We start from the raw sequence: 141,239 nt of genomic DNA on the forward strand, positions 1-141,239 counted from the left end.
GTTCTAGGGTCAAGGATCAGCGACTAATAAGCTGAACAAAACAAAATATGCCTGAATTCTGTTGGTGGAAGTGTAGTAGGATGACTAGGATCACAAATCATAAAAAGATCCTAGTGGTCAATAAGAATTACGAATCGTAAATTCACTCACAAATCATTAGTCAACATCCTGACAGCCATCTCACAACAAGCAACACCTGATCCCAATCCCTTTCAAAGTTTCGAAAGATGAGAGATAAATGGAGGGGCAAAACACTTGCACACAAACTTTCTTTCTCACTTTACTTCCATTCTTTCTGTAGAAGAGGTGTCAACTACACTAGATCCACTCAACCAGATGGGAACAAAGGCAGAACAACATAATCATCATATAGTAGTATTTTGCAGCGACCTGCCTCTGCTGATTAGCGGACATACATACTAGGAGACACATACATACCGAGACAGCGACTGAAGGTGTTAAAGGCATACAAGATCTCACAAGCACACACACGAACACACATCTCTATCCATAGGAATGGCTTGGGATCTTGCACTAGTAGCAGTTAAAATAGCTTACAGACAACTGCCATGGCCATGTGCTCCTCTCCAGAATCCAGTCACTGGGCGGCCCTAGTATCTCGCAGCAGGCTCTAGCTGTACTGGTTACATGTGACCTGTGGCTGTGGCTGGTACCAGCATTGTGGATTAACCTCACATTTAGTAAACCTAGTGGAAGAGGTGGCTGTAGTTGTAGAGTACATCAAGGACCTTGTCACAGTAACATCTTTGTGCTGATATGATGTTACCTGCTAATGGTAATTACTAAGTACAGATACTATTTATATATATCTAAAAACTAGGGGTAACACTAGAGGGATTATTTGTATATATAATATATATATTTATATCTGGCAATACTGCATATGCGCCGTTTTCTTAATCAAGGCTAATGGCATCTTCTTCTCTTGTGATTTAGTAGAACTATCCACTAAAAAGGTTGGGACTAAAAGAACAAAAGAAAGGGAGCTAACACTATGCTGACACTTGACTTCTTTTTTTCCTATATATTCCACCATCGCTTTTCTTGGCTTCTAGTATTCCTGTCACAACCACAAGCAGCAAAAGGGGAGAGGAAAAAAATAAGAGAGAAAGGGCAGAATAATTAGTAAAGCTAAAAGGTTGTTATTTGAGAAGCGAGTCGGAATAAAGAGGGCCGTTAGTGCTTACTATGATTAGGCTGGGGGGTATCACTTGCTTCCAATGGTGAACTTTACATCCCCATGGCTCCGTGATCGGAGGACAGCCTGCTCATTGCATTGAGAGAATCATCATTTCATTCGTGGATGACAGAATGTTCATGGAAATAATCGGCGCCACGGAAAGTAGAGGCAAACCGCACCTGTGCATGGGGAAGAAGTAGGAGCTGGGCGAAGGAATTTCCAATGCAGGGGGGCGGAGATGGTTACTACCACCGTCGATCTTGTTCCCAACACCGGCATCGACACCAATGTGGGATGAGGTGTTCTCAGTCTCCGTGGCGGAGAAACTGTCATGCACAAGCGCAGCAGACTTGGTTGGGGATGCAAATGGGCTGTCCGGCAAATTGTGCTCTCCACTGTGTCAGGGAATAAGTAGCGATCAAGCTTTGACACACTCAAATGTTTTTGAACTTTTTCGAGTTGAATATCAATATATCTATCCGATCATGATTCATGAAAGCTAAGTGTGGGAATGATGACGATGGGTTGTTTAGTGTAGTTTAATCCACCTTTGGTCGCTATCAGCGGCGTCGCAAGCAGATTCCTCCTTATCACCGGCGTTGACCTTCCCCTCCAGAGCAAATCCACTGCTCAGCTTGAGCTGCTCCCCTGTCAACGGCCAAGGAATCACAATGATCAGTAACATTTGAATACAAATTTGGTTTACTGAAGCGACCAACGTGCTGCTTCAAGAAGCATACCGGACTCTGGTGGCGACTCGACTACGATGGTGCTCACAAGTTGGCTGGACGCGAAGGCATTGGCAATTGGTGTGGGCAGTGGCGATGCTGCTGCTGCTGTTGCTGCTGCACGAGCCTTAAGGTCGAGCAGCTGAAGACCCATGAGGCGGCGGCTCTGGAGCTCAATGGCCTGCTGCAGTTCGGCAACCTGCTGCTGTTCCTCCAGCTTTCGGCGCAACAGCAGCTCGTTGGCGCTGTTTGAGTGCTGCAGCATCCTCGCGCCTGACAATCACCACAACAAAATCAAAATCACACTAGGTATCAACGACTGGTCCAAGTTCGACAACACAACCAACCAAAGATAACATCGTTAGGGGATCTTTTTACCGAGCTGGTGCAGATCAAAGGGGTCCCGGGCGTCCAGCCCGCCGGGGGGCGTCGTGCAGCCGGAGAAGTCCCCTTGCTGCTGCTTCCTGCGAAGCGAGAACAGCAAATCAGTCAACCCGAGCAACTGCATGCCGCCATTGCCGTTGCTGGAAGCGAAGGATGAATTGGCAATGCACGCCTGTACTTGTCGGGGACCTTGCCCTTCTCCTTATAGGGCTTGACGAGCACGCGTGCGTCGCAGATGAAGTGCGGGTTGCCCTTGGCGAGGATGAGCTTCACCGTCTCTGGGTACACGAAGGTGACGAACCCGAACATGCGCTTCTGCTGGTAGGGAATGCGCACGTCGTGAACTGGCCCGTAGATACTGCACCGCATTGCCAAGAAGCGCAAAGGGTCGGTCAACCATGGTGTTCTACCGAAGCAAGGCAAAGATTGCAGCATCACATTAGCATGTGTGCGTGCATGCATACCTGAAATAGTTGGAGACGTCCTCCTCGCGGAATGTGCTGTCGGCCGGGAAGGTCAGATAAATCTGGCGCGAGCCGGGGTTCATCATGTTGGCGAAGTCGGCGCGGTCCAGGCGCGGCCGGCCCATGAACTTGTGCGCCTCGTCGCCGCCGCCCAGCATCAGAGACGCGGCCGCCGCGGCTCTGCACGCGCACAGACGAAAAAAAGGCTGGAGCTTTGGTGCGAATGATTCGAGTTTTGGGGGTCAGACCATGTGAAAGGCGTCTGCTCAGCTCTACCTGTCGTGCTGCTGCTGCTGTTGCTGCAGCAGGAAGCTGAGGCACTTGCTAGCGGCGGAGGGCGAGCCTGGGAGGGAGCCAGTGGGGGAGTAGGGGAAGGCGGCGGGGCCGAGGCGCTGGCTCTTGGAGCGGATGAGGAAGTCCTGGCACTGCTGCTGCTGCTGATCGGCGGCTGCATCCATCTTGGCGCCAGCGAGCGCGGCAGCGTCGTCAGGGAGACCGCCGTGGACGAACCTGCAGCTGCCGCCGTTCTTGCAGAACCCGCGCGCGTAGTAGAGGCAGGGCTTCCACCCGAAACCATCGCCGCCGCCTCCGCTGCCAAGGCAGAGCTCGTTGACTGACGCGCTCCGGCGGTGCGCTGGGCCGCCGTTGGGCCACCCGAGGCCGAACGCGAACATCCCACCGGCATCACCCGGGCCGGGGCTCCGGCACTCCCCGCCGTCGAACCCGGGGAGCTGGTGGGACGGGTTCGCGCCGCCCTCGTTGAGGAACGCAAGCTGCTCCTGCAGCTGCAAGTCGTCCAGGAGCGCGTCCGCGGACTGATGAGGATAGAACGGCGCCGCGCCGCCATTCACGGGACTGGGCAGCTCCTCCCCAGCCCCCGTGGACTCCTCCGCGGTGCCATTACTCGTGCTGTTGCTCCTGGAGAACACCGGCGCGTGGCCCCATGACGACGGCGAGGACACCGAGAGCGGCGACGGCGCGCCGGCGCGCCCGGAGTTCTGGCGTGGGAGCTGCAGGAACGGCGCGTGGCCAGCGGCCGCGACGGAGGTGGGCGACGCCGGGAGGAGCAGGCCGAGGTCCTTGCGCGCCTTGGCCATGACAGCGTGGAGCAGAGACTCGGGGCCGAAGGCGAGGCGGATCATCTCCTTCTCGCCGTGGTCCTGGATGAGGAGGAGGCCCATGATCTTGGCGGCGTGGTCCGGGTCTAGCGCTTGGATCCGGGAGAACACCACCTTGGTGGCCTCGTAGGCGTCCATGGCCGCGCCAAGAGAAGAGGGCCGGCCAGACGAGACGAAACCCTGGCTGGCTCCCTCGCACCGCAGCAGCCAGCAGCTCACGGGCTTCTCGCTTCTTCCTCACACCCCACCTTTACCCAGTGCAGTGCAGCTCGGTCTTACCGCCTTCACGGCCTTTTGTACACACGCTGCTGAGCGCGATCAGATCGATGGATATGTCAGTGTAGGGTAGCGCTGGGTAATGGCTAGTAGTGCTCTGGCTGCTCGCAAGCTTCCGCTTCCCCAAGCTCCCGCTGCGCCACTGCACCACTGAGCAGCTCCATTTCCCCAAGGTTTGGTGCTTAGCCGCGGCCAATCAAAGAGCAAACCCACTCTCACCCCCTCTCCGGCTCTCCCTCTCGCTCTCTCGCGCGCGTTGGGGGTTGGTTTCTTGGGCTTTGGGACTGCGCGAGCGTGGAGTTGGGGGGCTTGAAGACTTGCACACGAAGCAGTGTGCAGACTTTTGAGGGATCAATGGCCGTGTGCACATACCAGTTTTGGTTTCTTATTTTTCGCTGTTGTCCGGGAGGACCCAGAAAAAAAAAACAACAATAGGTGTTCAATGCAAAGCTGCGTGACCTGTGCATGGATCTTGATCTCCCCAATTCGCCATTTTCAAAACCTGATTATGGGCATGGATTCCATCCTGAATGGAGCTTTGTCCGGATCTTCCGTTCTCCCTCCGGCGCCGTGCCGTTACAGTGCAGAAACCCCGCCTATTTGCATTAGTTTTGGCAGAAAACGGATGCTGCTTTTCTCCACATCCTATTGAGACGTCTCGTTTAGATCTAAAAAGTAGTATTTTCATTTGTATTTGACAATTATTGTCTAACTAGAACTAATTTAGACTCAAAAGATTTCTCTCATGATTTCAAACCTAACTATGTAATTAGTTATTTTTTAAACCTATATTTAGTACTTTATACCGCAAGATTCGATGTGATGAGAAATCTTGAAAAGTTTTTGAATTGTGGAGGGAACTAAACAAGGCCTAGGCGATATTTGTTGCATCTACAGAAATGTTGTTCCTCTTTTGGCAGCAAAATGGCCAAGGAATTTCGAAAAACCGGCAAATTGGCAGAAAGGCATGGCGAAGCTTGCCCAGCTGTCGATCAGGGAAGTGATGGATCCAGTCGCATTTCTGAAGAGAAGATGTATCGACGGCGATTGGATAAACTAAAGTGGTAATCTCAATGCAGCACGGTACCACTTTCCTTATCATATTCAAATCATGGATGTTGCCTGGTAACCAATTGTAAGCCGACGGGGCATGTTGCGGTGCGGGCAGCATGAACAGCAGCGAGATTTTTATGCCCGGATACAGAAATGCTTCGCCTGAAGTTGTTTTTCTGAACCTGAAAGACCATGACTTCTGGCCTGGGTATTGATTGTACGTACTTGGGAAATTTGCATGCACACCGCTCTTTCCAAACGATTTGCCAGCACACATCAGAATTCACTCCTAATGTCGCTTTGCCATTAGTTAGTTGCCCCCGTACTCGGAAATAAATTGGTATTCTGCTTTCTGCTGTTATCAACCAACGCGGCTGGCAAGATTTTATTCATCGCAACATTTAGGTTTTTACATTATAGCCAAAACGGATAAGAAGATTGAAGATGGACATGAAAATCATGGGGAAGATAACCGCTAGTTTCTTGGGCCTTGTTTAGTTCCCCAAAAATTTTGCAAAATTTTTCAGATTCTCTGTCACATCGAATCTTTAGACGTATGCATGGAGTATTAAATATAGATGAAAATAAAAATTAATTGCACAGTTTGGTCGGAATTGACGAGACGAATCTTTTGAGCCTAGTTAGTTCATAATTTGACAATATTTGTCAAATACAAACGAAAGTGCTACTATTTCTATTTTGCAAAAAATTTTGGAACTAAGGCCTTGTTCAGTTTGGAAATTTTTTTGGATTTTGACACTGTAGCACTTTCGTTTTTATTTGACAAACATTGTCCAATCATGGAGTAACTAGGCTTAAAAGATTCATCTCACGATTTACAGATGAACTGTGTAATTAGTTTTTGTTTTCATGTATATTTAATGCATCATACATGTGCCGCAATATTCGATGTGATGGAAAATCTTGAAAATTTTTGGAAACTAAACAAGGCATAAACAAGACCTTGGTGGGTCTATAAACAGAGGTGGGTTCGGCTAGCACCCTTGGGCGATATCTGTGCACACTTAGAGGTCAAGAACACACTACACTCACTTTGCTTAGGCCTTGTTTAGTTACCCAAAAAATTTTCAAAAATTTTTAGATTTCCCGTCACATCGAATCTTTAGACATATGCATGAAGTACTAAATATAGATAAAAATAAAAACTAATTGCACAGTTTGGTCGGAATTGACGAGATGAATCTTTTGAGCCTAGTTAGTCCATAATTGGACAATATTTGTCAAATACAAACGAAAGTGCTACTATTCATATTTTGCAAAATTTTTTAGAAGTAAACAAGGCCTTACTTAAGGTTGCATTAGAGTGGGATTGGAGAGAGATTTAGTACATTTGCTTTTAGAGTTAGCATCTAGTGGCACGCGTTCATCATTGTTGCTGTAACTCTTTAGTTACTCTAGGTGGTTGCTGCCACTTAGATGGCTTAGAGCAGCGGGACATTGCCATCACTTAGATGGCTTAGAGCAGCAAGACACGTTGGGCACCATGTGGTGATTGTGCAGAGGCTCCGGTGGTTATACGTGGACAACGGCCCGGCCCGGCCCGACACGACACGTTGCCTAACGGGCCGAGGGGGCACGTCATGCCCTGTGGGTCGTGCCTTACCGGCCTGCGTGCCTAACCTCCAGCCCAGGCACGGACCCGAGGGCCTTTTTGCGTACCGGGCTGGCCCGTCAGGCACGACAAAAATGGAGGGCTGGGCCAGCCCAAGCCCATAGCCCGTTGAACATATAACATATCAATAAACACAGATTTAAAAACAGATTTCAAACACATTCATAGTTCATCACTTCATCAGTATAAAAAACACATTCAAATACAGATGACAAATGTAGAGAATAGATTTAGATATCAAAATGAGCTGTTTTGTGCAATGTTGTTTTGGTGCAGGTGTTGGGTATTTTAAACGCAAACAGAAAAATCCGCAAGCGCACGGATACCGATGTAGCTTTCACCCGGAAGTATTCCAGAGTATCGATTTTCCACAGGGAACGTGAGTGTACTAATTAAGAATCAAGATCGCCCAAGGATAACTATATAATTATTTTTGGTGGGAAGAGAGGAAGTTTCCTGAGAGTTCTCTAGTTGATCTAATGTGGCAGAACCTCTTGAATTAAATGGCCCACATGCACACATCATTGTCCCAAAGACTTCTGATCGACGTGCATGAGTTCCAAATGACTCAAGAAGTCTGTCGGGTGTCCTTGGGAAACCCGAATCATCCACGTAACAATCTTTTCAGGAATTCCCTCATCAAGCATCACAGTATTACAACATTTCATAGATAAGAGAAATCAGAGTAAAAGCGGAAAGGTTACATAACATATATTGAAACTTAAGTTCATAGTTTACAAACCATAAGTATTTGATACATAAAAGCTTCGGAACTTTATATTACATAAACCATAGATCACACAACAAGTTTTTACTTGCCCAAGGTCACACATCAGGTTCATCATCATCACTCTCCTCCACAAGAGTAAAATAACCATGACCATCAAAAGGATAATCAAGAGGTTCACCTGCAACATGGGTTAATAAAACCCTGAGTACAAAAGTACTCAACAAGACTTAACCGACTATAAAAGAGGTGGAGACTCAGGTATGCAGGCTATAGGGATTCAAGGTAAGGCTTAATCAAGATCAAGTATTTCTTTTGCATAAAAGCTTACTAAGAGTAAAGCCTACTTTCAAGTTTTAACTCAAGATTTTCACTTATAACTAACCAAGATCATTATCCTACTTTCATAAACAAATCATCTCTTTCTTATACCAAAGATTCACTTATTACTACGATGATGGGGTGAGGATTGAGGCTCCATATCCGAGGAAACACGGCGATTCGAATCGATTAAACCCAGCTGGGGATTCAGTACCACACGACATATGTAGAACTTAATCTTGCATATGTCAACCTTTTCTATAGATCCTCCCATACAAGAACGGGTCCAGCGTCACCCGAGAGTACAGTACACCACCATCCTACAGCCAATCTAGATGTTTCCCGGTCATCTCAGATCCGTAAGGTGGGTACACGCTACTCTCGCCATCTTTCCACTCCCAGTACGCGGTTAGCCGTTCTCAAGTATCGGAATAGCTATAGGTAAGGCTTACCGCCGCATGCGGGCTGTACTCAAAGTTCTCAATCACAACAGGCCAACAACGGTACGGTCCTTAATCGACACAGTTGGAGACACTACTTTAAGACTCCATTCTTAAAGCAAGTCCACCGACCGGTCTCAAGTTGAACATCATTAACCATAAAAGTATTCCACAACAACCCTTCAAACTTTCTCATTTGAAAACCTATCCAATAAGCAGGGCTAAGCATACTAAGTATTTTCATAAAACAGGTATCAAGGTAAATATTGAAATCATCAAGGTAGATAATGCAGCAATTAGGATTCACTCAACTCCTATTCACCTAATGCATCATATTAACTCAAGTGATATAAATAACTTTATGAAAATACAAGGATAGGGTTTAATGTCCGGGGCTTGCCTTGGTCGGAGGGGACGTTCGGCAATTCAACAACACCCGAAGGATCCACAAACTCGGAAGAAACCCACTGGGGATCAGATTCTTCCGGAGCGTATTCTATACGTAAAAGTGCATATGCATGATTATGATATACTCATGGCATGATAAAGACAGGTTACGTGTTCTTGGATGACAACAATAAACATGACTATCTCGAGTACAATTTACCTTCATGGTAAAGAAACAAACAAAGCTAGTTATCAAAGCATAAATCGCTACTAAACAAACTTTATTATTTTTATTAAGCAATATTGTGAATCTATCATACCATAAAGATTATTTATATGAAAATAAACCATAACCAGGGAGCATATCATGCTAAGTAACCGCTGGTTGCCAATCAATCCAGAATATCACACAAAGCCTAAAGGAATAATTATTTCTATTTCTTTTATAAGCATTTAAATAGCTTTATTATTAAACAGATCATACTTTATCAAAAAGAGCTGAAAATATTCCTAAAGCTGGAATACAGTAACACAAGTTCACATATTAAATTTCATGATTTTTGGATATACCCATAATTTACTAAAAATCATGGAAGGTTTATTCATTAATAAACAGAGGTAATTTTTACATACATGCAAACTACCAGAAAATATAATTAACTATTTTTCATGTGTCCTACTCATTTTAAGGAAGCCATACAAAAATTCTCATAATTTTTGGATCAGCATAAAATTTACTACACAAATTCAAATATAAATAAAAAACTGCATAAAAAGAAAAAGAAAAAGATTACTGCGCAGTGGGCTGCTTGGAAACTGGGCCGCAGACCGGACCACTGCTTCCGGCCCGCATCCGCGCTGCGCACACCCGCGCCCTCTCCCTCACGCGGGACGCTGACAGGCAAACCCCACCTGTCAGCTCCGTCCCGTTCACGCGCGGCGGCTCGGCCGCGACTCCGGCGACCGATAGCGAGGCCTTTGGCCCCTGCGCGCGCGCGCATCAGCTCCGACTCAACTCCGCGACTCCATTGGTACCACTCGCGGACGCTCTACCTCACTGCTACCACCTCGGCCACGATAGGAGCGGGCGGTCGCCATGGCCGTCTGTCGGCCGGCCACTAGGGCCCGGTAGAGAGCAAACGAAGGGTGTAGGGAGGTTCAAGGTGGTTTAGGGAACACGATGCTCACTTCACCACGGCGGGAGAAGCAGCTGAAGTTGCTGGCGACGGAGACAGTGCGATCGGGCGGGCGCTCCGGCTCCGGCGACGTTATTCCGGTGAACCTGCTCGTGTCCAAGGAAAAGTAGCAAGCGCATGAGCACCAGATTGACAAGGAGAGATAGGAACACCAGCTAGATTGACGTGAAACCTTCGAGAACGGCTTGGCCACGGAGATAGAGCTCACGGCGGCGGTTCTGGCCGGAGATGGAGAAGATGGCGACGTCCCGGCGATTGAGAGGGTTATGGGGCGAGCTTGGTGGTGTTCTGGATTCGCAAGGAGGTGACGGACATAGAGGACAGCTCAATTTGATACGAGGAGGATCGAGCACGGCCAATTTGGATGGGGACGAGGTGCTGCTCCTCGGTGCTCCGGTGGCGGAAAGGAGGTCGGTGCTCGCGGGAGAGAAGGGCACGTCGCGCTCCTGGTTGCCAGCAGGTGCTCCACATCGTCACGGACGTGAACACGCGCTTGGACGAGATGAAACGGCGGCTCACGCGCTGGCATTCACCGATCCAGACTCGGGTGTCCACCGCCATGAACAGGAGCCAAAGCTTATCCCCCCCTTTTTGTCTGGTTTTGCAAAAATCGACCAAAGAGTGAACTGCAGTCAACTTTTCACCAAAAAGAAACTTGTGCAAAATTTTGTAAGCTACAAAACATCTTTAATGACCAAAGACAGATTTGAAGTGGAAAGGGATGAATTTGAGCCAAACAGTTTGAAAGCAAATCTCAATTTGGGAAAAATTCCAATTTTGAATTAAGGCAGATTAGAAATTCCAAAATTACTTTTGATTTTCCAAAACAACTTGAAAAACTTCCAACATGAAAGTTGTTCAACTTTTCAAGCCCTACAACTCTCATGTTGACCATTTTTCAAAATTCCAAACAGATTTTGAATTGGAGATTTAAGTTTAAAAAGGGGACACTTTCCGGAAATCTGTATTTTTTTAAAATTACTTTGGATTTTGTACTGAAACTTCAAAAACTCAAAACACCAAAGTTGTACATCTTGACAAGATCTACAACTTTGCTTTTAAACTCAACTTCAAATTTTGCTTGGTTTTTGAATTGCACAAAAGGGGGCAAATCTAGGGTTTTGAAAACTAGGGTTCCCCCCTAAGTCTTTCGGAAAAAAACTTTCACCCAAAGTTTTTAAACTCCAAAACGAGCATCCATACATAAAATAAACACACTTTAAATTTCTAAACACATTCATCCAAAATAAACTTATTTTAAGTTGATGCATCAGGGTTTACTTAACAATAAACTATGCAATGCTCATGATGACATGTCATGTTTTAGTTCGCTTAACACGAGAGTGTTACATCTAAGAATCAAGAATTACTTCAAGATTATCTATTTCGGGACATCAGAACACTAACCACAGAAAGAGATGAGAAGGAGGCTAGGAAGCTCTGACTACGGTCCTACAAACACCGATCCGAACGAGGTGGAATACGTCGACCGTTAGGGCTATCACTACCCTAGGGCTACCACAACAATCCGCAGGATTGGGTGCAATTCCAGGTAATTGCAAGACTAAACACCACGTCTAATCTATTAATTACTACTCTAGTGTTTCAAAGACTAGAGCACTTGATGCAAGCGGGAATCTAATAAATAACTTGAATGTAAATAAAAGTAATTAAAGAACTCAGGAATTATGAATTGAAGAACCTGGAGAACGATGAAGAACGAACCAGTTGCTCCAAAAGTACAATGTTGAGGAAGATCCGACAGGTCCGGCTCCTCTTCCTCCGCTGTCCTCTTCTCTCTCCCTATTTTCTAGATTACAACTAGAACTAACTAGAACAAAAACTAGAGGAACTAGAACTAGATGAACTAGAACTAGAACTAGATGAACTAGAGGGATCCTCTCTACTTGGATGAAGAATTGAAACCCTAGCTTTGATTCTGTAGAAGAGGTATGATCTCCAGGGGCCAGGGGGCCTTGCTTATATAGTCTTTTCAGATGAATCTGGGCCATCGGATAAAACCGACATTGATTGAACGGTTATCCTTGATCCTTTAGGTCGGTGGAGCATGATCTCCGAGTTGTACCCTGATTGGGCAGAATAGGAGGGCGGGCGCCCTGTCCCTGAGCCCTCTCGGCTTCCGCTTTGTTCCAGTGGCTTCTGGAGTCTTCTAGATGATAGAAAATTACGCGGCACGTTAATATCTCTATGTAAACCCGACGTGTGGGCCTTTCTTCCGTATTTCCTGATAACCCCCTGCAGAAATAGACAAACACCAAAACTCGTAGAATTTTGTCAGATAAAACCCTAAGTCTAGGTATTGGTTGCATTTGGATCCTTTTCTACGATTAGTTGATGGTTAAATGTGAGCATTAAGAACCGTCAACAGCAGGTCAGTACCTGGCCTGTCGTTATTTGGCGGGCCAGGCCGCGCCGACCTGCGGGCCTGAAGTGCGACCCAAGCATGGCGTGCACCCCCATGTCGTGCCAGCCTGGGCCCAATGACCTTCGGGCCGGGCCGGGCCGGGCTTGGACTGGGCCAAAATAACGGGCTTTGGGCCGTGGTCACGGGCTCGGGCTGCATGCCCAAGTATACCGGTGGTAGATTTGTAAGAGACCTGGTGCCCATCCTCAAAGGAACCGTGAAGAGCAACTCTAATGGAATCATGAGGATTGCGGAGTGTCTTTGGATTGATTAGCTCATAGGCTAACGGCCCATGTCGAGGCCAAGCTCAAGGGCTTGAAGCAACCAAACCTTGGGGGCAAAATAATTTTCTCTCTTACCCTCCTTTGTTTGACTACTACACACACTTTTAATGTACTTGGTTTGATCTTGTGCTTATGTAGTTGCTAGAGTAGCTTGACTAGTTAAGTAGCCTAGTTCGAGTAGTTTCTCACCTTATGTAGTTCTACTAGTTGAGTAGCTTAATTCCATTTGCTTTAGTGTTATAGTGCTTAGCCGGTTTCTTACTTTGCTACTAGATTTGTGTAGGAAGGCTTGCCTAAGTGGCTAGGCTAAGCATGTAGAATTATTAGTTATCACCTTTGTTACTAATAATGTGGCTAGTTTTATTTGGACATTTGAAGGAAGGCTCACTGCACTCTAGCCATCCAATCGGTCCTTACAATGTCGCATTATGTATTTTTTTTCAATGAATAGCAATTGCGAAAGGATCAATAATGCCTCGAGAGGGATAGACTTTAAAATATTATTTCATAAATTTAAAACAGCAAATCAATAAATTTTGGAAGATTCAAAGATTTAATTTTAAAAAATCAGAAAAAACCTACACGATCAATAGAATTTTAGCTCCAATTTTAGATTGCCGAATTAGCAAGCTTTCTTAGAGTTTGAAGGTCTTAGCCCTTCCTTTGGAGATAAACTTCACAGATCCGTAGCAAACCCTAGGAAAGGACTTGAGAAAGAGTAGAACAAGTAATCACAACAATAAGAACCACACGAGACACAAAAATTTAACCTGATATTTGGCCAAACCACAAAAGAACTATTTTACTTTATTTGATAATAATCAACTATTGAGCGGAAAACTCTATTAGAATGGGGTGTACCCGGTTGCCAAGTCCAGAATTTTTCACTTCTCTAAGAAAATATCAATAAAACATACGCCCTACAGCTACACAGCACATCGCACATGCTCGAAGGTTGTGACTTGTGAGATTGTGCATGTGAGATGGTTGGAGTAAAGGAAGCAAAGCAGTTCCCTCCAATGGGCTGGCTGTTCGCGAGCCTTGAGCATAATGCACAAATCAATTGCTCCAGAATCGACAGGCCGGCACTAAAGGAAAAGGCTCTGGCGCTGCAATGCACTTTGCACTCACAACCATTTGCCGTCGAAATAACTTGACGGACGGCTTTAGGCCTTAGGATTGTCTACCCTGCTTTTCGATGATACTAGTATTGCTAGTACGTACATGTACGTCGCAGGAGGTTCGAAGTTATAATATATTCTTCGCTGAGGTACGTTGCACACTTGCATCTACTTTCAACTGAAGCTTGCTCTGTCCATGGGAGATTGTTTCAATAATGAACATGCAAGTTCAGTGGAAAACAACCCGTCTTGACCATTCTTTTGGAAGAGTACAAGGACAGAACATAACATACGTATACGGAGTATACAAACTCATAAACGCTGTACCATTACTTGATCGTATGTCTGCATGTAGAGAGCCGCGCGCAGCGCAAACTGCAGCTGCAAAGGTAGAAGCAATGATTCTTGTTCGGCTTTATATTTATATGTGTTGTCATGTGCAATATACAACAAGCCAACAATCCTATATACGTAGTACACGACAATCTATCGTTGACTCCATGCTAGAAAAATCAGTCTGTCTGACGGCCACCGTGAGGCGTGGCGGAGTGGTTGGTGCAGGGAGCGGTGAAGGAAGAGAGGCAGAAGCAGCTGGATTCACGCTAGGACGTACTGAGGAGTGAGGACTGAGCAAGCAGTGGGGGATGGGCGACGCCGATGGCATAGGCACGAAGTGGACGAAAATGTCGGGGGAGATGTAGAAGAGAAGACACGTGACGTTATTACGTCCAGGTGTGTAAGCATTATCGCCCTTTTACTGGCATGTATCGCTTTACAGCATGATCCGTTTATTACCGTGGAGGCAAGACTAATAAAATATAACGGTATTATTAGTTGCTCCTGCAAAACGCTACCCAGTGTAACCTCTTCATTCCATCATGGCCATTTCACTTGTCAATGGCTAACATTCCATTTTTCGTGGTTCTGGTAAACGCATGGTCGTAGTATAACCATTTTGCTAGGATTTGCTGATTACTACTCTCTCTCCAATCCAAATTGTAAGCCATTTTGATTTGTTTAGGTGTTATGAGACCTTATTTAGTTCCAACCCAAAAACTTTTCGCCCATCATATCGAATATCTGGACACATGTATAGAGCATCAAATATAAATTTAAAAATAACTAATTATATAGTTTTCATGTATTTGGCGAGACAAATCTTTTAAGTCTAATTAGTCCTAATTACTATAGTTACAAATGAGTGACAGTACCCAAAACCTTTTCTTTTCCCAAACTAAACAAGTCTTTAGATAAGCACTATGTCTAACGGCTCTCCTCCTAGCACTTGTTCATATATGAATAATATGCTCACGTACCTAGGCTACATGCATGATTCGATTCATATCGATATGTTGCTAATAAAACAAAGAGATCCAGAGATGATAAACGCTTAATAAAATAATATTGATATTGGATAACATATCAAATCTCTTGAGGAAAAAAGGTATATTAAGACGCAAGAAATGTGTCTATCAATACCTAACCAACACCAAAAGTGGCAAAAGTTCCTGTCATCCGTCGAAAACTAGCTTCACTCCACTATTCAGACACGAGGAGTTTATCAATGCAAACAGATCCCCCCTGATAGTCTGATAGGCGAGCTAGTCTCTGTCTGGAGCTGGAGAACTTGGCCGACAGCAATAGTTAACAGACGGTCGACTCCATAGCAAGTGCGAAAATAAGGCCTGGTTTAGGTTGCCAAAAATTTTTAAGATTTTTCGTCACATCGAATTTTGCGGTACATGCATGGTGTATTAAATATACATGAAAATAAAAAGTAATTGCACAGTTTATCTGTAAATCACGAGACGAATTTTTTAAGTTTAATTACTCCAAGATTGGACAATATTTGTCAAATAAAAACGAAAATTCTACAGTGTCAAAATTTTAAAAAATTTGTCTGAACAAGGCCTAAACCAAAGTGTCGCTGTTCCAGTGCGAGAGTGACTGATGATGAGTTGACGACTACCTACGTACTACGGCGTACGCTTCAATCATAGGCGTCGCTTTGCTCTCAACAAATCATATAAGCTTCGCTATTGATCCCCTATTGGCCATCATCGGGGCTCCGATTAAACAAGACATGCCTCACGTGTACTGTGTACAAGGCTGTTCCTAAGATGCCCAACGCGTACGGTGGGCTTGAGATTAACCTGCAATATGCGTTGTTTCAGGGCAAGTAAGACAAGAACCTGAGTGATATGATGCCTCGCCCGGCCCTCAAGACGTACACGGATGGCGAAAGGCTAGGCACACGAGAACGTTCTATGCTACTAACCTCTTCGTCATTGATTATTGAGGTTGAGGGCCGGGGAATTGACTATTCTCCCGTATAGTACCGTGGTGTGTTTCGGCTGGGCTGGGGTCTCCATCGCTAAGACCAAAAAACTGCACTTCTAATATGAAGTTCATTTGCCAAGTTCCTACATATGCTCTTATGAGTTCAAAATTGTGTAAGACTATGATCAAGCCCAACCCATGCAAATGCCAAACAGAACCAAGTTCATTTGCCAAGTTGCATGCGGGATTCCGTCACCTCGCCGCGCTTTCGGCGTCAGGGGCTGCTGGGCCTAGCTTTTCGTCGCACCACGCTCTCGTTTTGTAATCCCACGTGGATCTTCGGTTTTCTCTTCTTCTTTTGTTGGGCGGGGTAAACCCTACTCGGCCATAGTGTGCCGCTACCTTTGTCCTCTGTATCTAAACTCCTTTTCCTTCTTAATGATATATGTGTAATGCATGGTCGTGAAAAAAAAGAAACAGAACCTTAAGATTAGAGTCTATTTATTCGACATCCGTTCTTTGCGCCCATGCATGTAATAAGCATGTGAGTGCTCATCTTCAACCTACGTCTTCTCGTCATCAGCCCCGCCACTATCCGCGGCTCACCAACTACCTCGGCGTTGCTAGTGACCTCACCGTCCATCTCCTACCCTAGCCGTTCCATCCCCACTCTTTTCTGTTTTCCACTCTTCCCTAATCCCAATCGAGTGTATCTCCAGCGGCTCCTCATCCCGACCGTTGGTTCCGCCCAACCGATTGTCCTCCACCGTACCGTCACCTTGTTAGGCACCCAAATTTTCTATCCATTGAAGGATGAAAATCCAATCGCATGCACTAAGCCTACGGCATTTGTTTCTTTCATGAGCATCGCCACCCTGCCACCACCCCATGTGCCGCCTCCACCGTCGCGTTGCAACTCACAAGCTTTAGTTTCTCCTGTTCTTACCCTATCAATTGGTTGTAGGCCCTTTTTGAATATGCATTCTGCTATCGTGCAGTGTAGTCAGGGAGCCACAATATATGAAATTGGACTCCCTATTCAACCTCATGATGGATGAGTCCTGAGCGGTCACGACAATCGTAAAAATCCAAGATGTTGGCGCGATTATTTGTGAATCTTTCAACTGGAGATCCATAATATCATTATAAGCATTCCAAACAAGGGCTATGCCACCATTGTCTCCAACACCTAGCGCTGGATAGGTTTCCCTTGAATTGTTCATTTTGTGTGTATAAATATTTACTGTACTTGATTGAAAGCGTGCTCAAGTTTCCAAAACGTGGATACCTTTTGTTCACGTGCACATTGCCGTACATGTTGCACTTAATGGGCATGCACGCATGCATCCTTGTTGATGTGCAGACAATGATGCCGATTACGCTTAGAATTAGGGAAAGAGCAGCACGCGCGCCTACCTCTCCCACTGAATTACTGAAAGCCTGCCTTTGCCACGTACGGCACATTGTCATCGGGACATTCGTTATGCTCTCATTAGCCGCGCTCGTTTTTCTCAAATTAATCTATATCCTTCAAACCGGCCTATATATCCTACGTACAGTTTTCTACTACTAGTGATAGTAGGGACGATGATCACAGCTATCCATTTGGCTAAAGAAAAGCCTTGTTGCTTTCAAGAATCAAGAGATGACAAGTGCACAAAGCTGTTGCCGTTTCATGTGCCTCGCTCTGTATAAAAGGGGTCGTTTGTGAGGTACGGTCCTCATGAAACAACAGGATCAGATTTGGCAGTTGGCGTAGACAGCCAGGACCGTGTAGCCCTGCTAGAACATGTGTCGGTACTCGGTAGGGACTACTATACTACGGCGATCTTGGGACCCCCAAACTTAAGGCTCTGCAGTTTTGATCTATACCTCTATGATTGACCTGCTGAGCATACCACTCTTTATCGATCGGCTTTGTGCTAGCTGCCCTAAATTGACAGGCAATGTCAATCAGGAAATGACCTATTTCAAATCGAACTTCCAAAAAAGATGGCCGAGATCTAAAGACAGAGAACCCAATCCTTAAACTACCCGAATATATAGCGGTGCACGATGCATATCCGGATATCTCTTTTGCATGCAAAGCGGTGACTGGCTCACCCGCTCGGGGTCCGTCCGGCCGCCCCGCCGAGCTGCTCGATCGCTCGCCGACGGCTGGAGAGTGGAGCGGTCCGGCAGCAAACACCTCGCCGCTGTTTCCGCCTTTATATCACGTCAACAAGACTACTGCAAAGGCAACCACGCGAGCGAGCTAGAGTGCGGACGGTGCATGTGGGGTACGTGCCGGTGCCGCGCCTTTTAAAGGAGCAGCTGGGTACGGTGAGAAACTCATCCGAGGCCGAGACGAGAGATGAGAGGGCCCCCGGCCGGCCGGCGAGCGGCGACCCGGGGCCCTGCTCAGCTCCGACGGAGCTGCTCCCGTCTGCCGAATGCCATCGTCTCGCGGCAGAACGGCACAGCACTCTGGCCTCTCTGGGGTCGGCCCTCGGCACGGCAGTCGTCAGTGATTCAGCTCCATGTGGCCGTGCCCAGTCGCTGCCTGTCCTCGCGGATGGCAATGGCAATCATGAAAGTGAGATGAGATGATACCGGAGGATATACTACTGCTGGCGCCATGAGGCTCACGGTCACGGGCATGGGAACCACGGTAGTGTCGTGGTCCTTTTACTTGCTCTCGTCCACTCCACTTTTGCGCGCTTTGAGGCAGGGAAAGGCACGTCATGTGCGTGCAGGAAAGGGAGCTCAGGAAATCAGGATCCGATGAAGGTGGTGGAACTGGGAGATGAACAAAGGGGAGGCATTCGCGCTGAGCCCAGCTCACCTGCTCTAGAGTTGATCAATTCCAAACAGCATGAGCTAGAGAGGGTTAAAACTCTTCTTTCGAAGAAATAAGTGTCATTAGATACATTTCATAGTACAATGATTTAGTATCACAAATATTAATATTTTAATTTATGTATATTTATTTGATCAAACTTTAGACACGTTAATAAAAAAAGGCAAAAGCTATTTTGTGGGCATGCTCGTGCCTGCATCCTTATCCTTCTCGTCGACTCTCTCCTCCTCCTCCCTACCCACTTCTTCCCCTGCTCTGACATGCTTAGAAGAGAAGGGGCTTAGGGGGAGGCGGGTCGTCTAGACGGTGAGGACAGTGGAAGGGTGGCTTAGGGTTTTAGTGGCAGTGGAGGTGATCGGAGTAGGACGCCATGGCCATGGCGGCGATAAGAGAGGGAGAAGAAGAAGGCTATCGCTGATGCATTAGGGTTTCACCGGAGTTCTACGGCTGCAGAGCTCAGGCGAAACCCTAACATATCGCAAGGAGGCGGTGGCAGCGGTGGGGGTGAGGTTTGCAGAGGAGGGGTGCAGGAAAGGGAGAAGACGACAGAAGAGGAAGCATGCGTTGTGCTTTAGCTGCTCCCATAAAAATACATCTAGAATTGCATATTTATTGAAAAGAGGTAGTATGTTTCCATAATGTAATAAAAAATACTAATAGTATTTTTATAAACTTAATTAAACTCTAAACATTTCAATTAAAGTACGTTCATCCGAACAGTACCATTTATGCCGATTCCTACCTCCAATTGCCCCCAACAGCAATACGGGGAAAACTTCCTCACCGTCACCGATTAGTCGTCTCGAGGCTGAACTGAGAGCAAAACGTTTATATACTTTTTTTTTAAAAAAAATGTAAAGTTTAGCAGTCCCACCTTTTTTTTTTTTTGGAAGTTTAGCAGTCCCACCTGTCTGAGCAGCGACTCACCGAGCACCACTCTACTGGGGTCCTCTGTATTTGGTAGTCAAAGCTGCATTTCGGGCAGCGGCAGGCTGTCGTGGATGCATCCAACACAACAGGGTAGAGCGAAAGGAGAAACAGGAGACGAGGACGGCTGCCCCATCCCCATCCGAGATAAGCTGTGGCCTGTGCTGTGAAGATATCCTACCTGAAGCCTCCTGATTACCTTCATGAGCGGGTGTGGCCAATTGGTCATAAGTCATAACCCATAAGCTTCCAAACGGGCAATCCTTCCATTTGCGGAGCAAACGGCAGCCTAACCCACCCCCCCACCCCCCACGGTCACATGTGGCCTCCAGCCCAGTTGGACTCTTCTTCATCACACGCGAAAATTTCGGGCAAATATCCGTGATTTTCTGCAGCACGGTGAACTTACATGTTGCAGAAGATTTGTTCCCTTGGCTGCTAAGTGATGGCTAAAGGTAGTATCCACTTATTTGTTGCGAGAAAAAAACACTATTGAATAATCAGCAGCAATAAAATGTAGTAGAAGGAATCATCTGTTAACAGTATCTAATTTTCCATGGCAAACAGCAGACGAGCAATAGTTTAGGCCTTGTTTAGATTAAAAACTTTTTTAATTTGAGTACTATAGCATTTTTGTTTGTATTTAGTAATTATTGTCCAATTATAGACTAGGCTCAAAAGATTCGTCTCGCGATTTACGTTAAACTATATAATTAGTTATTTTTTAATTTATATTTAATGCTTTATATATGTGCTCTAAGATTTAATGTAACAGAAAATTTTGAAAAGTTTTTAGATTTTATGGTGAACTAAACAAAGCCTTATTTTGCTGATAGATGGTAAGAACCTTGTCAGCAACTTGGTATTTTGTCACCAGCAACAAGCAAGAATGAAACACTTTTCACAGTTTGTGAGAAGGCTGAGATGCGTCTTTTCTGTTTTCACCTTTAACAAAAAAAAGCTCTTCTCTGAGGTAGACAAGTCCCTGCAACAGTACAACACGGCCTTGAAGACTTCTGTCTCCCACTAGTTTAATAGTCTTATTACTGTGTAGAGTAGGTTTCTTTAACCTCTCCATTCAAGGCCTTGTTTAGTTCACCCCAAAATCCAAAAACTTTTCAAAATTTCCCGTCACATCGAATCTTACACCACATGCATGGAGTATTAGATATAGACGAAAACAAAAACTAATTACACAGTTTACCTGTAAATCACGAGATGAATCTTTTAAGCCTAATTACTCTATAATTGGATAATATTTGTCAAATAAAAACGAAAGTGCTACAGTTCCGAAAACTTTTTAGTTTTCGGAACTAAACAAGGTCTTGGATTCAAATATCCTGACGGTTTTGTCTGCTGCCTATAAAATCGGTAACTGCATCCGTATGCTATTTTTTTACAAACATCTCCAACAATTTAATTTTACATTCTTAATTTTTTCTAAAATTTACAAAAACACGTCTCCAACAGTTTTTCATTTTTTTGAAACTTGACAAATTCCACAGAAGGCTTGACATTTATGCAAGTCCGTCTGGGACTTGGCAAACACCAATCTGCCGCGTCCCTCTACATCGCCATGGCGCACGCGGGCCTCGCCACCGCGCTGCTCGTGCTCTACGGCCTCTACGTGTTGCTCGCCGACTTCCTCCGCCCGCTGCAGTGAGTGCTGCTCTGCTCCGTCTCGCTCCGCGAGACGCAGCGCGCGGTCGTCGCCTTTTGGGAGCTCCAGCACCGCACTCCTTGCGTTGCCGCTCGTGGACGCGCGCGCCGCGCTCCTGCGCTGCCCGCTCCCAGACTCGCCGGTATTCCTACGCCACCTCCACTGGCTCGTCTCCTTCTTCTTCTTCTTCGTCCTCTTCGAGCACTTGAACGCGAGCGGCGGCCGACTTTCTGAACGCGCGAAGAAAGCCCGGACCGAGACCGCGCGTGAAAACTTTCGGCAGTTGGATCCATATTTTAGTAAATGGTAAGTCAGATTTGAAAAACTCTTGGAGATGTCTTATTTTTCTCCTTCTCATTTGCTTTTCAGAGTTGACAAACTCCAACAAATGGCAAAGAAAAAAATGTCAAACTGTTGGAGATGCTCAGTGTATCTGATATGAGGCATCAGATCACAAGGATTGGATTGATGCCTCCCAAGCTAGCTTAAAGATCGGGACGGTACTCCAAACGGGTACCCACGGTACTTCTATAGTTGTAATTAAATGAACTAAATAAAAAAAGATAAAAAAGGAAATTACATATCCGCGGATATATGCTCACGCCCAGGCAGTCATCCTGGCCCGAGGCACTCGAAATCGGATGCGCAGCCGCGCTCGCGCCAAGCAAGATTCCCAGGGAATCATTCAAACAGGCCCGAAGCTGCTGATTTGGCTGATCCTGGACTTAAGTGCTGAACCCGCTGGTTTTGCTGATGCTGCTATTGAACTTGTAATATGTATGTAAAACAGTAAAAGAGATGATACAGTGGTTTAATACGGCGACATGGCCCTCATGGGCAATCTTTTTTTTTAATGGTCAGCAGGAGCTTTACCGAACTTGTATGTATAGAAGGGAGCAAGCACTGTACAAACCAATAAAAAACAATGTGGCCTGTGGGACCACTTTGGCCCAAAATCCAATTAATCCAAGCTAATATTGATACCATAATAACTATATACTATGTATTATAAGCTTTGTCTCAAATATTTGTGAGGCACAAAAGTCCAAGATGAGTCTAACACATTATTACCAATCGTTGGGATAAATGGTTTTCATGCCCTTCCAGCATACTTCTCGACTCTCAGCAAATCAAGGAGATATGTATTTACGTTTCAAGAATAAGGAGACATGTAATTACGTTTCAAAAAAGCTCTTCTCTGAGGTATTTATGCAATATATCCTTCGTCTTCTTTGGGTGCATACTATTCTACTTATGCAATATACGATAGTTTATATTGTTATTAATTTATTTGGACACTTCAGAAAGATCACATTTATAGTTTCGCTCAAGGCCCTCTAAATTTCCCAGTGGCGCCTATGGGATGCTATTATCAAGTGCACATGCAAAATAAAAGGCAACACTTCTTTCTAGTATTTGGACATCCGTATTAGAGGTTCCTAACCTATCCTATGATCCAGTTCCATACACCCAGTATTAGGACATCTATATTGAGGGTTCCAAACTAGCCCTATAACTTTTGAATCTAGTTCCATACACAGCAGCACTGTTCCCGAGGGCAATCTGATCATTATATTTATTTTTTCCCCTTTATGCTCAATGCATATATTTACATTTTCCCGAAGGCAATCTGATCATTATGCCCTTCGTTTTGGTATAGCTGAATCCGGCTTGGAATCTAGCGAGCAACATGCCTCGTTGCATATTACTTTCTTGAAGTTGACTGGTTCATTGCAAATTGATTCATTTGACGAAGCTTGATTCATTCGCCGAAGGTTGATTTCATTCGACGAAGCTTGATTCATTCACCCAATTACCCAAACAAAGACAAATTCGTTAGGCCGTTTGAGAATGCATTCTATCAAGTCGAGTTCCCAATGGCGTGCAAGCTCACCCTAGGTGCAAGACGCAAACGAGGTCACTCCTAGATGGCGGATCTTGTCGCCAATGAGGCTTGTGGAAGGTGGCGGCTGAGGTCATGAGGGAGGCGCAAGGTTGTTGTGGCTAAGGCCAGTCTCAATGCATAGTTTTATGGCACAGTTATCAAGACTATAAACTAGGTAACCGAGCCATATGAGTTTCATGGGGATGAAACTCCTCTCTCATATGATGAAACTCCTTCATTTAATGACCTTGCCAAGTCAGCAATTATGCTTATGTGACACCCTATTTAATGTGCATGACACTCTCATGAAACATGCATTGAGACTGACCTAAGGCAAACAAGCTGAAGGCCACAAGCTTGGCCAATGCGGTGGGACAATAGGGGTGAAAGCAATAGAGAAGGAATATAATACATGTGGTTGGGGATGAGTTTTTTATCGTGTGGGTCCTATGTATAGACTAAAAGGTGGATGCATGGGTAGTTTTGTCTATAATGTTCTTCATATTTCTTAGGGAAGTACTTTTATTTGTTACTAAGGGCGATAAAGGTAGATGAGAGGAAAATACTTTCATTTGTTATTAAGGGAGACAGAGGCGGTGTAAGAAAAGTTCTATTAGGTTTTGTGTGAATCCACTAGAACTAATAGTTGGCCGCTAAATAGCTAGGGTTGTTAACTATTAGTTCCACTAGCAGGTTTGGATCTACTGTTAATAGGTGGATCTAAATGAACGTGTTAATAATTAGCTACCTAATAGTTAGTACTCTTCCTTCTAAATTATAAGTTGTTCTATCTTTTCAATACATAACTTTTATTATATATCTAGATATAACGGATATCTAGGTGCACAACAAAGTTATGTATCTAGGAAAACCAAAACAAATCATAACTAGGTATTATCTTGTAAATAGCTAACCTTAGTGCTCTGTTTGAATCTAGCTCAGCTAATTCTTAGCTACTAGCTAATGGTGAATCCAAACGTGGCCTCACACTAGGGATGCAGTGAAAACAGAGCGGACAGTAGAGACTATTGCACGACGTGCTGTCCTGTTCGTTATGTAGTAATAATAATGGCGTAGTGACTTTGATTGATTGTTTGCTACAGTTCCAGGACAAATCCGGATATAGGTCTACACTGACTCAAAGAAACATCATGCAGAAAAGGGAAAAGCTAGTATCAACCCATTAGACCATGATTATTATGATTACGATAATGGAAGGTACATCAAACAAAAATCAACACCAAAAAGATACTACCTGGTGCACAGCTTTATGAATTATGATACTACATTATTACCCCGTCTGAATCTGATAGGACAATTCCCTCCTTTCCGCGGGAGCAACATGATCGTTTTAATATAAGACCACTCCACAATAGCTGAGAATATGGGTGCAAGAAACAGGAACTATAAAAAAAATTGAGCAGAAAGAGAAACATCTATAAAATTATATTCTTGTAGCAAACATAAGTGGGTTTTGCTCTTCGATTATATTCATCATCGGTCAGGAAAGCTGCAATATTTTCCCAAGTGTCAACTGCCAACTATTCCATTAAGAACAATTGCCAATCGACAGGAACCGTAGCCTTCAGTAAATCTAAGACAAGTATCAATTACTAGCAAAGTTCAGTTTTTTACCAAGGATTAGAATGTGTTCTGCCTTCTGTGCGGAATGATAAACCTCCATCCCACTTGAAGAGCCTTTTGGAGGTAAGTTCAATAACCCGAAATAGGGTTGGTTATTTGGGTCCGATGCAGTAATAGCAAAATAGTTCATTACCTGCACATTGCGCATTTGACATGATGCACTGGATAAGATAGGCTGCAACTTATTATAACTTATCCTGCAACCTTACATAAGAACAGAGGAGTCACAATCGGAAAACCCTTAACAAGTGATCTAACCCCTTTTTTCCAATTTAGAAATGGAAGAATCATTAGACTCTTAAAATAACTTTTCCCCCTCTAGCGTGCGGAGAACTACACGTCTTTGTATTAAAGATGAACAAACAATTCGATTGCCTGTCGATTTCCAGGGTTAGCTTTTTTTTGTTACAACCGATAACATATTAGGCTAAGCAAATGGCAAAATATGTGCAACTAATCTAGAGGTACATGCATAGCACTGAAAGAAAGAGATTGAGTTCATGTGACCTGACATCCTCAGCCATAACCACGAGCAAACAGCGAGTCTTGGGGGAAATTATGATAAACAATTCGCTCAACTTAAATAGGCACACAAGGGAAACAAATCAAATTGGGGAATCAAAATTTGATTAGTGAATGAAGGCAACTATTTGTTTTGTGACATTTGTGGAGTTAGGTAAATAATCTCTTAATCACACAGATGTTTATTTATTTTTTTGGCAAGTATACATAAATGCGGGTATTAAGTCGTCCAGAGATAACAATACAATATGGACTAGACATTGTATGCCGAATGTTCCTCGAAAGGCCAGGATGAACCATTCATCATACTATAGGAATCCTCAGCCTGCGAGATTTATATGGTAAGCAATGTTAGTAGACGAAGTCAAATAAGATAAGTTTAGAACAATATAACATTTTGTTCATATTCGAAAGGATTTTTTTTATTGGCTGTTGGGATTTGGTAGAAATGGAGAACAGGATAGGAACAGAGTTAAGCAGCTCACCGCCTCTTGGAGGCTCAATATTTAGGTCTATATTATGATTAGTTTATTCAATCTGCAAGCCAGGTATTATATATTCGGCACCTTATACAACCCTTTTTTTAGATAATAATGGACCGGTGTGGGCTTGAAGCCTCCTTCAAAAGAGCTATTAGACCACATTATTATGAACACAGTTCAAGGTCGAAACAAAACTACTTGAAAACATTCAATATTATTGACCAATAGGAAACCTAAAAGGCCATCTAGAAGATGCAAAGAACTGCTCTAAACTCTTAGCTTTAGAAGGTTGCGTGCCTAAAATCTACTAACTCATCTGCTAATAAAAACGTCCTAAACAATTCAATCTCTTAACAGTTCTACAACAGACTAATCCTACTAACAAACTCCTGCTAACTCATATCTGAACCATCCTGGACGCCTAGCCTGCCACCTTGTTTCCTTTCTTCTGCGCTGGTAGTTTCTCCCCCCACAAAAGTGTCCACAACAGCTTAAAATATCAAAAGCAAGGCATACCACACGCGATAAATAGGAAAAAACAAATGCACAAAACAACAGTCAAAAAAATAATTTCAGGTACTACATTGGTAACACAACACTAGGCAAACATGTAGCAGAATCCATTTCAGAGCAGGAGTAGAACCCTAACTGCTAGAAAAAGGTTAAGGAGCCTATTAGGTTCAGGAAATCAAAGCGACTTAGTCTAAAATGGCTGTTAGGTAGAATTCAGCAAACTTTAAACAAGTTTGTTAAAGCAGCATAACCGTGCTAGCATACAACATAATCTAATCGCTATACTACAAAAAAAAAATGTAAATCAGCATTTGAAAGTAGTGCTACATACTTAGCTACCCCTAGGCCAGAAAAAAAAACTGGATGCTAATAATTCATAATATATGGTGAGTGTTAGTGTCAAATAAAGAACAAGATTCCCAACATTCCCAGCACATAGTAAGCCGCACACACAGATACACATTTTCAAAATAAGAATGACCTCAACAAACAACATACCAACAAATAACGTTGGCTAGATGTTAGTTATCTTAAAATAAATTGTAGATCTATTTGTGTATCATCATCTTATGATCCATTACTGTTAGCTAGCACGTGTTTCCTTACCGGTTGAGTAATTAGAGAGACATCATCCATGGGCATGTTTCTGTATCTCAAATTATGCCAATTATGCTCAAAGGATGCATGTTCATCACCAGGGACCAGCTCAAACGATTCTGTCTCTCCAGGATAAAAGGGGGAAATGAACAAGCTTCCAATGCCTCCATATTCACCAGATACTAGAGAATACTGTAAGAAAAAAAATGAATGAAGTACCCATCAGAAATGTGTACCAGAAGGGAACAGTTATTAGCTCCAGCTAATAGTGATTTGTAATATTTTTCAGTCAAAGACTAGAAAACTTGTAAGGTCCCTTCGAGCTTTTGGAGATGCATTATCACACCATGATCGAAGTCATAACCCAAGCAAGCCTTGAGCAAAGCTATGACCAGGCGAAGCATGGGATAACCCTAAACCTGGTTTGCTCGGCTGGCTGGAAAAACGGCTGATGCTGATTTATTGTGAGAGAAAAATATTGTTATTTCGATGAAATGGTATGGCTAATGCCACTCTTAAGTTCAGATTTTCACAATAGTAGACATGTATGTAACTTTCGTTCAGGATAAATCCAAATTGACTAGCGAAATTAGGGGCAAGTTTAGATCCATTCCTTGGTTTGGAGAGAGGATGCTTCGTTTGGTATGCGCAAGGACCGCAAGGATTTCCTAAGTTTGAGTGAGAGCCAATCAGAACTAGAAAATCTTTTCTTGATTAAGGCATGGCAAGATTCGGCAAAGAAACCAAATGTGCCCTAGATTCCCACCTACATTGCAGGCTTTACATGAGAACGTTTATCAAGAAAAGATAATGAAGATTACTCTAAATGCTTGCAAAGACTATATTAACATTTGCAGATGTTAGAGTATATGAGTATTAGGCCCATGAGGCTAGGCCCATGAGGCCCATGTATCCCTAACTATATGGCCACCCTGATTAGGGTTAGCCCATTATGGAAATCAGACATTCTAACATGGTATAGCTTAGGGTTTCTCCCTTCCTCCTCCCTCACCAGCCGCCGCCGCCAGCCACTGCCTGGCCGGCGTGCGCCGCCGCCGGACCACCATGGCCGGCCGGCCTCCTCCTCCCCCTCCTCCACCCGTAGCCTTGCCCGGGTCGGCCGGCTGGGACCAGGCGGCCTTGGCGCACTCCTTCAGCACCATGGCCCTGACACCTCCAGTTGGGCCGGAGTGGGTCGCCGACTCTGGGGCTACTTACCACACCACTCCTAACCCCGGTATACTTTCTTCTGTTCACCCTCCATCTTCCTCTCTCCCTTCATCCATTATGGTCGCAAATGGGTCTTGTCTTCCTGTCACCTCTGTGGGTGCCGCCGGCCCCTATGGTTCCTTTCATCTTCCTAATGTTCTTGTTGCTCCTTCTATGGTTCACAATCTTCTTTCTATTTGTCGTTTTACAGCTGACAATTCTTGTTCTGTGGAGTTTGACTCTTCTGGTCTTACTGTGAAGGATTTGGCTTCCCGGCGTCCACTGCTCCGATGTGACAGCATGGGGCCCCTTTACACTCTTCGCTTTCCGGCACCTGCCTCGCCTCCTTAGCCAGTTTTGTCAGCTACCTTTGCCACCACTACCTCCACTACTTGGCACCGGCGTCTCGGCCATCCTGGACGTGATGCTTTGATGCAGCTTAGTCGTAGTTCCGATATTCGATGTACTCGGGCTCACGATGAGCATTTGTGTCATGCGTGCCAACTGGGCCGTCATGTTCGTCTTCCACCGAGCTCGTCGTCTACACCGACGCCGACTGGGCCGGGTGTCCGGACACCCGCCGCTCCACCTCCGGCTACGCCGTCTTCTTAGGCGGCAACCTGGTGTCTTGGTCGTCCAAGCGCCAGCCGGTCGTCTCCCGCTCCAGTGCCGAGGCAGAGTACCGTGTTGTCGCCAACGGCGTGGCTGAGGCTTCCTGGCTCCGGTAGCTCCTCGCCGAGCTCCACAGCCCTCTCTCCCGGAGCGCGTTTGTCTACTGCGACAACATCAGTGCGGTGTACCTCTCCACCAACCCTGTGCAGCACCAGAGGACCAAGCATGTGGAGATCGATCTACACTTCGTCCGGGACCGGGTCGCTGTCGGCGATGTTCGGGTCCTCCACGTCCCGACCACCTCCCAGTTCGCCGACATCTTCACCAAGGGTCTCCCGTCCTCGACCTTCACCGAGTTCCGCTCCAGCCTCAACATCACCAGTGGCTAGTTGTGTCTGTGGGGGGGCTCGTGTGTTGTACCTCTTTTCTTTCGTGTCCAGTCTGCGAACTCCGCTGCGACAGTAGTTCAGACTGCGGGGCGATGTTAGAGTATATGAGTATTAGGCCCATGAGGCCCATGTATCCCTAACTATATGGCCACCCTGATTAGGGTTAGCCCATTATGGAAATCAGACATTCTAACAGCAGACACGCATGCAGCACGGTGGCTGGGTCAGTTGGGACGCCTCAAACCTTTTTTGAGCCCAGTGGTGTTGTACTTACTGTGCAAACTGCTTCAGGACCCAGTAATAGTTTAGTCTCTTCTTAAGGTGATGTCATGAGGGTGGTCATCCCCAGGGTCTAGTTTTTTTAGAAAATATTAGAGGTAACACAAATATTACTATATATTGGAACCCTTACCGAGGACAAAAATACTCATACTAAAGAAAAAATTAAGCAACCAGATAAAACATATGTATGCAGATTATGTACTTACTTTATCGTTTTCAAGAGCATTCCCTTGTGTATAGGCATCATAAAATCCCCAATTCTCAGAATATGATGGCTTAAAAGGTTCAAGTGGTAGATCAGATGTCCTTGTATAGGACTGAATGTTGTGCGCATGTGCTGGAGTTTCCAAAATGTGGATATCACTTTGGTCGCCATATGTTGAAAAATGCTATACCAGAACCAAAGGTATCTTAGAACATAATTGAAGCAATATCAAGGAACATGTTAAGTACATTACTTCCAAAAAAAATCTTAAAGAAACTCACTATACTTCAGTGAATTTTTTCAGCTGTCCAGATATCCCTTTAAACTTTGTTTTTGTCTCACTTTACTCTAGGGTTACTTGTACAACTGAAAATTTCATAAGAGTAAAATGGGCTTTATAGTCCCGAAAAAAATCTATAGGAGACAAATTCCTAATGCACATTTAACCCATTACTACCATATACCATGCTTCCTAATAACTAAGTTGTAAATCAAATGCTTTAACGAACCTCATAGTACTTCAACCTCTCAGAAGAAACTGGTTCCGGGGGTTTGACCTGGACATCTAGTGATTGTATATAGCAGTGATGGTGATAACAATGAATAGGTTGATCAGATATCTTGCACTCATTATTGTAGGACAACGCCACCTACATTGAAAAAAACATGAGATAAGAGACTAGCCAAAACCAAAACTAAAGATACATATGAAAGGGGATGTGAACACCATGGTCTCTCGTAAGCATAAAAAAAAAAAAAAAAGTTCCTATTAGACTAAAAAAAGTCACAGAACACTTGATTTTATTCAATTTTACATACTGTCTCTATCTACTTATGATTTTGTTTTCTTGAATCCTGAGTTCTTGTTACAGTAAATAAAAACCTGTAGGAAGTTCACATTCTCCACTCAGAAAATTACCTCATGCTGAAATTCCTCTGCTAGATGAGACTCTGAGTAGCTGAAATTGAGAAACCAATCTGGCTTGCCCAAAACACCATGAAGACCATAAGATCGCGCAAAAGAAGATGTATAGTATGAATTGGACATTGACTGGCTGCAAGTATCGGTCTCATCTCTGTTGTTACTATGCCACGATAAGTCCTGTTTCCAAGCAATCAGCAGTTATAATCACAGTAGAACTTTCTTTTTTTTGAAAAAATAATCACAGTAGAACATTTGCAGGTACCACAGGTAAACATGAGCAATGTGCGCACATCACCCATTCAGTTCAATCAAATTATTTCCCTCATCAAGTTTATGCGATATTTTGACAAATAAGTGGTAGCATCATGATCAGCTGTTGCACTTGCACATTCTGAGAGAAGAGCCAAGCATTTTAAGGGTTGGGCTTTATTGAACTATCACAGCGCATTTAAGGAGACAAGAACGTAGCCTAATATAAATTGTAAATTTGTAATATCCTCGTGACCTCGTCAAACAAGCAAGAAATGGGTGCGAATTCAGTCAAGTGGTTAAAGCATCAGCAAAATATATTACGTTAGGAACATAATTAAAACTCAACCTAATTTCCTCATAAATTATGGAGGAAAAAGTTTGCAACCTTCAGATACACGACAACACGATATGATGAACAAATTCCTCTAAGAAATCATTACAATGCACTCGAAACGCATGATACCAGACGTTGAGACTTTGATACAGCATCCTGGAGATAAAATGCAGATGTCAGTAAGTATGCATTCAGAAAGCAGTTACCCACATTGGTCTGAACCAGCTCCCCAGTGGCATCGTCCGCCTCCACCATTCCCACCGACTGTGGCGCCACTTCAACCTCGACGGAAATGGCATCCTCCCCGCTTTCTTTCCTGATCACACAAACAGGAACCACGTAACTGTCCACCACAATCCGCTGTTCCTTGTACGGGTCCTTGTAGCAGAACAAGTAATCCAGCACCCGCACGCACTTCCTCCAGAAGCCGCGGCCGCGCCGCCTGTCCCTCCGCGCCTTCTCTTCCTTCGCCGCCCCGTCCGGAAACGCATCCGGGATTTCGTGCGCCGGATCCCGCTGCGCTTTCTCATCGCCATGAGGTTCCTCTGGCTTCGGTGTGGACGAAGGCGGCGGCGAGGGGATAGCGGGGACGGCGGCGGTGGCGGCAGAGGAGGAGGAGACGGGGTAGCATATGTTGGAGGACGGCGGGAGAGGAGTTCCGAAGGTGGCGGCGAGGTCGTAGCCGCCTTGGTAGGGGTGGGGGTTGTAGTCCCCAAAGAAATCGTCGTCGTCCGCGTCTAGGAGGAAGTCTCCGGCGTCGGCGGGGGCCATGGTTGATCGGTTGGTGTTCCGGGTTCGGGGCGCGAGGCGATGACGCGGGAGTGGAGCGGAGCGGAAGAAGCTAAAGGAGCGAGAGGAGATGAGGAGGATGGCATGTTGCTTTCCGGTGACGGCGATGCGGTTGGGAGCTTGTGGATGGCGATGGCGTCGGGTGGGGAGGACGAGGGAGGGGCTCGCCGTTCCGGAACGGGACGGATTTTGTTTTTTACCGAGCTCCAGTCCAGATGGTTCGTTTTCAAACTCGTGGGCTCAAGTACAGGTTGGTCCGGTCCAGAACAGGCCTAGACCCGAAGCCCATTCAATATGTGAATTTACAAGGGTATTCTCTATTTTTCCTTTTTTTTTTCAGTTGAGATGGCGGTAAGGTCGTTACCGCCGTGTCAGATCACGGTAAGGGTGTCACCATCAGTACTCGCGAAATCGCTAGCGATCAGCTAAGAGCATCCCGACCATTTTGCAAATAAGCTTTGCATTCATGTATTTGCAAAAAAGTCTTAAAAACACTTATCCAACGGTTTGGCATTTAGACTTTGCAATTTTGTTAACTTGGCAAAAAGAGAGGAAATATTGGCATATATGCCAAACCTGTTCACACTTGGCATTGGAAAATTAGCGCGAAGTGATTAATGCCAAACCATTGGAGATTGCCTCTTTTCACCTTTGCCATATTTTTTTAGACTTGGCAAACTCCCTCATTTGCCAAACCAATTATACAAAACGGTTGGGATGCTCTAAAGAATAAAAACCAAAAAGCTAGGAGATCCATATGTATGCGTGAAAGAATCAGAGAGAACACAGAGATTCTGGGGAGGAGTACGAGCCTAGTGACTATTCACTCGCTAGCGACTATTTTTTGGGCACCCTCTCTCTTCCACGTAGGACCAATTTAGGACCAAAATTTGAACAGAGGTAGTTTTATATGTAATATATCCATAGTTCACCTTGGTTGTGGTCACTTCGTCGCATGACAATTTTTAATCCTGTCACTTAAGCCAACATGGTCTTTGTTGAAATCACTGCCTTAATCAAATATACATCGTACAGCAGAATTGAACCATGGAACTACATAAAACCAAACACAGTTGTTGTTTATTACAAAACCAAGCACATAGGCTCAACAAGAGTTCAAAATGCAATGAAAGAAAGGAGAAGAAGGTTACTACGCTTCAATTCTATTCCTAAATTTCCTACTGAACTTCGCGAAAACCTTCATGATTACTGTCTAACAATCTGCATCCATTTTTGAGGTTTGATCTCACCTCTTCTTTATGTAGTAGGGACCGTTGAATTCGTTCTTTATTAGTAGGGACCATTGTCAAATCCAATATGTTGCCCTAAAGATACCCTGCAGAAACGTTTCTACTCACATAGCCCAACATAAAGCAACAACTCCTACAAATATTCAATTTCTAAGTTTCGACCGAATGGCATTCAACCAAAAATCAAACATGTTCACAAAGGTAGAAGGGGGCTGAATTCCAAGGTGATATAAACGGTATTCCAAATAAACCTTGCAAAGTGGCAATCAAAGAAAAGATGTTATATTGTCTCCATAGAGCTACAAAAACAACAATTGAGGACAGCTATATGTATAATGCCCTTTCTCATGGCATTTCAAGCAGATGACATCAGATAGCTCCAATTCTCCAAGTGGCTTCTTCTCGGGGCAACCATTCATATAATGGCCTTTGTTATGGCATTTGAAGCAGATGACATCAGATAGTTTCAATTCTCCACATCTCCCCTTCTTGGGACAATTCTTGGGACAGGTATTTGATTTGTGGCCTTTCTTATGGCATGTGAAGCAGGTGATATCACATAGCTCCAATTCTCTGGCTGGTTTTTTCTTTGGACAGGCGACATCATGTAGCCCTAATTCTCCAGAAGATTTCTTTCTAGGACACCCATGTGCATAGTGCCCTTCTTCATGGCAGTTGAAACAGGTGATTTTTGATGCTAGCATTGCTGCCTTGTTCTTCATTGTGGCTTGGTTGGTCTTATCGGAGTCTGTTACCTCACTTCTCATGGGTTTCTTCTTCGCAGAATGGCCCTGCCCATTACTACTGCTGAAGTTTGAGACCTTGGGTACTGCTTCATGATGTGGCAATTTTCTAGATGGCTTCACTGGTGTCAATGTTCCGCTACTTGTTTCTGTCATTAACTTATTCAGCGTGGCACGTAAACTTTCTCGATGATACTGAGTTGCTATAGTGAGGATTGGACTTAAGCGGCACTGAGCAGGCACATGATGTTTCCCCTCACAAAGGAAACATGTAATTTTTCCCATAGGACAATCTCCGAGTAGATGGTTTGTATCACAGCTGGAGCAACTGATTTCCCTATTATGACTGCACTTTTCTCCAAAATGACTGAGCTTCTTATTGGCATAGTGCCCCTTTTCGCCACAACGATGGCAAGCATGATTCTCTGACACATTCTGTCGACAACACCACAAATGACAGTGGCCAACCTTGTTACAAAGAGTGCATATGACTTTTTCCTCTTGATCCTTCATGGGGCAATCACAAGTGTAATGCCCTTCTTTGCCACACACCATGCAGGTAATCTTCCCTGTTAGTCTGTCCTTGACATACTGGCAGGCAGAAGGTAGCTCAGTTGTATGAATATTTTCTATTTCATGATGGCAAATGGGGCTTATTTGAACGGCTTGTGTGGTTGCCTTCCGCTTTCTTCCTTTGTGAAGTGAGTCTTCATCTTTTATGGGCTCTTGTAAACTTGAGAAAGTGGGTGACCCAACACTCATTAGTTTAACAATATGGGACTCTGGATGCGCAGCTTTGGGAGCACTATTTTCATCATTACTGTTTGGAGTTTGATGCATTGCATTTATCAGTTTTGTTTCTGTTGCTCAAATCTGATGCAACATTGCTGGCAAAGCTGTAGAGGCAATAGCTTACTGATTGCAGTGCAGTGAGTGTTCTCCACCTGACAGATTGACCAAAATAGTTAGTATATGACAAACGAAAGCATCACAGCAAGAGAGTAATAGGCCTACAGCCCAACTTAAGCAGAGGCCGCAATAACAAATCTTGCAACTGCTGCATACAATGCACTAATCAATGACAACAATCCTTATTGTGACTGCTGAATGCACAAAACAGCATGTCTATTGGTTGAAGGATGGTCACCCATGCTGCATCCTGTCCAGACTCCAGAGCAAAACAGGCCTAACCATAGTCACACCTCAAGGTCAATGAACCCCTACCTTGCCCAGATTAGTACTAACCTTTGTATGAACTTATAGGATCCATGAGATCACACATGGTTTGGTGCAAAAATGATGTTTCATTTTCTTGTTAGCATGGGAGGCCATCAAGATGGTCTTCATGTTATCTTTTTTTTTGGCATGCTCATGCACCAAACCATATTTTGTTTTGCATGCTCATCGACAATTGATGTTTCTGTGGCTATAATTTATGTTAAGCTCTGGTTTGATTCTGCTGTTTTTTTATTGATATAAAATTGCAATTAAGTATCCGGAATAGGACTTTCATGGTGGCTTTCCAACAGAGCTGATGTTCTATTATTACAATCAAGTTAGACAGGCTATGAATTTTCAACTAAGAGGAACTCCACTAGATTGAGACAAGAGATCCATTTCCCTATATTCTTCCAGTACCCTTTCCTGGAAACTTCACCTTCCATAGTATGCCTCTCGACATGCTCTGCTTCTTACTTCCAGCTTCCCGGTACGGTAGTCATGATTTTGTTGTATTCTTCTAGGTTCCTATCTACAGTTTAAATATCTTTGTATTAAAGAAACGCACAGGAAAAATTGACGAGGAAATGTTCTGGACATGTACAAATTATTTAGGATTTCAATGAAATTTTGGGTGAGTTCTCTACGTCGTTCAGTTAATAGTTGATTTTACTAAACTTTGACATGTCCATGTTGATGGAAGCTTCAGAGTAGGCACCGGCAAACATGTGCTAACTGTCAACAACCCAGCATCCAAGAAGAAGCTCCTTTATATATCAAAGGTGAAGAAAACTAGCGAGTCAGAGGCCATCACTAGCCGCCTGGGTCTACAATTAAATGATCTACTATAGTTCATCTCAACATGATCAAAGACAGAAGAAACCTTCTTGTTTACTTCATTAATTTATTGGGTTTTGCTGGTTTTTGGTTCAAAGTCTATATTTTGTTTGGTTAAACTAAAGTTGTATTGTTTTGGTGATACTAGACGGGAGAAGTATGATGACATTGTGATGGATAGTTGTTGAGGGGGGAAGGGGAGACGAAATTGTGGGAAGCAAAAACTGTTGAATGTCTCCTCTCTAGATGTCTATACATTGCATCTTTGTAGGAGTACTTGTCAGATCATTATCCAATCCATGTTACTCTGCATGCTCCTCTTTCTCTTCGTGTCCTTTCCCCTGTTAGTTGAATGTTGTCTGCAGTCCATGGATATCACAGAAATGATTTTGATCATGTTGTCTAATAGCTGCACTAGGGTGAAACTATATAACTGTCACACCTTGCTTAGTGCTTACTGACAGCAGCACTTTACGTCTCATTAGGGAAAGGATTAGAAATCTAACAAGTTTCAGTCTCATTACTGACAAGGCTGCAGGCCAATCAGGAAAGGATTAGAAAGCTAACAAGTTTCAGTCTTATTACTGACAAGGTTGCAGGCCAATCAGAAAAGGGTACAGCGCTTGACCGCTTGTCGCCGCTCCTGCCAAGTTTTACAAGGTTATAAGTTGTAATCGTGTTTTGAGCTCCTTACAAGGTTGTCATCGCCTCATTGGGTTCCTCAAACGATAGTGTACACAAAAGGGGAAAAAAAACAAAGCAACTAAAAGCAAAGTCGGAACAAAGCTGTAACAAATGAATTTTGTTTATACTTTTTTTTGCCCCAGCAACGACGGGCTTTTAGCTAGTATATGCTACAAAAGTGACAAATCCAGATTTCTTGACAGTTACAAATGATGTCAAGCAAAGAAACATTGGTGGTGCTTCAGTGACAACAAGAATAATAAATGGCTGGCATAATATTTTCAGCATGTCAGCTTTAGGGTCAACAGGCATATATATAGCCAACATGCAAGATCATCTCTAACTCTATCTGTTTCATCGTTCTCTTCTAGTTCTTCCTATATGTCCTACTCCTACCCCAAGCTAGCATTAGGAATGACGGAAATCAGCAAGCAGGAGACAGGGATTTCAAACCGGATGATGTTGAGCTAGGGAATAACGTACCTCGACGAAGACGCGGAAGACTCGTCAACGACGTCTTAGATTGGAGGCCGAGGCGGTGACCAATGCTCTGGTAGACGATGCAGCGCCAGTCAGAGCACGAGACTTTGAGGCGCTTCGCACCGTCCGCAGATGACGATGGGCCCAATGGCGATTTACCGATGGCACATCGTGCCTGGCGACAGATGCGGCGGTGGCGCCCAAAGCCGAGAACACCCGCAGATATGGATTGGAACCGTATCCGCCCAAGACTAGATGGGTGGGCCTGCTAATCCAACGATTCTTCTCACTCGCGTCTTATTTCTCCCTAATTCTCACCGCGAAAGACTGCGGGCGAGCTCTGTGCGATGAGCGGCGGTGTGGACGAGCGCGGGGAGCAGCTGGCGACGAACCAGCGAGTATGCGGGCGGCGCGGCCTACGAGCGAAGATGCAAGCGGCGGCGCAGGAGAATTTCTGGGGGTGTTCGCTTCAGACCACCTCTTTGACTAGGGGGAGTAGGGACGCGGACGCCTCCACCCGCTTATCCACCAGCGAAAATAGTACAGATTTGGGTTTGGATATTTCCAAAATTTGACAAACCGAAGAATTAACATGCCATGATTTTAACTATTGGTTGGTTTGCTACCAAAACTTACCAATGTTTTGTATTTGCCTTGGCAAATCTATGGCAAAATTTTTAGCTAACTTTGGTTTGCCAAATTTTTAGCATGGTAAACTTTGACAGTAAGGCCTTTTTTTAGATTCATTTTTTTTGAATTTTAACATTGTAGCACTTTCATTTGTATTTGACAAACATTATCCAATCATATATTAACTGGGTTTAAAATATTCGTCTCATGATTTACAGTTAAACTATGCAATTAATAATTTTTTATCTATATTTAATGTTCTATACATGTGCCGCAAGATTCGATGTGATGGAAAATTTTGTAAACTTTTAGGTTTTTGAGTACATCTAAACAAGACCTAAACCAATTAGGTCCTCCGATACGAAAATGTAGGCCAAACAGAATGGGTTCGGTTTTGCTTCTCTCTTCATCCTTCTTATTTGTGGTGGTGGTTTGATTTCTTCACTTCCTAATCATTCACAATGGTTGGGAATCAGGATGCAAGTGGGGCGGCTGTGGCTAACCCGCCCCACATTCGCAAAGGCTTCACGAGCTGGATGTGGTGAGCCCAGAACAGGCGCATGATATATGCGGCAAGATGTGGGTTCTGCCAACCCACATATTAGCACATCCATACACACATGTAGACACAAGCGCCGACGACGACCAACCCACATATTACTTCACACATGCAGCACAGTTCCATCAGGATAACATGACGACCTCGACGCACCCGTCGTGCTACTTGCAGACGTACTCCAACATTTGCATGACGTCGACTTTGACGCTGATGAAGCCCACGCATCGGCGGAGGCAGCGATAGCAGCACCAATAGCAGAGGCGGTGGCGCCGACGCCGGAAGAGCCAAGAGGTTGTTGCTCGTGTTTAGGCGTTCACCGTGGCAACGCTCACTTCCCACTCGATGCAGGTTGCCGCTGGGATTTGTGGGTTGGACAATTGAGCCCACTCTATCCAAGTGGACTAGCCTGCGCAGCCTAGTGGGTTAGCGGCATGGGCAGTCCAACAGGTTGGTGCGACAACCTACCCCAACTTGTATCCTTAGTTGGGAACCGATTTTTATTTTAGGTTCAGTTCTTCCCCTGAGTTTAGTTATGCATCGATTCTTCAGCTAATATGTCAGTTATTGGATTAACTACTGGAGAAGGCATCAAGTGGCATTTGGATTATGGGATAACATGAGTGAAAAAAGAATTATCCAAATATCCCATGTGTTAGTTGATTGGACTAGGATAACATGTTAGATTTAGGTTTGGAATAGAAAGACATTATATCTTACCAAACAAAATTATTAGGAAGTGTGGCTCACTGTTTTGGACAATGGCCACATACAAAACACCTAGACTATGGTGGTCAAAGGACGAACTTGAGTTTGGTAGTGGAGGAGACACAACAACGGAGAGCCCAAATGTTAGGTAAAGATACTTGAAATGTAGGCCACAAACTAAACCAGAGGCGGAAAGGATATTGTATAGAAGTAATCACTTCCACATGGAGATTTTGCGCATTATGCCTCTCAAGATGTACAAAATCCTTAATGGATTCAACGGGCATGTATAGAGCTTCACTGCCACGAGAACGGGCAACCTTAGTTGCTCATCTTTGTTGGAGTTGTTTGGTAAGGACACCAAAGCAACTTCTATAGCAATTGGAAGTACTTTTTTTACCAAATGGTGAAAAACAATTTGTTTCTCAACTAGAGCTTATTTTTTGCACTCTAACAAGGCACTGATGTGTAATGGAGCTGAAAAAAACATTCTCCCCTACTCCGTTTGCCACGGCGTGGGCTTGGACCCTTTTGCCCTGAGCATAGGTGAAGTATGGGCTTGTAGCTAGAGGCGGCAACGCGGAGGAGACCAACACGGAGGAGGGGACCAGCACGAAGGAGAGAGCCGATGTGGAGGGGAGGGGTGGTAGGGAAAGAGGAGGAGGAAGCATCGTGCTATGACCAAGGACGTCTTGGCAGCGGTGGAAGGCGGAGCACGAGCAAGGCAGTCACAAGCAAGATGGCCTGTGGGCGCTCGACGACAAATGTAAGAGCTTTTTATTTGTGTGCCACTATAAAAGTTCAAAATGACTCATATACCATCGAAGTTTTTAAAAGTTCCTTAATACCGTTGTATGAAATTTTCTTTGCCTAGATGCCACTTTGGTCAATTTTGCTTGTGACAGCAGGTAATGACCAACGGAAAAGACGATTTTGCCCTCAGTTATAAAATGCATCAAAATTTTCATTCTTTCTTTAGGTGCTACTATATTCCTATGATTAAAAAATCACCCTTTTCTCTGTACCATTATGACAAAATTCATGGTAACAACTATGTGTGCATGTGAAAAAAAATTATAATTGTAATAATAAATTTAAAATCGATCCAAAATCATGGATAATTGCGACAACCACAACAAGTATTTAAACTAAATACATTAAGATATAAACAAGGTCCAAATGTATCATGACGTGAAATCAGCTTTTCACAACCACAACAAGCTGATTGTGCACGTCATGATAAATTTGGACCTCGTCTATGCCTAAATGTATTTAGTTTAAATACTTGTTGTGGTTGTCGTAATTATCCATTATTTTGGATCGATTTTAAATTTATTATTACAATTGTTAAAGTTTTTTACATGCACATAGCTGTTGCCATGAATTTGTCATAATGGTACCGAGAAAAGGGTGATTTTTTTAATCATAGGAATATAGTGGCACCTAAGGGAAGAATTAAAATTTTGATACATTTTATAACCGAGGGCAAAATTGTCTTTTTCGCTGGTGGTTACCTACTGTTACAAGTAAAATTGACCATAGTGGCACCCGGGGAAAAAAATTCATATAAGGGTATTGAGGAGCTTTTTAAAACTTCAATGGCACACAAGTCATTTTAAATTTTTATAACGGCACACATGTAAAAAGCTCCAAATGTAATGAAGGGTTTTTTTACAAGGATAATGGAGGTTGGGGAGAGAAGAAGAGTTGTCATGCAATGCAGCAGTGGGTGACCGAATAAGGCTAGGAAAAAACAAAAAAAGGTTATGAATAATTACTTATTTTGAAAGTCTGGAGAAACTATTCTGCTAAATATTTTTCTAACTTGAGAAAAGAGCTGTTATTAAAACAGACAAATAAAGCTGCTTCACCATAGAAATCATTGTTGGAGCTATTTTAGCTTTGGCTGGGGCTAGAGTTCTCCCAAACGAGCATTACCCTCGTAATCGTGTGTATTGTCGAGCACCCAAAGTCCTAAACGGCCTTGGTCGTGTGGGTCACAAGCTAGTGCTCTACTGGAGCCCAGCCATTATCGAGCACGTCGGACAGAGAGGGATGGAGAAGATAGAAACAACAGATGTCGTTCCATGGCCGGAGCCTGAGCTTGCGTGTGTAAGGGGCATTTTAGTCCACTTGCTAAATAGCTAACTAAAATTATTTTAGTTATTCTTAAGACCAGTCTCAGTGGGGTTTCATCAGGATGTCATGCACATTTATTAGAGCGTCATGTTAGTAAAACTGCACTTTTTGCATGAAACGAAGAGGAGAGAGAAAGAAGTAGTTTCACCATGGTGAAACTCCACGGACGTTGTTTTTCACGTGGTGAAACGGGATGAAATCCCCACTGAGGGCTAAATCGTTTCATCATCTTGCATGTGATCCAATTATTTTGCAGTAATTAAATGCTTTGCTTAGCCTTGGAAACAATAAAGTGAAATGCTCCATTGCTGGGGTTATTTCATAGATGGTTTCATTTCAATCTCGATAACGTGTTAGTATGTGAAACCGTGCAGCGACACTGTCCATTGAAACTGGCCTAAGTGACTAGTGAGACTAAACTATTTTAATTTCTTTTAATTATTGTATTTTAAAGTTTAGCTACTAAAATGATTAAAATTTAGTTGGCTAAAGTTTAGCAAGAACCAAACGACTCTAAGACACAGAGAGCAAAGGAGATATCACGAGGAGAAAAGGCTAACAAAGACATACCACGTCATAAAAATCGATAAAAATGTTACAATATTTTATCTCCATGATAATTTTATAATCATAATTTTAAAATTAGGTGTTATTTATAAGAGCGATAAATAAACATACTTATGTATTTTTTAGAAAGAGTGGCAAATAGTTAAGATACGACGAAGCTAGACGGCGTGATGCCAACTCGTCTCGCTGGCGCATACTGCTCCTGCCCTCCACACCGCTCCGGCGCGACCACGGCGAAAGCCGCGCAGCCACCTCCCCGAATCGAGCCAAATTGGCTCCCGCGCCACCATCTCCACCCCGATCGCAATGCCACCACGTGGTCAACCCCAAAGGTCGCCGTGACCCGTGCCGGAGAGATCTCGCGCTCCGGCCCCGTGTCACCGCGCAGCTGTGCTGTCGCAGGCCCACCCGTTCGCCCACCCCGCCACGCTCTCGATAAGGCCGCCGCCCGCGGCCGCCCGCACCGACACGCTGGAGCCGCCGCAGCAGGAGGCGGTGAAACCGTCGCCGACCAACGGTCGCATCCGCTACCGCACGCCCTCGGCGGCCGATCTGCTCCCCGCCGACGATCTCGCCGCCGCCCCCTCCGCCGCGGACGCCGCGGCGGCCACGGCGGCGGCCGCGAGGATGCGGCGCTACTCGGGCGCCGGAGCACGGCAGCAGCAGCAGACGGAGGCGGTGGCCGACCGCGTGCACCGGTACCGTCGGGTGCTGATGGTGTTGCTCTCGCCGGTACTCCTCATCTCGTTCGTGCTCCTTCTCATGCCGCGCGCGCCGGCCTCCGCCTCAGGGGGTGGGCTCCTCGCCGTTGGTGGTCGGAGGTGGGGGCCCCGGGCCGTTGAGGACGGATTGAACAAGTATGCCGTTATATTTGACGCCGGCAGCTCCGGGAGCCGCGTGCACGTGTATTGCTTCGACGAAAACCTGGATCTAGTGCCTATAGGGAAGGAGATTGAGCTGTTCAAACAGGTGAATGGTTTAGGCTTTCTCTTGTCCATTTAGTTTGAGTTGCCATAAATGAGATTATTGATGCAGTTTGTTTGGTCTTCTACTATCTCAAGCTAAACTAACAGCACCGAAATCTCAAGCCAAACTAACAGCACTGAAAATCAGTAACACTAGTGAAATCTAATTGGCCACTCTAGGAACGAAAATCCAGTAATATCATGCATGGCCAATCTAAATAAAGGTTATTTTCTAGTTTTTCTTGAAATGTTGGAGTTCGTTTTTGGCTATTCCAAAACTTTGGGTTTGGCTCTTGAGAGTTCACAACCAAATAGTCCTGATCATATTTTGTGCAGAATTTGCAAAAGAAATCAGAAATTTGTATTGCAGATATAACCACTTAGGGCCTGTTTAACAATGTTGAACTGCACAACCTAATGTTGATCTTTTTATTTGTTTCCCATAATTTGTTGGAGCAAAAACCTACTATATCTAGATTTTCACAGCCAGAACAATATTGGCTGATGAAGTTATGCCACTATGTGGTTTTGTCTTTTGTATCAGGATATGATAAATTGCACACGTTAGCAACCACCACTTGCTTATTACTGGCGATGAGCTCTTGCCATACAAAGGCATTAAGCCAGGACCTTGTCATGATAAATTAGTGTTGTTAATTCAAATGTGAAATCAGTTGATTTTTACCTAGAGATGACAACTTCAGGGATGTGACGGCTTTTGTAATATCAGTTGATTTTTACCTTGTCATGATTATTGTTGTGTTATGTAGAGATGACAACTTTAGGGATATGACAGCTTTTGTAATATCAATTGATTTTTACCTTGTCATGATTATTGTTGTGTTCCTGCAATCAGGAATATTTTTTAACTAAATCAGGAATATTTTATAACTATGTAGTTTTTGAATATATGCTAGAATGTGACAGAATACAACTAATTCTTGGGGAATACCAGAAGTAGAAGCTTAAGAAGAACAATTTTCTGCCTGGACCTGGATTTTGACCAAATGCTGTTTCAAAATTTCTTTGTAAATCTGCTTGAATTTTGGAAAATTGTTGCTGAACGTCATGTTGAAAACTAGCTTGAGACTTCTTGAATGGGATTCCATCATAGCTGTTTGGAGATAAAAAAAAAAATATTGTCCCTCACAAATCTACCATGTTATGGGTGATAGAGCAATAAAAATTGGGCACTAAAACAACAGAAACCATATCAAAGTAAATGCAATGCAAAAATGCAAAGTTGAAGGTAGGTGTTCCAAGACTGTATCTCTATGAAGCAACCTAAAGGCTCAAACAATGTACCATCCTGGTTGAGCCTGTCTCTTACCAAAATAATATACCTTACAGATGTATAGTTCCTGAAGGACTTGAGAACCCGCTGTGTAAAAATGTTCTTTCTACTCATTGACCTGATCATCTGTAATTACCCTATACTAATATATTGTCGTCCTATTATATATTTGAATTGAACAGACCAATTGACCATCCAGAAAATAGAGGGAATCTAACTTCTCTGATTGTTTATCTCTCTCTCATTTTGGCTTTAGAAAAAACCAGGCCTGAGTGCTGCAAAGGGTCCACAGGAGGCTGCTGAATCACTCATTTCTCTTTTAGAGGAAGCTGAGAAAGTAGTTCCAGCAGAGCTGCGTGGACAAACACCTGTCAGGGTTGGGGTGAGTGATGGTTCCTGTATTGCATCTTATGGTAGTGGAAACTGAAACAGTATCAGTTTTTGCAACAGTGTTTCTAGCGAAAACATGATTTTGGACACTTATGCAGGCCACTGCAGGTCTCAGAGCATTAGGGACTGAAAGGTCTGAAGAAATTTTGCAAGCGGTAAATATCTCCATGTCTTGTCTTATCCATCAAGATATGAGCATTCCATCTTTTCTTTTGTAGCCTTGTTTTTTGACATTTGTATTTGATGTGCTTCATATTCTCTTTTATTTTTGAATTTCCTGATTTCCCTTTGTTGTTGCTGTTATGAGTTCTTCAGGTTAGGGAACTTCTCCGTGACAAGAGTTCTTTCAAATCCCAGCCAAATTGGGTCAGTGTTCTAGATGGATCACAGGAAGGCGCGTTCCAGTGGGTACAGTGCTGTTCTAATTTGCTCCAGAGCTTTGTTTTCTTCCTTTTCTATTGTCTACGATTGTTAACATTATAGGCTGGCTACTTTAGCTTTGTCCAAGTCAAACCTATCTAAGTTTGACTATGTTTATAAAAAACGCACCATCGTCTATAATATCAAATTCGTTTCTTTAATTCCTCCATGAAATATGTCTTGATAGTGCATTTTATTTGAACTTCTGGATGTCAGTAAATTTTATAAATCATGACTTGCGACAAAACTAAAGTGACCTATATTTGGAGTGGCGTGAGTAGTTGGTTTTTGTTCCTGTCTTAACTTTTTTCTCTCTTGAATACGTAGGAGAGCTGTGTATCTTTGTATGTTCCTGTCTTAACTTTGACTTTGGCATTTTAACTTTGAAAGTAAAACGGTTTCTCCTCTTGCTGTTCTTCTGCAACCTTCACATTAAAAGAAGCAATGTGGATGTCTTTTCTATTCTTTATAGGTTACCATCAATTATCTTTTGGGAAAATTGGGAAAGCCATACTCAAATACAGTTGGAGTTGTTGATTTAGGAGGTGGTTCAGTCCAAATGGCTTATGCTATCTCAGAGAAGGATGCAGCAAAGGCACCTGAAGTGGCAGATGGTGAAGATTCATATGTGAAGGAGCTGCTACTTAAGGGAACAACATACTATCTTTATGTTCACAGGTCTGAATCAAATGTGTCATGACAATCTGAGATTTATCGTTGACTTTGTTCTACTGCTATTTTCTGCCATTCTAATATACCAATGATGTCTAAAACTGTAAAACATGTCACTAGTGTGGCTTACTCCGTTATTCTATATTGCTTGAACCATTCCATGTTCAGACATTGTTGACTACTAATAGTAGGATTGACCGAGAACTATATGTCCTCTGTCCATGAATGATAGGTGTATTAGACTAGAGGGAAAGTCAAATTTTACAAAATTCGACCAACAGTTAGTCAAATTATGTACAAGTGTAGAGCATAAAACTTACATCGATAGATCTGTGTTCAAAGCGGCTCTAAGATGATATTGACTCTTCAGCCATTGATATACTATACGAGAAACTACAGGATAAAATCTATTTTGTATAATTTTTCCTATGGTCAGATACGCCTATATTTTGTGGAGGAGGGAGTATCTTATTTGAAGTTTGAGTACCTATGTCATACAACACTGTAGAAAGGTGAAACATGCAATTATTTGGAAGTTGCTACAGGTTGTTAGCAACTTGTCATCAAATGAGGAATAAGTATATTTGGCATCCCATCAAATGAGGAATATGTATTTTGGTCAACTATATCACTTCTTCCCCTTTTTTATACATTATAAATTTATAATAAATATGACATGGAACAATATCGTTTACCACAATGCGATGGACTACTGCTGGGACAGGCATCATAAGATTGCCTCCTTCTGAATAAGATGTGTAGAGAACATAAGTATAATGTATAACTGCAAATGTTGTTATGCACAGTTATTTGCATTATGGTTTGCTGGCGGCTAGAGCGGAGATCTTAAAAGCTGGCGAAGGCAGTGATTACAGCGACTGTATGTTGGAGGGGCATCTTGGTATGGTTGCTTGCTTTAATCTGCTAGGCCCAATATCTAAATCTGACATATCATTACCTGTCTTTTTGGAATTTGGAATTTGAAATGAACTTCCTATATTCTTACTGAAATTATATCAGCATTAATAGGACAAATGGTTATTTTGTGACAAGACCAAATGCATGGAAAGACTATTGTCCTGAGCTTTGTTCTATTCTATGCAGGGTTCATGCCCTGTTGTGAAAATACATAAAGCAATAAGTTGACTTGTCTTATGAATTTTGTGTGCTATCACTATCAAATATTAGTCAAAACATTACACCATTCCGTTAGGCTGTTGATAAAAGCATGCTACTTTATCAGCAGATTGATCCTGCAATGAATACAATACATATTTCAGTTTCCAACAAAGATGAGATTTATCCATTCAAACTGCTACCATCAAATTGTCAGTATCTGTTTTATGTTTATTGCTCATAAAATTATCATATCTTAAATGTGCTATTAAATTCAGGGAAATACAATTATGGTGGTAATACATTTGAAGCATCAGGCTCACCTTCTGGTGCTAGTTATTCCAAGTGCAGGGCTCTTGCAGTTAGAGCTCTTAAAGTTGATGAGCCAGCATGCACACATATGAAATGCACATTTGGCGGTGTGTGGAATGGTGGTGGTGGAGATGGACAAAAGAATCTTTTTGTAGCATCTTTTTTCTTTGATAGGGCTGCTGAGGCAAGTCTACAATTGTGCTTTCTGATCTGTCTGAAGTGAATTGCTATTGGTTTAGTAATGATTAGCACCTAAGTGTGTTCCTTCTCTGTTCAGGCTGGTTTCGTGAACCCAAAAGCAGCAGTTGCTAAGGTTAAACCTTCAGACTTTGAAGAAACTGCACGACGGGTTTGTAAATTGAACTTGAAGGATGCACAGGCAACCTACCCTGATGTCTCAGAGGAGAACATTCCCTACCTTTGCATAGATCTAGTCTACCAATACACATTACTTGTCGATGGATTTGGTATGGCTTATTTCAAACTAAAAATATCATGATAACTGTAGAACTTATAAGTTGTTACCCCCCACACCTATGTTCTTACACCTGCTTTTTTTGTCTTCTCAGGTGTTGATCCTTATCAAGACATTACCTTGGTAAAGAAAGTACCTTATGGTGATTCGTATGTTGAAGCAGCATGGCCCCTTGGTAGTGCCATTGAGGTTGCATCTTCATCATAGAAACAGCACGGCAGTAACTTATTTTTCATTTTTTTATATATAATATATATATATATAAATCTTCCATCGTTATAGTTTTTGGCTTAGTTTACTGATCTGTAGTAGTGAGTTTAGATCCTGGGTTTGACGCTAGGGTTTTGCCTTGATTCACCATTTGTTATCCATTTCCATTCTATTTGTTTAGGTTCCTACACATTAACAACGTATACATGGAGGAGTATAGATTGTAGTTCTGTGCCAGCATTTTCCCCTCTACGTCCCCAGTTATTTAGAAGCCTTTGTCATTCATCGTTAGTATGCTTTGTGGGTTGTTCAATGTGATACCATTCTTTTTGTTCCCTTTCGCCAATTGGGATTGCTCAATGTAATAAACGCATGGTTTGCCTTTGTTCCCTGGATGGTTCATTGGTTCATTTGTAGTCTTGTAGATTTAAAGCCTCTTGTCACAAATATTTAGGCCCTGTTTGGCCCATATTCTCCAGGTACTTTTTAAATAGCTTTGCATGTGAATCTTCTTAAAACATGCTCTCATCTCTCAACTTCAACTCACTTAGGTGGGCCCTTACATGGAAGTTATGATTCAACTGGCTTAGGCGGGCCCTTACATGGAATTTATGAGAGTACTCAATTAAGATGTTTGACTTTTTTAGCATCAAGTTTGATCACTTGTCTTATTCAAAAATTTATACAAAATATCACTTCTTTTGTTGTGGCTTGGTTTATTAATGAAAGTTCTTCAAAAACAACTTAAATTTGACTATGTTTACACAAATTTTTTTGAATTGTCAAATTTGAGGTTAAAAAAATTAAACATCTTATAATTTGGGATGGAGAGAGAGTATGTTCTAAGAGGCTTTGTATACAAAGCTGTTTGCCAAAAAAAAAATAAAAACAATTTTAGCTCCATGGGAAGAACTGCTCATGGAGATGATAAAAAAAAGCCGCTCCTATAGTGAAGCAAATGGGCCTTAATTGCATGTCATGTTCATGGTTCAGCTTCAGCACCGCCTAGCGGCTATTTGCCGTGCCCATGAGTGACGATGAGAGCAAGAGCACAATTACGGCGCTCGAACTTATCAGTCTCATTACAAATCAGAAATGATATGCCGAACAGGGCTAGCCTTGTAGGCTATTGATACTTCTGAAGTTCTTTTGTCAACGCTCTGACCGCGCATGTTTTCAAATGAGGACAAGCAACCTGAGCTCACGCGTGGAAACTAAACAAGGCCGGAACTTCACCACCAAGTTCCTTGGGACTTGGGAGCAAGGCATGACCAGGCCTGGCTAATAGAGTGTCCACTGTCCAGTAGTGACGCGCCTCCAAATAATCTATCTAATCCAACCATGTCTAATTAAGCGGTTAAGCCGACGGCGACAAAGGCCATGCCATAGCAAATCCATCTTCCACTCTATTTCACCATCATTTCTCAGCTCGATCGCCCGAGTGAGAGGGGATGCTTCGGGCAGGAGCCTCCTCGCTCGCAGCCGCGGCGCCATGTGTGCCATGGAGCTTCCTGGTCTACGGTGGCCCTGACGCTCCTGTGGCATGCCGGCCGTCTGCTGCACCGGCTGTGGTGGCGTTCCCGGCGGCTGGAGCGCGCGGCGTGGCACGCCGCACCGCCTCCTGGCGAGCGACCTCAGGGAGGATGAACAGGGAGGCGTGGTCGACGCCCCTGCCGCTGCGGTGCCACGACATCGCGCCCCGCGCCTCTGCAGGAACGTGCGGGAGCACGGGAAGCAGGCGTGCCTTCTCTGGTTCGGCCCGGTGCCCCGGGTGGTCGTCGCCGACCCGCAGGTGGCCAGGGACGTGCTGTCCAACAAGTCCGGGCACCTGGAGAAGCCCAATTTCCCGGCACTGACCAAGCTGCTCTCGCCGACGGCGTCGCGGGCCTCGAGGGAGAGAAGTGGGTCAAGCACAGGAGGATCCCCAACCCCACATTCCATGTCGAGCTCAAAGTATGTATACAATACATGTCTTCTCATAACTTTCAAAAAAATAAAATAAAAAATACAGGTCTTCTCCTATATCCTTCCATTATTCCCTGATGATCGGCATGTTGCAATGGTCTTGTGATGTATGTACACTGACTTTTAATTTCAGGGTATGCTGCCGGCGTTCTCCACGTGCTGCGACGAGCTGGTTAGCAGATGGGTGGAGTCTGTGAAGAGCTCCGACGGTTGGTGCGAGCTGGATGTTTGGCCGGAGCTCTAGAACCTCACCGGGGACGTCATTTCTCGCACCGCATTCGGCAGCAGCTACCTCGAGGGGAGGCGGATTTTCCAGCTGCAGGCTGAGCACCTTGTAGCCACCATTCAGAAGATCAGACCAGACCGATGCTAACGCTATGGAACGAACCCACCAGGTATTTGCCGACCAAAAACAACAGGAGCATGCACGAAATCAACAACGAAGTCAGCTCGCTCTTACGAGGATTGATCGAGAAACGAATGCAGGCCATGAAAGAAGGCGCGCGAGAGCCACGGCAAAGACGACGACTTGCTGGGTCTGCTTCTCGAGTCGAACATGAGAGAGACGGACGAGCATGGCCGGTCCACCCTGGGGATGACAATCGAAGACGTCATCGAGGAGTGCAAGCTCTTCTACTTCGCAGGCATGGAGACCACGTCTGTGCTGCTAACCTGGGCAATGGTCCTGCTATGCATGCACCCGGAGTGGCAGGACCGTGCGAGAGAGGAGGTCTTTGGCCTGTTCGGGAAAAACAAGCCGGAATACGATGGCTCAGCCGGCTCAAAACTGTGAGTTCATTCCCCTGATAGACTCCTTTCTTTTTTTTACTGTATGAAACTTGTTCCAGACCAGAGGTGGTAGGCCTGACTGAACATATATTGTTGCTCCATCCATGCAGCTGACAATGATTCTTCACGAAGTTCTCCGGCTGTACCCTCCGGCCATCACGATCAGCCGGAAAACGTACAAGGAGATGGAGACCGGCGGCGTCAGATACCCTGCCGGGGTTGTGGTCGAACTGCCCGTGCTGCTTATCCACCATGACCCGGATCTCTGGGGCAGCGACGCGCACGAGTTCAGGCCGGACAGGTTCGCCGAGGGGGTCTCCAAGGCGCCCGCCGCGTTCTTCCCGTTCGGCTGGGGGCCACGCACCTGCATCGGTCAGAACTTCGCGCTGCTCGAGGCCAAGATGGCTCTGAGCATGATCCTTCAGTGGTTCGAGTTCGAGCTCGCGCCATCCTACACTCATGAGCCACGCACCGTGATCACACTGCACCCGATGCATGGGGCACAGATTAAGCTCAAGGCACTCTGATATATCGTTGAACAACATCCACCAGTTCTGTAATTTGTCCTCGCTTGCTCGTTCCTAGTTGATGTATCAAGGTGTTCAATAGGTATCTTAAAAAGGCATTTTTATTTGCAGATGTTGTAAATATACGGTAGCATATAGTGTCGAATGTATCAAGGTGTTAAACAGCGTTGAATTTTGGACACAGTTTTTGGATGAGGTGAGTCATCACTCGTTTGGAGCTGCTTGTGAGGAGGATGGCCGAAAAATGCCTTAGCTCTCCATTAGCAGACAAGTCAATGGACAAAGAGAACAGCAGGAGAACTCCTAAGTGATATGCAGTTTCTTGAACATGACAGAAGCACAAACACTATTGTGACAACTTTGCAAATAAGTTATCAACATTTGCCATACCATCTCAAACAGTGTTTTGCCTTTTGTCCAATGTTTCCTGTTGGTTATGAATTTGTCCAGTGTTTTGCAGATGGTCTTGTTAACAGCAATGGGAGGAGGCCAGTTGAGATGGTAGCAGGCAGGTGCTTTGATGAGCTCCTAGGGAGGTCGTTCTTTGAAACTTCCAAGTTCCAACAGCTTCCCTACTCCAAAGTTCAGAGTGCCAGCTTTGATGCATGAGCAAGCATGGCTTGTTTCTAAACATGAAGCTCTGATATTCGATCCTGGTAAAAATAGGTCAGCTCAGTTGCCCCCTGCTTGCTTCTATAGTATATGTTGTTTTTGAAAGAAAGTCTTCAGATGCCATAGCTGCAATGCTGCAACCCCCACGCACATGGCCAATGACAATAGGGTGAACGAGTGTAACCTTGTGGCGGTGTCTTCGTTGAGCCTCTGCATCTCAAGTTCGCTGGTAGAAATAGGTAAAAGATCAGTGAGCAACACAAAACAGAAGCCCGGAATCAGATTGGTAAAGGAGTGTTTGGTTGCTCATGCACTAGGAGATGCGTATAATATCACAGAGTATATCATTAGCTGTATGGACAGATGCAAAAATACGTCCTCATCCTATATGACTGAATATGCCCAAATAGAGCTTCTCTATGTATGCATACCCTATGGAAAAGAAGACCACCTCTGGCGAAAAGATAACATTTCTTGGTGTATGAGTCGAGCAGAATCCTCCAGTTTCTTCAACTCTCCTATGATGGTCTGCAAAAAGCATTTTGAAGTTACAGGCATTAAAAAAACAACTTTTGAAGGAAAAAAAACAGACATTAAAAGACTGCTCTCAGTACTTTGATAATGGAGTCTCGACTTCACTAAAACCACTGCTTCCTCCTTTAGGCTTTAGCATGTAAATATGTAATGCATGACATTGTTGAAGCATGCACTTCGACAATAAAACACCTCCAAGCACTCATTTTCTCTTCTTTTCTTTTCTTTTCTTGAATTAGACAACAATTTCAAAGCACTGAATAACATTGGCCTCCCATTTGAAGGAGTATATGTTTGTTGCCTGATTGCCTCCATTATGGCACCAAGATTGTTTCACCTTGAGAATTGAGATTCACCATGGTGCTATTTCTACTGTAGGAATACCACACATAACATGGGAAGCTAAGTTTCCCTATATTCTTTTATTTGTGGAAAAGCTAAACAAACATCTCTGTCCTCATGAACTGTATTTGGAAACTTTGAAGCCAACGATCCAATTAATAACTGGAGTGGCTGAGTCTGCATAATCAAAATATTACTTGTAGAAGGCCAAACGATAAAGCAACAATATTGACAATTGTTACAATTTTTCTAGTAAAGCATGTGAACATAAACAACAAGTTTTCTTATTAGAACCTAGAAAGCGTAAATTTGCATTTAGGCATTTGTCATTGGGCATTCATGTTAATGTTCTTGTAATGCGTGTCACCAACATGCAGTGAATTTGCAATGTGATTAAACTAAAGATTCCTCTAAAACGAATTTAGAAACAGAAAAAAAGAATACTGCTCAGTTCTCTTATGTTCATTGTATGAAACAGGCAAAACAGTTAGTTCAAAACTTAAACGGAGCAAGGGATGATGGAGGAGCATACAGCAATGCGGCCTTCGCTGGCAACCGCGACGGCGGGCGGGGACCCGGACCCTCCGGCGTGGGCGCCGCCGCCAACACTGGTGGTGGCCCACTGCACGTCGACGGAGACAACGGTGCCGCGCTCGTAGCGGGGTGACCAGAAGCAGGCGGTGTGCTCACCGTCCTCCGCCGCCTCGAACCTGAACTCCCCGCGTTCCCCGCCCTCCGCCACGTAGAGCTCCTCACCGCGCGGACCCGTCACGCGCACCAAGATCCTCCGGTCGGCCGCTGAAGTGGACTCCGCCACCACGCGGTACGACGCGTGGCTGACCGCGCGGCGGTGGAGCTCCTCGGTCAGGCACTTGGAGCTGCCCGACGGCACGTCGAAGACCAGCGCCTTGACGGCGGTGGCGGAGACGACGTGGAGGATGACGGCGAGGATGGACAGCGGCGGGGCCATTTCGTGCGAGATCTAGAGGCATCTCGCTGCTGCTCAATGCTCATGGGACGGGGATAGGCGCCGCCGCGCCGCCGCGCCGGTGTTCGGTGGCTCTATTGGCATGTCCTTGTCGGATACTGGGATCCTGGATGGGAGCTAGTAGCTACACACACCTACTCCTGCAGTTCTTTGAATGAAAGAACAAAAAAGAGTAGCAATGAGGCCTTGTTCAGTTCACCTAAAAATCCAAAATTTTTTAAGATTTCCCGTCACATCGAATCTTGCGGTACATACATTGAGCATTAAATATAGATGAAAATAAAAATTAATTACACAGTTTATCTATAAACCGCGAGATGAATCTTTTGAGTCTAGTTACTCCATGATTGTACAATGTTTATCAAATAAAAACAAAAATGCTACAGTATCTCGAACCAAAAGTTTTTGCGAACTAAGGCCTATTTAAAATGTCCTTTTATTTATGATGAAAACACAAGACCCTACAAAATACTAGTAGAGTAGTACAAGTACTCGCATATAGGACAGGTCCAGTCACCATATAGTCAATCTTTCTGTTGACGGACAAGATCACTAGATCAGTGCAAATCTGTACCACCAAAGATTTAGAATTTTAGATGATCAATGTGTGACAATTTTGTTAACCGCTGAAAGTGTGGATGATTCATCAGTATTTTTTTTAAAAAAAAGTGCAGGAAAGCATCCTGTCTTGCGTTTGAAGTTTGAACCAAGGGGCTAAGTCATAACATCCCGTTTTCTAAAAATTACATGTATATAAGTGATCTCTATTATTGGTGATGAGCATGTTTTGTCCCCTCCTTCCTTGTACTACTATAGTTGATGTTATAAGACTTTCTGATTCACATTTTCTCTTATAATACATTTTTTCTTTTTTTTTTCAATACATCTCTATTTCTACTTCTCTCTAACTCCCTCTCCTTATTTTTTGTGCACCATAATCTTCACTCTTCTAAATTTTTGTACCCAAACCTAAAATGTCAAATATTTTGAAACGGAGAGAGTATCACTTTTATCCATAAGTTTTTCTTTTTCTCCCTATATTTTCTCTCTTTCCTCTACTGAGAACCACCACTTGTGCTGTCATCCTTATGTTTGCCTCCACCTAGGGATGAAAACGGATCGAATACGAACGGATATCACTGATATCATATTTGTTTTCATATTTTTGGTCGGATTCGGATTCGAATACGGATAATGTCAACAATGTCGGATAAGATACGATTGGATGTCCACATCATAAATATACGATTTAAGTATTCGGATACGGATACGGTATCGGATATTAAACATTCGGACTCAGATACGGACAGATGTTAACCCCTCTAAACGAATTCGGTCTCGAATACGGTCGGAAAATATCCGTACCATTTTCATCCCTACCTCCACCATACTCCCACGGTCCCACCATTCCGCCCTACATCTACATGCCCGCCACACTCTCCTACGTCCACACTCATGTCTACGCCCACATTTTGTATATTGACTATGTGTCTTCCTTCTACGGTGGTTTGGTGATGTACAAGACTCCAAATCGAGTGGTGTCGACGAGCCTAAGGATGTTTGCCTCGGAGATGTACACCTCTTCAGGACCAATATGCAAAAGATGATAGTTCTATATTTTGTATACTAGGATATCCATTGATATGTTACATTGTTATGTATGACAATTATCAGCAGCCAATTATCAACATATACATGTCATGTAGGGTAGTTGGCATAGTCGTAGATTTGCTACCAATTTGATCATGACAATACATGTCAAATGTGTAAATTGGAAGCAGATAGAGGTAGTAGATCTATTATGCTAACCACTTTGGGATGTTGATGTTAAAGTAACGGTCGTCAAAGGTGTTAGAACTAACTCGAATGTCATGGTCGGCATATAGTTTCAATGGCGAGTTGACATAAAACTCATCATGCTAATAATATACATTGGCCTTATGGGCAGCGATGGCTTCAAAGTCAAGTCGCCATAGAGCTTGTCACGTTAATAGTGTGTTGTTAAGTATGCTGCCATTGTGTGAATATTGAACAGGACTATATAGTCCAGATAATAACAATTAAAATAAAATCTTAAAAGTTTGATCAAACCTGTTTAGAAAACGAACTACGATTAAAACTTCTCCTCTCCTCATCTTTCGTCGCAGTCAGAGTCTTTTACGACAGGTTTAAGTAGATAGACGGTGAAAATGATTTTTACAGAAAAGGATCCATGCGGCCACACCACGCCACGAACGTTGCAGTTACGCACCCTAACACCGACCGGAATCCCAACCAACCCTCACGCCACCATACGGTAACGACCGCTCCTCCTGCGCTGCGCTCGTCCACCTCCTCCACGACTAGTTTCTAGCGACAAGCCCGGCAAGAAACCAAAGCGTCGTGCCAGCAGGCAGGCAGCCAAGCCAAGCCAGGACCCCCGCGGCCCCATGGCCAAGCACAAGGCCTCGCCTCCGGCCGCGGTCCGCCGTCGCATCGGCGGCGCCGGGGCGTCCGCCATCCGGTGGGCGCTGCGCGTCGCGACCAGCATCGTGGCCTGGACGCTGCTCCTCCACCTCTTCACCTTCCTCGGCATCCCCCGCCCGCCGTTGCCCATCGCGCGGCCGTCCTGCCTGGGCGGCGGCCGCAGCAGCAACTCCACCGCCGCCGACTCCGTGGTTGAGGCCGGGCACCTGGCGCCCCCGGCTCTGCCTCTGCCTCCCAGACGTGAGTGCCTCTTGTCTTCTTCAACCGGGGGACTCTTGGGTCTTGGGGTTGGGTTTTCGTGGAATCTGGGCCGTCTTCCTGCTCTGTTCTTGGTGGGGTGAGGCGCTTTGTGCTGCCCCGATGGCGGGAATCAGAATGTGGTAGTTCTAGAGCATTTGTCCGTTGGATCAAATTGTTCTCCAGAGTAAATAAAAAACGCTTAAATCGACTCGTTTTGACTAATATCGCGCACATTTTGGATGTTGGGCGATTCAGTAATTGCCAGATTTTCTGAGTTGACGATCAATTGCTTCCTCTTGGTTCTTGGTCATTGGGATTCTTATTTGTTTCGTAGATTGTGATGTGGACATAAGAGGGGTTGGTGTAATCGGATCGCTATTTTCCGTGAAATCGTGCATTGGTGTCTGAATTGGTTCATATCAAGCGAATGATTGCCATCTCTTCGTTTTCTTTTTCTTTTCTTTTCTTTTCTTTTCTTTTCTTTTCTTTTGGGGGTGGGGGAGCTTATTGGAATGAGAAATGCCAAGTCTCATGATCTGTAAGGCCCAGAGACGATTTGATCTTTTGCAAGGAAAATTTTCAGGTTTCTTAAAACAACATGAAGACTGCCTACTTAGTAAGATTCTAATCATTATGTAGGTGCTAGGTGGCGAAATTAATCAAACTTCTGCTTTGTTTATACCATTATTCGGTCAAGGTGTAGTTGCAGTAGAGTGCTCAAGAAAACAGTTTGCTCATGTTTATCAGAGTATACTGCATAGCATGTTGTTGACAGTAGTCTATCATCTTATTCCATCAATATGATAGTTCACTCCAAATATAACATTTATTTCTCCATGTAGGGCTTTACAAGAGTAATGGCTACCTTCTAGTTTCATGCAATGGTGGTCTGAACCAAATGCGAGCAGCGGTTAGTACTTATGCTCTATTAGTGTATCTTACACTTCCTCTATTTACTCATTGGCAGCTTCAAGTACAGCAAAAAGGCTCGAACTGTGTTTTTCTTATGCTTCGCGAAATCTTGTTTTGTGCAGATATGCGACATGGTGACTGTAGCACGCTACTTGAATCTCACCATGGTGATACCTGAACTTGATAAGCAATCCTTCTGGGCTGATCCTAGGTGTGCATTTTTGCGCTATGGTTTCTTGGTCGATTACAGAATTAGGCAAGAGTACTGATGCAAACTTGTTATACTTTTCAGTGATTTTGGGGATATTTTTGATGTAAATCATTTCATTGATTCATTGAGAAATGAAGTGAAGATTGTCAAAGAACTCCCACAGAAGTTCAGTGAAAAAGTTCCTCTGTCAATGCAACCAATCAGCTGGTCTAGTGAGAAATACTATTTGAGGCAGGTTAGATAGTAATTTTTCTCTTACAATTACAACTACTTTATTTCTCTCTCTTCTGTCAGTTGTTGGTTCTCACATTCAGTGGTCTTGTTTTCAGATCTTGCCTCTAGTACGAAAACACAAGGTTGTACGTTTTAGCAAGACAGATTCTCGTCTTGCAAACAATGGCCTGCCTCTGAAGCTCCAAAAACTTCGCTGCCATGTTAACTACAACGCATTGAGGTTTACACCATCCATTGAGGCTCTAGGAAACAAGATGATCTCAACTCTCAGGAGAACTGGATCTTTTATTGTGCTTCATCTGAGATATGAGATGGATATGCTTGCTTTCTCTGGCTGTACACATGGATGTTCTGATGAAGAAACAGAAGAGTTGACAAGAATGAGGTTCTTTTGATATTACTGCTCCATAATCAACTTGATTTTACTTCCCAACCTTTATCTCCAATACTCATTTTTGTCTGTTCTTGGCACCTCAGATATGCATATCCCTGGTGGAAAGAAAAGGAAATAGACTCTGAGAAGAAAAGACTTGAGGGATTGTGCCCCCTTACTCCTGGAGAAACAACTTTTGTACTCAAAGCTCTTGGTTTCCCCAGAGACACTCGAATATATATTGCATCAGGTGAAATATATGGTGGTGAAAAAAGATTAGCTGTATTGAAGAAAGAATTTCCTAACATTGTAAGTTTGTCTTAACTCCACATCCATAATTTTTTTGCTTGCAGTGCTAGAAGTATATGCTTATTTGCTATTGTAAAAATGTAGGTGCGGAAGGAGACACTTTTATCTGATGATGAGTTGCGACCCTTTCAGAAGCACTCAACTCAAATGGCAGCACTGGACTATCTTGTTTCTGTCGCAAGTGATGTTTTTATCCCCAGTAATGATGGAAACATGGCTAAAGTTGTAGAAGGACACCGCAGGTCTGCATACTTTGTTTGACTTCCCTAGCATAGTTGCATTTTACTGTTTATTCCTCCATGACTTCCATCAAGTGCATCTATTATTGCAACTTGGTTTAGTAGGAAGTGTGTAATATTTAGTTTTTGTGCAGACACGTATGTACTATTTGTGCTCACAGGAGTGTTGTAGTTATATGTGCTTTTCTCCCTTAAGAAATATGTGCTTTTCTCCCTTAAGAAAGCACTGAAGAATCATGGCAACAAAAACAGCAAAAGAAAATGCCACTTGATTAGCTGACAAGTGCTTATGCTGGGAATGCAGGTTTACAGGCTTCCACAGAACCATACAGTTGGATAGGAAGAAGCTAGTTGAGCTTATAGATCTTTTCGAAGATCAGGAGCTGACCTGGGAAGAATTCTCTGTTGCTGTCAAGGAGCTCCACGGGGGCCGAATGAGCCAGCCCACCAGAAGGAGAATTATCCCTGGACAACCAAAGGAAGAGGACTACTTTTATGCTAATCCTCATGAATGCCTTGGTCCTGCAAAAAAGCGAAGGGATAGATTAAAACATATGGAGATTTGAAAGCCGCGTGCTTAATGCCTAGTAGGCTACTACAGATAGAAGGCCAAAGTGAAATTGGTAATGAGATAGCATTTACATGCCATTTTAAATAACCAGATTGGCTGCACCAATGGTGAAACAACCTTCAGCGTCCTCATTGACTGATCTCTGCTCATGATTTTTTGCTGAGCCACACCCTCATGGAGTGCAGTTGGGTGAACAAACTGGTAACCCTACTCTGCCTGGCAAAGCTGATCTTTGCCACGAATTGAAGATGATTCTTCATGTTGATGATCAGCAGGAGCATCAAGAGAAGCTTTTGCCATTCAGAAACTTGATGGACATTATTGGTTCCTGGATTCGGATTTTGCTGATTCTGTTTTCTTTTTGCCTCTGCTACCGAGGTACATTGATGGCATAGTCTGACTGAGCTGAGAGATGACATGGCACATATTAATCTGTAGATGTCATGCTCTGTTGTGGTCAGTAGCATGTACGAGGGATATGTTGTACACTTTGTATTAGGTAGTTAAACCTGTTGTCGATGTAAAAAGACCTCGTGCAACTTTGGAAAGGAAAGCAGCGTAAATGCACTGAAGAACCGTATCATTCGACCAAGAGTGGCTGGCACCTTGCTGCCTTGGAATTTGCAATGGTTTAGCCTAGCTGATGACCTATCTCTGATTCTCGCTGATGACCCATTCGATTTTCAGCGAGGTCCATTACGACTTATCCAGTATTTGGATGAGTAAAACTTCTTAGCTCGATGATAAACTAGCTCATACCTAGCTCAGCGTTAGTTTGTAGTAGGTGGGTCCAGCTCAATTCATGGGTATTCAGTTGAATACATATTATTTTGGGGAAAATTGTGTATACATAGTGTATACTTTGTATATAAGTGCAAAAACGAAAATGGACAAAATTTAAATCGATCCAGGCTGATAGCCCACAAGCTTTCCTTTCCTTTCCCGGTCAGTCTGCAACACTACACTTTCAGTTTTCAGTTTGTCCCCTTCCATGCCAATCCCGATTCCGCCATCCCCAAACTTGAGAAACCCTACACGAGCAGTTGCAGTGGCAGCCGGCGGGGACCGCAGCTTGGACGTGTCCGGCTCCGGCTGTGAGCTGTCCCTCCCTCCTCCACAGCTTCGCTTCTCCCGTTCTTCTCCATTTCGCCCATGCCTCGCAGCTTCACTTCCTCAGTAGCCAGCACTACTCACGAACTACGTCACAAGCGATAACTGTAATCTGAATTCCCTTACTCTCCTTTAAGTAAATTCGACACTTATTTGAATTCAATTGGTAAGAACAGTAGAATTGCTGAGTTGGTCAGAGCCCTTTGGGCTGGAGCAGTAGAGCGATTTATTGAACTTATATGGTATATACTTGTAATTAGTATATTATAAATGATTTGCTAAGTTGGTCAGAGCCTCATAGGCTTAAGCAAATTGCTCAAATGTTCTGTGGCTTATGATGATTGTTTCTAGTATTCATTGAACTTCCACCAGTACAGTGAGCCTCAATTATAAAAGCCATGTGCCATTGTGTCTACACTATTTTTGAATTTTTAGGTTGTTTTCGAAATTGCTGACAGAATCATGTCCAGCTTGTATTAATAAAGGAATTGAAATAAGTACAGAAGAAAGAAAGATAGTCTAGCCAAGGAGAAAGCAACTAGTTGCGCATTCCATCTCCCGAAGGAACAATGCATATATGTATACCTTTTTGGTACCACGGTTATTAGAAGTGATGTCCCATGTTGACTCCAACGTTCCGGGAAGGCTGAACATCTCCATGAGTATCAGTTTCTTGACTTTCTTCTAGCCTATATAGAAGACGAGACAGTAGGGGCGCAATGTATGGCGTACTGGACATCTTCACGAGTATCCACATCCAACCTTCAAATTTAAGATTTATGTAGCAAAATCAATCCTCCAAAAGTCTCCTTGAATCTTATAATTAGTAGCGTCCTAAATCGCCTTGTGCAGTTTTTGCCTTGCGAGGCTTCAGTGTTTTTTAAGGCTCGGTTCGCTTGTGTTATATTTTTCAGTGTGACTTACGCCTTGTTTCCTTCCACCCAAAAATCTAAAATTTTTCAAGATTTTGTCACATCGAATCTTTAGACGCATGCATGGAGTATTAAATATAAACAAAAATAAAAACAAATTACACAGTTTTGCCGAAATTTATGAGACGAATCTTTTGAGCCTAGTTAATCTATAATTGGACAATAATTATCACAAACAAACGAAAGTGCTTAGTGTTACGAAATTTTTTCGTTAAACACAGCCTTAAAACTATGGATCTGTACTTGCCCGGAGGTGAATGTTAATGTTCAGAGCTACTCCCACTATGCCTAAATAACTGTTGTACGTGTCAATTTGATTTATAGAAAATATATACAACATATATATCTCTAAATACATTTATTAAAAAACTAGATTCAAAAATCTTTCTAATAATGCTAATTATATATCATAAATATTAATATTTTTTAATATTTATTTAGTCTTGTTTCTCCAGAAACAAAACATAGGGAGTACGAAGACAACTCATAACTTATGAACTTGCATTACGAGGTCACCCTAGAGTGCACTAGTCATTTTTATTTAATTTTACTTTTATTGCGTCTATTTTGTGACACCAATTTCTCGTTGTTGCAATTAAACATGGGAGTACGAAGACAACTCATAACTTATGAACTTGCATTACGAGGTCACCCTAAAGTGCACTAGTCATTTTTATTTCATTTTACTTTTATTGCGTCTATTTTGTGACACCAATTTCTCGGTGTTGCAATTAAACATATTGCTTACATGACAATATAGGGGGTTTAAGATGACGGAAGTGCTGTGTGAATGTAGAGTTAGAATGTAGGTCTAGGATGCCTTCCCACCTCCCAAGAGAATGTAGGAGATTAAATTTAAGTGGACTCCTAGAAATGTTCAGCAATATGATCAATTTAGAGCAAGTATTATAGCAGGTTGTAAGTCAGCTAAATGCTAAGGTTGAGGAGAGAAAAGATGAGAGAGAGTAAAAGCGGACTGTAAACTTACAGCCGGCTCAGACATAAAAACTAATAAAATCTATGAGACAAACGTATGCGACATGTATTAATAGTGATGAGCTAACCATTATATGAGTGGACTGCGAGAAAGCTATAAAGAAATCTTACAGCCGCTGGCTGACTGTATTATAATACTTGCTCTTAAGACCTTGCTCTTAAGACCTATTTGGTAGGGCTCCTCCGGCACTTTTAGAAGAGCCCTACCAGGAGGAGCCGTTTTTCAGTGCCAAAAAAGGAGGCCGGAGCCATTTTAGACTTCAAAACAGCTTTTGCTCTTCCGGAGGATCTCTTGAGAATAAACCCTGCCAAACACAGTTATGGGAAAGACTTTAATGACACAAGACTTCAAATCGTGCATAAATAAATTGCGAGGAAACATGCACTTCTCAGCAGCTTACTTCCTACAGGAAAAAAACACAGTTCACCCAGAATAGGCACTATGTATCACTACAGAACATCACAATACAACTGTTGTAAAATGTCCTCTCGTTGTGATACAGCAGCAAACTGCAAAAAACATGGCACTCAGCACATAACTGGTGCATAACCGATAACACTAGGTATTATACAAACTTTACACTCCAAAATCAGGAATCGGTGCTGCAAAACGGTACAGAACTTCTAAGACTAGTTAACTTCCGGTTCCTAGAACTATACAACCAAAGCTAATGGAAATATGGACATTTGGTGGTAACCCGCAACTGAAAGAATGAACAACCATTCACATGCTACCTAATTTCTGGCTCTATCATAGCTCGGAGAGTATAGCAGGGATATAGTGAGATAGCTCAGCAGTGAGTGACTGGAACCCATTGACAAGTTGGGTGTGGAATTCCTGGTCTTCTTCCCCTATCAATCTGAAATGCACACGGATTGCACGCTTGCAGACAGCCATGAATTCAAGCAATGCAGCGATGAGTTGCTGCAGTTCTTGGGATCTGAGCCTTGTCGCTGGCTCACCAGATAAGAATGCAGTGCACACACTTAATACCCCACTGTTGACCTGCATGGCAATATCAAAAGAATTAGCTAAAAAGGCAAGAAAATGAGCAATCGGTAGTGACAAACTCATAAATCTTTCCAAGTCTGCAAAGGTGATTCACAGCCTCACCTGCACAGCCACACTTCCTTGGAGTATCCTTTGCAAGCTTTGAAGCCTTGGGAGTTGATCACCTTCAGAACTCCGTGGTTCTTCTAGTTCATTTCTTAATGCAGCTGTTCTTGTTTCAATCATTCCAATCGCATTCTCAACAGGAGAGAACTCCAGAGATTCAGATTTGGTAACTAGCAGGCGATTCACCAACGCGGGAAAGGAACCCTCTGTCTGGAGCACCGTACGCCTCTTCCACTGGTCTTCTAGACCACCTTGTGTTTTTCCATTTTTTGTGAATGGTGTATCAAAAAGAAAACGGTCAAAAACACGTGCACGAACAGTACCAGTAGACAAAGAAAATATCCTTTCCCTCCTGCTACCCAAGTCCTCATCCTCCATCACAGGATCAACGGCAGTGATCTGTAAATAGCAGACGCCAGGTTGCAACTCATCAGCATTGACTTGTCTAGAGTCTGGGATTATGTGTAAAGTGTGACTCCCATCCATTTTAGCCTCATATATATGACTAAGCTTCTCCATAATATCACCAAGACGTACATCCCGTGGTTCTCTAAATACATACTCCTTTCTATTGAGCTTGCCAAAACGCTCACCATAGAAACCAACTCGGTAGTATGTGGCATCAATGAATGGTATAGGACTAGCCTCCTGTTCAAGAATTGACTCATAGATGTTTGTGAGTGATGTATGGCATTTGGCCAGCTGTCCATAAGCCCTTCTGCTTTTATACACAGGAATTATGAGTTCCTGAATGCTTGCACAAAAATGGTAGAGTTCAGCTTGTGTGAAGAGTTTATTGGCCAGTTGAAGATATTTAACCGCCGAGTCCACTGTTAGTTTGGATGCACCATATCCCTCAACTTCAGCTGCGGATGCTTCTGCACTCACATCAGTGTTGACGATAGGGCAAATCTTGCACAGCGAAGCAACATGCTCCTTGCTCCACACAGCATCATTCCTTCCAACAAGTGCCTGTAAGAAAGTATCAGAGGTTACAAAACTCCATACAGAATGTCAAAATTGCTGGAATAAAAGATAGTACAGGAGCAAAGATCACGACCTGCATGATCACACCAGCTACAGCAACTGCACATTGTGCTGCTTCAGCCCATGATTGCATCTCCTGGTGTGCATCACACAGATGCAGCAACCACATAATGTGAAGATCTGGAACAGGCGCATACGCCATAGCTAGTTTATAGAAACCCTCGGCAGCTGCATACCTGTCTACAGTCACTGCAGAACCCTACAAGAATTATTTGGATTTACATGTCGTCAGTTGTCGAGGACTCGAATAAAGTGGCAGAGCCAAGCATATTACCATTACTTGTGTGTTAATGTCTTAAATCTAATTTCCTTTTGCAGATTACAGATTGCCATTTTGCCACGACAAATAATGGGTAGCACACTAGAATTCATTTGTGAACTTTGCTTACCAAGAGGGCATGTTCCAGACCAGCATCAAGGGCCTGGACTAGACATTTAGACAGATGTTTCACCTCTACCCAAGACCACCTAATATCAGAGGAACCTTCAGGGACCGCCTCCAATGCAGTAACAGGGAGGCCACAATCTTTTAACAGATCCTTGCTTCTCACATCAGCCATTTCCTCCAGTGATTTCCTAAGGCGACGAGCTTCACCGCTTTCTTCAAGAGAACCATCGGATTTCATTTGAGTTACTTGCACATCGGACATCAACTCTGACAAAGTAATTGTCAACATGACCCTCAACCTTGTAGTGTTCTTGAAATAGTTGAATGAGTTCTAGAACCACAAGAACATCTATATCAGTATCATTCAATTGAAGACCATATAAAGCTACAATTCAGCTAAGCAGCTTACCCTAACAAGAATCTGCAACCCAACAACAGCTCTTTTTCTAATCGAATCATTTCGGAAAACAGCAAGCCGCAGAAGATGAAAAGCAATTTGCTTCAAGAAGCGGTCATTCTCCCTTGCCATTAGTGTTGCACCATGAAGATTAAATATATTGTAGACCACAGGAAGGAAAGCCTTCCAAAAAGCCAAGGGCTGGCTCCTAGATAAAAGACCCATTAAGATAGATGTTACACAATCTAGCTTCGCATAATCAGTAGTGATGCTTCGAGTGCCTGCAGCAACTGAAAACTTCTCGGTTATTCCCAACACTTCGAGGCTCACAGCAGTACTAAGATTTTCTTCCCAAAGTTCCTGTAGGAATTGTCTCAGGTTAAAGAGAGAAACATGTAACCTGCAACACCGCATATGATAATTAGACATAGATATACCAATTTTTGTCTCAGTACTGGATGTAGAGACTCTCTCAATGCCCTGGCGGTTGACCCGATTCTTGAAGATTGCGCTTGAGCAAGTGCTTCCCTCAATGAATAGGGTTGATTAGGGGAACTTAATTGAGGGCTAACCCTGTTCCACATGTATCCATTTTCTGGTGTTCCCTGAGGCTACATTAAATAACAGTGATCATTATGAAAAGAAATAACTAATATCAAACTGGCTGTAAATTAAGGAGGTACTTTATTCACATCAGTTTAGGAAGTATATGCACATGCCAGTGTTTTCAAATCGCTCCATTAATCGACAAATCAGTCCCTGGACATCAATTAGGTGAAGCGATTCGATTAGTTTCCCTAGCAACTTGATCAGACGACTAATCGTCGACTAGTCACAACCAGTTGGTGCTTTCTAGTCGAATGATCAGCCTGTAGAAAGCAACTTGGTCTTCAGCAGGGCAGCCCAGTAGCATTCAAGGCCCATACCACCACCCATATAGTAGTTACATGCTGGATCCTCTAGCTGACATAACCGCCAGCGTGGACCAATGAAGCTTTAGGTGCATCTCAGAATCTCAGAGGTTGTAATTTTCCTAGAGCTGCTCGAGGTGATGGTCCCAGTAGGAAAACAGCAGCTTGTGGTGATTATAGTCGACCTAAAAGTGCACAATTGAAGATATAAATGCAGATGATGAAAACAGCGAGGAGGGTGTGCTTCTTGATGGCAGACATGATCCCACTTTTCTAACTCGAGAAGATGAAGATGAAGATATGGAGGATGAATCTGGAACCAGAATTGAAGAGGGAGGGGCTTTCCAATTGGATAGTGCTTTGGATGGCTGAATGCTGAGGCAACATATGCTGCAAACTGGGTTTTTGATTATGACAATTGACAAGCTTTCTTTCATAGTTTCTTTTAGTAATTAGTATTAGTTACCATCATGAACTTTCAGATTTATGAAATTGTTAAGTTATTAAGCACTTCAATGTGCAGCAGTAAGCACTCTTGTTTAGCACTTCCATTTATGGTTGGCTGCCTGAATGCCAAATGCTAGATGCCAATATGATATGTTAAGTGCCTTCTTTAAGCTGTCCTGGGTGACTTGTCGACTAGCCCCAAACTAATCACGACTAGCGATGGCTAGGCACAATTAATCACCTAGTGTGCGACCAGGTGACGAGTCCACTTCATGATTTGCAAACATTGCTCGACACACGGTCAATTCTACCATTGCAGGCAGTGGCATGGAACATCAGATGTTTGGTTTCAGGAACCACCCCCATAATGAGGTGGTGCATCATGATTCATGACTCCATCCCATGAATTGGTGCAATGATTCCATCCCCCATGCCTATACTAATTACTAGCTTGCGAGGGATAAGGCTGTGGTGAATCAACCCATTCCATTCCAGAAACCAAACGGAAAGGTGAGAATGTGATGGATGTCCAATTCCTCAAACCAAACCTCCCCATTGTCACTATATTTATATGTTCAAATCTCAATAGACATAGTATTAGTAATTGTTATTCCAGATTTTGGCAGCCAAAAACACATTCAAGCCCCTTGGAAACATTATATAAAAAATCTAACCAAGCAGCATAACCAACCCAGGGCACTTCCTCCGAAAATGATACAGAATCAGATTCTGCCATCACTTCTTAAGTCATAGATCCTATGCTCATGGTTTCAGGAAATTCTGTGAAATGTGCAATTCCTGAATTCATCTTCTAAGCCCTGTTGCTACTGCCCTACACCCATTCAGTACCATAATCTCTGTCCAGACTACGGAAGCTACAGTACAGTAGCCATGACATAAAGTTGTACACTCCGCCGCGAATATGAGCTCAGATGCCAGCAATGTCCCTGGTGAGCTCTGTCTGCTGACATGAGATCCAAATGCTGGATCTGGTAGCGAACCAAATGTTCTTGTTACAGCAGTACTAAGGCTGAGGGAGCGGTCTGGTTGTGAGAGTAGCAGTTTCTGAATACTCAATGGAATAAAATAAATAAACCAAATAAGTAGTAGAAAACTAAGAAATGTGTTAAATAGATCAAAGAAAAAAGTCCTGTGGGGATCAAATTGAACCATTTCTAGGCTGGTTTGAGTTGACGATGCTTATTATCCACATTTTCTGCAACAGCATATTAGTTTGCTAGTTGACAGAAAAAAATACTAAGCAAATCCTTAAAGAGACACTCAGCCTACCCTAGACTAGGCCAACAAGAAAGGTAAGAGTGCCACTAATGCTCAATGCCTCATAAAGGACTGTACCTGATGCGCAGCAGTGTTGAGACTACACCTTGGCAAAGGGAAAAAAACCAACAACAATAAAAAAACTAGGGCTGGAGAACAATTACCCTTATTTCATGCCTTGAAGCCTCCGACAAATATGCGTTGACCGATGGAGACAATCGCTCAGAGTACTTTGGGGATGCAGGACGCTCGACATCTGGGCTCCGAGAACTAGCACCAAGTAGCATGCTGTCTCCTGTTTTGTTGTGCTGCAGAGAAAAATTCAAGACATTTAACTTCAAAAGTTTGAATAAATTATTAAGAATTAACACGGCTCAAGCTCAATGGAACAAAGGAAATGCATGAGTACATGACAAAGAGTAAACAAAATACACAGATCCTATTTAACAATATGTGATATCATCATGTCAAATAATCATTTTGCCATTAGCACTGAATTAAACAGGTGTGGATGAGTAAGTGTAATTTGAACTAGCACACATACTTGATAACTTAAATATGCATGTATGACGTATTGCATTTCAGATTCATAGGATGTCCATGCATGAAAAATACAAAAGGTATGAACTCAATATTGAATTCGCATAGACAGATATACTCCAATCAATCATCTGCAAAGGTATTTATACGAATCACATCAAGAACTTACCACAAAATCAAAGCCCACATTAACAGAATGCTAGTAATAACTGTGACGGGCAGTACAAGTGCTAGTCTTGTACTGAAAAATATTTTTGAAATTCTAAAAACTCAAAGATCATACTACTAACCTCAAAATGGGTTATACATTCTTCAAGAAGCTTGAAGAACAATCTGGTTCTAGCAATGCTTTGTTGCCATGCTTTGATAAGAGTCGCATCATCCAAGTTCCTTACAATTTGCAAAATGACAACTAGCACTTCACGCTTTTCAACGGCATTCAGATTATAGAAAACGGGCATCTCATCAAGGATCTAAAACAAAGAATGATTTCTCATAAGCAAAGAAATATGTAATGAAAATATTTCACTTCCTCCGACACAAATATAAGTCCATCTCAGTTTGTCCCAAGTCAAATTCATTTAAGACTGACAATTAATATCTTAAATTTTACATAGATTTACAACAAAGATTCACATACGAAAGTACTTCTCATAATGAATCCAACAATAGTAATCTTGTGTTACCAATCTATGTAAAAATTTATATATCGATAATCAAAGATGAAGATGTGTGACTCAGGCAAACCTAGATGCAGCTATATTTGTGATCAGAGGAAGCATATACTAAATCATGTGAGAGAACAACGTATTTTTCTCAAACAAAGGGAATAACATGCTGATTACTGATATCGTAACATGATAGCTAGTTTTGAAGTGTACAAGGCACATACCTGCCCTATAAGAGGAAAGTACAGCTGAGCAATGTACAGCTTGTCTTCGCTTTTTTGATAGCGTGCATCAAATTCATGCTTGCATATAAGGACAACCAAAATCCGAGCAGCCTGCAAGGGGTGCCAAACAGTATGATTATACATAAAAAAGTAAATACTATTGCCTATTACAAATTTATGTATGTTCAAATAATTCTGAGTTCGTATGAAGGGTTGCTAAAGCGTGGTAATAAAAATAAATTTTGTTTTCTCAGAACTGAGTTTCTTACCTTCGCTCGTTGAGACAGATCATCATGGTCTAAGGTCAGAAAGATCTCTTGAATAAGAACTGATGAGAGATAGTTTCTGTAGAACAAAATTGCTTTGTTCAAAACACGGTCCCCAATAAATGAACATGAGAAAAAAAATTGTAGAATATTCGCCATCCATGAGCTTCACTGCATTCTTTATTGGAATCTCAAGATACTCCACCTTTATTTGTTGTTAGGATATGGACATGATCGATTATGCAACCATTTGCCATTACTTCTCTAGTATATGATAAAGATACGATGATACTTCTGATGAATCAAGTAGTATCATTCTCATGTGAAGGATCGAAAAACCACAATGTATGATTGTGGTCGGTTTTAAAAGTTTGGTTTGGATGCATGCCTTTTAGGATGGCAACTTGGACCGGGACAAAGTCAACATATCTATGTGTGATTAATTTAAAATCTTAAAGCAAGAGGACACAGGTTGAGTGATTCAAGTGCAGGACTTCAGATCAACTAGTAAGTTTAGAATCTTAATATAATTACTGCTCAAAAAATAATTAGTGGTCTATGAAAAGAAATATGGTATAGTGTGAAACTTGTAAGCTTAGAATCAATAGAGTAATCACTAGCAAGACAGTTAAAAAATTTACATCCACAAGAAAATATGGAGAACATATAAGCATTGTCAACACTCAACAACTGCTTCCAAATGCAATATTTCAACAAACTACCTATCAGAGGGATCCCGCCCAGGCATCTCAACGAATAGATCATGGTCGCATATTATCTGCAGGAATGTCAATTTGCAGTCATGAAGGACTGATTGACAAACTCCTGCAAACTTGTCCATGTACAATGAAACCTGAAGAATAGATACATTTGTTTTTAGAACCATATAAAACATCACTTGTGCACAAAAACTTTCTTGTGGCAAAGCATTAGCGCTTTTGCAATTCAGGGACACTCTGAGAATTCAAAAACATAAATATAACAAAAAGAACCAGGGAGAGAGCACAAACTTTAAATGATTTCCTAACTTACCAGCTCAAAAACTTGGCGAGGCTCAATAATTGATAAAAGATCATAGCAAAAGAAAGCAAGTGTGCTGTTCAAGCGTTTTGCCAAGCTTAAACCCTTTTTACAGCGCTCATGAACCTCAGTTAGAAGGCAATCAAAGAGCTGCATGATGCACCTGAAGACACCTTCTTTCAATTGTAGCGGTGGGACATCTTCACCTAGAGCATGGCAGAAAACAATCAATTGTTCTAGAACTAAATATACATGTAGGGATTTTTTTTTAAAAAAGAATACTAAACATTAAGGTTATTCTACCTAGTGGAAGGTTGTGGTAGAAGAGACGGCTTTGTTCCAATCCCATTGATTTTACAATAAGCTCCAGAAAAAACCAAGCCATTGCCAACACATCATCATACACAGGACCAACTCTATATCCTTTTGCCTAAAAGCCAAAAGAGTAAACAGTGAGAGCAGTACAAGCATGTAATTATGTTTCAAAAAAAATAGACTGAACAGCAGAGATGCCTCTTGGTCATCCAGAGTAAAGAAAAAATGTAAATAATAGAGAAATTGAAAACATAGTGATAGATATGTCTATTAGGAAAGTGTATATTAGGCAAGGCTATATTTAGTATGATTAGCACCTGCCTAATATACAGATATGTCTATTAGGAAAGTGTATATTAGGCAAGGCTATATTTAGTATGATTAGCACCTGCCATGTATTGCATTAGGAAAGTGTATATTAGGCAAGGCTATATTTAGTATGATTAGCACCTGCCATGTATTGCATGTAACCTGCCATTGCATTGGCTATATATATCAATGTCACCCCCCCCCCCCCACGTTGGGTGAGAGGTGTTCTCCTAATCTTTCCATCATTCTACATGGTATTCCTAATAGACATATCTATCACATAGCACTGGGTCTAACCCCACTGTGCCCTTTTACTTGTAGCCCTTTTTTATTTGGAAAATCAAAACAATTTGAATTTCTCGAGACTTCATAAGTTACAAAATACAGGGTGGTCAAACAATGGTGTAGCAACATGGCAGCATTCAAGATCTGAGATATTTTAGAAGTCATATGACAGCTGTCACTGTCAGGGTCTTCTATGCAACAGATACAATTTAAACATGGAAATAACCGATAGATTAAGTAAAATAACAATAAGGCCTTTTAGTCCCAAGCTAGTTGGGGTAGGCTAGAGATCAAAAGCATCTGCCACTACCAACAAAGATATAGGAAGTAAAAGATGTATTAGTGATAGACCAAGTTCAACAAACATAGATAACTCAAACCAGAGAATCCCAGCTAACCTTACTCCGAGCCAAACTTCCCCAAACAGTAGACAGACCAGGATACACAGGTGCTTGCCGATCACCGAAGTCATCAAAAGCAAAATCAACATAGTTAATAAGGAATCTATTTCTCTCAGCCCCATCTGATGACTCCTGCTGCACACTGCAAGAGACATGCATCATATGTAATTCAATTTACGATATAAGTGTGATCCTAACTCGTGAGTGCTGAACTGTTGCAAACCAAAAATTAACAGTTTTCCTATTTACAGTTGCGGGTAGATAATGGAAGATGGATGCTATAGAAAAAGAATCACAAATTGTATTCTTAGATAACTGGATCCCATAAATTAAGACCTTACTTAAGAGGGCACTGCTACCATATTCTTGTGCAACATGCCTCAAAAGACAACTATACACCATACTGTCAAAGCTTAACAACTTCTCACATCTGAACTGTAACTTGCAAGTGAAATCTAAAAGAGCTAGAGGAGTGAATATTGGTAGAGTTAGAATTAGCTTAATTAGAGCCAATATTAGTATCCATTCATAAGAGGACCCCTGAAGCACAATTCAGCACTCCAATATTTAACACGTACAGGCCATGTTAACAGTTTGCCCATGTTAACAGCATTCCAATATTTAACACGTGCAGGCCATCTGTAGTAACTACAGTCCATAATAAGAAGAAGATAATATGTTTACAAAATACATGGATATATATGGGATTTCCACTACAATGACACCCTTGATCCAAAGGCTTGATCTTTCTCTCCTCCAGCAAATAGTTGGTCTTCTAAATGTTAGAGAATAGGAATTCAAGAAGTTCGATCCGCATGGATTGCTAGTAGCCTAGTACAACTTAATAAGGAAACTAGCATAACAAAAATTGTGTAAAAATTGTAGCAGTAACTTAAATAAAACAAGAAAACTCAAAATTACCGGGTTAAAATGTTAACCATGGCTCGAAATGCAGCAACCTGCAAAACAGCAATGTTGTAGCCATTAATACCCTTAGCATCGAATACTAAGTGTAGATATATATGACGGAGTATAATCTGATACAAATATGTAGGTCTGGAAAATTGTGTAAAAAAATTATGCATAAGAGCTTGTAACGAACTAACAACCTGAAGGGTCTCACCGCCGTCGCCAATAAGATGAAGCAGCATGTTAAGTATTGGTTGCAGAAATTGTAATAATGCAGTAGATTCGACATTTTTCAAACTATTTATGGCCTGCAAAAATCTCATCCCAAAATCAGTCAGTGTATAGCACTGGTATCTACTGCGAAGTACCTTTAGCATGGAAGGCTATGCAAATGTAATACAAGAAAGCAATTCTTAGAGGAAAATAAATTACAAAGGAAATTTAGTAACCATCTTTCATAAAGAAAATGGGGTTAGGAAAACAAAGGAAAAGATAGGTTCCCCTGTCTTATACAACTTGATTATATTTGGCTACTTCTAGAAATATAAGCACAGAAGATAAAACATCTGCTAACCACAAAAGCAAAATCTCTAGCTTCTGTGTTAATCATGAAAGCAACATCAATCCTCCACATTGGCCAGAAGCAGAATAGTTACCTCAAGAAGCTCAGAACCCCATGGGGGACTTGTATGTAGAGTATGGCGGTCATACTCAACAAAAAAGTCTCTTATCCTTTCATTAACTGGGAACAATGATGAGCATAGCCTTAAACGCAACCTGAAAACAGTTTTTCCATCTTCCAGATAGTCCATTCTCTCCTGTATAAAAATTGAAAATTAGAGAAGAATCTTACCGCAGATATACTTCCATAGATGAAATTTCAATTAAGGTGGAACTGAGAAACACAAAATCAAGAAACAAACCTTTCCACTTTCCTGCAGGTAATGTGGAACAAGCTCTCTCAAAATTGGCAAGGACACATCTGAAAGTAACCTATTATAGATGCAGAAAAGTTGTAGTGTATTAGTTCCAATTCATTATCGCTTGTCCACAATTTTCTTTTTAACATAGTAAAAGAAAAAAGGTGACATACAATACACATCCATGTTACTAAATCATGTATCGCTGCAGTTTTCTCTTAGTATAATACAAATCTAAGTACTGTTTCTGATCCAAAATTCACCACATTTTTATTACATACTGGGTGAACCAGATATAACATCAATGATACACACTCAGATCTTACAAATATGTTGTTTGCATAAATTCAGAAAGTTTGACCACTAATAATATACATAAAGAGTAAAGTGCACCAGTGGTCCCTAAACGACTTCTCACCTAGGTCCGGTAACTATAAATCTGCAGTTTTATGTCCACACCATGAACTTGCTAAGTGAGTTACTGGGGGCCAAAATTTTGCTAATCAATCTGTAACTACCCATGTAGTGGTGAGTCCATCTCTCTCTTGTTTCTCCTCAGGGCCAAAACTTTGTTAATCAATCTGTAACTGCCCATATGTTGGTGAGTCCACTCTCTTGTTTCTCAATTCTATTCTTCCTCCTATCTCACAGATTGAGCAACACCTGCCAGAGAGGAGTGACACCTTCTGGATGCCAGGTAGATCGAAGTAGACAGATTAACACTAATCAGGGAGTTTTTGGACCTAAGTGAACTACTCCCTCCGTCCCCGAAAGAATGGAATCCTGACATTCAAAACTTGTCCCCAGAAGAATGTAAACATAGTACTGTAGACACCAGAGTTTCGTGTGGAATCCATCTGTTAAAAAAAATCCAAATGCACCCACTGCCCAGCATCCCTATCCATCCATCTCCACGGTCATTCTCATCCACACGCGTTTGCCTGATGAGCAAAATAATATTCTGAACTTGTGTGGAAGTTGGAACTATCCCAATGCAACTATTACTTCTGTGAACCAGCACGTGGGAGGGGCACATGCATAATTTCCACACTAATCTGGCCTCAATACTTGAGATTTACATTTTTTTTGGACGGAGGGAGTACTTAGCAAGTTCAGAGACATGGAACTGCAGACCTTAGGGGACCTAAGGGACATCTCCAAACAAGTTTAGGGACCATTGGTACACTTCACTCACACACAAACTATGAAGAATTGTTCCAGAAAAAAGGTATTGACAATTTTTTTTCTTGAAAATGCTTTAAAATTATTATATTTTCAATAGTTTTAAATAAGAAATGCTTAGAAAAGTTTTAACAAAAGGAATGGAAGGAGTACAACATACGAACTATTGTCCCTAAGTTTTAGTGATAAACCTTTCTTCACCACCGAAACTAACTTCATGCTATAACATGATATTAGTTATGGATCACACAAATTGAACAAGTTTGAAGGCTAAAACAGCAATGGCTGGGAATGGGATGTGATCTCGCATCTGAAGCAGCTGACAAGTGACAAAGAGTAATATAATATTACTACTACACTGAAAAATAACTGAGTAGATGATGCATACTGAATATGTGTTGACAGTGGAAGTACAGAATACCCAACGATCACCTGAAGAAATGAAGAACATGTCAGACATGAGCAAACTAAACAACTAAGCATAATCCATACTAATAAGGAACATGATGCATACTGGTTTTGGTGCTTCAAGTTTCATTTGGAGATCTACATGGAAAAATGTGAACACAAGATGATGCTGGGGTGTCAAAAGAGCAGGTAGGCTGATTTTAACTTCATCATGGTAGGAAGCCATTCTTGTTGCAACAGCAATCTGTGTATGGCCCCACTTCTGTAGCATCGTATTCCGCTCCCTAGGATGAACAGCCTGGAAGCCCACATCTCTAATGGATAAGGATGTTTGACTAGACACCAACATTCAACAGGAGGACAAATAATTCAGCAAGCAAACCTCTAATGGAGGCTTTCGGATGTCAGAATCATCCTTTCTCAGTTCCACTCTAACAAACAGGTTTCTTTTGCGGCTCAAGCTAACAGTCAACGGGTACACATAGAGGCAATGAAAAAGTTGTGAAAACGGCTCACTTCGGGTCAGCATCCGAAAGTCAAAAGCTTGAAACTGCAATAAGAAAGTGCATCTCCTCTAAGCAGAATAACATGAATAACACAAGAATGTATCACAGATAAACAGAAAAGTAAGTGTTATCCTATATGACCCGTACCCAGCCACTTACACTGTCACCATTCTCAGCATTAGAAATGTGTCCATTGTGATGAGCATCTTTCTGGCCAATGGCAATAGAATTCACAGAACTGCGAATCCCATCAAAGCTACTTCTGTTGCTTCTGCCATTATTGATGTCACCAGCATCATTTAAATCATTGGCCATGCTTCCGCCTTCAGAAGCGTTATCCACATCATTGCGGCCATTATGAAGTTTTTCCACTTCTAATCTCAATACTCCTTTCACTGGTTTATGTACTTTCCGTTTTGGATCCTATAGGAGACAAAAGTTATAACTATTTAGCATACCAAATTACAAACATTAACTGAATGTGCGGCACCAATCCTTCTTACTTGGAGGGAGTCCTCTATATAGCTTTCCTTCACTTTGTTTAGGTTTGATATCTCTACAATAACTGAGCTTCCACTTGAGTAATGGTTGACTTTTCCATCTAAAGTAAGCTTTGAAATAGGGTCCACAATACTATCTTGCGAACTTGATCCTGATAAACTCGGTGCTAAAGGACTGCTAGGAGAAGCAGCATCACTAAGACCACCCGCATGGTTACCTTCAAACAGAGGAATCATGGCCCATGCAAATGACTCTTTATAAGGCATGATTCGAGACCATACTTGCAGCTTTTGCTTCTCTTTCTCAGCTAAGTGCACCTGACACACAAAAAAATTGAGTGCAGGAATAATATGAGAACACACAATCGATGTAGGGAGCACAACACTAATATTACAATGAAGAATGCTTTTTTAACTTACAGGCTCTTTTCGAGAATAAACAGAAGGTGTTACTCCCCCTTCTTCAGTAGCAGGTTTTTCCAATTGAATCAAAAGGCAGACCGATGGTGAAGGTGCATCCAATGAAAAAACGCCTCGACGATCCAAGGAACCCTGAGCCTGTTAAGTCCATAGGAAGTTAAATGATTAGTAAGAATAGAAATTTGATTAAAGTGGAAACTTAACATAGTTAACATGCTAAAATATTCTATATATGTAGATATGAAACAACAAGAAAGCAATTTGCACTGAGCTTACATCCTGCATATCTGTTGGAAGTATGTGAAAATAGAAGTCTTCTGACAGTTTCTCTCTTCTATCTCTGTTATACAAGCAAATTGTTCCACTAAAAGGTTCTGCACATGATAGATCATGAAAACAGAAAGTTAAGATTGTGTTGTTAAGTGTAAATGAGATACATTACAGTACAGAAGTTAAGAAGCAATCACAAAATATTCTAGTTTTGCTCACCGACTAATCCAGCTTGGAATGACAAAGACAGTACCTTGACAGTTATCTTCAAGCCACTGTAATCAGTAAAGAATAATTTAAAACAGGATTAACTAATAAGCATTGATCAGAGCACCAGAAGAAGGATGGGGAGAAAGAAATGATGGACGCGTTTTTTTAGTCTGTGTGCTGAAGCAACCTGTTGCTTATTGCAGGTATACTTTCTGGCACCCTTTGGCCAAATATCAAAGACCTCTCATTCTCCCAATCAAATGCAGGTTCATATGCTGGCAGTGGTGACAGACTACAGTGCTGAGAAAACACAGATGATAAAGATACTGTTAATGCCCAACATCAAGATGAGAATTGATACTGATTACAATAACTTGGGAGGAAAATTTGTCGCATGAGAGCTTTAAAAAATTAAAACCCACGGTGTGTTAGTTCAAAAGGCTTAAAATGATTTTACCAGTCTTCAACCAGTATTATAGCTCCATTGACAGAAATTGTTTGCACGGGAAGCAAAGGAACTCAGAAAGCGATGGAAAAGGTACTAAAAGTGATTGGACGCGAAGAATCACAGACAAAAAAAAATACATAAAGAATCAAGCATGAGTTCTTATCCAACGTGAATTAGTCCACTATAAAAGCACTAAGATTAATTGCAGATGAAAAGAAATCCAGAGAGGATGTCCTTACCACTTTTGAAGATGAAGCAGCTGATTCAGTTTCATATATTTGCCTCCCTGAGGTGCTTGGCGTATCATCTTCGGTAGCATCTTCAGCCTTGGAATGCCTTGCGTTGCAAAGCTGCAATTCTGTGACACGGCAAGAATATAAAACTTTTCCAAGATACATGTGAAATTAATACAGGCATTCAGCAGCAAGGAAGATGGATTACCTGTTTCTATGTCAGTATCAGGTCCCTCGAAAATTTGATTTTGGAAAGACGGTGGTGCGACACTCTCATACCGTCCATATTTGCAGTCATCCTTCACAAAATCAGCCTTGTAGCACTGTACCAGCTCATTTAGATGTGGCCACTGATCTAAGCTTTCATTGAGCTGAAAATAGAAAAGGGACTTAGTTTTTACAGATGAAAAGATACTTAGCTCTTGACATCACCTGAAATTCTTAAAATCAGGTATCATTACTTGATTTTGGAGCTATAATAAAAAGGAATAAAATGAATTACTAGCAACAGAATGGACTACACTAGTATGCAGGAATAATAAATGCTCTTAAAATCACCCAGGCTGCCGCAGCATTGCCTCGACGATCCTGGTCCAACACACGCAAGCACAATGCATAACGCCAAATAACTTTTGAAACGGTTGGGTAATTCTATCTCAAAATGCCATGAGCAAAGCTGCAAACAAAGCAAAAAAAAAATTAAGGCGTGGTGTAGCCCTCTGTTTTCATGCCAAAATTATCCATATGAACAAAATATTGCCCGAATAGTGCCAATCCAAAAAAAATTATACACCCTTTGAGTACCGAGCACATAAAGCTGTTATTTATCCAACATGGATAACCCAACTGAAGACTCCAAGCCATTCGAAGATTCTTGTGCAGCACAATGCAGTTTCACCTCAATAAAGTGATACTCGTGGCACTGCACCACTAAGCGTCACTGACATCAGTTTACACTCCTGAGCTCTCAGCAAAGCATGAACGCATTCAGAAACTCCTAAACCCTAACCACCAAGCAGTATGACATTGAGATCCCGAACACCATTCTACCACATTTCAAACACCTCGGGCTTCCCTCAACACTACATTGACTACAACAACACAGCAATCCCCCCAAAAAACCAATAAAATCACGCCAGCACCATCAAATCAGCCACCCCGGGCCACAAACACGGACGAGCAGGGAGCTAGCGAGACGTACCAGAGGATCCAGTTCGAGGTTTCCCGACCACGCCTGCCGCGGAATCCGCTTGAACCGCTGGCCTTCACCCGCTGTAGCCACCGCGGGCTCCATCGCCGTCACCTGAGCTGCCACTGAACCAGCAGACCAGTTAAGCGCGAATCAGCACTAGTTCAGCGCAACCAACACGCATCAACCGACCGAAGAAATTCCCACCCGGAGCACGGGAGCTCTCCAGCCCGGAGCTCAGGATCTCGCGCGCGCGGCCCAGATCCAGGCGAGGGAGGCGTGCCCGAGAAGCGACGGAGGCAGCACGAGTCCTCCCGCTCCCACTCGCTGCAACAACCAGAGCGCGGGAGGCGGGGAGAAAAGGCGAGGAGTATGCTACCACCACCACCACCGCCACTCATTGGCCATTTGCTTCCACTCGCCACCTTCTGCTCCGCTGTGCTCTGCTCTGCTCCCAGTCCCAGCGAAGCGAGGGTTTGGTGGAGTGGGGATGAAGGGAAGCGAAGGAAGCAGGTGGGAGTTGGGGGAGAGAGTGTTTTTTTTTTTTTTGTGGGAAAAAGGAGGGGAAAAGCGAAGTGTAAAATACAAAGATTTGGTTTGGCTTCTACCGGTTCGTTTTTTAATTTGTGCCGCAGGTTTTTAAAATCTTTTGAAATGCCCTTCTGCCAGTGCTGCTGTGTACTCGTACTGTGCAGTGCAGCGGCTGCTCTCGCTGTCGGACGCATGAGTGCTTCGCTGTCAGCAGGCTGAAAGACAACCAAGAAAGTGCTGCTGCTATTGTCCCCTTTGGTTTCCAGGGATTTTTTCAAATCTGGATAAACAATTTAGAATTTTAAAATTTATTAAATATATTAGATTTTAGTAAATTTACACGTAGATATACTAGCTCTGTCTAAAAAGAATGGATTAGACAAACGTTAATAAGTTTGTCCAGATATTTTGAACTTTGACTAAATTTATATGAAAAATACAAACGTTAATGATATAAAATAAGTATCATCAGTTTTAGTGAGAGTTTCATGTGAGTTTCATTTGCATTAATAAGTTGTCACATATGTATTTTTTATGACATGGCATAGTATTTAAGAAAAGAGAGAAGAAATGAGTTATTGGTATGATTACCAACTATCTATGAGTCATGAAATTAAATGTCTATTAAACTATAAAATAAAAAATTACATTGAAAGTGGGTATTTCATCTAAAATTTTATTGTATTGGAAAAACAACCTTATAAAACTATCTACTGAGAATGGTTCAGATTAGTTATAGAAGACTTTTCAAAATATATTTATTTGGAAGCATAAATAATAATAAATATTTATTATAAATTTTGATCAAACTTAAGTTCGATTGACTGACATGGATGCTAAAATTGTAATTTTTAGGATGGATGGAGTTGAATCTAATGATTAATGAAACATTCTAGATTTTTTTTATCTGGATTCTAAAGAATCCCTGGTAACCAACTAGACCTTAACTGAAATCTGGTAGAGAAAAACGAACTCTCACGAATAGCAGGGGTTGTGGAGAGTTATCTACGAACTAATTTATCTGCCTCAAAACACAATTTGTTTTTTTTATTCAATTTGCAATCTGTTTTGGTTAGCAGACAAGACTTCTGAGCAATTGCTTCATCTGAATATATATAAAAATATCTTATGTTCAAAAAATACGACGATACTACACCCAAGTCATTTTGTTATTATCTGAGACTGTATCATGTGCGATTGCTTGTAACTCTCCGCCGACCTCCACGATAAGCAAAGGTAATACAAAGAGACTTTGTACGGCATCTTCAAGAGTTATCCATTTAGACTTTGCATTTACTAATTTGCAAAAAAAAAATTAAAATATGTTATCCAATAGTTTTGCATTTAGACTTTGCAATTTGTTGGCATTTAGAGGTCTAGACTTGGCATATATGCCAAGCCCCTTAGGCTTTGCAAATTGTGAACGTCCCCACGCCCGCGTGACTCCTCCACACGCGAGCGCCGCCAAGTTTTGCCGCGAAGCTTTGCCGCAGAGGATCAGGACGGGGCGAGGTTCAGGACGGGCGAGGTTCATGACGGGTGAGGACCAAACGACGCGGCGCGAGGACCTGGACGGGGCGACGACGGCTGAGCGAGAAATGCCGCAATACGAAGGCGTGTGACGCGCGAAGAATTATTGGCGACGAAGAAAATCACGCGCCAAGCCGAGAAAAAAAGTGTAGGCCCAAAATTCCCTCAAATGCCAAGTGAAAATGCAAAACTGTTGGAGATCACGTCTTTTTATTCTTGCCATTTTTATTTGGAACTTTGAAAACTCCATCAAATACAAAATTAAAAATACATAACCCTTAGAGATGCTCTATATAGTTTTTATTATACAGTTAGATATATACTATATCTAAAATGTAAATTCATAATTAAAATAATGTACATAGCTAAAAAGATTAGACGTCTTATAATTCAGAATAGATTAGAGTGATATTAATATGCACTTATAATTTGTTATTGCTATGAATATTGTATTGTGATACGAATCACCAGAAGAATCTAGATGTTTTATACACTAACTAGCCGCTCAAGCTAGACCCATAACTTAGGCAACGCAAGAATCAAACACAAGAAGCAGCTGAAAATAGCAGCCTTCTTTACAAATGCATTTTTTAGAGACGCTTCATTTTGAACTTCACTGTAGAGACAATTGTAGATTGAACCCTCTCTACACAAAAGCCATGTTGCTTAAATCCCTCCATACTAATAATTTAAGTTTTTGATAAGACTTGGGTCAAACATTAGGAATGTAAAATCATGAGTAGCTCTGAGTTTGAAAATATAAAAAACCATATGAATATATTTGTTTTAAAAAATACTTTCATAAATATATATATATTACTTTTCAATAAATTTTTTTATAAAAATAAGAAGTCAAAGTTATTCTTAAACTATCGTATTGCTGTTCAAAATGACTTAAATTACCAATATGGATGGAGTATGTAGTAGTGACTAGTGAGTGTCAAGTGTGGTTAGGAAATTTAGAACAACATTTTTGCTATGCTAAGAGAACCTCATTACACCTTTTTACGTTATGACATGTGAAATATTATCTATTATTATTTGTCGAAAAAACTTACTAACTTGCTAACTTGATCATACTTACCTAAGACCTTTTTTAGAATGAGGAATATTTATCGTTTTCTATGTTTATAGTCTGAAAATCCGCGTTCCAAAATGACCCTAAGAGCAACTCGAGCCCACCTCCTAAACAAGTCCCTATTTGAAATCTAGGGACTTGATCCAAAAAAATCAACTCCAACCCACCTCCTACTTGGGCTCCCATTTTACATGCCCTCCCAAATTATAGTTTCAGTCCCTCATATCTAGAACCCCCTTATCCAATAGATCACACCCACTTTCCTCTCCCCACCCATAAATCAAGACAAGAATATATGAGATAAGAACTTGGTCTATCTTTTTCATTGGAGTTGGGTTTTAATTTGAACCTCTATTTTTTTATCATAGCTTGTAAATAAAAGTCTAAGGGTTTAATTCAGGAACTTGGGCTGAAGTTGCTCTAAGGCCTAAGGTGAAGTGCGATCTGTTATGCTACAACCAAACACCTCTCCCGTCGCCTCCGATGCCCAGGCCTTGCTCATGACTTCTGAATTCCGTTGCGGACTATGCCCATTTAAAAAAAAAGAAAAAGTTGAGAATTTTCGCCATAAATAGAAATGACTAATTTCATTTTTTTTGTCCTTTATTAAAAGCACGACAGTTGATTCACCCGTAGCCGCAAGTTATGCTTAACCGCGTGCGTTCACCTTGTCTATGGACTATGGGTATGATCCTACTCCGTATGTTAGACTGATAGATAGGTGAAGTGGTGAACTAATTTAGCAAACAAAGAACGGTTTTAGCGGGTGTGTGCATGTATACGATGCTTTTGTTGCATGTGGCCACACGCATCTCTCACGTCGGCAATGATAGTCATCGCCTCAAAGATCAAAGAATGCTATAGAAGTCCACAAAATAGTACGCCAGCAGCACTGTGCTCGGTTCGGTGTGGACTCGCCGGGACCGGGCTACCACTAGACCGGGCAGCAGCCGGTGGCTGGCCGGTGCAGCTACAGCTAACAGCTAGCACAGTAGCATCACTAGAAAAATAACGCATACTTGAAATCAAAGGAACTCGGAGACAGGGAGAGAACGAGGTGGCCGCCTTTTTTTTTTTTTTCCTATTCGACGATATGCGGGCGTCGCCGTCGGCTTTTGTACTCGGCTCATGTGCTGCCCCCACGCCACGCCACTCCACTCCACACCACTTCGCGGCGGCACTCCCCGTGATCCCTTCGGAACCCCGCAAAAACCACCGTGCCGTCTCGCTGTCTGTCTGTCTGTCGAGGTCCGATCCGGTGGCGTCCAGCCTCCGTCTTTCTATTCTATCTGTCCTCGCGCCCGTTTCCACCTACGGCATCATCCTTTCAAGAGGCACGGGCACGGGCTGATGCTGATCCGGCCGGTTTCTCGCGGGCGTGTCCTGACTCCGATCCGGCGTCCGGCGTCCGGCCGGCGTCGCGGAGTCGTCGCAGTTCGATGGGCTAGGCGGCTAGGCCAGTGATGCGCGGCCACCAGCCGTATCGAGACGGATGCTGACATTTGGTTGGTGGTATGGATGGCAGAGTTGCACCGAGTCAGGCACTCGGGTCGGGGGTCTAAATTTGTTTTGTCTGGCGTCCATTAGTTGCGGTGGCCTAGATTTGGTTGGTCGCCAAATTATATACTTCGGCCACCCAACCTCTGGACTGGACGGCCTGAATTCCGAAGCAACAACCTCTCTACGAGACAGATCCTGGTAAAAGAATTCTCAAGGCCAGGCGTTGCAAGTGCCAGGCGTGCTTTCTTCGTGCTCTGGTGAACTCGGTAAATCCCCCTTTTTTATAACCTGGCAAATTGCTTTATAAAAAAAAAAAGACTGGCAAATTTACTGACTGCTTGAAGCAGTCGATCGAGCTTGTTTCGCGACGAACGAATTCGTACGATCGCGATCCATGACCTGAGCATCTACTGCGCCGTCTCGTGCATGCTTCCGAGGTTAATATTAATAAGGCACGGTAATCAGTCGTCTTCGTTGGCGAAAGAGCGGTAGATGCAGCGGGTACGGGAGTACATCATACATGGGGCACTAGATGGCCATTTGACACCTTTTGTCCGATGCGGATGTCACACTCTACCTATACCCATACTGCGTGGCGCCAACGAGATTTGGGGCCTTGTCCTTGGGAGGACATGGGAGGTGATGATTATGGTCTGATGCTTGGAAGTTTGTCCACACGGGGCGCTGAGGCTGCAGCCCTCACTGTCACTGTCACTGTCACTGATCTACCAGCGAGCAGTCCATCACAGAGCATCGTATTAACGTCGCCTCAGGGGCTCTCGCGCAGTCCCGTATATCTGTCCACCAGCATGCATGCATGCAAATGCAAATCCCAGGAAAGCTTCGTCAGATGAAAAGCTGCAGATCTGCTTTTTTGGTCAACTTGTCAACGTGCAATCGCAGCATGATTTTCAAATTTGTGTACGTAGTACTCTAACAGCAGGGGCGATCTGTACTTGGCCTGCTACCAACGAACGCTATGGCATGAGACATGATTAGGACTAGACTTGCAGGTAGCTTTAGAAGAGACACGCATGATTAGAGCTAAGCGAGCTTTCAGTTGGAGTGGGTTTTGTGGTACGGTTGACAAGATCGGTTTGGCGAAACCACAGAGGGGTAAGTGATCGAGCATGATGGAGAGAAGTAGGTCCTACTGCTATCACCCTCATCATAGCTCCAGGCTGTTGGGCCAACAAAGCCGCTTGTTGCACACCCCAGACCCAGGTGAGGTATGCCATTGCCAGGACGCTTTGCCTGCATAGTACTTTCCTTTTTGCTACCAATTATAGTAGTATTAACCACGAGAGGAAGATCTGACCAAGGGCGTATGTGGACTGAGCTGAATATAAGCAGGTCGAATAAGAATCTCACAGGGACAGGCAGAAAAGAGTTGTCTCGCAAAAGCACTGATATTACAACTAGGAGCTGTCCGAAACTCCGAATCTGTCCTCCCTCCGTGCGTGGCCGCTTTTCAATTTTATCAGCGACGAAGAGAAGCAGAGCTCTCGCCGCCGCGCTGGACCTGACGCGAGCGAGCGCGGCACTGGGCACTGCCGCCGCCGCCGGTTGCAATAGGGGGGCTTGAGCATTGAAGCGCGGAGGCTTATCGCCCCAGTGAATTTGGCCCATCAAATAACGCTACATCGATATGGGCCGACAATCGTTTGCAACTGGCAACAGTGGGCTGGCTGGGCGCATCAAACTGGCGCGGCAGCCCGAGCCTGGTAAGGGCCTGTTCGGTTTGAGGCGGTAAGTTTATCGTCCGTCACATGATGTTTAGACACATACATAAAATACTAAATATAGACTATTTACGAAACTAAAAACATAGCTAGAGAGTAATTTACGAGACAAATCTTTTAAGACTAATTAGTCCATGATTGAACACTAATTGTCAAATAAAATGAAAATGATACAATACATGTTAAACTTTAACAACTCCAACCAAACATCCTCTAAATATCGCCGCGTGCTCTATGAACAAGCAGTGCTGCGGCCTACGGAATCCATCTTCTAGCGACACGAGCCTATTCACTGCTCCGAAAACCATGACTAAAAATATACTATTCGATGATTTATTGTAAGAGAAAAATATTGTTGGCTAACAGTAAAAGTACAGCTTATAGAACAAACGAACGGGCTAACCAACTTTTTCTTTTTCAGTTTACTGCTCCCGAATGTGTTTCTCCTATAAAAACAAACTGATTATTGTAAAATTTTTATAGAATTTCTGTAAATTTTCTGTGTTTTAAAGAGGTCTTACATGTGAAAATTTGCTTGCCTGCATCAAATTTTATAGTTTTTCTTTCTCTTCTTTCGAGATACTAGCGTGCATGGATGGAAATAAGTATGCACGGAAGGGGATAAAACTAAGGTTCTAGTGAAAATCTTCTCTCCCACACTCGATTTTTTTGCTTGTTTCTTTGTCTTTTTTTTTGTTCCTAATAAATAGGATGCATTGAAGAGAATAGATATGCATAGAAGGGAATATGTCACTTCATTCTTACAACACATTTAATCTAGCTTTGGAACTCCCAAAGAACAGTTTTTTCTTATACTCACAAAATTCAGATGTATGATGATACATAATTATATATTTCTACTACTCTCTTTATTCTAATTAATATAGTAAGACCATTTTTGACTTTGCTAGATACATAAATTATGTCATACACTTAAATATACACTATGTCCAGATTCAAATATATAGTAAAAGTGACATATCCAGGAAAAAAAACTAAAACATTTTATAGCTATTTGGAATGGACGAAGTACAATACTATTTAATTTTGTTGTCTCGTGATGATCGGTTGTGAGGAACAGTTATGGAAAGATGTCAAACAAGTACCATTTGTCTTTGGTTGGGAGATGACGTGTATAATTGTCCTCTACTTTGTATGCGACTAGATATATAGTCGTAGGGTTCAACTCAAAAGTCAACAAGTCCAAATAAATCCATTGGCCACTGAACATTTTAAGCTAATCTCCAACGAATTTTGGAATTTATCCGTACTAAAAGTGTACTCATCATTCAAAGACGAATCCAAACTGTGCTCTTGCATGCATATAAAAAAAACTGTGTTCTTGCACACCCACAAGGACAAGGCTCACAAAGGTTCAGCAGATCCACGTGCTTCGCTCCCAGTCAGTGAACCGGCATCAGACTACCGCAGATCACACGCACCGGCCAGAAGTGCTCCACGATCGAGCTGAGCGTTCCTTTACCCCATGTATACGATCGAATACCATACGGCGACCCCACATCACATCGTCATTGCGTACGTACGTACCAGTCGACGTACGGGACACCAGAGCGCGGACACACACTTGGCGTGGCCATATCAGGAACCGCACGGCACGGCGCCACGAGGGATCTCTCTTCTAACCAATCGAACTCGCGCTCGCGTTCGCTCCATGGACACACAGACACAGCTGCCCGGCCGGGCGCTCGGCCTCCCGGCCGCCCGCGTCGGCGTCGCTTTCGATCGGCGGCGCAGTCGCACGTCGTCGACGGCACGAGCGTGCAAGTGCGAGGGGAAGGAAAAACGAAGAAACCGAAGCGACCGGCGCGGTGTGACAGGACAGCCGCGCGCGCCGCGCCGGGTCCGCGTGACACGCGCTCGGGAGGGGGTGTGGACACGCTTCGGTCAGCTAGCCCACCGGTCACCGGCGGCCCGCCGTCGTCTTCGCCGCGCGGACCGCGCGCGGGCGCCGCCGCCCCCGTCTCGGGCGCGCACGTATGCAGCCGATGCTTCAACGCAACGAATTGGTACGGGTTGGGCACCACCTTCTCTTTATCTTTTTTATATGGGTGGATATTACTTGGCAGCTGGCAAGCAGGTGCGATGCGACGGCGGGCGCGGGCCCCGCCGTGCATGATCACCTACTGTCAGTCGCGTCCGGCGCGTTGTTAACGCGGAGTGGGTTCGAATCGATGGATTTGCATTGCATGTAGCAAGTCTCGTCGAGGATAAGCACCACGTTGCTGTCTGTCGTGTGTTCCAGTCCTGTTCCTCTGTCTGGCACTCCTTTTTTTTTCGATCTCTTTATTTATTGCTTTTGTCAAGTTACTAGATGATGTGTTCCTTTTTAAGCTTGGTGCTAGTTGCGAGATTTTCACAAACTCTGCTGGCGTTCGTGTTGAAAATCGAGACGGTACGGTGTGTTTCCTCTTCCTGGTTTTTCTATATAGAATATAGCGTAGGTTTCCAAATGCGTCTATGTATGTATGACTTACCTAGCCTGCAAGAGGCGCTTATTGTGGCATGCATGACACTCCAATTCGTATACCACACCTGCCTGTCGGTGATGATCAGGATTGAATTGGATGTGTATAGTGCCGGTATTGTCAAAGATACCTGTGTTAGATAAGTTCATCAACAATGAAAAAACCACTCTACTTGGCATTTTGTGGACCGATGTATCGGCTTGATGGTTAATGTTAGTTCTGTGTTCTCGGCTCAAGGGTGGGGCTTGAGCTTAGCAGCCAGAGGACGGGAATTAGCCCCACATTCCTGTCTCGGCAACTTTGTTCTAATTCGTGGAACAGGAATATGGTGGGACGTCATCTCGACAGACGATGGAACATGACTCATTGTCGCTGTGGTCTATGGCTCGTTTGCTGTTGTCTCTTGCCGGCTGCCCGAATGCCAAGCACGTGAACGGCGAACTCGCTTCCTACTCCCACACAGTGCCGCAACTTCAATGTCGTTATAGTTTCGCAGCAGGAATGGACTACTCAGGATAGGGCGACGGGCGGTGGTAGAGTGGTTGTGCGTGTGGCGGTGGCGGCGTTTCATGACTAGGTGGCTATGGCGTCCGGTAGCTCTCGGGTGTAGCCTAGACCGCCGTGCCCATGTGTGGGTGGTTGTTGTGGCTGATAGCTCTTAGGTGAGACTTACCCTGGAATGGGCTTTATGGTTCGTAATTGATGGATGGTTGCTATTTTCTAGATGGAAAATCCAATGGCTTAATAAAAACAAACAACCAGAAAAAAGAAGAGGCTCAGGGATTCAAACTCAACATGTTAAAAAAACTCAACATGTTAAAAAATCTCTAACTTTCATGAACCAACTACCACGTTCCGTGCATGTTCTATTCTGATATAGTACGTATTCCAGTATTTTAAGGAATAAGTTGAAGCTATATACCCCTCTTGTTCTACAGTTTTCGAGAATATCGTACCATGTATCATGCTCCCTATGTTGCAAAAATTTGGCTGCCAAGGGATTGTTGGTGTCACTGAGATATTTCTATAGATATAATCACGGGAATTAGACATGCTCATGTACCTCATTCATCATCAAATCAAAATGAATAAACACACGAGGCAAATACAGGACAAAGGGACAGGGGAAAAAAAATCTGTGAATGATCCAGAGCAAAGTCCAAATCCATCAATTTTTATCTAAAGCCAAGAAAGCAACTGTTGTAGGCCACCCAGCAGATGTTCCAGTTATCTAGATCACGACTTGAAAACTATAGGATTCGGCCATTCGGGTGGGTGATGCTATCACCATCTTTTTGTTGAGTGCAACAACACTTCGAGCCCATGAAGCTAGTAGTACCAACTAGTCAAAAGATAGCTTAGCACTAGTGGCTTCGAACAAGATTACGAGACCCATGCATCGTGCCATCGTCGACGACCTGATGTCGTCCCCACACTTGGATGGCGGCACAGGGTGCACATTTTCTCCGCATTTTCCAAAGCTCAAGTGCAATCTCCGCAGCTTCACGCGGAGAAAAGCGGCCGATTCGGTGCAAGGCTGTTCGTTGGAACAAGCTCTCGGCTTTACTCTCTCTTGTCCCTTCCCATAAAAAACGTCACTATAGAATTCATACTGTTCAAATTTTCTTAAACTTAATTAAATTTTAAAATAACGTATTAGCAATATTATATCCTCAAATAAGTTTATTATAAATATATTTTAAAAACTATCTAATTATATTAATTATATACTATAAATATCATTATTTTTTCTTATATATCTAGTAAAATTTAAAAATATTTTATTGTTCGGAAAGTGAAAATGATATTTTTTGTGAGATGGAGAAGTAGTTTGCAACCAAAACACACAAGAACCTGTTGGTCGTCTAAGGGAGCAGCAAGCAAGACCGATACTGGCATCTGCTTCGGTTCCAGAGTCCAGCGGCAGCAGGGTGATCTTTGCCATTGAAGGCTCCCTGTACTCTAGTCTCTGACGACGCCGCGTGCTCAGACTAGTTGTCTTGCCCATACAGACACTGGCGAGGATCTCCCGAAGTCCAATGTTGTATTCGGCTGTGCTTGCTCCATCCACCAGCAACGCATTTATACGGAAGGTTGCACATAACCATACATCAGCAGTACAGCTAACGTGTACGTGTCTTGCCCATACGGACCCTAACAAGGCGTGCGTGTACAAAGGGTCATTATGTGAGTTCTATATAACATTACTAGTGAAGGGCGCGCACAATCGTGCGCATCTACAGTCATATGCAAAATTTTAAACATAGAGAAAGGTTTACGCAGTCATATATGCTGAATAAATGTATTGTAAGATGATTAAGATTAGGCTGGATGATAAGAACTAGGAATGAAAATGGTACGTGGACCCTGCTTCTGTCTTGGAAGCCATCGGCTTATGTAGGAGAGGTTTTTTGTTTTGTTCAAAGAACAAAGGCAAAGACCAAGAAGACCACTTGAGCACGGTATATAGCCATAACTGGAAGGGCAAGAGGGAGAGGGAGAGAGAGAGAGAGAGGAAGAGCACCTAGGGTTTCATGGAGCACAGAAGAAGATGCACCGCCCAGCGAGACATCGCATCGGGGGTGGGGGACTGAGGACGATGACCTTTGGGGCTCCTCATAGCTGGGGCGGCGAGCCGCTGCACCGGCGCAGACGCACAGTACACCACGAGGGCCGCCATCGCCCCGCCCTTGAAGCACGACCTTTGGGGTTCCTCGCAGCCAGGGGCAGCGAGCCATTGCACCGCCGCAGGACCCGGTGTGTGAAGGAGGATGAGGGTCGTCGCCACCGCGCCGAGGGCCGGCCACTGCCGAGATCGCCTCGCGCCGTCGCCTCGGTCGCGTCGGGAGAGACAGATGGAGCGAGAGGATATAGAGGATGGGGAGAGAAGTTTCCTGAAGCTCTTGTATATATTTGGTGGACCGGATTCAAATGAGAAGTTGCAGAAGCTAGCAAAATCAACAAAGAGCGACGAGGATCTAGAAGAAGTCGATTCATACAGAAGCGGCTTCAAACATTCCGGACCACACGATTGAAGATCCAACGGCCAAGAGGATTTTAAATGACGTGGACCCTGCTTCTGTCCTGGAAGCCATCGGCTTATGTAGGGGAGAAATGCATGGGTAGTTCACGCTAAACTTCCCAGAAATCAGCTCAAAGCATCCGAATGCATGCGTGTGCAAAAGAACTGGTCACCAACAATTAATTTCCACGGATCCAAAGTTTCCAAATTATTGGTTCCAATAATCCAATCAACATAGAAGCAAAATATTCCTACTATTTCTTGAAAAATCTTGACTGCCTGTACTAGCATATACTATGGCCTTGTTTAGTTGACAATTTTTTTTGGAAAATGTTACTGTAGCATTTTCGTTTGTATGTGGCAAACATTGTTCAATCATGAAATAACTAGGCTCATATGATTCGTCTCGCAAATTACAGGTATGTCGTAAGAATGGTAAGATTCGATGTGACGGAAAATCTTGAAATTTTTTGGAACTGACAAGGCCTACGATGGATGCATTTTTCTCTTTTTGCGAAGTGATTAGTGATATGACGGGTGTATCGCGTTTGGCGACGTCCGCACACGTTCCGAACTTCCAATCCTATCCTATCCTATCCCAACTGAAAGTCTCACACCCTGGTCACGTGTTTGCCTCGGTTCGTTGAATTCTTCTCGCACCCGTAGTATGTATGCACCTCACCTACACACAGCCCACATGCACGTTCCTCTTCTGACTCGATCCCAAGAGGCCAAGAGAGACGTGAAGCCGTACGCGGCAGAGACTGTCCGATCCCGTCGGATATGTCGTCCCGGCCGGCCGGTCCTCATATAGATATAAGTCTTATTTAGTTTCCAAAAAAGTTTAAAATTACCTACCATATTAAATCTTTGAACGCATATATGTAACATTAAATATAAATATAAAAATAATTAATTATACAATTTACGTATAATTTACGAGATAAAATTTTTAAATCTAGTTGGTCTATAGTTAAATTGTATAATTAAGGTTTGCTGAAAATATAATAAAATTGTTACAGTAGTTAAATCTAAAAAAATTCGCGAATTAAATAAGACCATAGTTATGATATATGCGCGCACGTGGGGAATAGGAGGAATACCACCCAGCTGGTGAGCTTGATCGGATAATCACGGGCGGACTTCTCAGTGCTGCTCGCTTTACAGTTTGCACTCCTCCAGCAAACTCTTGTTCAAAGGCTCAAAACATGAAACGAGACCCGAAGCTACAGCCATGCAGACGTCTCCCCGTCCGGAGCCTTGCTTTTGTCTTCTACTATACCTCGTGGTCCTCCAAGGCCCGGCCCAGTCCAACCTTGACTTCGACATTTTTTCCTCTGTTCCCCAGGCCTGGTTTAGTTCACAAAAATTTTCAAAATTTCCCGTCATATCGAATCTTTAGTCGTATGCATTGAGTATTAAATATAGATGAAAATAAAAACTAATTGCACAGTTTATCTGTAATTTGTGAGATAAATCTTTTGAGCCTAGTTACTCCGTGATTTGACAATGTTTGTCAAATAAAAACAAAAGTAATACAATAGTCAAAAACCAAAATTTTTGCGAACTAAACAAGGCCTCAGCTAGCACGCACCACAAGCTAGGGAAGCGCACCTCTGTTTTGAATCAGAATAAGAAAAATGCACTTTTTTTGAAATCGTGCTATGCACGTTTTTCATTAAGAGAGGTTAAGATAATTTTACAACACGGACGTCCTAGAGACGAGATGCTATACGGCGAACGGGCCACACACTTATATGGATCACTGGCTTTAACGTTGAAGCTTCGTGTACTGCTAGCCTAGCGTAGTTGTTGTCCTATCTCTTGTCAAAAAAAAAAAGCACTCATAGTCATAGCTTAAGAACACTTACTTGCACCTCTATGACCACCGACTTATGGTCTTATGTAATTGCAGGTGCATATAAGGTTAAAGTTTAGTTGAATGATATGTTGTTTCCATTTTTTTAGTTTGACCTCGTGTCCCCCATAACCCTAAGTAATAAACTTTGCTTCTTGAGCTGGTAGATCCTTAGATTGACAAACTCATTATAGGTGTCTCGTTATCAACGGAAACATCGTCTATCACTAAAATAACAACGTCGTTAAATTCTGAAATAAATCCTGAAAACTACTTTTACCTGCGTCAAGTCAACAAAAATAACCTTGGTGAACTAGTTCAGCTATTTTCAGCAAACCTTAACTAAACTAATTATGACTTTTAAACCAAACTTAGATTTTGATGATCTTCAACTTTGCGGAAAGCTTGTTTAGAGGGATATCCATCCCATCTAATAAAAAACAAGCTTCAAGACAACCATGTGCAAGTGCTATGATAAGCGATTTTCTCAAGTTAGCACTTGCATTTTGTTAGATTGAGCACCAAGTTTGTCAACACACTCGTTGTCAGCATATCTATACTCGAGAACAATGGTATGTTTGTTTCAACCATTTGAGATGCAACTATTTTTGTCTTATTTGTTTGAGCAAATCCACCTGAAGCATGTGACAAGAACTATTTCAAGATATGTGAGTGATCAATTCATTGATTTGAATCACTTATGATACAACAATGATTTGATGCTCCACCGTACCAGAACAGACTACTTGTGGCTTCATTAGTCCTTCAAAATCCCCAAGTGCTTATTTGCCTTAGCTTTGATTCCATGTCATCAAGTCGTTGTTTTCTCTTTATCTACGCTTACTACCTCGAAACAAATTTAAGTCTATTCCATCTTCCTACTTGAATCAAACTTTGTTTTTCTCCAACAATAGTTCCTCATCTGAAATAAACCCATCATTTTATTACAAATCAGATTCAAGTTAACTTTGCAAAGAACATTCATCACCTCGCTTTGACTTGGCATATCTTCTCTTAAGTTAAGGATGTTCATGATATAGACACGAGCCTATATAATGAGACCATATACATGCATGTGACCATTGTCTCTTTGCTTTTGCACCTTGGCTTGTCATTACTTCACAATACCATTGTTCTTGATCATTTCCTTCTTTATCTTTCTAATTTAATCAATATCAATGAATTATAAATCTCTAGTGTCATTCACGTGAGTAAGCCATCATTAGGATAAAACCATATCCATTTTCCTTTGTCAATTTTCTTACCTTTTTCCATTTGAGATATATGATACAAATTTCATATAATCATTTGCAATGAAACAGTTCACAAAACTCATAAGTCCTACGTCTAGAGGTTCAAGAGAGAGAAATAATGATTTTCTCATCTATTGAGGCCGGATGAGACTTCAGTTGGAGCTGCGTCCTTGATTTCCAACCTCTTAAAAGAAGGCCAGATTAGAGCTCCGTTGGAAATACTCTTATGGGACCCCATGTAAAACTTCTTGTAACTGAGATCGAACTCCTTTAATGTGCATGCATACAGCACAGGAGCACAAGGCCAACGGCCTTGTTCGTTTGGCTGATAAGCCACGATAGAAAGTACTATTAGGTACTTTGTTGTTTGAGAAAAACATTGCTAAATGGCCAGCAGATTTTTTTAGCATAGTTCAAGATTAACCAAAGTACTCTGAGCTGAGAGTCAAGGTAAGATTGATCAATTCAATCAAGTCATTTCGAAACTGCAGTCATCAAACCAGTGGTCTAATCGCTGTATTTAAGGATTGTTTCAACGCATAGTGGCTCTTTGCCGGTTTGCCCCCCGGCCTCTCATTCTCTCTCGATTATATTCTTTCTACTACAACGATAATGGTCGAGGAGCTAGCTGGCACTAGAACTCGGTAGCTACGCGTCGCCCTCAAACTTCTTTCTACGTGTACGCGCGCTCCTCCACATTCACTGCGTTTATTTACTTGCAAGAAAGAAGTAACCGCGCAAAAGCCCTCGACGCACACGATCGATCCATCCATCTCCTGCTCCGCGCTGCGGGCATGCGCGGTCGACACGTGCCTCGACAGCGACGACGCGAACCGCGCGGCGACGACCGCAAAGTAATACTCGATATGGAATTCCATTCTGTTTTCGCGACGGCGACCGCCGGCCGGGCCAGCCGCTGGATCGCGCGCGCATCCATCCATCCATCCATCCATCCATCCGCCGATCCGCCCCAGCCCCCGGCGTCGCTGTTACTGTCACAGCGTCACGCCGCGGGCGTCCATGACGCATGAGACTCCGGCCGGCGCCGTGCGGTGCCCTGCCATTTTTAGGCCCCTCTAGCTCTTGCTTCTCTGTGCACTGGCCAGCGCGCGACGTCTCATTGAGCTGCATGAGCGTACTGTGAGCTGATCATTGGATCACTGACTAGCTGCTAATTATAGCAGTACAGTACTGGCAGCGACGGATTGACAGATAGATCGAGAATCGACCCGGCCACCGGCCAGCTACGGGACTGTCGTCCCCATCCTATGGCGATCAGGATAACCATGCACGCTCTTAAACTAAGCCAGCAGCCACACAAATATCCAGGCCAGCTGCTAATTCCGTCTGTGGAATCACGGAAAGCTCGTCGCCGGCAAAAGATAATCACGCCATCAGGGTCAGGCCACGACTTGCCTGAAACGTGCCGGTGGTGGGGCCCCGGTGTTTCTCCGCCCACCGCGAGAGAGCAGCCAGTGGATCACCGGGCGTGCCGGGTCCCACTGGGGCGCATTCGGATAAAGATTAATTTTTTATTATTATTGTAAAAATCACTTTGCTTATTGGCATTAGACGACCTGCTGCAATTTAGTGGGATTAGTTTTGTGCAGGTGTTTGGTCTTGTGATGCCGTCACTGCTACTCGGCGTTTCCGCTTGACTTCAACTTCCCACTTCGCAGCAGGTACCGCGGCCAGGTCATTTTGTATTTTTGGCATGCATCTGTTCCAAGAAATAAAACCACACGATGGGAACATATGGCCCCTTATATATAGATTAACATATAAATCGGTCAGGATGTGATGGTTTCCAAATATGATGTTCGTTTGTGAAGTTAACACGAGAGAGAAAAATAAGCAGAGTTCAGCTTGTTGGGTTACATGTGGTACAAAATGTGTGTGCTCGTTGTGTGTGCTCACATTTTTTATTCGTTTCAGGATAAAACTGTATTGTTATTTGGGCCTTGTTTAGTTCACCTAAAAAACAAAAAGTTTTCAAGATTCTCCGTCACATCGAATCTTGCGGCACATGCATGAAACATTAAATATAATTGAAAACAAAAACTAATTACACAGTTTGTCTGTAAATTGCGAGACGAATCTTTTGATCCTAGTTAGTCTATGGTTAGAAAATATTTAACACAAACAAACGAAAATGCCACAGTAGTGAAATCAAAAAAATTTCAACCTTGGTGGTAGATGATGTGTCTATCAATAATGATACGTCAGTGATGACTTCGTGTCAGAATCTATCAATTCGGCTCTAGTTTCCACATGCTTATAGGACTAGGGTGCATATAGGAATGAGCTGTGTTATGTATGAATGTCTGCCCATGTTGTGATTAAAAATACGAAACCGTGTTCTTTCAAAATGCCCTGATGATATATCAAAAAACTATCGACCAACCTAGAAAACTCTGTGTACACACGTAATCACCGAATGAAAGCAAAATATTGGACTAGCACAAATTCTCTAACCGCTTAATTATATATATACACTATATAAAACATGTGTACATGTATATCTTGCGAACCCTGCTATACATGCCAATTAGATATATTATATATGAGTCTAAGAGGTTAGTCTCAATGGATTTCATAGGTATTTTAATGAACACTAAACAAGCTACGAAGTTAATAAGTCATCATGCACAATGTTAATGAAGATAAATTTTTAAAAATTTATGGGAGTAAAATGAGTTTTCTTATTTATTGAGAATGAAACTAGTATACAATATGTTTCCAACACATAACAGTCTTAAAAAGTGGGACATAAAATCCTCGCTAAAACTGACAACTTTCGTATAACTAGTTCCATATAGGGATTAAATTCGCACTAAACCCACAATAACAATGATCATACTACACGCATGCAGTTATGTCGTATGTTGATTTTCACTTATGATGATGAAATATGTGATATACATCTGGATTCCTTCTTACCACGTGGAGGACTGAAGCGTGCACATGAGGAGATAAGGTAATTAAGGTGGTACGTGCTGCACCTGGGATTTTGGCCTTTCGATAGACAAAGACCTTACATGTCAAGTCAATGCAACTAATCAATTCAGTCAAGAATCAAGAGTCAAATAAAATGATAGATTGGATCTGTCGAGTCGTTATTCGACGAAAAACAATACGACAAGCAATCGAGTTCACACGTATCCTTTTGATGTTATGTTATATATATCTCTCGGTTTTTCCCGTTCAAAAAATTATACCTCAGTTTAGAAATCCAGAAGCAATTTATGCTGGAAAATTTTACACCAGGTTTTTCTTTTACTGAAATGAGTGGAGGGGATTAAAAAAACAATCTTATGACAGATTAGAAACGAAACAACAATCGAAATGGTTGGCCTAATCGTCGCAGAGAAGAAAAAGGCGTTGCATATGCATCCTCATATATGCGGACACACAAGATAAGAGTGAGATGCATGATCCCAGGTACTCTAGGTGATAAAAAGCTAAAGACAAGTTAAGAATCCGTGTGGTGGTGCCGCTGTTTCTCTGTGCTGTGCACCTTCATCAATTGTCCCATTGCCCCGGCCCCTTGCCCAAAAAAGCTCCAACAAGGAAATATTTGCAGCATCCCTTGTTTGGTCGCCGTATGTATCCCCACACCAAAGCAAGATAATTGAAAATTATGACATGGACTTACGGCTGGACCTACACATTTGTTAACACGCCAGGTACGTACGCTCCACGCATGCATGTTTATAGAACTTTGGTCTTTTTTTTTTTTAAACGTTATGAATAATATCGTCCTTTTTGTCGTCAGTCCATATAAAAATCCATACACACATATTGTTTTTCTTTCATAAAGAGCCACCAAGTCGCCAGTTTAATTATTATCCTCCTTTGTATATTTCGTTAATCCCTCTTGTCGTCATTGAATGATTTGCTGCGCCTTTTCCCGCTGCCGCAGGCCACAAGCTAGCATATGGGTTGGATCCCGGCCCCCATCGGCGGCCAAGTCGCCCGCGCGGGTGACTGGAATGGAAGCATCAGAGGCTCAGAGCATCTCTGCTGCCAGGGCGCTCAACGCCAACACGTGCCGGCGCGGCCGAGTTCCAGCGGCACCCGTCACGGCCGGGGCCCTCAGCCCACCAATCCCTCCCCGTCCTGGCGTCCCCGGTGCCACCACGCCGGACGCTAGCCACACAGGCCGGCCATTCCTCCTAACCCAACCCCCCGTGTTCGTTCTCGTCTGCGGCCTCTCCTCTCGATCGGCCACCACCTCCCGAATCCACCCGGCGCTGGGGCCCTGCAGCTGCTGCGGGCGTCGTCGTCACGCGCGCAAGCGGACAAGCATCCGCGTGCTTATAAGCAGACCCTCCCCTCCCGTCCCCAAAAATTCCATTCCCCCGTTTCTCCTAGCTACTCCCTCCTCCGATCGATCCAGGGTGCGAGAGCAGAGCTCTGGTTATTAGTTTAGTTTAGTCTCCCTCAAGCTCGTGGCGCAGCAGCGGATTCGAATTCGTTGAGAGGAGGTGGATTAGCAGCCGAGGCCTGCAGCTAGCTATCTAGGGTTTTGTAGTGAGAGTTCCTCGCAGTCGCAGGCTTCGCTTGGTAGCGTCGTCGGCCGGCCGGGAGCCAATAATGATCATGGCGAACCCGGACATGCTGCCGCCGGGGTTCCGGTTCCACCCGACGGACGAGGAGCTCATCCTCCACTACCTCCGCAACCGCGCCGCCAACGTGCCGTGCCCGGTCGCCATCATCGCCGACGTCGACATCTACAAGTTCGATCCATGGGACCTTCCATGTTAGTACCCCTGCTGTACCCTCGCGCGCCTGCACTCGCATCACATCTATCGTGAATTTCTCGTAATCCGGCCGGATGGTCAGATCCAGAGATCTCTAGCTGATGATCCGTGTGTAAATACTAACAACGATTTTGCCTTGATTGATGTGCATGTATTACTGCAGCCAGGGCAGCGTACGGGGACAAGGAGTGGTACTTCTTCAGCCCGCGCGACCGCAAGTACCCAAACGGGATCCGGCCGAACCGCGCCGCAGGATCCGGCTACTGGAAGGCCACCGGCACTGACAAGCCCATCCAGAGCAGCGCCACCGGCGAGAGCGTCGGCGTCAAGAAGGCGCTCGTCTTCTACAGGGGCCGCCCGCCCAAGGGCACCAAGACCAACTGGATCATGCACGAGTACCGCCTCGCCGCCGACGCGCACGCCGCACACACCTACCGCCCCATGCAGTTCCGCAACGCCTCCATGAGGGTACGAGATGATATACGTTGTTGATCACTCATCAGACCATATATAGCTTTTGCATACAATTCCATGAAAAACTTAGCTAAATTCAAAGAATAAAATGATGAGAAGAATGAGATCCCTACTCTCTAGCTTTTGCCTTTTAATTTCCATGTAGTTATATATATCCCCTGCATGTCAGTATCATGGTGTAGCTAGCTAGTTGCATGCGTACCAGACATATGCGTGCTCAGTTTGTTGCACCGCTTGCGCATGCAATCACCGATGCACCCTCTGATCCATCTTTTTGGCGATGTTTCTGATGCGGGTTCCCGGCACACGTCAAAATATATTCTTTATCGCATCGGTTTTGTGGCTTGCCAATAGACGCAAGGGCCGCTTTAGTCTGTGTGTGTGTGTGGCGCGGCTTTCTTTCTTTTTTTTAAAAAAAAATGTTCTTTAGGCATACTTGGCATGGTTGCACCAAGTCAATTGATCCGACAATGATAGCCGCGACGATGCGTACGTGTTGACGATTGATTCATTATCTGCAATTCTGCACCCGATTTGTGTAGCATTGATTATTTTAATCTCCAGCCTCTTCCTAATTTATTTGTGTGATGGATTGATCGTCTCTGCGGCGCATGGTGTGTGGTGCAGCTGGATGACTCGGTGCTGTGCCGGATCTACAAGAAGGCCAGCCACGCGCCGTCCATGGCGGTGCCGCCGCTCTCCGACCACGAGCAGGACGAGCCCGCCTGCGGTGGTGGCGGCTTCGACGACAACCCGTACGCCGCGACGAGCGCCGCCATGATCCTGCAGGGCGCGTCGTTTCCGGCGATGCATGCCGCGCCGGCCGGCGCTCCGCAGAGGATGCCCAGGATCCCGTCCCTCTCGGAGCTGCTGTTCAGTGACCCCTACTTCTTCGAGGAGGGCGGCATGCAGCAGGACATGGCACGGCTCAGTAACCACCACCACCAGCAGCAGGCCCCTCTCCTCGGCCGCCCCATCACGAGCCAACTGCTGGTCAACAACGGCAACAGCATGATGTCCGGAGGAGGGCAGATCCCGCAGCTGGACCCGCCGCCGGCCTCGACGTCGGCCGCTGGCGATGGCGCAGCTGGCAACAAGCGCAAGAGATCGTCAGCAGAGACGAGCACTGCTAGTGCCAGTTTGCTGTCGAGCCAGCAGCAGGCGTCAGCAGGCAAGAAACCGAACGGCTCCTGTTTCGGTGCAACGACGACGTTCCAAATAGGCAACGGGCTGCAGCTGCAGGGGTCGTCGCTAGGCCACCAGATGCTGCTTCATTCTTCTAACATGGGGATGAACTGACTGACAGATTGCTGTTCTCCACTGAAAGCTATACGTACTTGAGCATTCAATTGTGATTTGAACATCGGGATCTATTGCACCAAATACATATATAGGCTTTCCTCAAAAAAAAAACATATATAGGCCTAAAATATAAAGCAATGGTTACTATATATTAGTAGGTAATCATTAAAGGGATTGTACTTGTAGAGTCCAGTAGTAGTGTCAACTAGCTATATAGTTGCTAGGGACGCCATAGTTGATTGAGGTTTGCGGTGTGTAAACATTTTGATCTCCTGTACATAGTACAATACTATGTACTACTCAATCTTATTACTACTACTACTAGTAGTAGTTCAAAGCTAACTAGATAAGGCTTTGAGATCATTGAAGAATTGGAAGTCAAGAACAGGAGAAATGTGTTGATTAATATCCAGCCGGCTTTATTTGCTCATATATCTGCATGTAAAACATTTTATTGTGCCATGCTTAATTCCTCAGAGTACGAAAATGCTTATTAGATCGTGCTTATATATCGCGACGCTTTCGGGATTACATCGCGGATAACTAAAGCACGCAATACAACCACACAGGTGTCACTCAAAGAGAAAGCGAAAATGAATTACCATAGCCACCAGGCAGAGGTTGAAATTCCTTCCTGCTGGGATCGATAGCAGAGAAGATAATAGTCCATTCAGAATAAGGGTAAAGAAAAGGACATAAGGGAAGGAAAAGAGAAAAAATGATGGAGGCCGGATATTTAATAATTGGCCAAAGCAGTCAAGTTGCGGATGGCTTGTAGTTTTCGGGTCAGGCTCAGGCGGTGGATGAGAAGCCTCGCTCCTTTTCTGCTCTCGATCAGAAAGCCTTATTCAGATGGGTGAAAGAGGCCCTGCTGCCTGGCTGCCTGTGCTGTGCAATTGTGTGCATGCAGAATCTGGCCCCGCCCGCCCACGGAAACTGAAAAGTATTGGAATATTTGAGGCACATCAACAAGCAGTCCCGGCACGTCGGCGTCACCGAACACAACAAAACTGGCAGCTTCTCCGTTTTGGCGCCTCTTGGTGGGGTCTACCGTACGTCGTCTATGCACTACTCCTACGCAGGCCCCTAGCTCCTGCAAGGCTGCAAGTTGTTGAGTAGTAAGAGAGCTGGAGGCGAAGTGATAGAGAATTAGCTAGTGCAGGAGATTCTCTGTCAGCCAAGAATCAGTCGAATCGTTGAACTTCATGCATGCAGGAGAATTAAGTTAGCTGGATTTGAATTTTGGATGTGTTGAAGTTTTTCACGGCTCTGTTCAGGTTCCTATTACTATTCTGCTTTGAATGTTAAGACCTTCATAACGACCAGAGGGAAAAAAGTTGGTGGTAGGAAGTAGTGTATCAGCAGGCTATCAAATGCTGACAGAGTCGCTGCAAACGTATAATATAAACAAAATTCAGCACACAAGCCATGAAGCCAGAAGCATTTTGCCTTACCGGAGAGCGATCAGTAGTGCTGCTGTACTTTTTAACTCAATAGTTTAATGGCATAATAATAATAATCAACACGAACGGAAGATGCTTATCCACAAGTAAAATTTTCCCCGCCGCGCACGCAACCGCGATCGAAGTAGAACGTCAAACTAATTTACCGCTGGTTCGTTCCCCGTCCAAATTAACCGGAGTTTAACAATAGCCATTCCAGCTCGTGCTTTATATCCCCCCCTCATGCAGATAAGCTTAGTAAAGTCGTGGAAAAGAATCCTGAAACCCCCAGGAATCTCCCAAAGAGGAAGAGATCCAGCAAGGACGGAGAGCTCGCGGGAGTAATTTAGCCATTTCGCACCGGAGATTCAGGGTATATTCCTTGCGGCCTCACCTCGCTGCTTTCCCGTTTCGGCAGGCAGTGATCGCACGTACAGCTGGGAGAGACGACGACTACGGACTACCTGTCTCTCACGTATCTGCAATCTACTGGCCATCAGACCTTGCCACAATATAATACTCAGCTGACGTGCACCTGTAATCTGCCATTCGTGCTCCATTAGCAGCCAAGCATTTTTTCCATCCGGACCAGGTGCTACCAGCTTGAGTATTTTACAGTAGAGGAGCCTTCAGAGTGACGAGGAACGCTGCTGCTGGCGTGGAGAGAGTTCTTCCAGGGGCTACCAGAATTGGTCCAGCGCACGGCCATCCAGGTGGCCGCAGAAGGGAAACAGAGGGGCAGAGAATGAGAGAAAGCAGATCGAAAGGAGAACCGCTTTCACGTACGCTGGCTTCAGCTAGGCGGCTTTTGCATATGATATGTTATCTTTGGTGCTGAACTTATCTGCTTCATGATTGTTCGCCGTGCCTTTATCAGTTCAGTGTGTTATCATCAAGAAGAAGCCTGGGCAGTGGGCAGGCACGCGTCCACAAGTATATTCAATTAGTGGTAGTGGCCGAGTGAACGTGTGCCTTTTGTGATGGTGAATTTACTGGTTGTTTAGCGGATAATGGTGTTCCAAACTTGGGTTATAGTTCTAGCTGGGAATGAAGGCCGGGATACGGTTGACAGGGTATATATATATATATATATATATAGGATGACAAACACATGAGTGTAATATAACGAGCCTGTGGGAAGGATATGGCCATGACGATATCATGTGTGTGTTTGGAGGATTTGGTTTGTAAACTATCGATCGGGGCACAAGAATTGGTGGGTTTCTTTTAGACCTGAAAGACTTACATCTGTTGATCTCTCAGTGGACTACGCTGCTATTTGAAAAGAGGAGGAAGAGCGAGAGAGGTGAACCGAGCGTGGTTGGGTTCTTGCTGTGGAGCTTAGACTATTTCGGTGCTAAGTGGGTATTCATATTTTTCTGAATTTATTTATTTTACAATTTAACGGCGTTGTTTTTTTTGGGCAGCAGACGTCATGCCCACGGCGAAGCAAGGTGCTCATAGGTTGATAGCGAATGGATCTGGTGACTTATCAATTTTGTTGACTATCAACAGCGAACAAAAAATGGAGAGATCCATGTGGACAAAATGGACTTTGTTGGGCTGTTCTTATGCTGCTTTTGGTTTCGCCATTCCGGAAAGGAAATTAGCATGGGCTTCAAACCGCTTTCTGCGTCCGACTCCTTCATTTTCTGCGGACATTACTGTCGTAAAGGCCCATATGCTTTCATGGGCATCTCACCCGATGTATTGCGTGATGGGCCGCATTATTGTACAAGGACTTTGCGGGCCGTGCCAAGACCACCGTGTCAGTTGACGTCTGAAGGCCCCTCAAAAAAAAAAAAAAAAAGACGTCCGAAGGTTCAAAGCCAGCTATCCCGCAGCAAACTCTAAAGTCCGAAGGGACATGTGTGCTGATTAGTGGTTCATGGAGTATACTATAAAGTAGTAGAAGATGCAGACAAGAAGAACGGTGGTCCAAGCATGGACGTTTGCGGTAATCGCGGATTACAGTGCAACTGAAAGGTTGGGAAACAACTCAAAAAGTGAAAAAGACTATTGGGATAATAAAAAAAAACTAATTATATAACTCGTTTAAAACTACGAGACGAATTTATTAAATCTAATTAATTTATTATTAGCACATATAGGTTACTGTAGCATACATAAACTAACTAGATTTTGGATATAAGAAACTAAAGGCCTAAATATACTTCCTCTATACCCATAAAGAAAGTCGTTTTGCACAATGTTTAGGTCAAACATTGAAAATATAAATCATGAATAACTTTTGTGTTGTTGAATTGAGAAATTTGAAAACCATACGAATAGATTGGTCTTGAAAAATACTTTCAGAAAAGTATACATATACCACTTTTTGATAAATATTTTTATAAAAACATGTGGAGTAAAAGGTAACCTTGAAGACTGTGTCATTGTTCTAAACAACTTTTTTTATAGGTATAGAGGGAGTATGATGAAATAAAAACATATCTGGTAGTCTAGTACGGTCTGCTTTGTATGATTGACTCCGTCGCATCGAATCTGGAGCACTAAATATAGATAGGAAAAATAACTAATTATATAGTTTATATGTGATTTGCAAGATGAATCTTTTAATTATAGTTAGTCTATGATTGAACAATATTTATTAAATACAAACAATAATTTCTATTTTGAAAAAAAATAACTAAAACAAGGCCCGAGTGCGAACCATATATGTGCGGGCGAGCACTGTGAGCTCTTTTTCCCGGATTCCCGAAGCGAGGAGCCCGACGCAGAGCCACATACGACAACTGCAAGAGGTCGTCAGGTCATTCATGCCAAAAGCTAGGCAGTACCAGCGTTCCCAACGACTCCAGCGTGGCTATGGCTTCACAGCAAAAGTTACGAACCATAATTATGTTACTACTTATTACCACTAACCTACATTTCGATCTAGTTTTATCAGCAACAACTTACACCTAAGGCTTTGTTTGGATGTTGTTGGATTCATCTCAATCCACATGTGTTGAAGTGGATTGGGGTGGAATTTAGTTGAAGTTCCACTCCAATCCACTCCAACACACATGGATTGATGTGAATCCGACTACATCCAAACAAGGCCTAAGTTTGTTCTCATTTCTAATCATCCTACCATTTTCAAGATATTATTCAAGATTTTAAACAAAATGAACGATCAAATAAAAAGTTTGAAAGTTTAAACTGACATTTTTATTGGGACAAAGCAAGTCATATCAAAATTCTAAAATTTTTGTGCAAATTTTAAAATAGATAAATCATTATTAAAATATCTCTAGTGATCAACATATCAAAATAGACGATACTTATAAAATCTTTTAATAAGACGGATGATAAAGATATCTAAATGTTAAGGATGGAGTAGTCTCCACAGGTTAAGGGGCGTCATGAATTTGCTCAAAAACTAATCACATCAGACATCTGGACCTGGGAGTCAAAGATAGGAGTACTACGAGAAACTTCCAGAGATCCGGGCCCAGCTCAAGCCCGGGTATTCATAATTCATAACCACTAATCACTTCTCTCCCGGATCCGGATGCATGCATGCCACGTCCGGCCGCTGGATGGGCTCCTTGCTACGTGCCCTGACAGTCTTGACACGGGCCGAACACGTACCGACTCTTTCAAGTTTGCTGGTGCAGAAATAATACGCGACGACAGCTGGAGTAGTTCTTTTAAGGCCTTGTAGAAAAAGGAAATCATGGTGTTACATGTATCGTTATTTAGAGATCTGAAAAACAATCATGGTGTTGTTTGCTCAGCTGTCGTCGCGGATGGCAGCAGGCGGCAGGTGAACTTTCTAGGTGTGCCTAACAAGGTGAGGAGGAGTACGTGGAACGGCTAGGTGAGGAAATCAAACGCTGAACTGATTTATCACGCTTTGTTGTTGTTGTTTTAATGAAATTCATCACGCCGTGTGATGGCTCTACATCCGCGTGAATTTGTGGGGTGAGAATCTCAATCCTCACCGCGATCTTATCCCCTCATGCCCTCACGGCTTCCTCATCAATTTTTTTTTTTTTACAACCGGCTTTCACCGTCCGCGTCAGGTCCAGGTCCGAACGCCGGATGACTTCTGTCCATTTCTGGAGTTACCACAGTGCGCTCGCGTGGCTCGGTGTTTGCGGAGAAGAGCAAAGCCAAAGCGTTTGTCGGACAGGATCACAGGACGGGGACCCCATGAGATCGCGCGAATCAAAACCATGCAGCGTCAGGAGCACGCATCTCGGACAGAGATTAGTGACCAACGTGCCCGTATCATTGTCGTCCTATACTCCTATTAGATTACTCACAATACAGACTCTATCATGGAGTCTAAAGTCATTTATTACCTCGAACAATTTAGACTTGGAGTCTAAATAAGACTTGAAGTCTTATTTTTTCTATCTCTTTCTTCGATAAATATGGTGTCACATCAGCAAAATACCATAAATAATATGTAATTAATTGTCTTGGACTTCATGATAGAGTCTTGCATTGAGAGTGCCCTGCAAGACTTTATCACAGAGTTCAAGACAATTAATTATATATTATTTATGGTATTTTACTGATGTCGCATCATATTTATTGAAGAAAGAGGTAGAAAAAATAAGACTCAAAGTCTTAGTATTTAGACTCTAAGTCCACATTGTTCGAGGTAATAAATACCTTTAGACTCCATGATAGAGTCCGCATCGTGAGTGCTCTTAAAAGGAACTTAGTCCAATTTAATTTTAATCGTTTAAAGCCGATCCACATTCCTCTCTCTGATCACAGCAATTTCCCCGCAGCTTTTGTTTAAGGTTTTTGCCGCTAACCAACACATGTGGCGAAGAGGCCACTGGACCACGTAGAGGTGACACACACACGCCGCTGACACATAGGACGACACGGCCACGCGGGTGTCTGGCGGTGGCTCGGCGGGCGGCTCCTCCTTTTCCATGGACGCGTCGGGTACTGGATCATCCACGAGTCATCAGTGACGAAAACGACCATACGTGCATGCACAGCGCCACTATCGCTAGAGGACAAAAGTGACCGTCGGTACTCCCACCATCTCTAGTACTCCTAGTTTAAGCTCTTCTCTCTTTTTTTTTTCCCCGAGACCAAATAGACTGAAGAAACAAGGATTTGTTATTTCACGTGTCTGAAATATAGCATGCTTTCAGGTAAACATCTCCACCGTTAGCTTTTGGACATATAAAGCTGAGATTCACCTTGGTATATAGAGGAAAAAAATCAAGCACGGGATTGGTACGATATCGCCTGAAGAGAATTTACAACTTAGACATCTGACCATTAGAAGAAGTAAAAGCACCTGATAGATCATCGGATATATTTTAACAATAAAATTTATTTAAAAATATAAATATTACTAATATTTTATATAAATGTAGTTAAATTTATTGAACGATTGATAGATATAAATAGTATAATAGTATTTATTTTGAAATAGAGGAAGGGATGGAGCAGCAGCGGAGGGTATAGTGGAGACGAAATTAGACATCAGCTCACTCTTGGCTGACAAAAGTTTAATGGCTTGTAGATATATAGTAGCTGAACTATATATATCTACAATATGTTACTATGATTTGGTATTGAAATGAACAATTTGCCCCCCTCTTACTATTAAGCCACGCTCCACCACTCGAAGAGAGTACATCAATTCCACGACTTTGAAGATTGCACACATGCGGTACAACAAGTACCAGAAGTACTATTGTTTTGTTACTTCCTTGTTTTGTTTAAAATAATGAACAAAAGTTTTCGTTTCTTCCAGGCAAAATTTGCTAGTGGACATCTAAAACAGAGTTGTTTATCATAAACAATTTGGCTTGTGCCAATTTTGCCACACGACACTGCATCTCTTATTTTATTTATTTTCACCGATTGAGGAACGAAAATATTCCAATATTGATGACCCGGTACCCTTGAGCCACATTTGGGACGGACACGATCTAGATCAGTCCGGACCCGATGATTAGGTAGTACTTGGTTTATCAATAGCATAGCCAGAGAGCACAAAATGAATAGGTGGATGAATGTGGCTAGTGTATGTTATAGGAGTTGTGAGCTTTGCTACCATGGGCATGTTGTTGTATAACAACACATGAACTTTGTTTGTAATGTGTGTGAAATAAATGAGACAAAATATAGTTAACTCATACTGCCCTGTTTAATACATTTAAATCAATACCAAGTTTAAGAGACATTATCAGATTTAATACATTTTCATCATTAATAACCATATAAAGTTCACTATAGTAACCCGTTCATGACAACATTAAGTTCAATACATTACAAATTTTCAACCAAGAGGCACAAATATAAAAAGGCAACAGGGCCCTCTAGCTCTTATTGTTGGTTCTTGCTTTGTTCACATGTCACAAAAGCCAAAAAAACAACACACATAAAGGTCACAAAAGACCAGAACGGGCATGCATACAAATCATAGTACAAGCGCTTGGAGTGGATGTCACACGTTGCCTGACTCCTAGTCATTGGCCACCACTTGGTGTTTGACATAGCACCTAGTGGACGATGGGTTTGGAACCCTTCAAGAATGAACATGTGGTTAAGAGTTAGTAAACATACTGAAAAAATCTTGACTCAAGAGATATAGGTCCTAATAACATACTGTGTAGCTTGTTTAGGAGGTGTAGCCTCGGTAGGAGTTGCCTTTTTCTTCTTGGGTTGTTTCCCCTTTGAGGAGGCGTTCCTTTTTTGCACCTGGAGGGATTCGGTGGTCTCTATAATCTCAACCACCTTTGGTTTGTAAATCATCCTTTTCTTTGGCGGTGCATTAGTGTCTACGACTGCTTCATTGCAGGCTTTCTCGAAGTGGCCAAATCCACCACACACTTTACACCTCCTCTTGCCCTTGTTGCTTGACCCACCTTCTTCAACACCAACCAACCTTATTTTCTTTGGTCTTACTATTGCTCTCTTGCATATAGGAGGAAGTAGTTTGAAGCCAAGATTCATCTTTTCCCACTCTTCTTTGTTTGTCATAGGTTCAACAACTTCAGGAATATCAACAACTTTAGAAATATCAACACCATCAGGAATGACATTATCATCAGGTAGAATCATAGTGATTGGAAGACATATGGCCTGACTCTATTGTCTGCTAATAGTAGATTAAGGGTCACTAGATGTATTGGCATTAGAAACTTCAGACTGGATTAAGCAAGGTCCAGTGCCAATAACCTCTAGAGTCACTGGCAGCCTTCTACTTTCCCAATACACATGAAATGCTTCTAGCAGTGTAGAGTCAGAATCTATAGGCACCGCTCATCCTTGGTTTTGTCAAAGAAAGTAACATTCATTGCTTGATCCTTCCCATAAACTATCTCCTTGGCAAGCATAGCATTCAAATCCATCCAACTCGTGGTATCCTTGTCCACCACACGCATTAAGTTATCAACTACATGATAATCATCAAGCTTATCTGGTCTTTAGTCTACATAGGCAGGTACTCTAATTGCCATCCTATAGGAACCCATCAGATCCATCCTAAATAAAAAAACATAAGATCCAAACTAAATGATTTCAAACCGTAATCTTTCTAATGGATCCATAGGCATACAAATTGAACGAGTATGGGTTTAAGAAACCCTTTTGGAATCCATTTGACTTGAAGCACCCTTGGCGAAGAATCGAGGCATTGTGCGTTCTTCCTAGTAGCAGGGAACTTCATCTTCTGGTCGGGGGTTGCTGCAGATCCTCAGCCTCCCATGGAGGACAACTACATAAGCTAGAGGTGTTAGCGTCGGCGGTCACTATAGTGGATGGCGGCATAGTGAGTAGTGGAGTTGATGGCGGCGCCGCGAGCAATGGAGTGGAGTGCACAAATGTTGTGGGAGTAGGATTAGGAAAATCTATGACTGTTGTAAACCCTAACTGTCTGAACCGGGTTTGTCTAGATCGGATCCGTTCTAAACATGGCTCAAGGCACCGGATGTTAGTAGTGAAATGTTCTCTCCTCAAGCGATGGAAATGAATAAAATAAAAAGCAAGAATATATTGTGTCAAATTGACACAACTAGAATATCTTCTAGCAAACGTATCCATCCATTTTAGATGTCCACCAACCAACGAGTCCCCCTGACGAATTTTTCCTTCCTTGTGTGATGCCTATTACTAACGGTTGTGCACAGGAGCAAATGACAGCCTTTTCGAATAGGTTAAACTAGGAGGATTTCCCGCGCGTTGCCACGGGTATGAAGGAGGAATATAATAAATATATAACTCTTTTTGTTAGCATAATCATTGGAAATTGTATCCATAGTGGATGATGTGTCTCGCTGATGTGGATGTCATAATTCTTATGCTATTTAACTTTAATGCAAATGATAGTAGATTGCTGAGGTGGACACCTTGCATGTTAAAAGAAATTGATAGATGCAAATGATAGTGGACTACTGAGGTGGACGCTTTGCATTTTAAGAGAAATAGATAGTGGGGTTGATAATGGACTGCTGAGGTGGACCCATTGCATGTCAAGAGAAATAGATAGTGGGGTTTTGCTTTATAAGAGTTATTCTGTGTCTGGTGCCTAGCAGGGTTACGCGGCGTGAGAGTCAAATGTGAACTACACTTATTTAATCGTCATAAAAATAGAAATCTTCTAGTCCTTCCGTCCTAAATTTATAGGACATTTCTAGAATCTTGAAGAGTCAAAATATTTGAAGTTTGACCAAATTTATATAATAAAATAATAATATTTATGATATTAACTAAGTATCATTAAATTCTTCATTAATTATATTTTCATATGTTATTTAGGTCAATCTCAATGGAGTTTTAATAGAGTTTCGTGAGTATTAAATATGTTAATGTGGCACCGTATTAATGAATAGAAAGATGATAAAAATTCCATGGGAGTAGAGAGAGTTTTATGGGGATGAAACTCTTCTGCACAATTTCTAAAATACGGATGTGGTGGAAACTAGATCAAAAAACTCCACTGAGAATAGTCTTATTTGGTGTCATAAATCTTTATACTTTTCTCTATAATTTTGGTTAAAATTAAAATTTTTGACTCTCCAAATTTTTTTGAATATCTTATAATTTAGAACTGAGGAATCATTTATATTTAGGATTAGGATTATTTGACTCTAGAAGAGTGAGATTGTTATGTAAGGTAGTTTATTTTAATATTCAAAATTTATCATGTAAGGTATCCCTCTGTCATGTAAGGTAGTTTATTTTAATATTCAAAATTTGTCCTTGAATATAATTTATTCTGAGTACAAAATATATTTATATATTAAATAATTTTTGTTTATCTGCCAATCATCTTTAATTAAGTTAATAATAATACTTGATTAAAAAGAAAAGCAAGAACATAAATGTATTTTATGTTTTCTTAATTTATTTTAAAAATTTTAGAACGCACACGGAGTACGATCACAGCGCTGGGTAAACACCGATGCAAATCGCACAAAAGACCACGCCTTTGCCTAGACGGGCCCACCGAGTCAGGCAAGGTGGCGGTTCCACCGCCCACCGGCCCCACACGTCATACAACCAGGCATGTCACACCGTCCACACACGCCAAGCGTTCACACTTCACACGTTCTCCAAAATCACCTCGGATTCTTTTCATCGTGCAGTAAAAAACCTGCAAATGACCCTCCACTCCATCCAGTGAAGACTTGAAGACTCGTGCTCCATCTATAAATGGGACCCCCAAGGCTCACAGTTTCTCATCGCCCCGTCCCAAATCCTCCACACTGTTCGATCCACCCAACCCTCCCCAAAACCCCCGACCAAGGAGAGTAGAGCGCGAGAAGATGTTCGGCTTCGGGCACCACGGCCACCACCACGGCGAGAACCCGCCGGCGCACCCTCCTGCCCACGGCGGCGTGCACCCGCCCACCTTCAAGATCTTCTGCAAGGCCGACGAGGGGTACTGCCTCACCGTCCGCGACGGCAACGTGGTGCTGGCCCCCTCCAACCCGCGCGACGAGCACCAGCACTGGTACAAGGACATGCGCTTCAGCAACCAGATCAAGGACGAGGAAGGCAACCCTGCGTTCGCCCTCGTCAACAAGGCCACTGGCCTCGCCATCAAGCACTCCCTCGGCCAGTCCCACCCGGTACGGTTGTCGATCGATCCGGTTGCGTGCGTGCATACTTCCTGTTGGATCTTTGGATGCTGTCGGTCTTGATCTTGATTTCATTTGATTTTTTTTTGGTTTTCAGGTGAAGCTGGTGCCGTTCAACCCGGAGTACCAGGACGAGTCGGTGCTGTGGACGGAGAGCGGCGACGTTGGCAAGGGCTTCCGCTGCATCCGCATGGTGAACAACATCCGGCTCAACTTCGACGCCTTCCACGGCGACAAGGACCACGGCGGCGTGCACGACGGCACCACCGTGGTGCTGTGGGAGTGGGCCAAGGGCGACAACCAGAGCTGGAAGATCCTCCCCTGGGGCGACGAGGCCTACGCCGGCGGCAGCGGCGGCGCCGCCGCCAACGCGCCGTACGGCCACGGCGAGCCGACGGTCCGCATCTACTGCAAGGCGGACGACGGGTTCAGCGTGACCGTCCGCAACGGCAGCGTGTGCCTGGCGCCGACGAACCCGCGCGACGAGTACCAGCACTGGGTCAAGGACATGCGGCACAGCAACCGCATCAAGGACGAGGAAGGGTACCCGGCGTTCGCGCTCGTGAACAGGGTCACCGGCGAGGCCATCAAGCACTCGCAGGGCGAGGGCCACCCGGTGAAGCTGGTGCCGTACAACCCAAACTACCAGGACGAGTCGGTGCTGTGGACCGAGAGCCGCGACGTCGGCCACGGGTTCCGCTGCATCCGCATGGTGAACAACATCTACCTCAACTTCGACGCCTTCCACGGCGACAAGGACCACGGCGGGGTGCGCGACGGCACCGCCGTCGTGCTCTGGAAGTGGTGCGAGGGCGACAACCAGCGCTGGAAGATCGTCCCCTGGTGTAAGTCAAAGCCTCACCTCACGCTGATGCACGACACTTTTCACTTGCTGCCGCTGCTTTTTTTTTCCCCACCTCCAGAATCTTGATTTCGGATAGAAAAATCAGCACATCTTACCTACTCGCACTAGAAGCTTTCATAGATAAAGTGATTGTCGGTAGAAACGGATAGCTCATCTCGCTACTATTGTTAGTCCACCTTTTTTTGAATTAATAATGTGTCTAACATTTCTGTCAAAAGAAGATTAATGACGTGTTAATGTTGCTTGCGTCTGCAGAAATGTGCGGTGCTGGGGCTGCATTGGTCATCACCCAAGATCTGGAGATGGAGTTGGAGAGCACAGCCACCTGTGGTCAGCAGCTGCTGCTGCTGCCGTGTTGTTAGAATAAAGCTGGTGTGCGATCGATCCGTGGTGATGGTGTGTCTTTGTGTGTGTTCAGTCGTGTGTCCTCGGAGCCAGTCCTGCTTCCGTGAGAGAGGGGTACTTCCTCGGTGAGCTTATCTCACAAAGCCTTACCCCATCTGAAGCTTGTTATGCAGAGAGAGTTTTCAGACCTTGAGTGTTAACTCTGTGTTGTACTCGGTTCCTTCCCTTTTTATCTAAGTGGGTTTTATCAACCATATCTGCTCGCGGTTTAGCTTTGACGTTACTTGCTCCCAACCGATAATCGGGCACTGTCAACTGAAGCCCGACGCCCGTTCACGCTTTTTCACTGTTGAATGCAGAAGCAGAGCATCGCGTCGTCAGGTTTGCCATGCGCACGAGCGGGGTCCGGGGTGTGAGTGCTCGTCCGATCTGGTGAGACAACCCTGGTGCACGCGGCGCAGGACACAGATAGAAAAGTATATTATCCTCGAGGCGCATCAGGCAATGGACCGCTGATCGCACCATGGAACTGCTCGGGGGACGCAGTGCACGGCGCAGCGCAATGTCCGGCCGGCGAGCCACGTTCGTCGTTTCTCAATCCATCCACCGCCACCGTCGTGGAGGCTAGGCTGTGGAGCTGGCTGCGTCACCATTGATGGTGGCAGGCAGGACTGCGCAAAGGCGTCCTCTTCTCTGTCTCCAATCCAAGTCCTTCCACGTGTCGGCTGGCCCCACGGTATGCCGTACTAGGTGGAAATGGTTTCGGTGATCCGGTGGAATATGCTCGGGACGGCAGCGGATGCGAATCAGCCTTCGAGGAGCAATGCAGCATGTCTTCGACAGAAAACTTTCATCAAAGAATCAATCAAAGTTCAAACTTAACATTACGCTGCGACATTGCCATGATGGCAAATGCAGCATGGAACGAACATTAGAGTCGTCCGAGCACGGGGGCAGCAATTATATGGTGTCAAACTGGATTAAAGCTAGAAAGCTGGAGAAGTACGTAAGGGCGCCTTTGCCTGGTTCTCTGAAACTGAAAGTGAACACCCTTGGAGCTTTCTAATCAGAGCTCTAGAACGGAGGGACGTAGTGGTGCTGGTGAAGGCCTGTGGTGCTGGTGAGGGCTTGAGGAAGCTCACTGGTATGGTATGGCAATGGGAACCCGGTGGATGGCCTCCGTAGACATCTGTGATGCCGTTGCTTTGGCTGAAAAGCCTGTGAAAGGGCGTGGAGGGACCGAGGGAGCCGAGTAGTCCTGCAGTCTCAACATTATTTCCGTTTCACATGACAGAGGATTCCACATGGACACATACTCATCGCTGATTTATCGTAAAAGAAAAACATTGTTGACTGACATAAAAAGTACGGCTGATAAGACAAGTGAATGGGCTCCCTAGCAGAAATTTTACATTTATTTCCATCTCATTTAAGGTCGTGTTTGGATTATACACCTAGTATGCATAGGATTATTATAGTTAGGGTTGTAGATTATAATAATTGAAGTTGGTCAAAGAAATTGCTATCTTATCCTTCGGTTTGGCGAGTTGGAAAACGAGCTGGCGGAACTTTCAGCACCTATAACCTGGTCTCACATGGATTATGAGATTGTGGTAATCAAGGGTTCTGATTCGAGTAACCCTTCATATAATCAATCTTGTTTGGATCAAAATTTGATTATACAGATTTTATTATTATAATTAGATGGTATCCAAACACGGCTAAGTAGCCATACTGATGGACACCACGAGAAAATTCTTCCTTTGATACAAGGAAAACTTCTACTTTCTATCTGACACACAAACTTAAAATATTTTCTATTTGTCATCACTTTCATTTTTCTTTCCTGTTTGACACTTTTTGTTACCTTAGAATAGTAATGGTGTTAAGTTCCAGATGAAAAGATTGTTCTGTCCTTTTTTTTGGCCAGTCGTGGCATTGCTTTTGGCGGCAATAGCTGTATTTTTTTTGGCATTTTTATTTCCGATTGTTATGTTTCTCTTTTCAAATTGTTCCATTGGCAACGGAAAACGTGATGACTAAAAAAAACAATAGGGGCAAAAATGGTGTTTTCATATAGAATCTAACACTGTTACCAATCTAAACTCTTATGTAATGGAAGTGTCGAATATGAAACGAAAAAAAATCGAAAAGGATGACAAATGGAGAAGGTTTTAAGTTTAGAAGTCAAATAGGAAAGCGGTTTTTTTCTAGTGTGAAATAGAAAATTTTCTCTAGAGTATTAGCCTATTATGTATTGTGTTTGAAAATGAATATGACATACTTTGAAGATAACTAATTTTGATTAGTCATCGACACTAACTTTATCTAAAAATTTACAATGCCTGTCTTAAAAGGTTGTAAGCTCTACAATGCTATAACTGGATGGTTCATGGACTAGATTGTGTAATTGGCCGTGCCTAGACTCTGTAATCGTCAGTCCCGCTAATGGTTCTTGCCATGGGGCAAACGCACACCGTCCAAATGATGTACCAGCGCGTCCAAATGGTTCTTCCCTAGCCTATTGCATTTGCACCCAAGTAGTCAGCTCGTCTATGACTGGGTTGGGCCTTGGCCGGAGCTGCCACCAGCCCACCACGACTGTGCTTGCGATGGGCCTGTGCTGTCTAGGGTGGCCCAAGACGGGTCCTTTGAAATCCAAACCTTCATTACGGCTGGCCCAACTAGCCCATTGGAGGAAGTGGCCCAAGACTGCTCCTTTGACGGCCTTGGTTGCTTTCCTTTTCCTGATCGCAGCTCGTCATCAACCTATCGAGACCTGCTTGATAGAAACAGGATCTACTAGCAGTGAATCGAGTCGGGGTACAAATAATATATAGCAGTAAACAGTGGTACATGCATATGATTAATCTACTACTAGAAACAGAGAAACAGATAGGTTAGGGTTTCGACCATCAGCGTTCCCGGCAAAAGCGGATCCGGTGGCGTCCATATTGAGAGTGTTGACGCGGTGGCGGAGTAGATCCCGTCGTCCTTCGGGCCTCCACCGGCACTGACCGACGACGGCGGGGTAGGAGAGTGGCGCAGTGGTGCTTCCCGTCGCCACTGCGCAAGCCGATCGGATGGCCTAGGGTTTGTCGAGTGGGTGATGAGCACAGCGAACTTTGGTTCATGTGCCTGCGGCCCCCACTTCTATTTTTATAGTGTGCCTCCGGAGGCCTACCAACCATGGATCGGTTGTGCGTCCCCGATCAGGACACGATCCAGAGGGAAAAAGGCCCCAGCCGTTGGGCTGGGCCTGAGAACACTGCTGACTACTATAGGCCGGAACCTTTCGCCAGCAGGCTAGGCAACGGAACAATCTGCAGCAGCGTGGCACGAGCGTCGCCGCATGCCCGTGATCGTGAAGCATCCTGTAATAGCCTCCTCGTCGTCCTCGAATCCAGCGTCCTGCCGGGCAGTGCCGCCAAAACCAGCACGGTGCTCCGGACCGCGAGCCGCAGTCAGAACAGGGTCGATCTGTCTGGAGCGCAAGAGACAATACATCCTCGTGGTCAAGAGCCGGATCCAGGATATCTGAAGTCTCTGCTGCTGCTTTCGTGTACAATCCGTCCGTGCGTTCCATCCATCCGGACTCCGGAGGCAGTCAAATGCTACACTCGCCTAGCTAGGAGGACTGGACTGATTGCGATCCCGATCGAGTCCTCGTCGCCCGTGCGTGTCGCTCCACTCATCTATCTGATGGATCGGTGGCTTTTTTCTGACGTCGGTATCCATCGGAGGAAGCCTGCATCTACGTGATCGCGGATGGATACCGATACCCTCGGGGCCTCATCTGCCGGATCGAGCGTTTTGCTCCCCGGTTTGTGCTCCGGGATCGCTGCACGGATGTCGCCGGCCGACGGGAATTATAGCTAGGTCGACGCCTAGTAGGATTCGCGCCAGTACTCCTAGCTACGTTACTCCTACGTTGCAAGGGCAGGGCAGCACGGCGCTAAGGCCAATTTCGATGAACAGTATCACTGTACGATTTCAGATACCAATACATTATCGAGATTGAAATAAAACCATCTATGGAATAACCCCGCAATGGAGTATTTCACTTTGTTGTTTCCAAAGCTAAGCAAAGTATTTAATTGCTGCAAAATAATTAGATCACATATAAGATGGTGAAACGATTTAACCCTCAGTGGAGATTTCATTCCGTTTCACCGCGTGGGAAACAACGTCCGTGGAACTACTTCCTTCTCTCTCCTCTTCGTTTCATGCAAAAAGTGTAGTTTTGCTGACATGACGCTCTAATAAATGTGCATGACATCCTGGTGAAACCTCCACTGAGACTGGCCTAACAAGACTTGTAGTTTCATGGAGTATGCACAGAAACTAAAAGAACAGGCAACATGATGGCATAAGATACCCGAAGGGAACCATATATTTCAACCGTGTCCCGTTGCTCTGGACAATATGCAGTAAGTACATCAAATTCACATTGCGCGAGTCATGACATTGACACGGAAGAACACTTCTTTCCTTTTTTTTCCAAAATAAATAAATGAATAAATAAAATACAAACATGCTGCCTGTGAGAGGACAGGTACGATGCATTAGTCATCATTCTCGTGTACGTAGTAAACAAAACGACTATAATCCTGGTGAGGGATTTGATTGATGTTTATTGTCAGGTCGGTCACCAACCAGCTACTGCTCCACGGGTACAGGTACACAATACTGACCAGCAAGTCAACCAGCACAAATAGTTTTGCACCATAGAAAGGAAAATATATTGCTCGCAAAGGATTCGACAGCTTATTCATTGTCATAAAAATTACGGGACAATCAAACCAGACCAGAGGACGGAGAGGCACCACGGCACCAACGCATATCCAGCATCTACGAGTTTCTTTATGCCTTCTCGGTTTATCCTGTCCATATGCATCTCATTTGTTTTTCTGCCGTTGAAATTAGTGTAAGTTATTGTGCGATGCTGACAGAGGAACTATAATAGTACGCCGGCATTACATTTTTCAGGCATTGAACTTTGTATGCCCGTTGTCCGTTGACAACGATATATATCATAGTCAGAATCCGCAGCATGCACCTTGAGCACCACGACTTTTAAGGGTTCTATATAGACGCAATTCTCTGTTGACGAAGATTATGATTCCTTCTGTGTTCGATTCTGGTGATTTGGCTGTATAAGTCACCATAGAACCACAAAATAACTAACCGAAACTTACTGGTGCAGATACTACTACATCCATTACATCAAGAACCACCCAGCGCTGTGACCGTACTCCATTGCCATCAAGAATTTATCCTGGTATATAATTCTGTCATCCTCTGCAAATTGATCTTTTCTTAATCGATAATCACACGCAGCGCACACAGACCACTCCATTTCCAAAACGATCCAGCCCCAAGTGGGCACCAATTCCACACGAAATAATCCATGCATTGCAAACATAAGCGAACACCAACCCCGCACGTACACACAACCAACGTGTGCGCTTAACCGGAACTCACTAGAACTCGATCAATCGCGTTGTATTATTGTATACTATATCCATCTCTGGCATGCGTCTGTGTCTTATTTCCCCGGCCTGGGCCTATAGCTAGCTAGCTATAGCTAGCTGTGGCTTGCTCCGTCGGGAACGAGTTGCTTGGGTGTGTTGGTGAAGCAGCACGAATAGCTCGCTAATCTCCAAAACCCCGCATGAGCATGACCCACGCGATTATTATTAGCCACAGCACAGCCATGTTCATTAGGCCTTAGGTCGCCGCCGATCCCCGCCGGCCAACGGGCCGAGCGCGCGAGCGAGGCATGTGGCTACGGAGGCCGCCGCGTGTGGCGTGCGGCCGCGGCCATGTATACGCATGCACACGTCCGTCCGCGGCCGCAATCGCACAGCACAGTGTTCGACGGACATGGCGGCGGCGTCGACGATCGACTGTCTCGTGCTGGCCGCAAAGGTTCTCCTGGCCGGGTTGATGCGCACGCAACTCGATCGATCGGTGTAGATGGCTAGCTGTGCCCTTCTTTGCTTGCGTGCGTGACACCGCTTGCAAATGGTTATAGAAATGCTGAGTGTTTAGTGTGTTACACGGTGTTTTTCTGGGCACGAGCACACGGACGGAGCATCATCTGGCCACCAGTACATTATTGTTCGCTCGTCTTATTATGAGATGTACTGTTTTAGCGAACAAACAGTGTTTTTCTCTCGCAACAACAAATCCGCGAACGGTGTTTTTTTACTTCTTCGACGGATGTCCACTGCACCTATCAAGCTTTGCTGCGCTTGCTCACGGCAGGCCCGGGGATGTGGCTCTGCCACTCTGGTCTTGTGGGCTTTCTGGCATCCTCATCATTCCTTCTCGCATCATGCACACTGGCTAGCTAGTAGTTGATCTCACGTCTGACGTCAGTGCCAGAACAGCCATCAGAAAACAGGAGTGAGGAAAAAAAGATGATGGGTCGATCGCAGATACTACTCCGGCGTGTAGCGCGGTACCGGACGAGTTCCAAGCTTTGGTTTGATATTACTACTTTGGGCCTTGTTTAGTTCCTCAAAAATTTTGCAAAATTTTTCAGATTCTCCGTCACATCGAATCTTTAGACGTATGCATAGAGTATTAAATATAGATGAAAATAAAAAGTAATTGCACAGTTTGGTCGAAATTGACGAGACGAATCTTTTGAGCCTAGTTAGTCCATAATTGAATAATATTTGTCAAATACAAACGAAAGTGCTACTATTCCTATTTTGCAAAATTTTTTGGAACTAAACAAGGCCTTGATGCATGCGTGCAAACGTGCTGACAAGGCGCGTTGAAATTCGCATGCTCTACCTAACCATATCTTAAGAAGCGTCCTAACGCCATGTTATGACGACTCATCACCTTCACTACAAAAATGTTACGTACGACTAGTCTTAAGACCGAGCCTAATATATCATCATCGCAGGGTACACGGATGATCCACGCACTCCACTCCGATCCGCGCCCATTGTTAAGGCACCCCGAACAGCGGACGTACGCTCCTTGTTTTTGCCCAGAAAAGAAAAGAGACGACGCATGCATGGGCTTGTACGATCTCTACCAAACTATACCGACTCATGAGCCCTTTACCCTGACTTAAAACCCATCTTCAGTACTACTAGAAAAGGTCTAGCGTTGATCTTCGTATTAGGGTCTTGTTTACTTTTTAAAAAATTTGCAAAATTTATTAAGATTTTTTATCATAATAAATCTTGAGGCACATGTATATAACATTAAATATAGATTAAAAAATAATTATTTGCACAGTTTACTTATAATTTACAAGACAAAATCTTTTAAACATAGTTAGTCTATTGTGAAATACAAACGAAAATACTGCTGCGTTCATTTCTAATTTTTTTTCAACTAGGCCTAATAGGCGATAAAAGTCCATGCTTGGATGATAGATGGGGAGCAGCGGCAGCATGTGCGCAACAATTTATTTCACCGCAGCGTACGGCCGCGGCGGGGCGCCGGGCATCGCGAGACCGCCGTCCTGCAGCTGCCGGCGCGGCGCAGGCTGGGACGATCTCGAGAATTACCGCCGCCACGCGTGCATGTTAACTACGGTTTATGCCGTGCCACCAGCCTATTATTAGCGCTAACGTGAGCGGTTAAAACACTTCTACTTGGGGTACTACTGCTCCTATCAATCATGCGCTTCGATCGGCTTTTATTGGCAGGCCCGTCAGCAGTCGTGATTGCTGCCTTGCTGGTAGTACTCCTACTTACCACGAAGATTCTTACCACGTGTCGCCTAAGGAGGTGATCCAGCCATTATCTTTGGTACGGAAGTAGTAGCAGCAAATACAATGTGCAAGAGTTACGGCTAGCACTTGGGCTCTTCCACCGTGAGAGCCTGTAACACTACCCCATCAGGTTGCTTTCACTACAGACTACTCGTAGATAGCTCGCCCGCTGTAAAAATTGTCACGTACTACTGCGTCCATCCCTTCTCGTAGAAATCGCAATTTTCACACGGAGACGCGCCACGCGCCAGGCTATCGGTTATCTATCGCGGTAGCACGAGTAAAATCAGTCAAACAAACGGGCCGTGACTGCCGTACGCCCGCAACTCTCGACGAACGAACGACGGGATGGTGACCAGACCAGCGCGTGCGATCACATCCTCGCCGTGCTTTAGCACAGTTTAGCCGCACAAAACAACGGGCTCGGCGCGCAGCAACACCTGGCCCGCGTACGCACCGCATTGTCCCACCGGACGCGCACGTACGCAGCGCCGGCGTAGACGCGTAGTGCGCCTTGTAGCCCGGCGGGGCGGGCGCCGCGCCGCACACGACGGCACGGACGGTCCCGTCGCCGGCCTGCGCGCGGTCACGCTCGCTCTGTCGCGCCCGTGCTGGATGTTCGACGGGATGGGCCGTGGGCGTTGGGCGGCGGCCGCGGTTGGGTGCACCTGCGCGGACGAACGGATGGGACGCGGCACGCGCCGCACTGCGGAAAGCGTTCGTTTTCCGTTGGGCCCGCCCGCCCGGGTGCCGCCGCAGCTGACGCGAGCGCGTCGCGCGCACAGTTATCCGAGAACCGAAGGTGCGTCGCCTAGCCTGTCAGGATGAGGTCGGTACTCGGTAGTTAAGCCGGACACCGTGAGCCTAGGCGATACTCACTCTGTCTTGTAGAACAATACTTCAACTAGGCCTTATTTAATTTGTGAAATTTTTTAACTTTGGCTATTGTTTCATTTTTGTTTATATTTAATAATTATTTTTAAATCACAGACTAACTATATTTTAAAAAATTTATCTAGCAAATTACAGATAAACTGTATAATTAATTTTTATTTTTCGTATATATTTAATACTCTATGTATGTGTTTAAAAATTTGATGTGATGAGAAATCTTAAAAAAAATTAAGAACTAAAGCATGTCTTAAAAGAACACTGAAATGACATATGAATTTATAGATTATTTCAACAAATCTTGCCAAATCGAAATATAGTCATAATTTAAAATGCATTATATTTCAATATAAACTTTAGAAGTCCAATGCACTTTATTTTAAGATGAAGTATATGCCTTATAATATGTTTCTGTATTGTAATGGACGGCAAAAGAGGTGTTTGATCTTGTCTGAGTATCTTGGTGGACACCAAATAAAAATCGAGATACATGGTTTATGTGTCTTCCATACAATCGTGTTTCAAGAGATTCATCATATCAAACAATCAAAGTCAACTATTTATTATAACTACTAAATTCGTTCTTGGGGCGGTGCTTTGTTGCAGATACGTAAGGACAGTCCCATCCAATAAGGCGGTGTAGGTTAGGGTTGTTACAGTTTAATAGATATTGTAGTATTTTTGTTTTATTTAATAATTAGTATTAATTTATAGACTAATTAGGCTCAAAAGATTCGTCTCACAAATTACTCTCTAACTATATTTTTAGTTTTGTAAATAGTCTATATTTAGTACTCTATGCATGTGTCTAAACATTTGATGTGACGCGCAGTAAACTTTAACATACGCAACCAAACGGGGCCTAAACTAGTTTGTTCCTAGCATTGATTAATATGCTAATTAAATAAAATAATGACGACATGGCATTATAAATAAAGAATAGAGATACGAAATAGTTTTTTTTATAAGAAATTATGTCTATACAAGAACTACGACAAAAAGAAATATGATAGGTGGTCACGGAAGAGAGAAGGTATGTAACTGATTAAAAATCTATTTTGAAGAAACTATTCATCAAAAACATTGTGTTGCATATATGTCCTAGCAAGTATAGAATCGAATGCCTTGGGATTTTGACCTTGCATCGGTTGTTTAGTGAGGCTTTTTGACTAGGGCTGGTTATGTGCCCGTTCGGCTCGACTCGCTTATTAGGTCACGAGCCATGTATAAAAAACATACGAAAGTAACACATCATAAACATTAAATCAAGTACATTAAGTAACATGGCAATATATATCATAGCATTATACAATACATCCATGGTTCATACTGCATACTAATACATAATGCATCCATAATCCATTATTGATTATTTGTACGTCTATTAAAAACAAAATAATAGAGTTTAATACTTCAAAGTTTATAGGGTCTAGGTTCAAACATCAACCAGTTGTAAAGTGTAAACCATTATGTGAAATAACTAATTTAAATTTAAGGTAAATAATATGGCTCGCTAGTCTTGTGAACTAGCTTCAGCGAGACCCTACTACACCGCGGCGGGGTGGTGGGTGATGGTGCCAACAAGGGCGTACCAGGAAGAATGGGATGTGTGGGGAGAAGGAGAAAGTGTGTAGACGAACTCTCTGCAAATGCACATGTGGGCTAAAGCAACGTCTAAACTTATTTTAACAATAACCATCGCCTAAAAGCAAACTAAAATCAGATACGTGAACTTTAGCAAATCGTATATTTGTGGTTGTCTTCACAAAGGACCTAGGAAGCCAATGTTCGTCTCGTCGAACTTGAATAGTAGACAAGTTTTGCGCAACTTGGCATTCCATCAAACATATATGCCTAACTTAGCTTCATGAGAATTGTATAGCAAGCCCATAGGGGTGTAAATGACGAAATAAAAAACACTAGTAACTATATTTATTTCACTTTTCCTAAAAAGCAGACGTTTGAAATCTGTCTTTGGTCAGGTGATAACGTGATCCTTTGATCTTGCTTCAAGATTCTTATACATGATGATCTTCTCATGGCCCACAGCCGTTGCATGAACAAATACCCGAAAAATAGCAAATACGTATTTATTTTGGTATAGGAGGAGATATCGGAGACGTTTGTTTCTCGTTCTGGTGGAGTAGTATCCCTCAAGTTCCTATAAAATTTTGTTGGGTTCACCAATCATTTACTGAGAGAGTTTTCTCGCTCCACTACGCTTGATCGGGGGACAGTAGAGGACACTCAAGCACCAACTACGTCTCGGCCGTTTGTGAGGACATCCTACGATTCTATCTACTCCTATTATCATCTTCCATGCGATGCTTATCTCTAAGAAAAAAAGAATCTTCTTATCCCCGACTTCCCAAGTGAGGAGTACTATACTACAGTACTACCACCTGATCCTGTGTGAGCGAGAGCATATCAGCTGGAGCTGAGCGCATTGCGACACGTGACTCATGTGGCCGGATGCAGGCAATACAACAGTTCCATTCCATGTGTAAATCACTGCCAGGCTAAGAATAGGCAAGCAGGATTATCCAATCGGCCGGACAACAGCACCAGAATACGGCTTCGGCTGAACCGGGTGGAGGCAGGAACTGCAGGGTATCGTGGCCTGTAGGCGCGCGCGTTCGCAGGAATCTCGCCGGTTCCGTCAAGGTTGTTGGCGCATACACTCGCATTGCGCCAGGATTTGGGCATGCCATTGCCATCCATTGCCCACATGATCTATCCATTCCCCCACATGAAAGAGACGACCTTTTGAGACAGGAAAGATGCGTGTTTGATTGTTTGAGCTGATCACCGACCGAAATTTTCAATGCTAATTGATCCGGTACACCAGAGAGTGAGATATCCTCCCGGCCGGTGACTCGGTGAGTCAAGTGCATCTTTTTGAAGGATGCAATGTATACCTTCGGGGAAGGATGATGATGGTACTGAAGCCGTATGCTTATCTGTTTATGATTGATAAGGCCTTGTTTAGTTCGCTCCAAAAGCCAAAATTTTTTTCAAGATTCTCCATCATATCGAATCTTGCGGCATATGCATGAGACACTAAATATAGATGAAAATTAAAACTAATTACACAGTTTACCTGTAAATTGCGAGATGAATCTTTTAAGCCTACTTACTCCATGATTGGACAATGTTTGTCACAAACAAACAAAAGTGCTACAGTTCCGAAAACCAAAAAATTTTCGGAAGTAAACAAGGCCTAATGCAAATGCATTTCGGCGACTAGGGTGCAGGGCCTTCGGTATTAAGATTCCCTAACTGCTGGTACCGGTCAAAATAATCCATAGAAATAAATATAAGATATATAGATATAATGTAAAGCAAGAATAATAAAAGTATTTGAAATGTTTATTTACGTTCCCCCTGGTTGGTTATAGATTGGTTCTTATGCGGCATTCGTTGGACCTTGAATCAGTCTTCAGAATAGACTCCTTCGATGAAAATTCTAGAGCATATTAAATAGTTCTTAACATATCTTCTGAGCTTTCTACCGAAGAATAGAAAGAACAAATTGCTACATCACTACATGAGTAAGATACACCATGGTGGATAGCAGCTTGAAGTGGAGCTGTTGTTGTTTTTGGTAAAGCATTTAGTAAATCGCTTCTTCTAGTACACTAATGATATCCGTGTTTTTTTCTTTTCACCTCATCACTCTCCTCACTTCCTCCTGCTCATTCTTCTTCTCTGCCGCCCCCACCCTACCCGCTCTGTTTCCAACAATCACCCTGTCCTTAGTTGTATGCCGCCTAGTAACAGCTCGCCTCTTCCTCTGCCGCCCTCCGCCCACCCTACCTGTCACGCGGCCTTGGCTCCCGCCATGGTCTCTGATCGCTCGAGCTTCTTCTCCGCTGCCAACTTTGCGCATGGCCCTAGGCCCCTAGGGACATCGGTGTCCATCTCGTGTGAGAAGGAAGCAGATACAATGATAGCTACTAAAAATCGTTTTACTCTCTAAATTTTTATTTAGTCCTTTTTAGCATAATCTATTTATGTTTTTATTTTAGGTCTAACCGATTTTGATCGTAATTTAAATTGTATTCCTAGACCCTCTATTTGTGGTAACGCTAATGGAAGCGTGTAACAAGCAAAACTCTACTGATGCTTGGCTTGGCTCACATTTCAAGGGTGTTTAGTTTCCCATAGAATTCAAAATGCAAAATACCAACTATTTTGGAGTGATGAAATGCAAAATGCCAAAATTTTCAGAGTCATGTTTAGTACATCCAAAATGCAAAATTTATTGTACTCTTGAAGCCTCTTGAGGCTCATTTTGGGTTTTTTTGGCCTCTTGAGGCCAAAATCTAAAATGGAGAATAACTACTTTTTTACCAAAATTTTTGCATGGTGTTTAGTTCCATTTTGCAAAATGATGGACCAAAACCCAAATTTTTTGGCAAAAAATGGGAACTAAACACCCCCTCACACAGATAATTCCGCTGCATTCCGTCCATGTCTTGCACTGTAAGCCTGGGCATTCCGGTTACCTGATTTTTTTGGGTCGGGTAATTCGGGTAATTCAAAATTCGAGTAATAAAAATTGTTACCCGATATTAGTCCCGAAAAGCCACTACCTGCAATTTCGGGTACCCGATAATTCGGGTTCGGGTATTCCCGATTTACCCGAATTTTCAAAAAACAACACAGTACACAAATTTTCAATAGCAATTTATATATAATTTCAGCAGCAATTTGTATAGAATTTCAATAGCATTTTGTAGAGAATAATATATTACTATCACTTGTTCCAACAAAGAGAATTATGTTCTAATAAATTGATAAGTTCTAATATTTAACTAACAACACATGATAAATGCAAAGACATGGATAAATGTTTGGGGGTAATTCGGGTAGTTCGGGTGCCGAGGTATATTACCCGAATTACCTAAACTAATTTTGGGTAATAAAAATCGCTATCTGAATTTAGGATTAGGTACCTCGGGTTTGAGTAATTCGGGTTTGGATCCGGATAATTCGGATACAGATAATAGGTATTGGATAATTTGTCCAGGCTTATTGCACTGCACTTGGATACGTCTGGAAGCCTGGAAGAACACGAGAGGAGGGGGGGGGGGGGGGGCAAAATAACCGGTGGCTATTTCCGGCCAGAACAGAAGCACGTCATGGCTTGACATTTTGCCCTCCGGCCGCTTAAAGCGTGGATCTTGGGCCTTGTTTAGTTCCAAAAAAATTTTGAAAAACTTTTCAGATTCCCCGTCACATCGAATCTTTAGACGCATGCATGAAGTATTAAATATAGATGAAAATAAAAACTAATTGCACAGTTTGGTCGAAATTGACGAGACGAATCTTTTGAGCCTAGTTAGTCCATGATTGGATAATTTTTGTCAAATACAAACGAAAGTGCTACAGTGTCGATTTTGTTAAATTTTTTGGAACTAAAAAAGGCCCAGGGTCTGGGACCAAGCCCTGATGGCACTACGGACACCGAGTGTGCCCCCTTCCGAAACCGAATGGGAAAACGGCTCGTCGTCCCGTCGAATTTTCTGCGCTTTTGGTCCGGTTGCGCCCATACACCGGTGTAATGTGTAAAGCCCTCGGTATCTTTGCACAAAATTGTCGCCGTTGCCGCCGGTCCGTCGTGTGACGTTTACGCGCGTCCAGTAGACAGCGAACAAAGAGTTTCCCAAAAGAACGGAAGCGAGCACCACCGCAAAGCACGGAGCTCCGCCTGGGCGCCTGTCATGGTAATCTGGATTCCTCACCGTTTTCTGGAAAGGAACTGGCCGGGAATATCTGCTGCCCCTGCCCGGCCCGGGCAGCGAGCGCCGGGTTGAATTCTTCACGCTGGCATGTGGGGACAGATAGATAGGCTCCCCTGTGTAACCTGTTGCCCAGTCCCACTCGTTTTTTTTTTTTTTTGAAAGCTCCCCACTCGTTTTCAAAGTCAGAGAAGTAAGCAAAACTCCTACTGTGCTGTATTAAAAGGTTGTGATGATATTTTAAAGCAGCAGAGCTCTGGTTTTCAATTCTCAACCGCATTTTTTTCTTCTTTTTACACAACAATTCTCGACCGCATCGTTGCCGCGTTAGCTGTGAACGGGCCGAGTGAATATTCCGCAGGCCAGTGGAGGGGTGCGGGGCGGGCACAGGATTTGGACAAGGGTGGGGTGCCATTAGGATTAGGACAGGTAATTTGGAAGTTGCTTAGGGGGCCAGTCACTGCTGGTGGCGCTGGCGGTGTCCGTTTCAATACACTGTTTCCAAAACAAATTTATTGACAGAGCATCAATGAAACGAACAATGAAACAACCTCCACAATACAGTACGTATCACCTTGATGTTTCCTAGGCTGGGCAAAGCATTTAATTACTGCAAAATGATTATATCACATGCAAGATGGTGAAACAATTTAGTCCTCAGTGGGGATTTCATCCTGTTTCACCGCGTGGGAAACAACGCCAGCGGAGTTTCACCATGGTTAAACTATTTTCTTCTTTCTCCTCTTCGTTTCATGTAAAAAGTACAGTTTTGCTGATATGGTGCTCTAATAAATGTACATGACATCCTGGTGAAACCTCTACTAAAACTGACCTAACAAAGAGAAGAGAGGGAGAGACGTGAACCTGGCCGGCCCCCCGCCCCGGTCCCCGCCGGACGGGGTCCGTCGCCTACAAGCCGCCTCCGCACGGCTCTGCGCTCCCGGCCCGTCCGTCGTCCACAGCGTCGATCTCGACCCAGCCCTATATAAAGCCGCCCCAGTCCCCCCGCTCCTCCAGTCCAAGCCCCTTGCCTTCTTTCTCAACCCACCTCTCTCTCTTTCACACACGCCTCTCCATCTCTCTTCCTGCCTGAGGCAGCCATTTCCGCTTCCGATCGTGGAGGGAGGCTTGGAGTGGAAGGAGGAAAAGGAGGCAGCTGCTGGTTTTCGGTGCGGCGGAGATGTCTGAGGTGTCGGTGATAAACCAGGCGGAGGTGGAGGATGCGGGTGCCGCCGGGCAGCTGGACCTGCCGCCGGGCTTCCGCTTCCACCCCACCGACGAGGAGATCATCTCGCACTACCTCACCCACAAGGCCCTCAACCACCGCTTCATCTCCGGCGTCATCGGCGAGGTCGACCTCAACAAGTGCGAGCCATGGGACCTCCCAGGTTAGTACTTGATACATATCCTCCTCAACGCCTCATCAGCTAAACCTGCACCTTTCTTTTTCTCCCTTGTGCTTCTGTACTAGTAGTAGTACTTGTTTCTCGCCTGGAAATCATGGGCCTAATTGAAAAGCTTGCCTTGCGTTTGATTTCTCCAGGCAGGGCCAAGATGGGGGAGAAGGAGTGGTACTTCTTCTGCCACAAGGATCGCAAGTACCCGACGGGCACGCGGACCAACCGCGCCACCGAGACCGGCTACTGGAAGGCCACCGGCAAGGACAAGGAGATCTTCAGGGGCCGCGGCATCCTCGTGGGCATGAAGAAGACGCTCGTCTTCTACCGCGGCCGCGCGCCGCGGGGAGAGAAGACCGGCTGGGTCATGCACGAGTTTCGCCTTGAGGGCAAGCTCCCGCAGCCGCTCCCGCGCTCCGCCAAGGTCCGGCGACCCTGTTCTTATCGCCTCGTTTAATTACTTGTTCGGCTTTGGAAATCTCCTTTTCCCTTTCCGGCCGGTGGGCTAAAATCCACTTCTTTTTTGTTCTTGTGTGCAGGACGAGTGGGCCGTGTGCAAGGTGTTCAACAAGGAGCTGGCGGCGAGGACCGAGCCAATGGCGGCGGCTGTGGCCGGCGCCGAGCTCGAGCGCGTCGGTTCGCTGGGCTTCCTCAACGAGCTCCTCGACTCCGCGGAGCTGCCGGCCCTCATCGGCGCCGACGTGGACGAGGTGATCGACTTCAAGGGCCCCGCGTCCACCTCCGGCCTGCACGCCGGCGCGCCGGGCACGAGCTACCTTCCGGTGAAGATGGAGGAGCACGCGCTGCTGCAGCAGATGCAGTACCAGCAGCAGCCGCCCCCGATGTTCTACTCGAGCCAGTACTTCTCGCTGCCGGCGATGAACTCCGGCGACCTCCCTCCGGCGATCCGGAGGTACTGCAAGGCGGAGCAGCAGGTGGTGTCGTCGGGGCAGACGGCGTCGGTGGTCAGCCCGTCCCGCGAGACCGGGCTCAGCACCGACCGCAACGCGGCAGGCGGCGGCTACGCGGAGATCTCGTCGGCGGTGACCCCGTCGTCGTCGCACCAGTTCCTGCCCGAGCTCGACGACCCGGTCCTCAACCTCGCCGACCTCTGGAAGTACTGAACGACGATGGATCGATCGACCGGTGGCTGGCGCTGGCGGGCCGCCCACCCGCCTCGCGGCCTCGCCCGATCACATGATTTGGTTGGTTAATTGCTTGATTTGATTGATTATCTTGGTCTGTTCTGGGATTGGGGTTGGTGACGGACCGCTGATGCATCGTCGTCACCTCCGCCAAGTCCGGCCTCAACTGACCTCGGGTCTGACTAGATTATTATCCGTCCAGACCGCCAGGGGATTAGGGCCTCCGATCCTTGTTAATTAATCCCCCACCCATCCTAGGTTCCTTGTCTTGGTCTCTGTACATAGTACTACTACTCTGATTGTGTCATTAGCAGTAGCATGATTACTGATAGGATTAATGAAATGGGGGGTAGATTAGGGGGGGCCTGCATCTGCGTCAGCCGTCAGCAGTGCAGTGCAGGGGGGATTTTATCGAATTGATTAGTTAATTTTGGGCGCTTGATGAGCCACCAGCTAGCGCTAGCTTTATACTACTACTATGTACATGTACTACCATTAATTGCTGCTTGAGCTCGACATGCCATTATGTGATGAATTTGATGCTTCAGTTAACCTCTTGTAAAAAGCTCCTCCGATCCGTCCTCTTTGTACCGGTACCGCTTTCCACTTGTTGCTCCTTTCCGATATCTAGCCGCAACCGCCTCATGGATGCGATGCGATGGGTCGGGCCATGAACGGATCACAGATCGTTCGATCCCTGGGGCCCTCGCCGCCATCGCACCGCACGCGACGAGACGACGCCAGGGGTATGGGGCAGGCAGAGGCACTCATCACTCGCTCGCCCCTGTTGGGATCCAAATCCGGCCAATTATTTGGGGGGAGGCGGGCGACGTCGTCCTCATCGCGGCCAATTGGTGGATCGGCGGCCGCGGCAATGGCTACCGCAAGCAAGGGTGGCCTGGCCTACCGCCCGCCGGCTCCAGAGCCTTATCCTCCTCCTTTCGGAAACCTCAGCGGCGCGCCCGTCGCCGACGTCTCTCCACGCGCGCGTAAAAAGCCAGCGGAACAGACAGACGACACGGGAACACAGAAACCGACCGTGCACAACCACCATCCTAACCAACCCAACCCGACTACTGCTAGCCGTCTAGCCTCCACGGCCCACGGTCGCCACGGGAGGAAAAAAAAAAACCTGCCATCACTGCACCGACGACGGCCGACGGGGACGGGCCCGGTGAAGTGAAATTACCGCGTGCGCGTGTGGGCGCGTGGGCGGGGCGCGCCACGCACGGGACGGCGTCGCTGCGGCCGTTGCGTTTCGTCTGGTTTCGCTTGTGCGCGCAGGCGCAGCACAGGATGGGCTTGGCGCTTGCATTGCTTTCCGTTGGAAGCAAGAGGCTTGTGCCGTTGTGCGGCGGTGGGCGGAGGCAGCGGACGCCGGGTTTCCGGGCGGTGTATGGCACGGCCAGCGCGTCCGTTTCCCACGCGCTGGCGTTGCCTTGGTTGATGCATCAAAAATCCGGTGAAGGCAGAGTGGGATGGAATGGAAGGATCGGAGAGATTCGCTGTGATAAACAAGGAGCTAGTCAGCTACGTTGATAATAATTGTCGCATGGCGTGGCGCGGCGCGAATATTCTCTTCTTCTCAAGTTTCCTCTCACCTAAACCTCGCCGGCCCCAAGGCTACACGAGGGCGCCGGGACCGGGAGTGAGTGACGACGCAAAAACAACTCCGGCAGGAGCTGGTCACCTCACCTCCTCCGCGCGCCGTGGCCCTGCCGCTGGGTGGGTGGTGGTTTCGATTGGATTGGATCGGATCGGATCGAACTGTCCAAGTCGTGGCACCGTGCGTGACGTCACAACTTTAGGCTCCCGTTCATTGGCGCTCGCCTCTAAATTATACTACTGCTAGTACTACTAGTATACTAGTATTCTAGTGCTCGTCGTCCTTTTTTTTTCTCTCTCGTTGAATAAAGAACACCATCTTGGACGTAAGGGGAAGCTGGCTCTAGCCCTCTACTATGAGCTCTACAAAAATTAATCAGCATTGCTCTCTCTTTCCTTCTCTGCTCAGAGTGCATGTTGCCTAGCTAGCTTAGCGCCCTGTGTTAGTGCCCGCGCTAATCAAATTCTCCCGGACCCGGACACGGGAGATTTAGGTTAATTAATTGCAGAGGTACATGTCCAGATCGATGCAGGTTGCTTTCAGTCTGGTGATTAGGGCGCGGATTTTCTAGTGGCTTATCCGGCGATTGACGTCGTCTACGACGGCCCACTAGCACGCATTAGATAATCTTGTTTAAACGCTTCCTCGCTCCCGGCTTTCTTTAATTTTCTGCACTGCAATCACCGGCGGACGTGACGACTAACTACCCGGCATATGGCAGCGCGCGCGCACCGCAGGAGTCTCTCCAGACCTTTTTGCATCACAACGGAATTTCCCAACCCAAAGGCCAAAGCTCAACCGGTTCCGGACATGGACAAGATCAGGCTAAAATTTGGCACTGCCCGGTGACGACTGATGGTATTTTGTTCGTAAGTTATCAGGACATGTTCGTGATTAGGTCATGAATCGCAGTCTTTGCGCCGAGGTCCACCTGGTGAGTGGCGACCGGTCACCAACTATCTGCCGGCGGCGAAGAGGAGCCTAGGTGCGCAGCTCATGTGCGTCACAGTTCGCCGGGCATAGGAGCATAGGTGTGTGTGTGTGTGCGCGCGCGCGCGCGCGCCGGCGCGCTCCGTCTCTCCGGCCGGCCGTCTAGCTAAGCTAGCTGTCGGCTGATCACTGCCGTCTCTCCGTCGGTTGTGGCCGTTTCTCAGTTTCTCCACAGCCCGTTTCTCAGTTTCAACTCCGCGGCGCGCCAGAGGGCGACACGCGTGCTGTCTTCCAGAAGACACACACAGGGCTCAACAAGTGGCCGTGTCATATATTACATACGCGACTGCATTTTCGACAGCTGCGTGCAACCTTTTGTTTGCTCCTTGTGCAAGCAGAGAGACATGGATATATATATTGGCCGGTGGTGATCGATCCCAGATATACTTTTTTTGGGAAAGGGATCCAACGAAGACCCGTTTTCTTAAAGCTTGAAATCCTCGCTGACAACTGTGTTTGCGCACACGATCTATCGTTGTCCACTTGATTTGGGCTGTCCTAAAGTGTTAATTTCATCTTATCTTATATATATAGATATAGATAGAAGAATGATATTGTAGCAATGCGCTAAGTTTTTTCATGCACCTCCATAATAAATATCAATGTGGTATTAATCGATGCTATCATGCTTTTACGCTTTTACTAATGGCCTACTAGAGAACATATGTTTACGGGCTTTTAATAAGATTTACTGCGTATTAGAATGTCTAAATGTTAAACGGACTTGGAGGTCTAGTACATATAATTTTTCAAACGCTATATTTCTTCAGTTCATTGGTTTTTTTTAAATCGAACGGTTTCATGTTAAACATGGGGTACTGAATTTTTTCAGAGAAACGGCTGCAAATTCCTTGCTCAGCGTCCTGGGAAGCTGTGGCGTACGTCACTGCACGTGATGACGGGCCAGTTTAATCCGCTGCCGCGCAAGTCGCTCTCTCGGGCACGACGTCTGACGCGCTTCGGCTCGTGCAGGCGCGTGCCATGGCAAATGTCGTTGCCGCCATGGCCCCCACTAGTCTCCTCCGATTGGTTTGGTCTAGTCTGTCTTGGTGTCCAAGAAAAAAAAAAATCCCCCAAACCCAAAGGCCAAAAGCCAAACGGCCTTGGACCCACCACACGTGTCCATCTCTCTCATCTCATGTTCTAGATGAAAACCTCGTGCACTCATGATCTGATCATGGATTTATCACACCGCCCGCGCGCTACTACTCGTACTGCAAAGCATTTCTTGGCTGCCAATAAATGGCCGCCCACAATTATCACATCCGTTTGGTTGATGAAAAGGCGCCATGGATCATTGGTTTGTAGTCACTCGGTTCCCCAAAAATGTAATTATAACACAGTTCAATGTTTTTACATACTCCATATTAAAAAAACTGGACGTTCTGGACTCCAATCGTGAAATCAGAAAACCTGACGTTCCGTGCTGGCGTGACTCTGCTTGGACGGGTTTACCCCTCGCTCTGCGTCTGTTCTGCTCTCGCGGTGCGTTTTAAATGGCCAAAAATAATGGGGCCGGCAAGGAATCGAACCCACCACCTCACGGCCAACAACTCGGCCCTCAACGCACTAGCCATCTCAACAACAGAACTTTCTCGTATATAGTGCACCAACAACCATATTTAATAGGGGTAGACAAGGAAAAATACTCCCTAATTAATCACTCCTTGGCTACCGTAATCATGTCCAAAACGTCAGGTTTTTTTTAGTATGGAGGGAGTATCAAGTTTAACCAATTATATATTAAAAAACTATAATTTGTTATGACATAAATTAGTACCATTAGATTTGTTATGAGAAATATTTTTATAATATATTTTTTGTGTCAAAAGCATTAATATTAATATTTTTATCTATATTTCAGTCAAAGTTTAGACATGGAAACTAAAAATGAACCTAGAATTACATTCTCAACCGGACAAAGGTAGTATACTCCGTATGCTCTTGGATCCCAGAAGTCCTAGAGATACCCATCATCGTGTACTTACTAGCTACTCCTTGACTTAGAATCGCCGCCAAACAGTCCGAACTACTGCCGCAACTAGCTCTACAAAGCTTGGCCGCCGTGGCACGTATCTTCGTCACGACTCACGCCACATTGTTCACATGGCGTATTGCCGTATTTTGCCCCGCATCGACGCGCCCCTTTTCTGACCTGACCTTACGAGGCACGAATCCATTGGCCAGCCGTAGCGTTTAAAGTACGTGCGCCGTGCAGAAAAGAGTGGACAAAATGGCCATGTGCTCCAAGGCCGTACCAACGCATCAGCCCAATGCAAGCGTGCAAGCTGTTGCCCTCCGGCGTGGTACGCCTGGGCGCCATATTTACTTTTGGTACGGAGTCCACGATGAGTGTGCCGGCCGGCCACTTTACTGTGGCGTACGTGATGCGGCCGCCGACGCGGGCCGTGCCGGATCGGACGCCGGAGCAGATAAGGTTTGGTGGTCAGAGGCTTCCAAACCTAGGCCTTGTTTACTTGGGAATTTTTTTGCAAAATTGCTACAGTAACTTTTTTGTTTGTATGTGACAAATATTATCCAAACATATATTAACTAGGCTCAAAAGATTTGTCTCGTAAATTTCGACCAAACTGTATAATTAGTTTTTATTTTCACCTATATTTAATACTCCATACATGTGTCTAAAGATTCGATGTGACGGGGAATTTTGAAAAATTTTGCGTTTTGGATTGGAAGTAAACAAGGCCCTACCCGGCGGCCTATTTCTTCCGCACTTTTTTCCCGTGGTTGGTACGCCCTTGTCCCTGTCGTCGCTTGATCACTCAAGTGACCGAATCCTCGGTCTCAAGTGGTGCTTTTACTCGTGCTACACCGGAAGCAAACAGGCGGCACCGGGCGTTTAGTCGTGTGTTAGCTTTTAGGTTCTCGTGACATATGTCCATCACCAATGTCGTCTATGCGTGTATACGCCACGAACAAAAAAATGACATGAGTCATGCAATTGATCGATGTGCATGGGGGGTCCAGCAGTACGTGTGAGAGCTATAGCTGTACCCTGTACCAGACGCATCGTCTCGGTCGTCCCGTGTACCTGCATCTCAACTGCACGCTTGGAAAAGCTAGGTAGCAGTACCAGCAATGCAGTCAACTGATTCACATATACGTACACACGGTTCGCACTTTTCAGGGCTCGTATATATTCTCTGTGCTGCGCTTTGAGTGTGTCCTTTGCGGTATGCGCGAGAGAGTTTTGGAGGCTTGAAGCGCCCATAAATGTGCCGCGAAAACGAACAAGGGAGGGGGGGGGGGGGGGGGGAAGGATTTGGCAATATACGCTACTGTAGATGTTTGCCGTTTGGCCACTGCCACTCCAACGACTGTGCCATGCATCTCGGTCGGTGACAGCTGTTGTGTGCCAACTGCCATGTCAACGGTTATAATTAATGCGTTGGATGCATGTCTAGGCCTTGTTTAGTTCACCCCGAAATTCAAAAAACTTTTCAAGATTCCACGTCACATCAAATCTTGTACCACATGCATGAAGCACTAAATATAAAAGAAAACAAAATCTAATTACACAGTTTGTCTGTAATTTACGAGATGAATCTTTTGAGCCTAGTTAGTTTATGATTGGACAATATTTTTCAAAAAAAAACGAAAATGCTACAATACCAAAATCCGAAAAAATTTCGGAACTAAACAAGGCCCTAGTAGTAATAGGACTACTACGTTTTGTCCTCCTCCAAAGTACAACCAATCGCCCGGCCGGGATCTATCAACAGTCATGACGACGGAATCGGATCCGCGATTTCTCTTCTATACTCTACCATGTTTTTAGTTTGATTTTCGTCTGCACTTTTTCTCCGTCTCGTCCAAGAAGCTCGGGCTCCGGCCTCTCCGGCGTGTGGTTGCGTCGCGTCGCGGAGATCTCGGGAGCTGCCAGGCCGGTGTGGTTGAGTATGCCGTGGCGCCAGTGGGGAACTCCGACTGCGACGTCCCCCGGCCCCGGTCGTCGTCGCTGTCGTCGTGGCCAACAGTTGCGACGCCCAGCGCGGCAGCAGGATATGGCGGCTATTACAACACGTTTTGCAATTGCGCGCGTTACGTGGCGGCGGTTCTGAGAGTTTTAGAAGCAAGGGCTAGCTAGCTAGATATATATGTTCTCAGACAGCGTGTGGGTTTAGGCCCAATAAGCTGTTGTTTTACAATATATTATATGAATCTGGTATATGACATGTTCCTCCTCCATAAAGTTCGTTAGCAGTTATATGTCTTACTTATTTATTCCTAGAGAGTGAAGAGTGTCAGATTAACGTTCGATTATAGTTTAAGATAAGATTAGACAACATGCACACGGCTGCGGATGGAGACAAAGCTTAGGAGGTTTTTGGAAAACAAAAGCTTAGAAGGTGTTTAGATGAGTCACTCAAAGAGTTGCCCATTTGCTGCATGCGCCGTTACCGACTTCTCTTCTGTTTCTGTGTAGTGTCGACTCCCCGAAATGGGCCGGCCGGGAGCCCGCTCTCTAGTCGCAACAAGCGAAGGCAATTCTCAAATGAGAGCTCGTTCCCGTAGTTATGAACCGAATAAACTAAAGCAGCGGCCAAGTACTCTTGAGTTTTGACACGGTTCTACGGTCCAAACATACAGGCCCGCAGCGCCGGGTCTACGGTCTACCCCGACCTTTAATTTTACCCAGGGACTAATAGTCGACAACGGAATTAATCAGGCTGGAAAAAAAATTTGCAAACGGTTTTCTGACCGTGGCCCAGTTGCCCTGTACACATACGAGAACGAGATGAGGGCCCGGTCGGCGGTGCGATCTCCATCCAAGCGGAACCAGCGCACCCACGTCCGCGGCGTCGTCCTGGCGGGGCGCGGCAGCCGCGCGCTGCGGATCGCAGCTTGCGTTGCACTCGATCGGTGCGCGCCACCTGACGCGAAGACCCTCGCGTCCGCCGTCCGCGTTTGCTGTTCCATTCCATCCAAGGTATAGTGGCCACAACGCGGAGGGCGTGAGTTGCCTTTGCCTGCCGGCCGGCCGGCCATGGTGGCCAGCTTGACAAACGCATGCAATGGAACAAGCTGAAACCACAGTGCCGGATCGGAGCCGCGAGAAAGAAACCCACCGTTGACCTCCGATTCCCGCGCTGGAATGGGTGCTCCTTCGTTCTGGAACGGAGAGGGCGACATGAGCCGGGAGCCGCGACCACGGAAGAGGATAGAGACGCGCATCTGTAATCTGTTTGTCTGTAGAGCGCGTCAGTAGTACTACGGTCTAGCTGAAGCCTGAACCCCCGGCCCGGGCTCCATGTGGTTTGTCAAATTGGCGGCACATCTCCAACAGTTTGCCAAATAAAGTTGCCATCTTTAAAAATTTAACAAATTGCCATCCAAGACCTCGACGCGCGTATCTTTAAAAATGAGGTTGGTATTTTTAGCAAGTTGTCATCCAAAGCCTCCACACGCGTATCTTTACGCGCGCGTATACACACGCGCATCCTACTCGTCGGGTCCTGTCTTGCTGTTGCTTGTCATACATGGTGATGGGACATGATGGTTGATGGCGCCTGCTGCAGGACATGATGGCGCCGTGGCGTGATGGACATGATACTACCGCATGGTACTACTGAATAAAAGAAGCATAAACGGTATAAAAAAATCATTGCTCAAGTGAAAACAAATCACGGATTACATTTGAGTATTTTATTGTTTAATTGGATGAAATATAAATATGGCCTTGTTTAGTTCATCCAAAAACCAAAAAACTTTTCAAAATTCCCATCACATCAAATCTTATGTCAAATAAATGAAACATTAAATATAGATAAAAATAAAAACTAATTACACAGTTTACCTGTAAATCACGAGTAAAATCTTTTAAGCCTAGTTACTCCATGATTGGATAATATTTATCAAATAAAAACGAAAGTGCTACAGTATTAAATCCAAAAACTTTTTGAATCTAAACAGTGTCGATCCATCACAATAAACTATAACATATAAAATCAAGTGTATGAAACAAGATCCGGACATTTTAAAGAAAACATGTTATATCGGCCTCCAAAATAATAGTGGACTTGTCCACATGCCCCTTGTTGGGATATGTGAGGTATTCAACTCCAAAAATCTTAACAACTGCAACAAAAAACCTACGTAGGCTCTCAAGCGCCGTACTTTGGCAAGTTAAAAATAAGAAACTATTGGAGAGAGTCTCTTTTTAACTTGGCATATTCTTTTAGCAACCTGCCAAAACACAACATTTGCCAAGTGAATTTTGACAAACTGTTGGAGATGCTGCGCTACTGCCCATTTAATCGGCCCCGATAGATCGTGTACTCTCGTCTGTTGTGAAATAGAGTATACTATGACTTCTAAAATTTATATTAAAATATAATATATTCTACATAGTGATAATGTTTCAATTTTTAAAAGATCTGTTAAAAAAACCATAATTTCAGAAAAAAAACTTTATAGTTGAAATAATTTATCGGTATATGCGTCATTTGAGTGTTTCTTAAGTTGTCTTGCAATTTTTAGAATATACATTGTATTATAGAATAAATGGAGTATTTATTATAAGCGAGCGCGCTTTTAGTTGATGTTCACCGCCGGCGCACCTTCTAAAGAAGGAGGCGTTTTCCTTTTCATCATTTATAATCAGAATAGATCAGACGTCCACGAGGACGGGGGCGACGTGCACACGGTTTACTGTACGGTGGGCTGACGATCGCTACGCTACGCGTTGTGGTGGCGTCATGTCACTTGTGATGGATGTACTAGTACTACCAGTGCGACCAGCGTAATAGCATGTTGACAATGACGAATTTTTTTACTAGGGTTCCATAGCTTATTTGCAGAATTATTATTTTATTTTTCTATAAAAAATTAGTAAATAATATTTTTTTAACTATGATTTTTGAAGTGGCTCGTCTCATCGCCCGGTCGTTGTCGCCTCTCCTCTATCTCCCGTTGTCATGCAGTCGGTAAGAGCGCACGCGCACGCCGCTGTGTCCCAAAGCCATGCATCAACGTACAGTTAGCTTCATTGCAGATCGCTCCTATTTGTCGATTAAAAATTAAGCGCACACCGCATACTAGCTCAATTCAATCAGACAATAAAGGCCTTGTTTAGTTCTAGAAAATTTTGAAAAAAATTAAATTTTTTATCACATCAAATCTTTCGACGCATACATAAAATATTAAATATATATAAAAATAATAATTAATTACACAGTTTGCCCGTAATTTAAGAGATTCGTTTTTTAGTCTATTTAATATATAGTTGGATAATATTTGTTAAATAAAAACGAAAATGATACCGTTTCTATCTATTTTGAAAAAAATTTTAAACTAAACATGGGCCCCGGACTACCGACATCGGGCCAAGTACGAAGTCCACCACGTCCTGTCCGCATCCTAGACCACGTAGCCCAGTTTTTTTTTTCTTTTTGAGCACTTTTGAGCCCAGCTTCCAGCCTATGAAAGTATGAATAGACCCAGCGCTCAATGGGCCGTCGGGACGTTTTGCACCTCGCCGCCAGTTTTAGAAGGGAAAAAATATACTTTAGGTCCTTCAACTTTCGCGAAAGTCTGATTTTCATCCCTGAACTCTAAAACCGGACAAAATACATCCCTCAACTTTTAAACCGTGCACATTACATCCTTGACCTGGTTTTGAAAGCGGTTTTATCTTTATCTTTTTATTTAATTTAGCTGATTTTTTTTGAAAAATCACAGTAAATCACATAAAAATTATAAAATAGAAAACTCAATTTTGTTGGACTTCAGATCAGTAGATCCACACATTGAATATATAATATAGTATGTTCTAGTACAAATTTTTTTGATGCATCTTTAGATCTATGTTTTTCTGTAATTAATTAGACTAATTATAGCTACATTTTCTATGGTCTAATTGTGATGAAATTTATGCGGCGAGCTAATTATTCTATGTTTGAGTTATAGTAAAAATTTTATACTCATTGAATCATGTATTACTTAGTTATAGATTTATTTAGGTTTATGCTTGTTAAATTATAATAAATCTATAACTAAGTTATACATGATCTAATGAGTAAGAATTTTTTTACCATAGTTTAAACATATAATAATTAGTCTAAAATAAAAAATTCACCACAATTGGACCATACAAACTATAGCTATTATTCTAATTAATTATAAAAAAATAGTTCTAAAGCTACAATAAAAATTTTGTACTAAAGCATACTATATTATATGTTCACTATGTAGATCTACTTATCTGGAGTCCAACAAAATCAGATTGACTATTTTATGAATTTTATGTGATTTACTATAATTTTACAAATATTCAGCCAAAATAAATAAAAATGAAAAAGACAAAACTGCCTTCAAAACCACTCATAACCATGTCAGGGACGTAATATGCATGGTTTCAAAAAATAAGGGATGTATTTTACCCGGTTTTGAAGTTTAGGGATGAAAAATAGACTTTTGCAAAAGTTGAGGGACGTAAAGTGGACTTCTTCCTTTTAGAAGACTCGGATCCAACCCGGCCTGCAGACCACAATGCAAACGTGATATAGG

The 141,239-nt window shown here is 43.9% G+C and overlaps 10 protein-coding genes and 1 pseudogene across 18 annotated transcripts; 6 read left to right on the top strand and 5 right to left on the bottom strand.

Annotated features, from left to right (window-relative positions):
- Window positions 256-4,523, bottom strand: LOC8083677 (zinc finger CCCH domain-containing protein 22). Of its 2 annotated transcripts, none has more exons than XM_021455795.1 (9): window positions 3,054-4,523; window positions 2,778-2,957; window positions 2,492-2,671; window positions 2,308-2,393; window positions 1,942-2,202; window positions 1,750-1,849; window positions 1,381-1,596; window positions 1,209-1,285; window positions 256-1,081 (listed from the first exon to the last, which is right to left on the bottom strand). In XM_021455795.1, exons 1-8 carry the CDS (start codon window positions 4,031-4,033, stop codon window positions 1,252-1,254), a joined length of 2,037 nt encoding a protein of 678 aa, XP_021311470.1. In that variant the 5' UTR covers window positions 4,034-4,523; the 3' UTR covers window positions 256-1,081; window positions 1,209-1,251. The 2 variants fall into 2 exon arrangements, with proteins under 2 accessions (XP_021311470.1, XP_002467925.1); XM_002467880.2 differs by having other exon boundaries at window positions 2,486-2,671; window positions 3,054-4,522.
- LOC110431837 lies at window positions 25,604-32,260 on the bottom strand. 5 transcript variants are annotated; one of them, XM_021451513.1, is made up of 7 exons: window positions 31,731-32,252; window positions 31,526-31,631; window positions 30,724-30,906; window positions 30,314-30,454; window positions 29,806-29,988; window positions 27,117-27,299; window positions 25,604-25,840 (listed from the first exon to the last, which is right to left on the bottom strand). In XM_021451513.1, exons 1-7 carry the CDS (start codon window positions 32,084-32,086, stop codon window positions 25,769-25,771), a joined length of 1,224 nt encoding a protein of 407 aa, XP_021307188.1. In that variant the 5' UTR covers window positions 32,087-32,252; the 3' UTR covers window positions 25,604-25,768. The 5 variants fall into 5 exon arrangements, 4 of the variants coding, with proteins under 4 accessions (XP_021307188.1, XP_021307187.1, XP_021307190.1 ...); XM_021451512.1 differs by having other exon boundaries at window positions 31,526-32,260; XM_021451515.1 differs by lacking the exon at window positions 29,806-29,988 and having other exon boundaries at window positions 31,526-32,260.
- LOC8084558 (DNA-binding protein HEXBP) lies at window positions 33,526-37,828 on the bottom strand. Its single transcript, XM_021451868.1, has 2 exons — window positions 37,320-37,828; window positions 33,526-35,041 (listed from the first exon to the last, which is right to left on the bottom strand). Exon 2 carries the CDS (start codon window positions 34,935-34,937, stop codon window positions 33,654-33,656), a length of 1,284 nt encoding a protein of 427 aa, XP_021307543.1. The 5' UTR covers window positions 34,938-35,041; window positions 37,320-37,828; the 3' UTR covers window positions 33,526-33,653.
- LOC8084559 (probable apyrase 1) lies at window positions 42,093-48,155 on the top strand. Its single transcript, XM_002465280.2, has 9 exons — window positions 42,093-42,885; window positions 44,432-44,557; window positions 44,664-44,720; window positions 44,881-44,973; window positions 45,458-45,663; window positions 46,464-46,558; window positions 47,052-47,269; window positions 47,363-47,552; window positions 47,655-48,155. Exons 1-9 carry the CDS (start codon window positions 42,544-42,546, stop codon window positions 47,765-47,767), a joined length of 1,440 nt encoding a protein of 479 aa, XP_002465325.1. The 5' UTR covers window positions 42,093-42,543; the 3' UTR covers window positions 47,768-48,155.
- On the top strand, window positions 48,369-51,433 carry LOC8083678 (annotated as a pseudogene).
- Window positions 51,351-53,696, bottom strand: LOC8083679 (transmembrane emp24 domain-containing protein p24delta7). 4 transcript variants are annotated; one of them, XR_002448890.1, is made up of 4 exons: window positions 53,072-53,696; window positions 52,278-52,716; window positions 52,095-52,191; window positions 51,752-51,889 (listed from the first exon to the last, which is right to left on the bottom strand). XR_002448890.1 is itself a non-coding variant. In XM_002467882.2 (3 exons), exons 1-3 carry the CDS (start codon window positions 53,507-53,509, stop codon window positions 51,745-51,747), a joined length of 660 nt encoding a protein of 219 aa, XP_002467927.2. In that variant the 5' UTR covers window positions 53,510-53,691; the 3' UTR covers window positions 51,351-51,744. The 4 variants fall into 4 exon arrangements, 2 of the variants coding, with proteins under 2 accessions (XP_002467927.2, XP_021306177.1); XR_002448891.1 differs by having other exon boundaries at window positions 51,827-51,889; window positions 52,115-52,191; XM_002467882.2 differs by lacking the exon at window positions 52,278-52,716 and having other exon boundaries at window positions 51,351-51,889; window positions 52,115-52,191; window positions 53,072-53,691.
- LOC8084560 (uncharacterized protein At1g04910) lies at window positions 55,849-59,674 on the top strand. The gene is made up of 8 exons (XM_002465282.2): window positions 55,849-56,233; window positions 57,076-57,143; window positions 57,268-57,356; window positions 57,438-57,591; window positions 57,686-57,975; window positions 58,068-58,272; window positions 58,357-58,514; window positions 58,816-59,674. Exons 1-8 carry the CDS (start codon window positions 55,957-55,959, stop codon window positions 59,075-59,077), a joined length of 1,503 nt encoding a protein of 500 aa, XP_002465327.1. The 5' UTR covers window positions 55,849-55,956; the 3' UTR covers window positions 59,078-59,674.
- On the bottom strand, window positions 62,552-79,477 carry LOC8084561 (guanine nucleotide exchange factor SPIKE 1). The gene is made up of 31 exons (XM_021451629.1): window positions 79,136-79,477; window positions 78,941-79,053; window positions 77,948-78,110; window positions 77,746-77,864; window positions 77,246-77,358; window positions 77,068-77,123; window positions 76,855-76,952; window positions 76,579-76,716; window positions 76,162-76,476; window positions 75,818-76,081; window positions 75,535-75,702; window positions 75,259-75,450; window positions 75,133-75,176; window positions 73,566-73,635; window positions 73,299-73,460; window positions 72,843-72,950; window positions 72,655-72,692; window positions 71,731-71,875; window positions 70,727-70,853; window positions 70,436-70,629; window positions 70,126-70,256; window positions 69,407-69,482; window positions 69,138-69,248; window positions 68,536-68,718; window positions 67,870-68,013; window positions 65,507-65,680; window positions 65,082-65,429; window positions 64,674-65,003; window positions 64,298-64,483; window positions 63,235-64,209; window positions 62,552-63,126 (listed from the first exon to the last, which is right to left on the bottom strand). Exons 2-31 carry the CDS (start codon window positions 79,031-79,033, stop codon window positions 62,872-62,874), a joined length of 5,520 nt encoding a protein of 1,839 aa, XP_021307304.1. The 5' UTR covers window positions 79,034-79,053; window positions 79,136-79,477; the 3' UTR covers window positions 62,552-62,871.
- Window positions 98,143-100,901, top strand: LOC8084562 (NAC transcription factor 29). The gene is made up of 3 exons (XM_002465283.2): window positions 98,143-98,690; window positions 98,855-99,159; window positions 99,793-100,901. The coding sequence occupies exons 1-3, from the start codon at window positions 98,525-98,527 to the stop codon at window positions 100,462-100,464; spliced, it is 1,143 nt and encodes a 380-aa protein (XP_002465328.1). The 5' UTR covers window positions 98,143-98,524; the 3' UTR covers window positions 100,465-100,901.
- LOC8084563 (ricin B-like lectin R40C1) lies at window positions 111,562-113,446 on the top strand. The gene is made up of 3 exons (XM_002465284.2): window positions 111,562-111,973; window positions 112,080-112,827; window positions 113,103-113,446. Coding segments are annotated over exons 1-3 (1,056 nt in total). The 5' UTR covers window positions 111,562-111,667; the 3' UTR covers window positions 113,105-113,446.
- On the top strand, window positions 128,572-130,671 carry LOC8083682 (NAC domain-containing protein 79). The gene is made up of 3 exons (XM_002465285.2): window positions 128,572-128,960; window positions 129,116-129,393; window positions 129,509-130,671. The coding sequence occupies exons 1-3, from the start codon at window positions 128,753-128,755 to the stop codon at window positions 130,091-130,093; spliced, it is 1,071 nt and encodes a 356-aa protein (XP_002465330.1). The 5' UTR covers window positions 128,572-128,752; the 3' UTR covers window positions 130,094-130,671.

Source organism: Sorghum bicolor, chromosome 1 (assembly GCF_000003195.3).
Source record: "Sorghum bicolor cultivar BTx623 chromosome 1, Sorghum_bicolor_NCBIv3, whole genome shotgun sequence".
Lineage (NCBI taxonomy): Eukaryota > Viridiplantae > Streptophyta > Magnoliopsida > Poales > Poaceae > Sorghum > Sorghum bicolor.

What these genes read in the sequence shown, in the direction of transcription:
- LOC8083677 (XM_002467880.2), bottom strand. Translation starts at nt 4,033, where the DNA reads ATGGACGCCTACGAGGCCACCAAGGTGGTGTTCTCCCGGATCCAAGCG. An exon ending in CAGCAGCAGCAGCACGACAG is followed by an intron (nt 2,958 to 3,053) that starts GTAGAGCTGAGC and finishes GTGCGCGTGCAG; the next exon opens with AGCCGCGGCGGCCGCGTCTC. An exon ending in TACTTCTTCCCCATGCACAG is followed by an intron (nt 1,286 to 1,380) that starts GTGCGGTTTGCC and finishes TGCAATGAGCAG; the next exon opens with GCTGTCCTCCGATCACGGAG.
- LOC110431837 (XM_021451512.1), bottom strand. Translation starts at nt 32,086, where the DNA reads ATGGCCCCCGCCGACGCCGGAGACTTCCTCCTAGACGCGGACGACGAC. An exon ending in CAGAGGAATTTCAGCATGAG is followed by an intron (nt 30,455 to 30,723) that starts GTAATTTTCTGA and finishes TTTTCAATGTAG; the next exon opens with GTGGCGTTGTCCTACAATAA. An exon ending in AGAGGTTGAAGTACTATGAG is followed by an intron (nt 29,989 to 30,313) that starts GTTCGTTAAAGC and finishes GTTCTGGTATAG; the next exon opens with CATTTTTCAACATATGGCGA.
- LOC8084558 (XM_021451868.1), bottom strand. Translation starts at nt 34,937, where the DNA reads ATGCATCAAACTCCAAACAGTAATGATGAAAATAGTGCTCCCAAAGCT.
- LOC8084559 (XM_002465280.2), top strand. Translation starts at nt 42,544, where the DNA reads ATGCGGCGCTACTCGGGCGCCGGAGCACGGCAGCAGCAGCAGACGGAG. An exon ending in TATGTTGGAGGGGCATCTTG is followed by an intron (nt 46,559 to 47,051) that starts GTATGGTTGCTT and finishes TATTAAATTCAG; the next exon opens with GGAAATACAATTATGGTGGT. An exon ending in ATTACTTGTCGATGGATTTG is followed by an intron (nt 47,553 to 47,654) that starts GTATGGCTTATT and finishes TTGTCTTCTCAG; the next exon opens with GTGTTGATCCTTATCAAGAC.
- LOC8083679 (XM_002467882.2), bottom strand. Translation starts at nt 53,509, where the DNA reads ATGGCCCCGCCGCTGTCCATCCTCGCCGTCATCCTCCACGTCGTCTCC. An exon ending in CCAGCGAAGGCCGCATTGCT is followed by an intron (nt 52,192 to 53,071) that starts GTATGCTCCTCC and finishes TGCTTTTTGCAG; the next exon opens with ACCATCATAGGAGAGTTGAA. An exon ending in ATGTTATCTTTTCGCCAGAG is followed by an intron (nt 51,890 to 52,114) that starts GTGGTCTTCTTT and finishes TATTTCTACCAG; the next exon opens with CGAACTTGAGATGCAGAGGC.
- LOC8084560 (XM_002465282.2), top strand. Translation starts at nt 55,957, where the DNA reads ATGGCCAAGCACAAGGCCTCGCCTCCGGCCGCGGTCCGCCGTCGCATC. An exon ending in TGAACCAAATGCGAGCAGCG is followed by an intron (nt 57,144 to 57,267) that starts GTTAGTACTTAT and finishes TGTTTTGTGCAG; the next exon opens with ATATGCGACATGGTGACTGT. An exon ending in GAAGAGTTGACAAGAATGAG is followed by an intron (nt 57,976 to 58,067) that starts GTTCTTTTGATA and finishes TTGGCACCTCAG; the next exon opens with ATATGCATATCCCTGGTGGA.
- LOC8084561 (XM_021451629.1), bottom strand. Translation starts at nt 79,033, where the DNA reads ATGGAGCCCGCGGTGGCTACAGCGGGTGAAGGCCAGCGGTTCAAGCGG. An exon ending in GAAGTTTGGCTCGGAGTAAG is followed by an intron (nt 70,854 to 71,730) that starts GTTAGCTGGGAT and finishes TTTGGCTTTTAG; the next exon opens with GCAAAAGGATATAGAGTTGG. An exon ending in AAGGAAGTGTGGCTGTGCAG is followed by an intron (nt 63,127 to 63,234) that starts GTGAGGCTGTGA and finishes ATTGCCATGCAG; the next exon opens with GTCAACAGTGGGGTATTAAG.
- LOC8084562 (XM_002465283.2), top strand. Translation starts at nt 98,525, where the DNA reads ATGATCATGGCGAACCCGGACATGCTGCCGCCGGGGTTCCGGTTCCAC. An exon ending in CGATCCATGGGACCTTCCAT is followed by an intron (nt 98,691 to 98,854) that starts GTTAGTACCCCT and finishes GTATTACTGCAG; the next exon opens with CCAGGGCAGCGTACGGGGAC. An exon ending in TCCGCAACGCCTCCATGAGG is followed by an intron (nt 99,160 to 99,792) that starts GTACGAGATGAT and finishes TGTGTGGTGCAG; the next exon opens with CTGGATGACTCGGTGCTGTG.
- LOC8084563 (XM_002465284.2), top strand. Translation starts at nt 111,668, where the DNA reads ATGTTCGGCTTCGGGCACCACGGCCACCACCACGGCGAGAACCCGCCG. An exon ending in CCCTCGGCCAGTCCCACCCG is followed by an intron (nt 111,974 to 112,079) that starts GTACGGTTGTCG and finishes TTTGGTTTTCAG; the next exon opens with GTGAAGCTGGTGCCGTTCAA.
- LOC8083682 (XM_002465285.2), top strand. Translation starts at nt 128,753, where the DNA reads ATGTCTGAGGTGTCGGTGATAAACCAGGCGGAGGTGGAGGATGCGGGT. An exon ending in CGAGCCATGGGACCTCCCAG is followed by an intron (nt 128,961 to 129,115) that starts GTTAGTACTTGA and finishes TGATTTCTCCAG; the next exon opens with GCAGGGCCAAGATGGGGGAG. An exon ending in CGCTCCCGCGCTCCGCCAAG is followed by an intron (nt 129,394 to 129,508) that starts GTCCGGCGACCC and finishes TCTTGTGTGCAG; the next exon opens with GACGAGTGGGCCGTGTGCAA.